This window comes from Armigeres subalbatus, chromosome 2 (assembly GCF_024139115.2).
Source record: "Armigeres subalbatus isolate Guangzhou_Male chromosome 2, GZ_Asu_2, whole genome shotgun sequence".
Taxonomy (NCBI): Eukaryota; Metazoa; Arthropoda; class Insecta; order Diptera; family Culicidae; genus Armigeres; species Armigeres subalbatus.
Genome location: NC_085140.1, coordinates 201,480,112 through 201,624,290, shown reverse-complemented (window position 1 = coordinate 201,624,290; position 144,179 = coordinate 201,480,112). Strand labels below are relative to the sequence as shown.

Below are 144,179 nucleotides of genomic sequence, written 5' to 3'. Positions count from 1 at the left end.
ACTAAATAATTTAAAGCTAAAGAAGTATTCGATTATAAATTTCTTTGTTTCCATGTGTTTTACTTAAATGCACTTGGGTCATCTCTTGCACGTTTTTGCCTTTCTCGTATACAAAGTATACGTAAAGGCTATATGTTCGCTCCAAAAACGAACTTTTTATAGGAGTCCTGGAGACCCATAGTGTTATATACCGATCGACTCAGCTCGACGAATTGAAGTGATGTCTGTGTGTATGTGTGTGTGTATGTGTGTGTATGTGTGTGTGTATGTGTGCGCAAAATAATCTCACTCATTTTTCAGGCACTTATCATTAACCGATTTGCTCGCAACAAGTTGCATTCGACGCGGAATCTTGTCCCATTGTTTCGTATTGAAAATTGGCCGAATCGGACTATGGGCTTCGGAGTTATGGCCAAAATATATTTTTTACAACAAAAATTCTCACTCACTTTTTAGACACTTACTCTTAGCTGATTTACTCGCAACAAGTTTCATTCAACGCAGAATCTTGTCCCATTGTTTCGTATTGAAAATTGGACACATCGAACTATGGGTTTCACATGATAAACACGTACAAAATTCTCACTCATTTTTCAGGCACTTATCCTTAACCGATTTGCTCGCAACAAGTTTCGTTCGACGCGAAATCCTGTCTCATTGTTTCGTATTGAAAATTGGTCGAATCGAACTATGGGATTCGAAGTAATGGCCAAAATACATTTGTTGACAAGAAAAATTCTCACTCATTTTTTAGGCACTTACTTTTAGCCGATTTGCCTGCAACAAGTTGCATTCGACGCATAATCTTGTTCAATTGTTTCGTATTGAAAATTAAACAGATCGGTATTAAACAGATATGGCCAAAGTTTATTTTTTTGCCTTTTTGCCTTTCTCGTATACAAAGTATACGTAAAGGCTATATGTTCGCTCCAAAAACGAACTTTTGATAGGAGTCCCGGAGACCCATAGTGTTATATACCGATCGACTCAGCTCGACGAATTGAGGTGATGTCTGTGTGTATGTGTGTGTGTATGTGTGTTAGGGTGGCTCAAAAAACACTTTTTCAAATTTTTTGATGGGCCGCCCTTTTATTCGGTTCTATTTGATGCCCTGATGCTCTGGACAAAATTTCAGCCAAATCGGTCAACGTTTGGGCGGTGCTAAACTCGTTGGAAGTTTATATGCAAAAATGTATGCAGAAACATCCAAAAACAGTGATTTGCAGTTGGACGGCACAATTTACGATCAAGAACCATGATACTCATTCAGCACTTGAAGAATTAAATACAGAATGTTATGCTGAACACCGCGTGAAGATTAGAGTTTCCCCGGCTAAGTTATTAGCATTTCGCTGAAGTGGGTTTGCGGAACGCATTCGAACGGAACGGAACGCATTCGACGCGGAATCTTGTCCCATTGTTTCGTATTGAAAATTGGCGGAATCGGACTATGGGATTCGGAGTTATGGCCAAAATACATTTTTCAAAATCTCACTCATTTTAGTCACATATGTACCCTCAGCCTATTTGCTCGCAAGAAGTTGTATTCGATGCAGAATCCGGTCCCATTGTTTCCTGTTGAAAATTGGCCGGATCGAACTATAGGCTCAGAAGTTATGGTCAAAATACTTTTTTTTCACCAAAAGTACGTAGAAATTACTCACTCGAAAGAAACGAGAAAGGCACCATCACCGCTAGGTGGATTATTCTGGGTTTTTTATTTAACTCAACTATTTTTACGCAGATTTTCCCCATAGATTTTTCACGCGGTTTATCGGAATCGTCAAGAAATACGTGAAAACTGCAAAAAACCGTTTTAGTTGAAGTCGTTTTTACGCGGATTTCGCGAAAATGAGAGATTGCATTGTCTGGAAACTATAAAAGTAGGTATACTAATGACATTCTTTCCTTCAAGAAACAATAATGAATCATTTATTCTCTTCCCGTAGAGGAATAGTAACAAATATAATTAAAAACTTTCAGCAAGAAATGACTTTCGAACAACATTCGAAAGCTATAAAGGTGACGAGTGTTTTTCATTCGACTTGAGTCGTTTTTCAGTGTGCTATCGAGTTTCCATAATGCCAAAACATCTCGTTATTCTTGAACCTCCTCGAGCATACTCGAACGATGAGTCGTTTTCGAGATCGAATCAAAAGCCGTAATGCCAAACATGTTCGACTCGATAGAATTACGTTCGAATCGAGATGCGCAATGCCACCCCAGGCTTTTTTTCTTGATCTAATCTCAGTCTTCAGAGCGGCTCTAGCAGCGACGAACGCCAACCGTCGTTCAATACGCTCCTCTCCTGTGCGTGCTCGCTGCATCCTCCTCCGTGCCCATAGGCGCGGCGCAGGTTCGCAATTGCTTGAGTCCACCAGTAAGCCGGTGGCCTCCCATTCCTAGGGTGGACTTTCCTAGGCATGGTGGCATCGCATGCACGCGAGAGTACTGTTACCAGCTGCTCGCCGCTCAGACTGAGAGTATTGTGCTCGCGGCGGAGCGCTTCCTTAAACACCTCGTCGTCGAAGTATGATGCCTTCCACATACGAGGGCTAGGCCTCGCCCCTTCTTCGAACTACTCGTTTGGCCAGGGCTCCAGAGCTTAACGTCGATAATCGACTCGGCCCCGTTTCAGCTGTAGGTACTTTTGGTACCGACATTGACCAAGTTCACATCCAACATGGCCAGTGATTCCAGCAGGATCTGCCCCGTTAATTCGTGGAACGGCTTCCCCATTCCACGGCCCAAGCGTTGAAGTCCCCCGCTATCACCACCGGCCTATGCCCCATCAAGTTAGCCATCAAGCAATCCAGCATACGACCGAACTGCTCGATCAACCATCGAGGAGGCGCATAGCAACTGCATAAGAAGACTTTGGCAATGACGAAGCCCTCGTGTGTCGAAGACACCAATTCTTGGACTGCGTATTTCCCCGTTGTCCATATCGCTGCCATTTTAGACCCATCGGTGACCCAATTACCGTTCCTGGTGGGTACCCGGTAAGGATTCGCTATGATGGCGATATCCATCCCCCATTCAGCAACTGTCTGACACAGCAGTTGCTGGGCTGCATCACAGTGGTTCAGGTTTAGCTGCGTTTTCTGCACTGTGATTTTGCAAGCGTGAACGCCGGGCACTTCGAACCCCCCATGAGGTGCTTGCTGTTCACAGCTTTGCTGGAACAAATCAAACAATTGGGAGGGCTCGTGCAGCATTGTGCCTTATGTCCCTCCAATCCGCAACGTCAGCAGAGCTTGCTTCTGTCAGGGCCTTTGCAGTCACATTGCTTGTGCCCCGGTTCCAGGCAGGAATTTTGCTTCACCTAGAGTTGCTCGTATATGCCAACAGGGCACACCAACCATCCCACCTTGACACTCTCTAACTTGACTACCTTGGAGGCGTCCGCTCCAGATAGCCGAACCAATGCTACCTGCGTCCCTGTCGGACCTTTCCGTAGCCGAACGGCTGCGGTGGGCGTCTCTACTTCACACTGTCGCCGCAGTGCCGTGACGAGCTCTTTGAATTCGGTGATCTCGTCCAGGTCTTTAACCCTTAGATTCACCTTCGTCGTGAGTGCCCTCACCTTGACCGTCTCGCCCAGGATTTCCTCCGCCAACTTCTTGTAGGCGGCGCCCTTTTGCGAGATGCCCCGCTTCAGCTCGAGGATCATTCCTTCTTTTCGGCCCTTGACGTCTTCGGTTTCCTCTTGTTCTTTACCAGGGTCCTTTCAAGGTTCTTCCTCTCCCGGTTTTGGAGGTACCTGGCCGGGGTTCAGCTTCTTACCCTAGCAGGACAATCCACGCTGATTTGGTTTCAGTAACTCATATATGACTAAAGTTGATCATATATGAATTTTAGAAACTGATATTTAAACCGTCTAAGACGAATTAAGTACTGTCCATTTAATTCCACCAGTTAATTTTCGTTATCCTTGCAGATACGTATTTCGACCACAACTGTGTGGTCGTCTTCAGTGTCTTGTACTTGACTCGACTTGAAGAAAACAATCGCAACTTACACTATTTATACTACGCTAGGTACCTAATCTAATCTTATTTGCCTACTTTATTTACCTATACAGTAAATTACTTTATTGTTTAGGTAGAAACTTGAAGAGCCAAGAGCTGCCATTTCCTGATCCTTATTCAACAGCGCTGTTTGTACCTGTCGGTGTATTTCCAAACTCTCAGCTACATCGAGTTTCCATGGGGAAGAGACATTTCTTAAGATTTTAATATTTGATGCCGTAATTGGGTGATTTTCCTTATACACATGCTCTGCTACCTTAGATCTAAATTCTTAATGTAATCCCTTATCGTTTTCTCTTTTCGCCTTACTCACTTCCGCCATATGTTCCTTGAACCTTATATCTACCTAGCGTAGTACCTAGCGTAGTATAAATAGTGTAAGTTGCGATTGTTTTCTTCAAGTCGAGTCAAGTACAAGACACTGAAGACGACCACACAGTTGTGGTCGAAATACGTATCTGCAAAGATAACGAAAATTAACTGGTGGAATTAAATGGACAGTACTTAATTCGTCTTAGACGGTTTAATACATTCCACTAAACGAGCTTAATATATTTTTCTGAACTGATATTTAACATGTGTGTTGCTTGGGTAGCCTCGCTACACTTGTTCGGGGTAGTAATCCTCCGCGTTTTGGAGCGGCCCCCAGGGACCTCATCCCCTGGAGACTGTCTCCCCCGTTTTTGTGTCTGCTCCGTTGGAGCAGTCACCCCCGACGTGCCCGCAAATACTTGAGCCTCAGTCTGAGTAGACTTTGGCACCACCATCTTCGCTGGCACGCCCTCGATCGATTCGACCATGCATGAGCCCGCGAATCCTTGGGCCTCAGTCTGGGTAGACCTCAACTCCACGGATTTCACGTGTTCGCACTTGGCCATCCCGATCGCCCTCTCCAGCTTGGTATCCAACATCGACTTTCGAAATTTCAGCAAGCTCCCCTTGAGGTCCTTACTGATATTATGCTTCGATGATGGCATCCAGCTGTTCCGTCGCCACCTCGAAGGCCGAAAGTCCATCGCGTTTGCGGTGCTCATGCTTCTTCTTTTTATTGGCATTACATCCCCACACTGGGACAGAGCCGCCTCGCAGCTTAGTGTTCATTAACCCTTATAAGGTATACGTCTGACGATAGGGGTAAAAATTAACTGAAAAATTGAATATCTCTGGCGTTTCTAAGCCGATTTGTATATTTTTTTCTCAGAAGAACCGGATAGGTTTCTAGATTATGACAAGTGACTTAAAATTAGGATTGGCCACTTGGTCCCGGAGTTATTCCGGATTGTAGTGGGGTAGTTTTTTTTCCTGGTGGGTATTGCCGACTGAAACTTTAGTCTATGCTGTTAAAATGACCTAATACTGTGATTGGTTAACTCTGGAATGTATATTGGACATGTTCTGCCCGTGATGGAACTTTTTCTAACCATTCTAGGGATTATTCGCCCTTCCGGAACCGGCTATAAGGGATCTATATCCCGTGATGGCCAATTTGGAAAGTAAATTCCAAATATGACTTGCGACACATCATATGTCATAATTTTGCGATCAGGAGCTCGGAAGTGACCTCCAGGAATTGATATGGCAAAACCTGGCCACATTGGCATGGTCCTAGGGCACCCGGAATCCGGTCCCGGTGGACCACTTTTGCGAAAATTCCAAATATGACTTGCGACACATCATATGTCATAATTTTGCGATCAGGAGCTCGAAAATGGCCTCCAGGAATTGATATGGCCAAACCTGGCCACATTGACATGGTCCTAGGGCACCCGGAATCCGGTCCCGGTGGATCCCCAACTATGACTTGCGACACATCATATGTCATAATTTTGCGATCAGGAGCTCGAAAATGACCTCCAGGAATTGATATGGCCAAACCTGGCCACATTGACATGGTCCTAGGGCACCCGGAATCCGATCCCGGTGGACCACTTTTGCGAAAATTCCAAATATGACGTGCGACACATCATATGTCATAATTTTGCGATCAGGAGCTCGAAAATGGCCTCCAGGAATAAATATGGCCTAACTTGGCCACACTGACATGGTCCTAGGGCACCCGGAATCCGGTCCCGGTGGACCACTTTTGCGAAAATTCCAAATATGACTTGCGACACATCATATGTCATAATTTTGCGATCAGGAGCTCGAAAATGACCTCCAGGAATTGATATGGCCAAACCTGGCCACATTGACATGGTCCTAGGGCACCCGGAATCCGGTCCCGGTGGACCACTTTTGCGAAAATTCCAAATATGACTTGCGACACATCATATGTCATAATTTTGCGATCAGGAGCTCGAAAGTGACCTCCAGGAATAGATATGGCCAAACCTGGCCACATTGACATGGTCCTAGGGCACCCGGAATCTAGTACCGGTGGACCACTTTTGCGAAAATTCCAAATATGGCTTGCGACACATCATATGTCACAATTTTGCGATCAGGAGCTCAAAAATGACCTCCAGGAATTGATATGGCCAAACCTGGCCACATTGACATGGTCATAGCGCACCCGGAATCCGGTCCCGGTGGACCACTTTTGCGAAAATTCCAAATATGACTTGCGACACATCCGATGTCATAATTTTGCGATCAGGAGCTCGAAAGTGAACTCTGGGAAATGATATGGCCTAACATGGTCACATTGGCATGATCCTAGGGCATCCGGAATCCGGTCCCGGTGGACAATTTTGCGAATTTTCCAAATATGGCATGCGACACATCATATATCAAAATTTTGCTATCAGGAGCTCGAAAGTGACCTCCAGGAATTGATATGATCTAAGAGGAAAACCAATTCATCATTTTCGGTCCGGTCTAGGGAAATTTTGGGTTGAAACCCATTGCAATGTGGTTTGGAGAGTCATATCAATGATCGAAAGTCATATTTGTATTTTTTGCAAATGTCATTCTAATTTCAAGATGTTCTGTTATAATTCGCAAGTCATATTTGGAATTTTCGCAAAAGTGGTAAACCGGGACCGGAGTCTGAATGCTCTAGGACCATGTTAATGTGGCCAGGTTAGACCACATCACTTTCTGGAAATCACTTTCAAGATCCTGATCACAAAATTATAACATAGGATCTGTCGCAAGTCATATTTGGAACCTCCGCAAAATTGGTCCACCGGGACTGGATTCCGGATGCCTTTGGACCATGTCATTGTGGCCAGGTTTGGCCATATCAATTCTTGGAGGTCACTCTGGAGCTTCTGATCGCAAAATTATGACATATGATGTGTCGCAAGCCATATTTGGAATTTTCGCAAAAGTGGTCCACCGGGATCAGATTCCGGATGCCCTAGGACCATGACAATGTGGCCAGGTTTGACCATATCAATTCCCGGAGGTCACTATTGAGCTCCTGATCGCAAAATTATTTCATATGATATGTCGCAAGCCATATTTGAAATTTTCGTAAAAGTGGTCCACCGCGACCGGATTCCGGGTGCCTTAGGACCATGTCAATGTGGCCAGGGTAGACCATAGCAATTCCCGGAGGTCATTTTTGAGCTCCTGATCGCAAAATTATTTCATATGATGTGTCGCAAGCCATATTTGGAATTTTCGCAAAATTGGTCCACCGGGACTGGATTCCGGATGTCCTAGGACCATGACAATGTGGCCGGGTTAGACCATATCAATTCTTGGAGGTCACTTTCGAGTTCTTGATCGCAAAATTATTTCATATGATGTGTCGCAAGCCATATTTGGAATTTTTGCAAAAGTGGTCCACCGGGACCAGATTCCGGATGCCCTAAGGCTATGACAATGTAGCCAGCTTAGATATCAATTCCCGGAGGTCACTGTTGAGCTCCTGATCGCAAAATTATTTCATATGATGTATCGCAAGCCATATTTGGGATTTTCGTAAAAGTGGTCCACCGGGACCGGATTCCGAGTGCCCTAGGACCATGTCAATGTGGCCAGGTTTGGCCATATCAATTCCTGGAGGTCATTTTCGAGCTCCTGATCGCAAAATTATGACATATGATGTGTCGCAAGCCTTATTTGGAATTTTCGCAAAAGTGGTCCATCGGGACCGGATTCCGGGTGCCCTAGGACCATGTCAATGTGGCCAGGTTTGGCCATATCAATTCCATATCAATTCACTCTCGAGCTCCTGATCGCAAAATTATGACATGTGATGTGTCGCAAGCCATATTTGGAATTTTCGCAAAAGTGGTCTACCGGGACCAGATTCCGAATGCCCTAGGATCATGACAATGTGGTCAGGTCAGGCCATATCAATTACAGGAGGTCATTTTCGAACTCCTGATCGCAAAATTATGACATATGATGTGTCGCAAGCCATATTTAGAATTTTTGCAAAAATGGTCCACCGGGACCGGATTCCGGGTGCCCTAGGACCATGTCAATGTGGCCAGGTTTGGCCATATCAATTCCTGGAGGTCATTTTCAAGCTCCTGATCGCAAAATTATGACATATGATGTGTCGCAAGTCATATTTGGAATTTTTGCAAAAATGGTCCACCGGGACCGGATTCCGGGTGCCCTAGGACCATGTCAATGTGGCCAGGTTTGACCATATCAATTCCTGGAGGTCATTTTCGAGTTCCTGATCGCAAAATTATGACATATGATGTGTCGCAAGCCATATTTGGAAATTTTGCAAAAATGGTCCACCGGGACCGGATTCCGGGTGCCCTAGGACCATGTCAATGTGGTCAGGTCAGGCCATATCAATTACAGGAGGTCATTTTCGAGCTCTTGATCGCAAAATTATGACATATGATGTGTTACAAGCCTTATTTGGAATTTTCGCAAAAGTGGTCCACCGGGACCGGATTCCGTGTGCCCTAGGACCATGTCAATGTGGCCAGGTTTTGCCATATCAATTCCTGGAGGTCATTTTCGAGCTCCTAATCGCAAAATTATGACATATGATGTGTCGCAAGCCTTATTTGGAATTTTCGCAAAAGTGGTCCATCGGGACCATGTCAATGTGGCCAGGTTTGGCCATATCAATTCCATATCAATTCACTCTCGAGCTCCTGATCGCAAAATTATGACATGTGATGTGTCGCAAGCCATATTTGGAATTTTCGCAAAAGTGGTCTACCGGGACCAGATTCCGAATGCCCTAGGACCATGACAATGTGGCCAGGTTAGACCATATCAATTCTTGGAGGTCACTTTCGAGTTCTTGATCGCAAAATTATTTCATATGATGTGTCGCAAGCCATATTTGGAATTTTCGCAAAAGTGGTCCACCGGGACCGGATTCCGGGTGCCCTAGGACCATGTCAATGTGGCCAGGTTTGGCCATATCAATTCCTGGAGGTCATTTTCAAGCTCCTGATCGCAAAATTATGACATGTGATGTGTCGCAAGTCATATTTGGAATTTTTGCAAAACTGGTCCACCGGGACCGGATTCCGGGTGCCCTAGGACCATGTCAATGTGGCCAGGTTTGGCCATATCAATTCCTGGAGGTCATTTTCGAGTTCCTGATCGCAAAATTATGACATATGATGTGTCGCAAGCCATATTTGGAATTTTTGCAAAAATGGTCCACCGGGACCGGATTCCGGGTGCCCTAGGACCATGTCAATGTGGTCAGGTCAGGCCATATCAATTACAGGAGGTCATTTTCGAGCTCCTGATCGCAAAATTATGACATATGATGTGTCGCAAGTCATATTTGGAATTATTGCAAAAATGGTCCACCGGGACCGGATTCCGGGTGCCCTAGGACCATGTCAATGTGGCCAGGTTTGGCCATATCAATTCCTGGAGGTCATTTTCGAGTTCCTGATCGCTAAATTATGACATATGATGTGTCGCAAGCCATATTTGGAATTTTTGCAAAAATGGTCCACCGGGACCGGATTCCGGATGCCTTAGGACCATGACAATGTGGCCGGGTTAGACCATATCAATTCCCGGAGGTCACTGTTGAGCTCCTGATCGCAAAATTATTTCATATGATGTGTCGCAAGCCATGTTTGGAATTTTTGCAAAAGTGGTCTACCGGAACCAGATTCCGGGTGCCCTAGGACCATGTCAATGTGGTCAGGTCAGGCCATATCAATTCCTGGAGGTCACTCTCGAGCTCCTGATCGCAAAATTATGGCATATGATGTGTCGCAAGTCATATTTGGAATTTACTTTCCAAATTGGCCATCACGGGATATAGATCCCTTATATCCGGTTCCGGAAGGGCGAATAATCCTTAGAATGGTTAGAAAAAGTTCCATCACGGGCAGAACATGTCCAATATACATTCCCGAGTTAACCAATCACAGTATTAGGTCATTTTAACAGCATAGACTAAAGTTTCAGTCGGCAATACCCACCAGGAAAAAAAACTACCCCACTACAATCCGGAATAACTCCGGGACCAAGTGGCCAATCCTAATTTTAAGTCACTTTTCATAATCTAAAAACCTATCCGGTTCTTCAAAGAAAAAATTATACAAATCGGCTCAGAAACGCCAGAGATATTCAATTTTTCAGTTAATTTTTACCCCTACCGTCAGACGTATACCTTATAAGGGTTAAGCACTTCCACAGTTATTAACTGCGAGGTTTCTAAGCCAAGTTACCATTTTTGCATTCGTATATCATGAGGCTAACACGATGATACTTTTATGCCCAGAGAAGTCGAGACAATTTCCAATCCGAAAATTGCCTAGACCGGCACCGGGAATCGAACCTAGCCACCCTCAGCATGGTCTTGTTTTGTAGCCGCGCGTCTTACCGCGGAGGGCGGTGCTCATGCATTACTTTTAAAATTCCGGCCCGGTTCGCCGACTGGCTGGCTAATCCACTGCTACTCGATCCCTCGGCGGTCGTGCCACAAACTTCCTAACTCGAATCCTCCTGACTCCTCCTAGCGTCGAGGGTGGTCCACCAGTTCCGGTGAAGGAAACTTCCGCAGTGATGGTGCCCCGACTACCGGCGGCTATCGCAGGGGACGCTTTTGCGCATTCACGCTAACTTTCACCAACTCAGTGACTGAGTAAAATAGTATTGCCGTCTCTCTTCTTCCCACGGAAATTTTACTCAATTTCCGTCAAAAGCAGGACAACTCAAAACTATGAGGGAAGAAGAGAGACGGCAATACAATTTTACTCAGTCACTGAGTAGGTGAAAGTTAGCGTGTTGCGCCTACTTCGTCTTCGGATTGCAGAGGTGGTCCGGCCATTCCGGTGGTGGATAACGTCCGCACTGGCGGTGCCCTACATACCCGAAGCGCTTTCTTCAGCAGGTTGGCTGTTCGAATGCCAAAGTCGATCTGACGATTCCGGTTGGCAGAAGACTTCCGGTTCGCCGGCGCTTCGACGACCCGAGGCCAAACACTGCTTACTGGACTCAAACTGGATTTTTCCCCGAGACTATGCTTATTCGCTAGTCACTTCTCCATCTACAGTTTTCTACCTAGTTACAATACATATTTGATTTGATTTGATTTATTTGATGGTAGGCAGCATGCCCATTATCTTATCCTAAAAATACAAACATTCATTGGTCATTCAACTAAAAACTACGACTAAGTACATGTTTGATTTGTTCTGTAGTCATTATTAGAATTAAAAGATCACAGTTTGCATTATACTGAGAAATCATACGATACATCGGTTTATTTCTATCATAGTTCTGAAATCTATTGGGAATTTGAAATTGTCGGGAGTATCTTAAACCTACTCTTCCCTCGTAAAAAGTAACTTGTCCTAACAAGTAAGGAGACATATATTTTCCGTCAATAATATCCTTTAAAAAAAGCGCGTCAGCTACCATTCTCCGGGTTTCTAATGTATCGAGCCCAACCAGCATACATAGCGAGTTATAGTTGGGTAAAGCATCTCTCCAGCCCAGATTTCGAAGCGCGAAGCGCACAAATTTTTTTTGTATGCTTTCGATTTTTGATTTGTGTGTTTCGTAATACGGTTGCCAAACTATGCCTGCATACTCTATACTTGAACGGACCAGTCCGACGTAGAGGGCGATTATAGTATAGGGATCATCAAAATCATGTCCAAGACGTTTGATCATTCCAAACATTGCGTTTGCCTTCGAAATCACTTTTCTGTGTGATTAATAAAAGTTAATCCACGGTCCGATTCAATCCTAAGTCATTTATACATGTTGTCCGATTTATCAGCATTGTATTCACCCGGTAATCAAAATTAATTGTGTTAATCTTTCTGGAGAACGATACTACACAACATTTTGATACATTAACTTTTAGGCCAAACTTCGCACAGAAATTTGAGAAGCGATCAAGATTTCGTTGAAGATTCCAGCAGTCCTCGAAACGACGTATTGGGAAGAAAATTTTAACATCGTCAGCGTAGATAAGAATATATGCGCCTTCCAGGAAAATCGGCAATTCATTCATAATGACGATGAAGAGTAAAGGGCCCAAATGGCTGCCTTGCGGTACACCAGAATTTACTCGGAACGGCTTAGATCTCGATTTATTAACCTTAACGTACTGAATCCGGTTTTCCAAATATGTTCGCAGCCAACAAAGTACTGATCCTTCAATGCCATGCTTTCCCAAGACAGACAATATGGCGTTAGTGTTAATTACATCGAATGCTTTTGACATATCCGTATAAATTGCATCCACTTGCAGACCGTCCATCATCCATTGCGTTGTCCTCGACACAAATTCTGCCAAATTGGTCGTTGTAGATCGTTTTTTCATGAAACCATGCTGCTGAACTGAAATCCTGGGTTCAATCCACGCATAGAGTCGATCGTATACAAGGTTTTCGAACATTTTTGGTATTGCCGATAAAATAGCTCGATAATTCTCCACTGCTTGCTTGGAACCCTTTTTATGGACTGGTACAATATGCGATATTTTCCACAGTATTGGGAAGTTGCCGCAACGTAAAGACAGGTTGAACAGACTACTTAAAGGTACTGCAAATGCATCAACATACTTCTTGACCGAAAAATTCGAAATACCGACAGTACCGGTGCTTTTGGAGATGTCCAACTGTTCTATTTTTTGACGCACTTCGGCAAGAGTTAAAGAAAACTCCGGGAACCTTTCATTACATGTGTTGATTTCGTGTGCCTCAATCTGATTACATTCTGAATAAACAGCATTGAAAAAATCAGCGAACAGCTCAGTTGCTTGTTCAGAGCAGTCAGCTTTTTTTGAATGGTACATCACATTTACTGGTATTCCTGTGTCACGTCTCTTCTTCCGTACATAGTTCCAAAATATTCATAGTACATAGTTCCTTGAATATTCAGTTGTAGTTCGTGCATATACGCTCTATACTGCGATCGCTGCTTATTTTTAAACTCACTTCTAGCTTGCCTATACATGCATTCGTCATGCTGAGATTTACTGTTTCGAAATTTGTTGTAGAGCTTCTTCTTAGTCTTCGTTAGCTGTATTGTATCGAAATCAAACCATTCTGGGTACCTAGCAATTCCTGGCTTATTACTAATAATGCGACAGTGCTTCGAAATAATTTCATATACGATAGCGTAAAATGCCAGTACGTTAAAATCAATAGCGTTACTCACATGATGAAAATCACTACCTAATAAATCAAACATCTCGAAGCAGCACAGGAAGCTTACCATGGAATCGATCATAGGTTTCATTATTTGTGAGTCGAAGCAATCATTCTCAATGAAAATGTCACTCCATTCTACGGCTAATAGCTCTTGCATGACAGCAGTGTGATCACACCGCTGCAAGTCCAGTCGCGTGCGTGTTGGCTGATCGATTGTTGAGTCCTCGTCGTAAATGAGCTTGTTGTAGTTAACGGTGAGCATCATCGCATTGTGGTGCGTTTCATTTTGAACTAAAGGTTCACACAGCTCAGTTTGAACGCACTCCTCGTGTTAGTGAAAATAAGATCGAGAAAGCGATTGTTTTGATTCGGTATACGCTAAGAGAAGAATGAATTCTGTCATCAAAAGAAAAGTAGAATCATAAAAAAATTTCACAGCGAGGTATGGAATGTAGGTTTTAAAATAATTTTCAAAATTTCAAAATAAAATTTATTTATAAATAATTTATAGCATGAGGTTAGAATTTTAATATCTACATTATACATATTTTAATTTGATTGTTAATGACAATGAAGTTTTTCTTGAAATGATTCCGGAGATGGTACTACTTTTAATCTTAATTGAATTTCTAATCCCGCCTAATAAATCATTTTCAAAAAAATCTCTGTTTGTAATTTTTAAAATTATTTTCAATTCCATCGGCTATACCTTGCCGTGTTAAATTTCAGTGATTCTACTTTTCCTCTGATGACAGCATTCATCCACTTCTCCTCGCGTATTCCACACACTTGCAGCAAACCACTGGAAGACATTTCGTCAACAGTGATGGATTCCTCCGGTGTGCGAACTTGTAGAGGTAAGAGATGAAGATCATTTTCATTTTCACGGTACCAAGTAGTGTTTTTCAAATTGAAATCGCCAACAACGATGAATTTGCTTTCAGGACTCGCTACTTCAACCATGCTGCGAACGCTCTCGGTATACGATCTATACCGTGCCAGGCTTGCGTCGGGAGGTAAGTAAATACAGCACAAAAATAAATCAATATCTCCAATTGATATTTTCACTGTGGCTTCTTCATTGCAGATTGATTCTTTGACGATGGAGCTAGCGGGCGAGGCTTTCACGGCAATAAGAACACCGCCGCCAGAGGATTTATTGGCATTGGACAATGTACGATCGCAACGGTATGTAACGTATGATTCATGAAATATCAGACCGCATCGTGCTTTCGTGCTGTGCGGTTCTTTCTCTCTTTGCGGAAGGAAGTTTTAATACTACTTTAAGCCATTTTAATTTCAACAGTGCTTCTCAGCGCTATTTGTACCCACTGATCCCGTTACGATCTTTGCAAGGACCCGTGCCTTCGTTTTACGTTGGACCCGTTTGCGGAAGTAAAATTCCGACAAGCGGTGGTAATCCTGCAGGGACACCGTTCTGGGAAAAAACCTCTTAGAAGGTCACGTCTCCACGCTCAGCAATGAGTATTAATAAAAACAAGAGGAAGGGGGAGTCTTTGAATTCTCCACTTCCTTCTAAGAAACAAGGTTTCAAGACCGTCCTGCCAAAGCGCGGAAAAAATAGAAGGAAGCTGGAGAATTCAGATATTCCTTCAAACTCTAAGGTCGGAAATAATTTTTCTCCTATCGAACTAAGCAATCAGTTCGATTTGATTAATGATGATATTGAGCAAATCGAATCTAGCCCAGGTGATTCGATTCATGCGAAAAAGCAAAGGATTCCGCCGATTGTGGTATCTGTTGCCGAGTTTTCTGGCTTTAGGAATGAGATTTTGAGTAACCTTCAGGGGATCAAGGTTTCATTTCAGATTGCTAGGAAGGGTGACTGCCGCGTTTTGCCGGGATCCTTTGACGATCGCAAACGTCTTCTTCAGTATTTAACTGAGAAGCGCCATAATTTCTTCACATACGACGACAAAACTGAGCGATTGTTCAAAGTCGTCTTGAAAGGTCTCCCCAGTGATGACAAATCACTGGATGAGATTAAAATTGAAATTTCTCAATTACTTGGATTTTCACCAGTCCAAGTAATTAAGATGAAAAAGAAATCCCATTCTGGTACTTCCCAGATGGGCATTTCTCAAGAATTTTATTTAGTTCATTTTAACAAAGTGAACTAAATAATATGAAAAGTTTGGAAAAGGCCTGTATTATGTCTCATGTCCGTGTTACATGGGAACATTTCCGCAGGCCTGGGGATATTTCAAAACCCCACCCAGTGCCGTAAGTGCCAAAAGTGGGGTCATGGAACCAAACATTGTCACATGGATGCTAAATGCATGATTTGTGGTGGAACCTCTCACGCCAAGGACGCATGTCCTGTGAGAGAAGATTCCAATAAATTTAAATGTGCTAATTGTGGGGCAATCATAAATCCAATTTCTGGGAATGCCCTTCACGCAAAAAGTTTTGAATTCCGTGCAAAATTGATGACGGGAAATTCCAATCGGATCCCAGATTCGACGGGTAGGAATTTTCAAACGCTCAAATCTCGAAACCGGTTACCGGTCGAGCAATTCATACCCACCACAATTCACAAACAAATTTTGCCGCTCGTCAACGGGTAGCAAGCACTTCAGTAAATTCCAATTTTTCCAATGTACCTACGTATGCAAACATCGCTGCTGGTAGACAAAATTTCTCTTCTCAAAATGAGGTTTATACCCATGTCCCAACGGAAAATAACGGTCATGTTGCCGATTCAGGTAGCATGACTGCTTCCGATTTTGATTTTTAACTGAACAATTGCATCACATGATTGATGCAATGTTCAAAGCAAATACCATTCCTGAAGCTGTTCAGGTTGGTATAAAGTACACACAAAAATTGTTATCGGACTCCGTTTCAATGGATCCAAATAATTGTGTAAAAGTTCTAAATTGGAATGCCCGCTCTCTAAAGGGTAAGGAAGATGAATTATTCAACTTCCTTTCAGTTCATAATGTGCATATTGCCATTATAACTGAAACGTATTTAAAACCAGGACTCTCCATTAAAAGAAATCCAAACTATTTTATCTACAGAAATGATCGTCTTGACAGCGCCTGTGGTGGGGTCGCCATTGTCATTAATAGACGTATCAAACATAAATTATTTTCTTCGTTTGAAACCAAAGTTTTTGAAACCTTGGGAGTTTCTGTTGAAACAAATTTTGGACAATTTTCCTTCATTGCTGCCTACTTGCCTTTTCAATGCAATGGGCAGCAAAAGAATTTGTTGAAAGCTGATCTTCAAATTCTGACTCGCAACAAATCAAAATTCTTCGTAATTGGTGACTTCAATGCCAAACACCGTTCATGGAATAATGCTCAAAGCAATTCCAATGGTAAAATTTTATTTGAAGATTGTTCTGCGGGATATTATACTATTCAATATCCCAATGGACCAACTTGTTTTTCTTCCAGTCGAAATCCTTCTACAATTGATTTAGTTTTAACGGATTCAAGTCAGCTGTGTGGCCAATTGGTAACTCATGCTGACTTTGACTCTGATCATCTTCCTGTGACATTTGAAATCTCACAAGAAGCCATTTATAATCCAATCAGCTCTACTTTTAATTATCATAGAGCTGATTGGGATTTATATAAAACGTATATCGATAGGAATTTTGATGTTGATATTCCTCTCGATACCAAAAGTGATATTGATAATGCTCTCGTATCTTTGACAAATTTAATTGTCGAAGCCAGAGGCATTACAATTCCTAAATGTGAAATTAAATTCAACTCCATTATTATTGACGACGATCTTCAGCTACTGATCCGTCTTAAAATGTGAGAAGAAGGCAATACCAAAGAACTCGCGATCCCGCGTTGAAAGTTATTTGGCGAGAATTGCAAAATGAAATTAAAAACGTTTCGCTATTCTGAGAAATACCAACTTTGAGAATAATGTCTCGAGGTTGGATCCCAGTTCGAAACCTCTTGGAAATTAACAAAAATTCTTAAAAAACCTCAAAAGCCAATTCCAGCGCTTAAAGAGGGAAATAAAATTTTATTAACAAATGGCGAAAAGGCTCAAAAACTTGCTCAGCAGTTCGAGAGTGCCCATAATTTTAGTCTAGGTCTCACTAGTCCAATTGAGGATCAGGTTACACGGAGCTTCGAAGACATTCTCAATCAAGAGAATGTTTTTGACCCTTCGTTGGGAACCAATTTGGATGAAGTGAGATCTATTACTAGAAAATTTAAAAATATGAAAGCCCCGGGTGATGATGGTATTTTCTACATACTCATCAAAAAACTTCCTGAGAGCTCTTTATCCTTTTTGGTTAATTTATTTAACAAATGTTTTCAATTGGCATACTTTCCAGATAAATGGAAAAACGCCAAAGTTGTTCCAATTTTGAAGCCGGACAAAAATCCAGCTGAGGCTTCTAGTTATCGCCCAATCAGTTTGCTTTCTTCAATAAGCAAACTGTTTGAAAAGATTATTTTAAATAGAATGATGGTTCATATTAATGACAATTCTATTTTTGCTGATGAGCAATTTGGTTTTCGCCATGGGCATTCAACCACCCATCAGTTATTAAGAGTTACGAACTTAATTCGGCTCAACAAATCTGAAGGATATTCGACTGGAGTTGCTCTTCTTGATATAGAAAGCATTTGACAGTGTTTGTCATGAAGGTTTGTTTGTAAAATTGATGAATTTTAATTTTCCTCTGTACATCATTAAACTGATCCAAAATTATTTATCAGATCGCTCACTGCAGGTAAACTATCAGAATACTAAATCTGATAGATTACCTGTAAGGGCTAGTGTCCCCAAGGCAGCATACTGGGGCCCATATTGTATAACATTTTACTTCTGACTTACCTGATTTACCACCAGGGTGTCAAAAATCTTTGTTTGCGGATGACACGGGCCTTTCAGCCAAAGGGCGAAGCCTTCGTGTCATTTGTAGTAGATTGCAAAAAGTTTGGATATTTTCTCCACTTACTTGCAAAAATGGAAAATTTCCCGAATGCTTCCAAAACTCAGCTTCTAATTTTCCCACATAAGCCGGGAGCTTCTTATTTGAAACCTTCTAGTAGGCATCTTGTCACTATGAATGGGGTTCCAATTAATTGGTCTAGCGAAGCTAAATATTTTGGACTTCTGCTGGATCAAAAATTAACTTTTAAAAATCACATTGAAGGCCTTCAAGCCAAATGTAACAAATATATTAACTGTCTATAGCCACTTATAAACAGAAAATCAAAAATTTGTCTCAAGAACAAACTTTTGATTCACAATTTTTTGTTTAGACCGGCCATGTTGTATGCTGTGCCAATATGGACTTGTTGCTGCAATACCAGAAAGAAGGCACTTCAAAGGAATCAAAATAAAATTTTGAAAATGATTCTGAAGTTGCCTCCGTGGTATAGTGCAAATGAACTTCATAGAATTTCTAATATTGAGACACTGCAACTAATGTCCAACAAAATTATTTCCAATTATAGACAAAAATCGTTGCAATCTTCTATTGCAACGATTAACTCCTTGTACCCTTAGTATAAAATAGGTTAAGTTTAGTTTAAGTTGAAAACATTGTAATTCCTACATGGTTCAATTCAACCAGAGGAAAAATTCTAACTGCCAGAGGCAATTGAAATGTATTAATAATAACTAAAAAGTAACATAGCAAATAAGGATGATAGTGTTAAGAAAACACGGAACACCTAGTCTAAGAGATGAATGCATGTATTAGATAATTAGCAAATAAAATTAGTTAAAAAAAAAAAAAAAAAAAAAAAAAAAAAAAAAAAAAAAAAAATTCATGAAATATCATTTGATTCGTAATTAAGAGATCCAAATTGGTTTCACAGAAAACATAAATATCATAGTCATGTTCGAGGGACGACAAGAACACTGACTACAATCGATTAGCACCATGGATGCTGTTCATGTTTTGGTAATAGATACGCAACTCTTCTTAGGAGCGAGTCTGATTTGCTTTATTCGTTCCAGGAAAAGAAACGGACGTAGAGGAGGTGGGAGAATTTGAGAACGTTGGCGGAGAAACGATGACTTGTGCGTGCAAATTGATACTAGGGCTCGAAACGAAAGACCTCAGGGCGTGTGGAACGAGCAAATTCGAACTCTCGGAAATATATACCCTTTTGCCACGACGTGGCCAGCAGTGCCTTTTCTCTTAAATCCATTTGTACACCGACCTTGAAGGAAACGAAGGACAATTCCTCAAGTTTTCGACCCTTAGGAATGAGCTTAACCGCTTGTACCTCCGACTCAGGTTTCAAATTTCGCTTTACCAATTGTGAAATGTCATCTGTAGTAGCACTGGGGTCAAATTGTGAGAGATACAACCAATATTTTTGGTCGCGTCGGGCCAAGGGTACGACGAAGCTTTGATCATCCTCTTTGCTCCCTATCTGCTCTTTTCGTATAGTTTGCGGTTTTTTCGGAATTGCTACCATCAATTCTATTCCTTTTAGCAAGCTGTGAAGAGAAACTGAATTCTCCTACACGTTTTGGAGTACGGGGTGTCAGGCTAAGTATAGAATTGATTTTCGCTGTGTTTTGTTTGATGTCGGTTCGCAGTTCTTCTAACACTTTGTTCTGCTGCACCTCGAGGTGTAGCATAGCCTCATTGGTCGATGCAATTGCCTGACGAAAGTTTGCATTTTGCATCATTTTCGTACAGGACAAACACATCCAGAAAAGTTGTGAGTTTGTCTGGATGAGAGTACGGGTCTCTGCACACAGATGTACGCAACCGATATGAAATGTTGACTTACAAAAACCACCACATCCAATTTCATCTTCCACTACGAGATTGTTGCTGCAGGCAAAACAAATGGAAGCCATTGTTGGTATCAGTCAGTGTTCACTATTTTTTAAGTGGCAAATCGCACCAATCACTTCGATAACTTGAATGAACTCCAGAATATACAAATTCACGTAAGTGTTCTGCGTCGATACGGGCAATCGAAGAATATGAATTATGCTATAATACTGTGTAATTTACCGAAACAAAAACTGGGACACACCGATGTAAACAAAGCGCGTTCAAAACCAGACGAAGAGATGTGATGTAACATATATCCCAATAATCACATCTTGTTTTCTTTCTGGAGTTTCCTGAAGAATTTTGAATTATCGTACTGTAAGAAATAAAATAAATTAGTTCAAAAATACATCGAAAATCATTACCATTGTTTTGATGTTTTTTTTTTGTTCTTTCTCAACTAGGAGGCCCAAGAAATTGTTTTCATACGGTCCAACATCCATGATAATGTTGATGGCTTTGAATGATGGATCATGTACCAGAGGATCCAAATTTAATCATAGGATATTTTTAGATAATTATAAGATATCTTCATTGGCGCCCGTTATAAAATTAAGACGTTGTATCTCTCCTCGACAAAGCGGGGTTTATGAACCTTCTAACAGTATTTTTATGTGAGATGGACTTTTTCTCCTAACCATCCATCAGATTGATTGGATTTTCTTTGCTTTCGCCTTTCCTTGATGCTGAACCAGAAGACGCGATAAGGTATTTTACTGCCTGGGTGAGTTTATGTGGTACAATACTGCTGTCGAATTATGGTTTAGTACTTTCGAAAGCTGACTGATTCAGAAAATAAACTTTTAAGGCTGCACTATCAAATGATTACAAACTTAATAATTTTTAATTGAGTTTCACCACTTATCTTTCTCAAAACAATGTGGCAGTAGTAAAAGCAATATCTACTTCCTCGTGTAACAAAATGTAACAAAGAAAATCCTGAAAAGTGTAACCCCGATTCCGGCTAATCGCATTGCCATCATAAGAAATCATTACCCTTGGAAAAATGTTCCGCAGTGGCAGCACAACAAAAGGACACCGAAAGTGTCTCGAACGTGCTTCTGGAATGCAGCGAAAAAGCTGACTGGAAGATCCCTCCCGGTGGTGTTGTCCTCGACTTCTGGCAAATATAGAGACACCCGTGACGACTCCGAACCAAGACACAACCCGGTTTAATTGAACGTCGTCTGAATGGAAACTTTCTTAATTACAATCTACTATTAACACTCTGGGCGCGTGCACATACACACGTACAGACACATTCGCAACACCAACCCGGACCGGCAATGTTCTGGCAGTGAAGAAACTGTACTTTCCAGTTTCTTTGTTGCACTTTTTGTCGCTATCGTGTCCCACAGAGTGAGCTTTACTTCCCTCCCGAAGGGATAAACACCGCAGACAAGTTCTTATATTACAGAGCCGTCTTTGGCGTCATCGTTTCTCCATGTCGTCGTTGTCGTCATCGACGGCTTTTGCGCCTAAGGTGAGCTTATCTCATTCCCTGCCGGATGGTGGGTTAGATTGGCGAAAGTTCACGCTTTTTGTGCAAGCAGCGTTACCTGGTTCGGCTGGTAGAGCCACGTAGTGCATGTGTAAGGAATCGGACAAGTTGGCAAGCAACGAAATTAGAAACTGTGACGATTAAGTTTTAAGCCATTCGAAGCAGAAGTTACATTTTGGCAATTATGATCAAGAGTGATACATTTTTGAATTACTTTATCCGAAGGTAGCATGAACTAAGTATCAAGCTTTGTGATATAGAGGAATTAGCGGCTTTTTTAGTACTTAGTCGGATTTGGTCAGGTTTGTGTTCAGCCGATTAGAATTAAATATTGATTGATTCTAAAATCTAGCTTGCAGGCATAGAAATCTTTACGGGTTTGCAACACAAATTCAAGTGAAATTTTTTGCACAATTCAGTAACCACTTTCGCAAGTGCTCGGGAACCCCCAGGGCAGTAGTCAATTAGGGATTGGTTTTGCAAGTTCAATAAACAAATGTTTATCCTTTGTTCTGTAAAACGCCTTTCTTTACCACAAGCGAATTATTATTACTTCTTTTGACCGCTCGCGGTTGCTTGGAGGTGGGATTTTCCCTGCACTGAAACAAAGAATGAAGGACATAGAATGTGGAAGACCCACAAAAAAGGTTATTGACAAAGTAATCCTCTTAATTCAAAATTGAGAACTTACGAAACTAGTGTAAGTTCAAAATAAAAAGTATATGGTATCTAAAAAAAGCCCATATGCAGATGAGACACGTGATTGCTTCGTCGCTCATCAATATTTTCCATCGGAATGGATACACCCAACCCCTTAGATGGATCATGGCATGGTGTTCCACCATCCATCGATTTTTGGCAACATAAATTTTGCCCAGCCCAAGCCACCAGGCTACAATGGATTGGAAGAAGCATTCGTTCAACCACCCAGCGAACGAGCTTCCACTGCTCTCATTCACGGCCATGAAACGAAACCTGATCGGGTTTGCTTCCATCGAAGGTAGGAGAGGAGGCAATCAAATAAACAACGCAGCAATGCATTGGAACCACCCTTGGGGCACATGGAGAGCGAGTTGGGGGGCGAGGAATTTAAGACCAGAAACCCCTCGGAACAATGGCACCGGAGGAGACGAAATTAAAAGTCACCGAAATTGGCAATAAATGTTGTCTATCGGGTTTCCAACCGAACGGTGCTTGCCATCTTTTCGGCGGTGCCATGGTGATAGGAATCTGAAGGGGGATCATGAGAACACGACAATTGTTGGTGAAAGAAGGCATTTTTGGAGAATTTTTCGGTTATCGTACCACGAATCAATGCGGAATGTTTACCGATTGACCCTTTGCGGGCCGTAGGAATAAGAGGTTTTTGATGTTTTGCCTTAGAAATTATTAATTACTAATGAAGCTTATTGCTATAAAGTAATTCCTACTTACGTCTTACTTTTAAGGAGCGGGAACAATTGTCCGAAAAGGCATGTCTGGCCGAAAATGTAATTTGGCCAAATAAGGTCGGTTAGTCAAATTAGTTGTTTGGCCGAAATAGCCATTAAGGGGGAAAACCACATTAGGCCAAACGGGTCACACTTCCGTTAATGTCGTTTTCCGATATATCACATTTTTTTTTTCGAAAAAAAAACAATTGTGAAGGCACCGGTTCTGATGATGCATTTCAACTTGTTATCTGGGGGTTGTGCTATTAAGATTGATTTCTTTCGGCGATAGCAGTCTTAATAAGTAGCAAATACTTTGTTGCTCCTACATCCGACGTTTCGGTTAATTTATTTAACCTTCTTCAAAGGGTTAGGAGTTTGTATTTTTGTTGGTGTGTAGTGCCCTACATTTTGTTGTCGTGGTTTTGTAATGGCGTCCACTTTTGTTCATGCGTAGCGATTTTTGCGTACGACACTGAGTCGCAACACCTAGACTTTCGATTTTTAAAGTCGAGGTGTTACGATTAGGCGTTGAAAATTGAACACTGCGAGGTATTGAATTGCTGCGGCTGGGGCCACAGTGTAGTCGCTGACTCCTGACTGGACTGGCAAGGTTGGCGATGATGGCAATTCTGGGAGGCGGGTCTGCCGTTGGCTACGCCAGTCTCTATGGCGAGGGTCCAATGACGACTGAATGATGGACCGGCGGGGTAACGGTGTCGATGGCTTCGCTGGCAGGCAGCCGACGAAATATACCAGAACCACAATGACAGAGTATGCAGCCGAGATGTTGGCCGGAAACTGCGATCTGTTGTTGCCACTCGAAAGTTGGTTGGCTGGTTTCCGAAACTTGAACTAAGGTGCCCTTAATGACTAACGCGCTAATGATTATCGGCGTCTTCTTTTTCTGTTTTAGAGGTGTTTTTCTTTTCAACACCACCCACTTAACTGGATCGGCAATTGCATTAATGCAGGCCATATTTTCAAACTATTTATACTCCGTATAGTTTACAATCATAGCGGTTCTTTTTTATCGACCTTTCGTATTTTTAAATGTATTGTATCAGAAACTTATTATTGTTGTTATTTTTCTTTTTACGTCCGTAGACTTTTACTCTTTTTTTCTGGAGGGGATGGGAATCGCTCATGGGTTATGACCATCAGATTCAGAGTTAGTCGTGTAGACATGTACTCTATGGATCCCCCTTGATTATCGACGTCACACGCATGTTTTCGATATCGCTCTATTTGACTTCGATCTTTCACATCAAAAAACGTCAGTGTACGTTCATGTTCATGGAAGATAGAATTAGGCCACTAGTTGGGTCATAGATCCTATTTTTAATTTATCCGAAACAACGGTCCAAAATTATTCTTCTAATCTCGTCAGAGTGATCTTGCTTTGTAGCCGCGCATCTTACCGCTAGGCTTAAAAGGGCCCCGGAATGACAGAATATCTCTCCGAAAAATACTCAAACACTAGCAAAATAAATGAAAAGGCGTCTTCAACGCGTAATTGCAGCAAAAAAGGAGAATAATAAGGGTTAGTATAAAGTTGGTCTACGAAATGGTGAGGCGACATCTGGGAAGGAGCGTCAACGTACAAGATCTAATACTCACGCTTTCGCGGCTCTTTCGATGACAACTGACCACCAGCTAAGGGTGGCATACTTAGCTGGTAGTGTAACAAGATTTGTTTATGTACAGGTTATCCGACTTGTCAATATCCCAACTCAGCCATCTTGGATTTTTGTATGGAATTTATGCTCATTTGTTTACGTTTTGCACTGAAAATGTATGTTCCCCCCGCGCTGGTTATTTCCATCTACTGACGAAGTCGGATAACCTGTACATAAAAAAATCTTGGTGTAACCTGGGCACTGTTGTCCTTGTGATATCAGTTAGAGTGAGAGGGTGCGACCTGGGGACTTGCCTAAGATGTGGTGGGGTTTGACTGTGGGCTATGTTGAAATTCTATAAAAATCTACAAGTACCCGCAAGCAGGCCCTATCAAAGCGACCGTGTGCCGTTCAAAGTGCACTAGCCTGGTGTTGGGTGGTACTTTAAGGTCCTCCTTACGGAATCAAGTTTCAAAGTGCTCGCGTTTTCGGGGCACACCACTCGATCTGGAAGCAACGCACAACTGTCATTATTATTATTTCAGGCATGCTGCGACGCAGCAAAGCTAAATCAACAAAATGACAGTTGTGCGCCGCCTCCGTATCGATTGGTGTGCCCCAGCTACGCGAGCACTTTGAAACTTGGATTCCGTGAGGAGTGTCCTTAAACAAATTTGACCTGACCGATCTAGCATCTGTTCACCAAGGAGGTGCGGCTTCAACAGCGTCTGTTCTGGCATCCAGCGGCTGAGTACGAGATTCTTTTCCCCGGAAGCTATATCTACGATGGAGTCCTCATTCCATCGGATAGGGGCCTTAGGCCAACAACCTACTGCTCCCGAAACTTAATAAACCGTTCGAGAAACCAACGAAGAAAGATCGAGAACTGATATAACGGCCACGACATTTGGCATGAAACGAAGGACACGAAAGTTCAACTCAATGGACGCAGTGGTTCTACGCCCCAACAGAAAAGGACACGAATTGGAACATGGAAAATTTTAACGTTAGCTCAGCTGGTAAGCTGACACGAAATCCTGGGATTGAGTGAAGTCCATTGGCCATACTTGTGGGAACACAAAATACAGGGTCCGGCAATTAAATTGCAACATAAGTGAGTAAAAGTAATATGATACAAAATACGCATTGAGAATTAGTTCTTAAAAACGTCGTTGATCCGTATGCACGTCGTTTTTTTTTCGATATCAGGCGTTGGGTCTTACGACAGAATTAGACGCCGGCTCAAAAAGTGAAGAAAACCCAACTAAGCGGTTTTCAGGGGTTATTTCGAGCTAAGAGCGCCCAGCGAGTGCCCGGGACCTGAACCCTATGAATTTCACTGACAGGAGTATGTTGGAGGCCGCGGCTGCTCTAAAACATTATGATTTTTGTGCATTATGATTTGAAGCGACATGTGGTGGCCTCTGTTAAAATAACTCAAGAGCACCTGCGGGCCTCGTACAAGCGTTTCTCAATCGTCTACGACGAGTGATTCAGTTCGAGGACAAAAAAGATGAACTTGACCAATGAACTTTCAAAAAGTGATATCCCTAGTAACATTTTGGGTCTATGCTGTTTTTAAAACACTCTTGATGAGTAAATTATGGTCTTCAAAATTGAAATATTTTTGTTTTGATCAACTTGCCTGTTTATTCTTATGAAGCACTTCAATAGCCAGACTCTGTGCCATCGGGACAGGTATTGTTATATTCCTGTATTCGATGGAACAACGCTCCCCAGCACGGATGAGTTGGCTTCCTGCTTAGCGCCCATGCACAGGCGGCGCTCATCAAGTGGGAACCAATTAATAAGAGAATAATCATTGTCTTGATGTCCGGAATAAACGCAGCGCTGACATCGCTTCTGACCATCACCTTCTAATTGGCGAGATCCGATTACACATTGCTCGGATTCAGCGGCGGGAGGAGAGACTCGGACGGCGATACAACACACGCCGACTAGAGGATCCAGCTGTGAAGAGATCGTTTATTGGAGAACTTGGTACTCGGGCAGCGGATGTTCCGGAAGGTGACAGCGTAGAAGAGCAATGGACGGCCGTCAAGAATGCTTTCATCGAAACAAGCGAGAACAACCTGGGTCAGAGTGCGACGCATTAGCCGCGTCAACTCCGAAGCTCCATCATTGCAGAAGATTGAAGCAACCATCCGAAGCATGAAATCCAAAAAAGCCGCAACTTTTCCGGCTGACTGGAGGCAGGGCGTCTTAGTGAAGGTCCCAAAAGGCGGATTTGGCTGTGTGCGACAATTGGCGATGCATCATGTTACTGTGCATTGTTCTCAAAGTTCTGTGCAAAGTTATCCTAAATCAGATACAGGAGAAAATAGATTCGACTTTCCGACGGCAGCAGGTAGGATTCCGCCCAGGAAGATCATTTGTGGACCATATAACCACGCTCCGAATCATGCTGGAGCAAGTCAATAAATTCTTGGTCCTGGTATTCTTCTTCTTCTTCTTCTATGGCACTACATTCCAACTGGAGCTTGGCCTGCTTTTCAACTTACAATGGATACACTATGCCCAGGGTGTCGAGAAAGTTTCCAACCCACCTGGTATTCATTGACTACGAAAAACATTCGATCGTCTGAGCCACGAAAATCTGTTGCCCCCCCTAGGCGCAAGGGAGTTTCGGATAAAATCGTCGGCCTCATCGAAGTGCAATACGAAGCTTTTATGAGTCCTGCAAAACGGAGCTTTGTCTACCCATCCGGGTAGTTGTTGGTGTGAGGCAAGAATGTATTCTATCTCCCCTCTGTTCCTTATCGTAATCAACGAGATCATGGTGGATGCGATTGACCGTGTACCAAACCATGGGCTGCTCTGTCAGCCTTTTAATATGGAGCATCTTAACGACTTCGATTTGACAGAGTAAGCTGAACGACCTAGCCGAACGCTCCTCAACGGCGGATCTCACCATCAACGTCAACAAGACCAAATCGGTGGATGTAAACACAAACAACCCCTCCAACTTTACGGTAGCCAGGCAAGCAGTGGAGAAGGTCGAAAACTTTCAATATTTTAGCAGCCAGTTAGCGTCGGACGGTGGAACCAAGATCGACATAGGAGCACGAATCAAGAAGGTTAGGGCTGCTTTTGCGAGTTTACGGATCCAATCAGATTAGTCAATGCATCAAATTTCGAATATTCAACTCAAAGGTAAAATCTGTGTTGTTATGCGCCAGTGAGACTTGGTGTGTATCAGCAGAGATTACACAGAAACTGTAAGTATTTATCAACCGATGGCTACGTATGATAATTCGGGCCTGGTGGCCTCACAATTGGATCTTGAATGCTTCACTGACGATGCCATCAAACACCGATATCGACAGCAAGTCGAGAGCGTAAATGGAGGTGGGTCGGCCACACATTACGAAAGAGCGGAGACGAAATCTGCAAGCAAGAGCTGGACTGGAATCCTCCAGGACATCGCAGCAGAGGCAGATCCAGGAGCTCGTGAGGGCGTAGCCTCAACAAGGAAATAAAGTCGACAGGAATCTGACCTGGGCGCAGGTCAAGGCTAACGAGCAGCCACCCAGGATGGAGAACTTTTACGTTGGCCCTATGTATCCCTAAATATACCCAAGGATACATGAGTGAGTGAGTTTAATGTTTTGGGCATTTCAATCTATGTTGGGTACACAAGTGTCAAAACGTATGGATTTTATTCTTCCTCCATATCCCAGCCAGCAAAGATGTTTCGGACAGCGGTAATCTTACTCTGTAGTTCATAATTTCTTCTGAAAAGGATAACCGACTGATGGTGAAGCGACCCTTGAAACATCCAGACTTCGTTGAAGCTCTGATCACTTTACAGCTGTATGTATATTAACACTGGACTGCCGTAATATGACAAAGTGGCGTAAACGCTATTTTCCAAAAATGGTGTTAATGAGTTGTACTCATCAAGCTCTTTAACAGAAAAATCTAAAACATACATGTTGTAATTTGGCGCTTACGTCACTTTCTCAGATTACGACAGTGGAGGTGTCATCTGCGACCAGAGACTGGAATGCCGCAAGTCCTTGATGGATCATGCGGGTCAATGATTTCCTTATGATCACCACTGCTGCTGTCGGTTAATGCTGGCACGGTTAATGTAGGTACTTTCACGTATTGGTTCGCAACACAGCAAGATGCGCTGTCACAATTCTTTGTTACACGGCCAAACAACTGTTGCATTGACTCACTTTCCGAAGGTCTGTCATAGTAGCTGAACCTTTTTCCATGTCAAACAAGTAAAATTTGTCCCGGACTGTCCTGTTCATTGGCTTACTGCCAGGATCGTCATGATAACCCATGCTTTTTTGCTCGAAGAAAGAGTCTAACCACTGTGAGGCAAATGATTTTCGTACCCGTATGTACTGCAAAGCGTGACGAGCTACCAATGGCGGATCGAATATCTCTCCAGTCATCTTCAAGAGATGCTGCGCCTAGCTGCTCTTCCGTTGGGAGTGCCACTTCCAGCTGCTGCGCATATTCTTGGGCTAATCTACCGTCTTGTAGCCGCCCAATGTTAAGCCGCGGCGTCCGACTTCGACGCGTGTTGTACACCGTCGAAAGTTTTGAGCGCAGGCATACTACAATGAGGTAGTGGTCGGATTCAATATTCGCACTGCGGTAAGTGCGGACGTTTGTGATGTCGGAGAAGAATTTACCGTCGATTAGAACGTGGTCGATTTGGTTTTCCGTTTCTTGGTTAGGTGATCTCCATATGGCCTTGTGGATATTTTTGCGGGAAAAGAAGGTGTTTCGAACTACCATTCCGCGGGAGGCTGCGTAGCTTATACATCGTTGGCCGTTATCATTCGATGCGGTGTGCAGACAATCTGGTCCGATGACCGATCTATACATTTCCTCCCTTCCTACCTGAGCGTTCATGTCGCCGATGACGATTTTGACATCCCGCAGTGAGCATCCATCGTATTGTAGTCGGCGCTGGCCGATGCTCTTTAAAATCGTGCGGCTTAAGCGCCACTCCATTCGGAGACCACACGACGCGTCTAGATTTGCCCGGTTGAGACTGCCTCAGGGCGAGTCCATTTGAAAACTCCGAAGAGGAGATCGAGCCAGTCCGCCTACTAACTACGTAGAAACTCGAAACTACCCTATCACACCTCAGCATAAATCTCAAAACTTAAAAACTATTTCTCCAAAGTGCGGTATGAGATCACGCATACACTCAAACGTTGCAACCCGCAATGCTACGTTACACGTTATCTTCTTACCACTGGTAACTTCAATCAAAGTCCATCAGAGGCGCAACCAGCGCGGAAGAGCATGCGCAAGCAGTCAAATTCCGAACCAAAGCAACGGGAAAACACTTTCTCTCTTTAACTCTATACGCAGAACATCTAACAATAACCCATTGGTTTCACAACGAAGACGACATTTTATTTATAGGTAGGTAAAGCGAGGTACATAATTTATTGAAAATAGCATGCTTAATGTAGTATTTTGTTTATTTACGTTTGTTTCACTATGTACTAAACTATGTTTGTTCTGTGTGTGTGTTTGTCTGTGTGTGCGTTTTTTTTCTATCTACTCTATTCTAGCGTGCTCATGCATTGTGTATCGACCATTTACGAATTCCTTACGACGCGACAAAACAGCGAGAGGCTTCACACCCGGGTGACTATCAAAAGAAGTTGAATGGGTAGATCATTAATCACGTCACGAGTGCTCCTGTCGTCAATTCCACATCCAACTTCACAATTTCATGGACGCGTTCAAATTCCTGACTCAGTTAGTCATCGACCTACGGTCGGCACAAAAAAATCCTCCACGGCGTCCTCACCGGACGCCCCACTCGACAAAAAAAGAGATCGCTTGACTCACCGACTGTTGTTCGCCTACCGGTACTGTTGCGCTCCTGGTAGATGGCGGAAAGCGATCGATGTTCGCAGTGATGAATGGCCGTTGGTGACGTGGCCAACAGGGGGGGGGGGCTGTCGTCGGCCGCTCCCAACGATGGCGGTGTGACGCAGTTGCCTGAGACAAACGTAGCGGTTGGCTACATGAAGAACAATTAATTACACACAATGCACGGGAAACAACGAGCACGCGGAGCACATTACCTGGACAATTTCTTCGAGAAACGCACAAAACTGACCCTAACGCACACACTACGTTTGTTAAGCAAACTTGGCACTACTTAACAAAAATAATTGGAATTAAATTAAGGATGGTGACCTCGGCCGACCAGGAATTCGGCATTTCCCGCGAACTTCATTGAAATAGTTCGGAAGTCTGGAGGCTTACGCTGAGGCGTTTGCTAATGTTTCGGGCTCAGCCGCGACCTTTTCTCTCTCAACATCTTCGGCGGATTTCAAATAAACTTGACCTTCGGAGCTGTTGGCTGAGTACTTTAATCACGCAGGCGCTTAATGACGCCGCCCTTTGATCGTATCGTGCTAGGCTAGATTTTGGCGCGATTCTATTCAAAAGTCTTAAATTGATTAGTAATTAATTCATCTAAGCCATGGAGCGAAGGCTACAGTATGTCTGCTCCAGCTGTGCGTAGAATGCTTCATTCTCGTCGTTGGGTCTCCCTTCGTATGGGCAGTGCACGTTAATGATGCTATAGTTGAAGAAACGACATTTTATCTTCAACTTGCACATCCCTGCGTTGATTGGCAGCCACCCAATCACGCGTTGGCGCATCTTGCCCAGCACTGGTGCAATAGCTTTGGTAGAGCATAGCCGCTCGATGCCCGCTTTTCCACACTTTCTGTCATGTCTAGCAGATTTTCTGCAGAGCTACGACGTCGAAGTTGCGGGGATGTAATTCATTGTAGAGTATCCTGTCGCAACCTGCGAATCCTAGCGACTAGCAGTTCCATATTCCAAGCTTCCCCTCGTGATCCTTTATTCGTCGCCTAGGTCTTTGCCGATTATATCGAGTCGCATTATCTCTTATATTGTTCGCAATTATTGGTTTTCCAGGCGGGTTATTGCGCCTACGAGGGCCTCGTCGGAGGGCCGTCGTTTCAGGTTTGTTGTGTGTCCCACCTGACACCAGGACTTGGGCTTGTGGATACATGCAGTTTTATTTATAGGAATTTAACAGGGTCACTGTGGGGTTTGACGTCCACATCTTAGTAAGTAGTAGTAGTAAAATTCTTCTTTATTGTTTCATTTTCTGTTCTACAATTATTTTTTTACATGTACAGTGCTCGGCCGGCTTGGCCTCCAACTTCAATTTTAAATTTTTATGTTTACATTGTTATTTAAGTGTTAATATGATATATCATGACGGCCTTTAGGAGGCGCTGAGGTGTTTTTAAATTTGATAACCTAACTACTATGTACACTAATATTTACAATAAGAAATTTGATAACCTAGATTGGAACTAGCGCCCTAATTGGAGCCTGATCCGAATGTAAGCAACGGACCCTAAACTTTTCTTTACAATCACCAAAGCGTTCATGTAAGGTTTTATTCCGGCCAGACGGTGGACCTCGGATGTTCTTGTCCTGGGAGGGTGTTGAGGATCATCCTCAGGAATTTGTTTTGGACCCGTTGAAGTTTGAGGTGGTGGGTTTTAGCGCAGCTCTCCCAGACCGGCATGCCATATTCGATCACAGGAGGATGATTTGCTTGTAGACAGCAAGCTTATTTTTCAGGGACAATGACGACCGGCGGTTGATCAAAGGGTACAGTAGTTTCAACAAGACGTTACACTTTGTCACCGTTTTGTCAACCTGTTGCCTGAAAATAAGCTTGCTGTCGAGGGTCAAGCCAAGGTAGCCGGCCTCGTTGGCCCATTCCACGGTCGTGCCATTGAGGATGATTTTACAGTCCCCAGGCGGAACAAGTTTAGGGGATTTGGAGTGGGGGAAAATGATGACCTACGTCTTCGCCCCGTTGAAACAGATCTTCCAGCTGGTGAGGTACTCGAAGATCTGTCAGTTCTGACATTCAGGTTTCGTTGGAGTTTTGTTACTAGCGCTCTGATCACTCTACCGTTGTAGACGATGGATGTGTCATCTGCGAACAGAGACAGAATGCCGCCTTCTGGAGGTTCTGGCATGTCGGAGGTGAACAGATTGAAAAGCAGAGGCCCGAGGATACTGCCCTGGGGGACGCCTGCGACGATGTTGTGCGCATTGGAACTCGCTCCGCTGATTGAGACCCAGAATGTCCTTGCCGACAGGTAATTGTTGATGATTTTCACCAGGTAGCTGGTAAGATTGTAGCGTTGTAGTTTGTACACTAGGCCATCATGCCATACATTGTCAAATGCCTTCTCGACATCGAGTAAGGCCATGGCGGATGTTTTCGAGACAAACTTGTTCTGTCTGAGGACGTTGGTAACTCGGGTCAGTTGGTGTACAGTTGACCGACCGCGTCGGAAACCAAACTGTTTCTCGAGCAAGATGTTGAGATTTTCGGCAGACTCAAGTAACCGATGATGAATAGCTTTTTCGAATAGCTTGGATAACCCTGAGAGAAGGCTGATGGGTCGATAACTTTCGGGGAGGAAGGATCCTTCCCAGGCTTCCGGATGGGGATGACTTTCGCTGACTTCCAGGACGATGGGAAGTAGCTAAGCCGGAGACACTGATTAAAGATCAGCGAGAGGTGCTCAAAGAACGGAGCACTCATGTGTTTGAGCTCGAGATTCAGGATGCTGTCGAAGCCTGGGGCCTTCATGTTCTTCGACGATTTGATATAGGCCGTCAATTCGTCAGCTGAGATCTCCAACTCCTCCGAGAAGTCGTTGGGAATCAAATGGATGTTGTTAGCATGCTCGTTGACGGCTGCTTCGTGTGGACTGACGATGTTCTGCCCAAGATTGTGTGAGCTGACGAAGTGACGACCTATTTCAGCGACCTTCTCTGCAGGAGTTATCAAGCGATCCTTAGAGCCATTATTGTCTAGTGGGATCAAAGGTGGAATGGGCCGAGGCTTGGTTTTTAGAATTTTGGTCATTTTCCAGAACGGCTTAGCATAATCTGGGAGAGTGCGGATCTTATTCGAGAAGTCGTTATTTTGAGGTCCACCATTCTGGCCTTGATAATTTTTGTGATTCGATTGCAGCGTGCCTTAAGCTCAGGCAGTCCAGTACGCTGAAATTGCCTGCGAGTGACATTCCGCAATCGAATCAAATCTTTGGTGAGTGTATCGATGTTTAAGGAGTTGCTTACCTGCCGAGCCGTCGGTACGTGTTGCTCTCGGGCCGCCGTGATCGCCTCCTCGATAGCGCACAGCTGGCGGTCGATACTTTCCGGCGTCTCCGGACGCACCTCGTAGTCGACGGTGTTATCGACGCACTGCTGGAAACGCTGCCAGTTCACTCGGTGGTAGTTCCGCCGTAACTGCTGGTGCCGATTGACCGAGGAGCCCAGTTCCGCCACCACCGGATAGTGATCCGAACTGAGCTCCTGGTATACAACAACTGTTCTATTTTTGACGCACTTCGGCAAGAGTTAAAGAAAACTCCGGGAACCTTTCATTACATGTGTTGATTTCGTGTGCCTCAATCTGATTACATTCTGAATAAACAGCATTGAAAAAATCAGCGAACAGCTCAGTTGCTTGTTCAGAGCAGTCAGCTTTTTTTGAATGGTACATCACATTTACTGGTATTCCTGTGTCACGTCTCTTCTTCCGTACATAGTTCCAAAATATTCATAGTACATAGTTCCCTGAATATTCAGTTGTAGTTCGTGCATATACGCTTTATACTGCGATCGCTGCTTATTTTTAAACTCACTTCTAGCTTGCCTATACATGCATTCGTCATGATGAGATTTACTTTTTCGAAATTTGTTGTAGAGCTTCTTCTTAGTCTTCATTAGCTGTATTGTATCGAAATCAAACCATTCTGGGTACCTAGCAATTCCTGGCTTATTACTAATAATGCGACAGTGCTTCGAAATAATTTCATATACGATAGCGTAAAATGCCAGTACGTTAAAATCAATAGCGTTACTCACATGATGAAAATCACTACCTAATAAATCAAACATCTCGAAGCAGCACAGGAAGCTTACCATGGAATCGATCATAGGTTTCATTATTTGTGAGTCGAAGCAATCATTCTCAATGAAAATGTCACTCCATTCTACGGCTAATAGCTCTTGCATGACAGCAGTGTGATCACACCGCTGCAAGTCCAGTCGCGTGCGTGTTGGCTGATCGATTGTTGAGTCCTCGTCGTAAATGAGCTTGTTGTAGTTAACGGTGAGCATCATCGCATTGTGGTGCGTTTCATTTTGAACTAAAGGTTCACACAGCTCAGTTTGAACGCACTCCTCGTGTTAGTGAAAATAAGATCGAGAAAGCGATTGTTTTGATTCGGTATACGCTAAGAGAAGAATGAATTCTGTCATCAAAAGAAAAAGTAGAATCATAAAAAAAATTTCACAGCGAGGTATGGAATGTAGGTTTTAAAATAATTTTCAAAATTTCAAAATAAAATTTATTTATAAATAATTTATAGCATGAGGTTAGAATTTTTAATATCTACATTATACATATTTTAATTTGATTGTTAATGACAATGAAGTTTTTTCTTGAAATGATTCCGGAGATGGTACTACTTTTAATCTTAATTGAATTTCTAATCCCGCCTAATAAATCATTTTCAAAAAAATCTCTGTTTGTAATTTTTAAAATTATTTTCAATTCCATCGGCTATACCTTGCCGTGTTAAATTTCAGTGATTCTACTTTTCCTCTGATGACAGCATTCATCCACTTCTCCTCGCGTATTCCACACACTTGCAGCAAACCACTGGAAGACATTTCGTCAACAGTGATGGATTCCTCCGGTGTGCGAACTTGTAGAGGTAAGAGATGAAGATCATTTTCATTTTCACGGTACCAAGTAGTGTTTTTCAAATTGAAATCGCCAACAACGATGAATTTGCTTTCAGGACTCGCTACTTCAACCATGCTGCGAACGCTCTCGGTATACGATCTATACCGTGCCAGGCTTGCGTCGGGAGGTAAGTAAATACAGCACAAAAATAAATCAATATCTCCAATTGATATTTTCACTGTGGCTTCTTCATTGCAGATTGATTCTTTGACGATGGAGCTAGCGAGCGAGGCTTTCACGGCAATAAGAACACCGCCGCCAGAGGATTTATCGGCATTGGACAATGTACGATCGCAACGGTATGTAACGTATGATTCATGAAATATCAGACCGCATCGTGCTTTCGTGCTGTGCGGTTCTTTCTCTCTTTGCGGAAGGAAGTTTTTAATACTACCCGAAGCTATTTTAATTTCAACAGTGCTTCTCAGCGCTATTTGTACCCACTGATCCCGTTACGATCTTTGCAAGGACCCGTGCCTTCGTTTTACGTTGGACCCGTTTGCGGAAGTAAAATTCCGACAAGCGGTGGTAATCCTGCAGGGACACCGTTCTGGGAAAAAACCTCTTAGAAGGTCACGTCTCCACGCTCAGCAATGAGTATTAATAAAAACAAGAGGAAGGGGAGTCTTTGAATTCTCCACTTCCTTCTAAGAAACAAGGTTTCAAGACCGTCCTGCCAAAGCGCGGAAAAAATAGAAGGAAGCTGGAGAATTCAGATATTCCTTCAAACTCTAAGGTCGGAAATAATTTTTCTCCTATCGAACTAAGCAATCAGTTCGATTTGATTAATGATGATATTGAGCAAATCGAATCTAGCCCAGGTGATTCGATTCATGCGAAAAAGCAAAGGATTCCGCCGATTGTGGTATCTGTTGCCGAGTTTTCTGGCTTTAGGAATGAGATTTTGAGTAACCTTCAGGGGATCAAGGTTTCATTTCAGATTGCTAGGAAGGGTGACTGCCGCGTTTTGCCGGGATCCTTTGACGATCGCAAACGTCTTCTTCAGTATTTAACTGAGAAGCGCCATAATTTCTTCACATACGACGACAAAACTGAGCGATTGTTCAAAGTCGTCTTGAAAGGTCTCCCCAGTGATGACAAATCACTGGATGAGATTAAAATTGAAATTTCTCAATTACTTGGATTTTCACCAGTCCAAGTAATTAAGATGAAAAGAAATCCCATTCTGGTACTTCCCAGATGGGCATTTCTCAGAATTTTATTTAGTTCATTTTAACAAAAGTGAACTAAATAATATGAAAAGTTTGGAAAAGGCCTGTATTATGTCTCATGTCCGTGTTACATGGGAACATTTCCGCAGACCTGGGGGATATTTCCAAAACCCCACCCAGTGCCGTAAGTGCCAAAAGTGGGGTCATGGAACCAAACATTGTCACATGGATGCTAAATGCATGATTTGTGGTGGAACCTCTCACGCCAAGGACGCATGTCCTGTGAGAGAAGATTCCAATAAATTTAAATGTGCTAATTGTGGGGGCAATCATAAATCCAATTTCTGGGAATGCCCTTCACGCAAAAAAGTTTTGAATTCCCGTGCAAAATTGATGACGGGAAATTCCAATCGGATCCCAGATTCGACGGGTAGGAATTTTTCAAACGCTCAAATCTCGAAACCGGTTACCGGTCGAGCAATTCATACCCACCACAATTCACAAACAAATTTTGCCGCTCGTCAACGGGTAGCAAGCACTTCAGTAAATTCAATTTTTCCAATGTACCTACGTATGCAAACATCGCTGCTGGTAGACAAAATTTCTCTTCTCAAAATGAGGTTTATACCCATGTCCCAACGGAAAATAACGGTCATGTTGCCGATTCAGGTAGCATGACTGCTTCCGATTTTGATTTTTTAACTGAACAATTGCATCACATGATTGATGCAATGTTCAAAGCAAATACCATTCCTGAAGCTGTTCAGGTTGGTATAAAGTACACACAAAAAATTGTTATCGGACTCCGTTTCAATGGATCCAAATAATTGTGTAAAAGTTCTAAATTGGAATGCCCGCTCTCTAAAGGGTAAGGAAGATGAATTATTCAACTTCCTTTCAGTTCATAATGTGCATATTGCCATTATAACTGAAACGTATTTAAAACCAGGACTCTCCATTAAAAGAAATCCAAACTATTTTATCTACAGAAATGATCGTCTTGACAGCGCCTGTGGTGGGGTCGCCATTGTCATTAATAGACGTATCAAACATAAATTATTTTCTTCGTTTGAAACCAAAGTTTTTGAAACCTTGGGAGTTTCTGTTGAAACAAATTTTGGACAATTTTCCTTCATTGCTGCCTACTTGCCTTTTCAATGCAATGGGCAGCAAAAGAATTTGTTGAAAGCTGATCTTCAAATTCTGACTCGCAACAAATCAAAATTCTTCGTAATTGGTGACTTCAATGCCAAACACCGTTCATGGAATAATGCTCAAAGCAATTCCAATGGTAAAATTTTATTTGAAGATTGTTCTGCGGGATATTATACTATTCAATATCCCAATGGACCAACTTGTTTTTCTTCCAGTCGAAATCCTTCTACAATTGATTTAGTTTTAACGGATTCAAGTCAGCTGTGTGGCCAATTGGTAACTCATGCTGACTTTGACTCTGATCATCTTCCTGTGACATTTGAAATCTCACAAGAAGCCATTTATAATCCAATCAGCTCTACTTTTAATTATCATAGAGCTGATTGGGATTTATATAAAACGTATATCGATAGGAATTTTGATGTTGATATTCCTCTCGATACCAAAAGTGATATTGATAATGCTCTCGTATCTTTGACAAATTTAATTGTCGAAGCCAGAGGCATTGCAATTCCTAAATGTGAAATTAAATTCAACTCCATTATTATTGACGACGATCTTCAGCTACTGATCCGTCTTAAAAATGTGAGAAGAAGGCAATACCAAAGAACTCGCGATCCCGCGTTGAAAGTTATTTGGCGAGAATTGCAAAATGAAATTAAAAAACGTTTCGCTATTCTGAGAAATACCAACTTTGAGAATAATGTCTCGAAGTTGGATCCCAGTTCGAAACCCTTTTGAAATTAACAAAATTCTTAAAAACCTCAAAAGCCAATTCCAGCGCTTAAAGAGGGAAATAAAATTTTATTAACAAATGGCGAAAAGGCTCAAAAACTTGCTCAGCAGTTCGAGAGTGCCCATAATTTTAGTCTAGGTCTCACTAGTCCAATTGAGGATCAGGTTACACGGAGCTTCGAAGACATTCTCAATCAAGAGAATGTTTTTGACCCTTCGTTGGGAACCAATTTGGATGAAGTGAGATCTATTACTAGAAAATTTAAAAATATGAAAGCCCGGGTGATGATGGTATTTTCTACTCATCAAAAACTTCCTGGGAGCTCTTTATCCTTTTGGTTAATTTATTTAACAAATGTTTTCAATTGGCATACTTTCCAGATAAATGGAAAAACGCCAAAGTTGTTCCAATTTTGAAGCCGGACAAAAATCCAGCTGAGGCTTCTAGTTATCGCTTAATCAGTTTGCTTTCTTCAATAAGCAAACTGTTTGAAAAGATTATTTTAAATAGAATGATGGTTCATATTAATGACAATTCTATTTTTGCTGATGAGCAATTTGGTTTTCGCCATGGGCATTCAACCACCCATCAGTTATTAAGAGTTACGAACTTAATTCGGCTCAACAAATCTGAAGGATATTCGACTGGAGTTGCTCTTCTTGATATAGAGAAAGCATTTGACAGTGTTTGGCATGAAGGTTTGATTGTAAAATTGATGAATTTTAATTTTCCTCTGTACATCATTAAACTGATCCAAAATTATTTATCAGATCGCTCACTGCAGGTAAACTATCAGAATACTAAATCTGATAGATTACCTGTAAGGGCTGATTACCCAAGGCAGCATACTGGGGCCCATATTGTATAACATTTTTACTTCTGACTTACCTGATTTACCACCAGGGTGTCAAAAATCTTTGTTTGCAGATGACACGGGCCTTTCAGCCAAAGGGCAAAGCCTTCGTGTCATTTGTAGTAGATTGCAAAAAAGTTTGGATATTTTCTCCACTTACTTGCAAAATGGAAAATTTCCCGAATGCTTCCAAAACTCAGCTTCTAATTGTACCACATAAGCCGAGAGCTTCTTATTTGAAACCTTCTAGTAGGCACATTGTCACTATGAATGGGATTCCAATTAATTGGTCTAGTGAAGCTAAATATTTAGGACTTCTGCTAGATCAAAAATTAACTTTTAAAAATCACATTGAAGGCCTTCAAGCCAAATGTAACAAATATATTAAGTGTCTATATCCACTTATAAACAGAAAATCAAAACTTTGTCTTAAGAACAAACTTTTGATTTATAAATCAACCATGTTGTATGCTGTGCCAATATGGACTAGTTGCTGCAATACCAGAAAGAAGGCACTCCAGAGGATTCAAAATAAAATTTTGAAAATGATTCTGAAGTTGCCTCCGTGGTATAGTACCAATGAACTTCATAGAATTTCTAATATTGAGACATTGCAACAAATGTCCAACAAAATAATTTCCAATTTTAGACAAAAATCGTTGCAATCTTCTATTGCAACGATTAACTCCCTGTACCCTTAGTATAAAATAGGTTAAGTTTAGTTTAAGTTGAAAACATTGTAATTCCTACATGGTTCAATTCAACCAGAGGAAAAATTCTAACTGCCAGAGGCAATTGAAATGTATTAATAATAACTAAAAAGTAACATAGCAAATAAGGATGATAGTGTTAAGAAAACACGGAACACCTAGTCTAAGAGATGAATGCATGTATTAGATAATTAGCAAATAAAATTAGTTAAAAAAAAAAAAAAAAAAAAAAAAAAAAAAAAAAAAATTCATGAAATATCATTTGATTCGTAATTAAGAGATCCAAATTGGTTTCACAGAAAACATAAATATCATAGTCATGTTCGAGGGACGACAAGAACACTGACTACAATCGATTAGCACCGCGGATGCTGTTCATGTTTTGGTAATAGATACGCAACTCTTCTTAGGAGCGAGTCTGATTTGCTTTATTCGTTCCAGGAAAAGAAACGGACGTAGAGGAGGTGGGATAATTTGAGAACGTTGGCGGAGAAACGATGACTTGTGCGTGCAAATTGATACTAGGGCTCGAAACGAAAGACCTCAGGGCGTGTGGAACGAGCAAATTCGAACTCTCGGAAATATATACCCTTTTGCCACGACGTGGCCAGCAGTGCCTTTTCTCTTAAATCCATTTGTACACCGACCTTGAAGGAAACGAAGGACAATTCCTCAAGTTTTCGACCCTTAGGAATGAGCTTAACCGCTTGTACCTCCGACTCAGGTTTCAAATTTCGCTTTACCAATTGTGAAATGTCATCTGTAGTAGCACTGGGGTCAAATTGTGAGAGATACAACCAATATTTTTGGTCGCGTCGAGCCAAGGGTACGACGAAGCTTTGATCATCCTCTTTGCTCCCTATCTGCTCTTTTCGTATAGTTTGCGGTTTTTCGGAATTGCTACCATCAATTCTATTCCTTTTAGCAAGCTGTGAAGAGAAACTGAATTCTCCTACACGTTTTGGAGTACGGGGTGTCAGGCTAAGTATAGAATTGATTTTCGCTGTGTTTTGTTTGATGTCGGTTCGCAGTTCTTCTAACACTTTGTTCTGCTGCACCTCGAGGTGTAGCATAGCCTCATTGGTCGATGCAATTGCCTGACGAAAGTTTGCATTTTGCATCATTTTCGTACAGGACAAACACATCCAGAAAAGTTGTGAGTTTGTCTGGATGAGAGTACGGGTCTCTGCACACAGATGTACGCAACCGATATGAAATGTTGACTTACAAAAACCACCACATTCAATTTCATCTTCCACTACGAGATTGTTGCTGCAGGCAAAACAAATGGAAGCCATTGTTGGTATCAGTCAGTGTTCACTATTTTTTAAGTGGCAAATCGCACCAATCACTTCGATAACTTGAATGAACTCCAGAATATACAAATTTACGTAAGTGTTCTGCGTCGATACGGGCAATCGAAGAATATGAATTATGCTATAATACTGTGTAATTTACCGAAAAAAACTGGGACACACCGATGTAAGCAAAGCGCGTTCAAAACCAGACGAAGAGATGTGATGTAACATATATCCCAATAATCTCATCATGTTTTCTTTCTGGAGTATCCTGAAGAATTTTGACCAATTATCGTACTGTAAGAAATAAAATAAATTGATTTAAAAATATACCGAAAATCATTACTATTGTTTTGATGTTTTTTTTTTCATTCTTTCTCAACTAGGAGGCCCAAGAAATTGTTTTCATACGGTCCAACATCCATGATAATGTTGATGGCTTTGAATGATGGATCATGTACCAGAGGATCCAAATTTAATCATAGGATATTTTTAGATAATTATAAGATATCTTCATTGGCGCCCGTTATAAAATTAAGACGTTGTATCTTTCCTCGACAAAGCGGGGTTTATGAACCTTCTAACAGTATTTTTATGTGAGATGGACTTTTTCTCCTAACCATCCATCAGATTGATTGGATTTTCTTTGCTTTCGCCTTTCCTTGATGCTGAACCAGAAGACGCGATAAGGTATTTTACTGCCTGGGTGAGTTTATGTGGTACAATACTGCTGTCGAATTATGGTTTAGTACTTTCGAAAGCTGACTGATTCAGAAAATAAACTTTTAAGGCTGCACTATCAAATGATTACAAACTTAATAATTTTTAATTGAGTTTCACCACTTATCTTTCTCAAAAACAATGTGGCAGTAGTAATAGCAATATCTACTTCCCTCGTGTAACAAAATGTAACAAAGAAAATCCTGAAAAGTGTAACCCCGATTCCGGCTAATCGCATTGCCATCATAAGAAATCATTACCCTTGGAAAAATGTTCCGCAGTGGCAGCACAACAAAAGGACACCGAAAGTGTCTCGAACGTGCTTCTGGAATGCAGCGAAAAAGCTGACTGGAAGATCCCTTCCCGTTGGTGTTGTCCTCGACTTCTGGCAAATATAGAGACACCCGTGACGACTCCGAACCAAGACACAACCCGGTTTAATTGAACGTCGTCTGAATGGAAACTTTCTTAATTACAATCTACTATTAACACTCTGGGCGCGGGCACATACACACGTACAGACACACTCGCAACACCAACCCGGACCGGCAATGTTCTGGCAGTGAAGAAACTGTACTTTCCAGTTTCTTTGTTGCACTTTTTGTCGCTATCGTGTCCCACAGAGTGAGCTTTACTTCCCTCCCGAAGGGATAAACACCGCAGACAAGTTCTTATATTACAGAGCCGTCTTTGGCGTCATCGTTTCTCCATGTCGTCGTCGTCGTCATCGACGGCTTTTGCGCCTAAGGTGAGCTTATCTCATTCCCTGCCGGATGGTGGGTTAGATTGGCGAAAGTTCACGCTTTTTGTGCAAGAAGCGCTACCTGGTTCGGTTGGCAGAGCCACGTAGTGCATGTGTAAGGAATCGGACAAGTTGGCAAGCAACGAAATTAGAAACTGTGACGATTAAGTTTTAAGCCATTCGAAGCAGAAGTTACATTTTGGCAATTATGATCAAGAGTGATACATTTTTGAATTACTTTATCCGAAGGTAGCATGAACTAAGTATCAAGCTTTGTGATATAGAGGAATTAGCGGCTTTTTCAGTACTTAGTCGGATTTGGTCAGGTTCGTGTTCAGCCGATTAGAATTAAATATAGATTGGTTCTAAAATCTAGCTTGCAGGCATAGACATCTTTGCGGGTTAGCAACACAAATTTAAGTGAAATTTTTTGCACAATTCAGTGACCACTTTCACAAGTGCCCCGTGAACCCCCAGGGCAGTAGTCAATTAGGGATTGGTTTTGCAAGTTCAATAAACAAATGTTTATCCTTTGTTCTGTAAAACGCCTTTCTTTACCACAAACGAATTATTATTACTTCTTTTGACCGCTCGCGGTTGCTTGGAGGTGGGATTTTCCCTGCACTGAAACAAAGAATGAAGGACATAGAATGTGGAAGACCCACAAAAAAGGTCATTGACAAAGTGATTCCTTAATTCAAATTCGAGAGCTTACGAAACTAGTGTGAGTTCAAAATAAAAAGTATATGGTATCTAAAAAAGCCCATATGCAGATGAGACACGTGATTGCTTCGTCGCTCATCAATATTTTCCATCGCAATGGATACACCCAACCCCTTGTGTTCCACCAACCATCGATTTTTGGCAACATAAATTTTGCCCAGCCCAAGCCACCAGGCTACAATGGATTGGAAGAAGCATTCGTTCAACCACCCAGCGAACGAGCTTCCACTGCTCTCATTCACGGCCATGAAACGAAACCTGATCGGGTTGGCTTCCATCGAAGGTAGGAGAGGAGGCAATCAAATAAACAACGCAGCAATGCATTGGAACCACCCTTGGGGCACATGGAGAGCGAGTTGGGGGGCGAGGAATTTAAGACCAGAAACCCCTCGGAACAATGGCACCGGAGGAGACGAAATTAAAAGTCACCGAAATTGGCAATAAATGTTGTCTATCGGGTTTCCAACCGAACGGTGCTTGCCATCTTTTCGGCGGTGCCATGGTGATAGGAATCTGAAGGGGGATCATGAGAACACGACAATTGTTGGTGAAAGAAGGCATTTTTGGAGAATTTTTTCGGTTATCGTACCACGAATCAATGCGGAATGTTTACCGATTGACCCTTTGCGGGCCGTAGGAACAAGAGGTTTTTGGTGATTTGCCTTAAAAATTATTAATTACTAATGAAGCTTATTGCTATAAAGTAATTCCTACTTACGTCTTACTTTTAAGGAGCGGGAACAATTGTCCGAAAAGGCATGTCTGGCCGAAAATGTAATTTGGCCAAATAAGGTCGGTTAGTCAAATTAGTTGTTTGGCCGAAATAGCCATTAAGGGGGAAAACCACATTAGGCCTAACGGGTCACATTTTCGTTAATGTCGTTTGACCGATATATCACATTTTTTTTTTCGAAAAAAAAAAACAATTGTGAAGGCACCGGTTCTGATGATGCATTTCAACTTGTTATCTGGGGGTTGTGCTATTAAGATTGATTTATTTTGGCGATAGCAGTCTTAATAAGTAGCAAATACTTAGTTGCTCCTACATCCGACGTTTCGGTTAATTTATTTAACCTTCTTCAAAGGATTAGGTGTTTGTATTTTTGTTGGTGTGTGTAGTGCCCTACATTTTGTTGTCGTGGTTTTGTAATGGCGTCCACTTTTGTTCACGCGTAGCGATTTTTGCGTACGACACTGAGTCGCAACACCTCGACTTTCTATTTTTAAAGTCGAGGTGTCACAATTAGGCGTTGAAAATTGAACACTGCGAGGTATTGAATTGCTGCGGCTGGGGCCACAGTGTACTCGCTGACTGGACTGGCAAGGTTGGCGATGATAGCAATTCTGGGAGGCGGGACTGCTGTTGGCTACGCAAGTCTCTATGGTGAGGGTCCAATGACGACTGAATGATGGGCCGGCGGAGTAACAGCGTCGATGGCTTCGCTGGCAGGCAGCCGACGGAATAGACCAGAACCACAATAACAGAGTATACAGCCGAAATGTTGGCCGGAAACTGCGATCTGTTGTTACCACTCGAAAGTTAGTTGGCTGGTTTCCGAAACTTGGACTAAAGTGTCCTTAATGACTAACACGCTAATGATTATCAGCGTCTTCTTTTCCTGTTTTAGAGGTGCTTTTCTTTTCGGCACCACCCACCTAACTGGATCAGCATTGCATTAATGCAGGCCATATTTCCAAACTATTTATACTCCGTATAGTTTACAATCATAGCGGTTCTTTTTTATCGACCTTTCGTATTTTTAAATGTATTGTATCAGAGACTTATTATTGTTGTTATTTTTCTTTTTACGTCCGTAGACTTTTACTCTTTTTTTCTGGAGGGGATGGGAATCGCTCATGGGTTATGAGCATTAGATTCAGAGTTAGTCGTGCAGACTTGTACTCTATGGATCCCCCTTGATTACCGACGTCACACGCATGTTTTCGATATCGCTCTATTTTACTTCGATCTTTCACATCAAAAAATGTCCGTTTCCGTCCATATTCATGGAAGATAGAATTAGGCCACTAAGTTGGGTTATAGATCCTATTTTTATTTTATCCAAAACAACGGTCCATATCATTCTTCTAATCTCGTCAGAGTGATCTTGCTTTGTAGCCGGAAAACTGTAAAAAGGGCCCCGGAATGACAGAATATCTCCCCGGAAAATACTCAAACACTGGCAAAATAAATGAAAAGGCGTCTTCAAAGCGTAATTGCAGCAACAAAGGAGAATAAAAAGGGTTAGTATAAAGTTGGTCTACGAAATGGTGAGGCAACATCTGGGAAGGAGCGTCAACCATAGTTCAGGTCATAACGCACAAGCTTTAATACTCACGCTTTCTTTCGATGACAACTGACCACCAGCTAAGGGTGGCGTACTTAGCTGGTAGTGTAACCCAAGATTTTTTTATGTACAGGTTATCCGACTTGTCAATATCCCCAACTCAGCCATCTTGGATTTTTGTATGAAATTTATGCTCTTTTGTTTACGTTTTGCACTGAAAATGTATGTTCCCCCCCCCCCCCGCGCTGGTTATTTCCATCTACTGACGAAGTCGGATAACCTGTACATAAAAAAATCTTGGTGTAACCTGGGCACTGTTGACCTTGTGACATCAGTTAGAATGAGAGGGTGTGACCTAGGGACTTGCCGAAGATGTGATGGGGTTTGACTGTTGAAATTCTATAAAAAGCTACAAGTATCCGTAAGCAGGCCCTATCAAAGCGACCGTGTGCCTTTCAAAGTGCACTAGCCTAGTGTTGGGTGGTACTTTAAGGTCACTCCTTACGGAATCCAAGTTTCAAAGTGCTCGCGTTTTCGGGGGCACACCACTCGATACGGAAGCAACGCACAACTGTCATTATTATTATTTCAGGCATGCTGCGACGCAGCAAAGCTAAATCAACAAAAATGACAGTTGTGCGCCGCCTCCGTATCGATTGGTGTGCCCCCGAAAACGCGAGCACTTTGAAACTTGGATTCCGTGAGGAGTGTCCTTAAACAAATTTGACCTGACCGATCGAACATCTGTTCACTAAGGAGGTGCGGCTCCAACAGCGTCTGTTCTGGCATCCAGCGGCTGAGTACGAGATGCTTTTCCCGGGAAGCTATATCTACGATGACGGCCTCATTCCGGTGGATAGGGACCTTAGGCCAACAACCTACTGCTCCCGAAGCTTAACAAACCGTTCGAGAAACCAACGAAAAAAGATCGAGAATTGATATAACGGCGACGACATTTGGCATGAAACAAAGGACACGAAAGTTCAACTCAATGGACGCAGTGGTTCTACGCCCCAACAAAAAAGGACACGAATTGCAACATGTAAAGTTTTAACGTTAGCCCAGCAAGGTAAGCTGGTACGGCGCATGAAGTACGGAATCCTGGGATTGAGTGAAGTCCGTTGGCCAAACTTGTGGAAACACAAAATACAGGGTCCGGCAATTGAACTGCTACATAAATGAGTAAAAGTAATATGATACAAAATACGCATTGAGAATTAGTTCTTAAAAACGTCGTTGAACCATATGCACGTCGTTTTTTCTATACCAGGCGTTGGGTCTTACGACAGAATTAGATGCCGGCTCAAAAAGTGAAGAAAGCCCAACTAAGCGGATTTCAGGGTTTATTTCTAGTTAAGCGCGGCCAGCGAGTTCGCGGGACCTGAGCCCTATGAATTTCACTGTCAGGAGTATGTTGGAGGCCGCGGCTGCTCAAAAACATTATGATTTTTGTGCAAGTTCTGGTAGCCTCTGTTAAAATAACACAAGAGCATCTGCGGGCCTGGTACGATGCGTTCCTCAATCGTCTACGACGAGTGATTCAGTTCAAGGACAAAAAAGATGAACTTTACCAATGAACTTTCAAAAAGTGATATCCCTAGTAACATTTTGGGTCTATGCTGTTTTTATAACACCCTTGATGAGTAAATTATGGTCTTCAAAATTGAAATATTTTTGTTTTGATCAACTTGCCTGTTTATTCTTATGAAGCACTTCAATAGCCAGACTCTGTGCCATCGGGACAGGTATTGTTATATTCCTGTATTCGATGGAACAACGCTCCCCAGCACGGATGAGTTGGCTTCCTGCTTAGCGCCCATGCACAGGCGGCGCTCATCAAGTGGGAACCAATTAATAAGAGAATAATCATTGTCTTGATGTCCGGAATAAACGCAGCGCTGACATCGCTTCTGACCATCACCTACTAATTGGCGAAATCCGATTACACATTGCTCGGATTCAGCGGCGGGAGACTCGGGCGGCGATACAACACACGCCGATCAGAGGATCCAGCTATGAAGAGATCGTTCATTGGAACTCGGGCAGCGGATGTTCCGGAAGGTGGCAGCGTAGAAGAGCAGTGGACGGCCTTCAAGAATGCTTTCATCGAAACAAGCGAGAACAACCTGGGTCAGGGTGCGACGCATTACCCGCGTCAACTCCGAAGCTCCATCATTGCAGAAGATTGAAGCAACCATTCGAAGCATGAAATCCAAAAGCCGCAACATTTCCAGCTGAATGGATGCTGGGCTTCATAGTGAAGGTCCCAAAATGGAGGCTTTGGCTGTGTGCGACAATTGGCGATGCATAATATTACTGTGCATTATTCTCAAAGTTCTGTGCAAAGTTATCCTAAATCAGATACAGGAGAAAATAGATTCGACTTTCCGACGGCAGCAGATAGGATTCCGCCCAGGAAGATCATTTGTGGACCATATTACCGCGCTCCGAATCATGCTGGAAAAAGTCAATAAATTCTTGGTCCTGGTATTCTTCTTCTTCTTCTTCATTGGCTCTACATTCCAACTGGAGCTTGGCTTGCTTTTCAACTTACAATGAATACACTATGCCCAGGGTGTCGAGAAAGTGTCCAACCCACCTGGTATTCATTTACTACGAAAAAGCATTCGATCGTCTGAACCACGAAAATCTGTGGGGCGCGCTCAGACGCAAGGGAGTTCCGGATAAAATCGTTGGCCTCATCTAAGTGCAATACGGATCTTTTACGAGTCCTGCATAACTGAAATTTGTCTGACCCCATCCAGGTAGTTACTAGTGTGAGGCAAGAATGTATTCAATCTCCCCTGCTGTTCCTTATCGTTATCGACGAGATCATGGTGAATGCGATTGACCGTGTACCAAACCATGGGCTCTATCAGCCTTTTAATATGGAGCATCTTAACGACTTCGATTTGACAGAGTAAGCTGAACGACCTAGCCGAACGCTCCTCAACGACGGGTCTCACCATCAACGTCAACAAGACCAAATCGTTGGATGTAAACACAAACTACCCCTCCAACTTTACGGTAGCCAGGCAAGCAGTGGAGAAGGTCGAAAACTTTCAATATTTTGACAGCGAGTTAGCGTCGGACGGCGGAACCAAGATCGACATAGGAGCGCGAAACAAAAAGGCTAAGGGTGGTTTTACGAGTTTACGAAATTTATATCAGATTCGTCAATGCACCAAATTTCGAAATTCAACTCTAATGTAAAATCTATGTTGTTATACGCCAGTGAGACATAATGTGTATCAGCAGAGATTACGCAGAAACTGCAAGTATTTATCAACCGATGTCTACGTTTTACAATTTGGGCCTGGTGGCCTCACAATTGGATCTTGAATGCTGACTCCATCGACGATGCCATCAAAAACCGATATCTACAGAACATCGAGAGCGTAAATGGAGGTGGGTCGGCCACACATTACGAAAGAGCGGAGACGAAATCTGCAAGCAAACGCTGGACTGGAATCCTGCAGGACATCGCAGCAGAGGCAGATCCAGGAGCTCGTGAGGGCGTAGCCTCAACAAGGAAATAAAGGAAGTCGATAGGAGTCTGACCTGTGCTCAGGTCAAGGCTAACGAGCAGCCGCCCACGATGAAGATCGTTTACGTTGACACTATGTACCCCTAAATACACCCCAGGATACATGAGTGAGTGAGTATAAAATTTTGGACATTTCAAGCTATGTTGGGTACACAAGTGTCAAAACGTATGGATTTTATTCTTCCTCCCTATCCCAGCCAGCAAAGATGTTTCGGACAGCGACTACAGCGGTAATCTTACTCTGTAGTTCATAATTTCTTCTGAACAAGATAACCGACGTTGTTGCAAATCTTCCAGCTGATGGTGAAGCGACTCTTGAAACATCCAGACTTCGTTGAAGCTCTGATCACTTTATAGATGTATGAATATTAACGCTGGACTGCCGTAATATGAAAAAGTGACGTATACCCCATTTTCCAAAAATGGTGTTAACGAGTTGTACTCATCAAGCTCTTTATCAGAAAAATCTAAAACATACATGTTGTAATTTGGCCCTTACGTCACTTTCTCAGATTACGACAGTGGAGGTGTCATCTGCGACCAGAGACTGGAATGCCGCAAGTCCTTGATGGATCATGCGGGTCAATGATTTCCTTATGATCACCACTGCTGCTGTCGGTTAATGCTGGCACGGTTAATGTAGGTACTTTCACGTATTGGTTCGCAACACAGCAAGATGCGCTGTCACAATTCTTTGTTACACGGCCAAACAACTGTTGCATTGACTCACTTTCCGAAGGTCTGTCATAGTAGCTGAACCTTTTTCCATGTCAAACAAGTAAAATTTGTCCCGGACTGTCCTGTTCATTGGTTTACTGCTAGGATCGTCATGATAACCCAAGCTTTTTTGCTCGAAGAAAGAGTCTAACCACTGTGAGGCAAATGATTTTCGTACCCGTATGTACTGCAAAGCGTGACGAGCTACCAATGGCGGATCGAATATCTCTCCAGCCATCTTCAAGAGATACTGCGCCTAGCTGCTCTTCCGTTGGGAGTGCCACTTCCAGCAGCTGCGCATATTCTTGGGCTAGTCTACCGTCTTGTAGCCGCCCAATGTTAAGCCGCGGCGTCCGACTTCGACGCGTGTTGTACACCGTCGAAAGTTTTGAGCGCAGGCATACTACAATGAGGTAGTGGTCGGATTCAATATTCGCACTGCGGTAAGTGCGGACGTTTGTGATGTCGGAGAAGAATTTACCGTCGATTAGAACGTGGTCGATTTGGTTTTCCGTTTCTTGGTTAGGTGATCTCCATATGGCCTTGTGGATATTTTTGCGGGAAAAGAAGGTGTTTCGAACTACCATTCCGCGGGAGGCTGCGTAGCTTATACATCGTTGGCCGTTATCATTCGATGCGGTGTGCAGACAATCTGGTCCGATGAACGATCTATACATTTCCTCCCTTCCTACCTGAGCGTTCATGTCGCCGATGACGAGTTTGACATCCCGCAGTGAGCATCCATCGTATTATAGTCGGCGCTGGCCGATGCTCTTTAAAATCGTGCGGCTTAAGCGCCACTCCATTCGGAGACCACACGACGCGTCTAAATTTGCCCGGTTGAGACTGCCTCAGGGCGAGTCCATTTGAAAACTCCGAAGAGGAGATCGAGCCAGTCCGCCTACTAACTACGTAGAAACTCGGGAAACTACCCTATCACACCTCAGCATAAATCTCAAAACTTCCAAACTATTTCTCCAAAGTACGGTATGAGATCACGCATACCTTCCAACGTTGCAACCTGCAATGTTACGTTTCACGTTCTCTTTCCATCACTGGTAACTTCAACTAAAGTCCACCAGAGGCGCAACCAACGCGGAAGAGCATGCGCAAACAGTCAAATTCCGCCACGCGGAAGTCAAAAACAACTTAAACGAACCGAAGCAACGGGAAAACACTTTCTCTCTTTAACACTATACGCAGAACATCTAACAATAACCCATTGGTTTCACAACGAAGACGACATTTTATTCATAGGTAGGTAAAGCGGGGTACATAATTTATTAAAACAGCATGCTTAATGTGGTATTTCGTTCATTTACGTTTGTTTCACTATGTACTAACTACGTTTGTCCTATCTGTGTGTGCGTTTTTCTGTCTATTCTATTCTAGCGTGCTCATGCATTGTGTATCGTCCATTCACGAATCCCCTACGATGCGACAAAACAGCGAAAGGCTGCACACCCGGATGACTTAAAAAGAAGTTGGATGGGTCGATCATTAATCACGTCATGAGTGCCACTGTCGTCCATTCCACATCCAACTTCATAATTTCATGGACGCGTCCAAATTCCTGACTCAGTCAGTCATCGACCTATGGTCGGCACAAAGAAATTATCCGAGGCGTCCTCACCGGATGCCCCACTCGACAAAAAAAGAGATCGCTTGACTCACCGACTGTTGTTCGCCTACCGGTACTGCTGCGCTCCTGGTAGATGGCGGAAAGCGATCGATGTTCGCAGTGATGAATGGCCGTTGGTGACGTGGCCAACAGGGGGGGGGGGCTGTCGTCGGCCGCTCCCAACGATGGCGGTGTGACGCAGTTGCCTGAGACAAACGTAGCGGTTGGCTGCGTAAAGGACAATTAACTACAATGCACGGGAAACAACGAGCACGCGGAGCACATTACCTGGACAATTTCTTCAAGAAACGCACAAAACTAACCCTAACGTACACACAACGTTTGCAAAGCAAACCTGGCACTACTTTACAAAAATAATTGGAATTAAATTAAGGATGGTGACCTCGGCCGACCAGGAATTCGGCATTTCCGCGAACTTCATTGAAATAGTTCCGGAAGTCTGGAGGCTTACGCTGAGGCGTTTGCTAATGTTTCGGGCTCAGCCGCGACCTTTTCTCTCTCAACATCTTCGGCGGATTTCAAATAAACTTGACCTTCGGAGCTGTTGGCTGAGTACTTTAATCACGCAGGCGCTTAATGACGCCGCCCTTTGATCGTATCGTGCTAGGCTAGATTTTGGCGCGATTCTATTTAAAAGTCTTAAATTGATTAGTAATTAATTATTCATAATCTAAGCCATGGAGCGAAGGCTACAGTATGTCTGCTCCAGCTGTGCGTAGAATGCTTCATTCTCGTCGTCGGGTCTCCCTTCGTATGGGCAGTGCACATTGATGATGCTATAGTTGAAGAAACGACATTTTATCTTCAACTTGCACATCCCTGCGTTGATTGGCAGCCACCCAATCACGCGTTGGCGCATCTTGCCCAGCACTATGAAGCCGGTTCCCAGCTCGTTGGTGGTGCCACAGCTTTGGTAGAGCATAGCCGCTCGATGCCCGCTTTTCCACACTTTCTGTCATGTCTAGCAGATTTTCTGCAGAGCTACGACGTCGAAGTTGCGGGGATGTAATTCATTGTAGAGTATCCTGTAGCAACCTGCGAATCCTAGCGACTAGCAGTTCCATATTCCAAGCTTCCCCTCGTGATCGTTTATTCGTCGCCTAGGTCTTTGCCGATTATATCGAGTCGCATTATCTCTTATATTGTTCGCAATTATTGGTTTTCCAGGCGGGTTATTGCGCCTACGAGGGCCTCGTCGGAGGGCCGTCGTGTCAGGTTTGTTGTGTGTCCCACCTGACACCAGGACTGGGGCTTGTGGATACATGCAGTTTTATTTATAGGAATTTAACAGGGTCACTGTGGGGTTTGACGTCCACATCTTAGTAAGTAGTAGTAGTAAAATTCTTCTTTATTGTTTCATTTTCTGTTCTACAATTATTTTTTACATGTACAGTGCTCGGCCGGCTTGGCCCTCCAACTTCAATTTTAAATTTTTATGTTTACATTGTTATTTAAGTGTTAATATGATATATCATGACGGCCTTTAGGAGGCGCTGAGGTGTTTTTTTAAATTTGATAACCTAACTACTATGTACACTAATATTTACAATAAGAAATTTGATAACCTAGATTGGAACTAGCGCCCTAATTGGAGCCTGATCCGAATGTAAGCAACGGACCCTAAACTTTTCTTTACAATCACCAAAGCGTTCATGTAAGGTTTTTATTCCGGCCAGACGGTGGACCTCGGATGTTCTTGTCCTGGGAGGGGTGTTGAGGATCATCCTCAGGAATTTGTTTTGGACCCGTTGAAGTTTGAGGTGGTGGGTTTTAGCGCAGCTCTCCCAGACCGGCATGCCATATTCGATCACAGGGAGGATGATTTGCTTGTAGACAGCAAGCTTATTTTTCAGGGACAATGACGACCGGCGGTTGATCAAAGGGTACAGTAGTTTCAACAAGACGTTACACTTTGTCACCGTTTTGTCAACCTGTTGCCTGAAAATAAGCTTGCTGTCGAGGGTCAAGCCAAGGTAGCCGGCCTCGTTGGCCCATTCCACGGTCGTGCCATTGAGGATGATTTTACAGTCCCCAGGCGGAACAAGTTTAGGGGATTTGGAGTGGGGGAAAATGATGACCTACGTCTTCGCCCCGTTGAAACAGATCTTCCAGCTGGTGAGGTACTCTGTCAGGGCATCCAGGCCTCGTTGGAGTTTTGCTACTAGCGCTCTGATCACTCTACCGTTGTAGACGATGGATGTGTCATCTGCGAACAGAGACAGAATGCCGCCTTCTGGAGGTTCTGGCATGTCGGAGGTGAACAGATTGAAAAGCAGGGGCCCGAGGATACTGCCCTGGGGAACGCCTGCGACGATGTTGTGCGCATTGGAACTCGCTCCGCTGATTGAGACCCGGAATGTCCTTGCCGACAGGTAATTGTTGATGATTTTCACCAGGTAGCTGGTAAGATTGTAGCGTTGTAGTTTGTACACCAGGCCATCATGCCATACATTGTCAAATGCCTTCTCGACATCGAGTAAGGCCATGGCGGATGTTTTCGAGACAAACTTGTTCCGTCTGAGGACGTTGGTAACTCGAGTCAGTTGGTGTACAGTTGACCGACCGCGTCGGAAACCAAACTGTTCCTCGAGCAAGATGTTGAGATTTTCGGCAGACTCAAGTAACCGATGATGAATAGCTTTTTCGAATAGCTTGGATAACCCTGAGAGAAGGCTGATGGGTCGATAACTTTTCGGGGAGGAAGGATCCTTCCCAGGCTTCCGGATGGGGATGACTTTCGCTGACTTCCAGGACGATGGGAAGTAGCTAAGCCGGAGACACTGATTAAAGATCAGCGAGAGGTGCTCAAAGAACGGAGCACTCATGTGTTTGAGCTCGAGATTCAGGATGCTGTCGAAGCCTGGGGCCTTCATGTTCTTCGACGATTTGATATAGGCCGTCAATTCGTCAGCTGAGATCTCCAACTCCTCCGAGAAGTCGTTGGGAATCAAATGGATGTTGTTAGCATGCTCGTTGACGGCTGCTTCGTGTGGACTGACGATGTTCTGCCCAAGATTGTGTGAGCTGACGAAGTGACGACCTATTTCAGCGACCTTCTCTGCAGGAGTTATCAAGCGATCCTTAGAGCCATTATTGTCTAGTGGGATCAAAGGTGGAATGGGCCGAGGCTTGGTTTTTAGAATTTTGGTCATTTTCCAGAACGGCTTAGCATAATCTGGGAGAGTGCGGATCTTATTCGAGAAGTCGTTATTTTTGAGGTCCACCATTCTGGCCTTGATAATTTTTGTGATTCGATTGCAGCGTGCCTTAAGCTCAGGCAGTCCAGTACGCTGAAATTGCCTGCGAGTGACATTCCGCAATCGAATCAAATCTTTGGTGAGTGTATCGATGTTTAAGGAGTTGCTTACCTGCCGAGCCGTCGGTACGTGTTGCTCTCGGGCCGCCGTGATCGCCTCCTCGATAGCGCACAGCTGGCGGTCGATACTTTCCGGCGTCTCCGGACGCACCTCGTAGTCGACGGTGTTATCGACGCACTGCTGGAAACGCTGCCAGTTCACTCGGTGGTAGTTCCGCCGTAACTGCTGGTGCCGATTGACCGAGGAGCCCAGTTCCGCCACCACCGGATAGTGATCCGAACTGAGCTCCTGGTATACAACCGGCTGCGAGACGTGGTCACTCAGGTTTGTTACGTAGAGGTCGAGCGTTGCGTGGGCACCGGACCGACTCAGCCGAGTGGGGGAATCCGGGCTCAGGATCGTGTAGTGGCCTTCCTCCATGTCGTTGCTCCAGATGGTGCCGTTTCGATTGCCGCGACTGTTGCCCCAGGCTTGATGTTTGGCATTCAAGTCGCCGGCAATGATATACTGGCCTTGCCTCCGCATCTTAGGCAAGCCCCACAACTCGCAGATGGCCTGGGGAGGGATCGTCAAGCCCTTGGACATAGTCCCTGCTGCCCAGGATCACGTGTAGATATTAAGCCCTATTCCAGAGTTTTCTTGGATGACCGTGAACCTATGCAATGGACGCATTCTATTCTATGTACCAAAAAGGGCATGTACCACTTTTGAAACAATCTAAAAGATCTCTGGTTACGCGTGTAGATTCTAAGGCCTTTTCCAGGGTTTTCTTAGATGACCATGAATATATCCAATGTATCATAAAACACAGGTCGGTTCTCGAAAAACTTTAAATACTTGAAAATGATGATGAGCCTTTTACTGTGTGTCATCAAGGATCTGCACCACTTATGACTTCTTGATTTGTTGGCGTAACAAGAACATCTTAAGGCCTCAGCAGCACTCAAAGAATTGGACGACTATGATAACGAAAACAATTTGGACGACCCTAATACTCAAATTGGTAAAAGGCATATCTTAAGAATAAAAGTAAGTTAAATAGGGTAGAATACGGCATTGGCAGGGTGCGACAGTTGTTGGCACCCTCAACAATTTTTGCTTTTTCCAGCAAACATAAACTATTTATGAACATAATTTTGATTCAATCACACAATTTCAAGTCTAAGCTTTCATTTGAATAAGTTGTTTGTGTAAAAGTAGCAAGATTTGATGTGTTAATCACCAAAACAAATTTGCACCTACGAAATCCTTGCCAATATTGCATTGCCAAAGAAAGCAGCCCTCGAAAAGCAAACTGTTACTTACTTTTTTGGATCGCCTGTTTTTCCTCTTTATTGCGTATGACACGCAAATCAAGTACGTAAACTACTTTTTACACTTTATAACCACTTGATTATCACCACAAAGAGCAAATTTAAGCAATATTTGCTCTATGTTTCACTAAATAAAATCGGGACTGTTCGTTTTCTTTGACAGCAGCACACTTCGGAATAGAGCGAGAGAATGTGTTTGTGAGCATATCAAACAATTCTATGTGATATGATTTTAGCAAAAATACGAACAAAATATCTGGCGATGGCATTTATTAAAAAAAAAGTGTTAAAATATAAATGCTTCTATTCATATTTTTACGCAGGCCATGAATTATATCAAAAGTGATAGTAACACCGTAGTATTTTAACCCTTATGTGGCTGACAGGACCGTTTTCTTTTTGCAACTTCAATACTTTCCAAGCTCATTAAAAAAATCATAACCATTCCCGTTCCTACATAGCGCATTTCAACCATAAATAATTGCCTACTTTTAGGGTATTATCTATTATTCAACTGTGAAACGTAGTGTAAGAATGGGGTGGCTCCAGCGGCTGGATAGGACAATGCTGTCCATTATTCAACATCTGAAGACTCACGATGTGGAATATATTGTTAATATACTATACTACCGTCGTGCGGGGCTTCTTTTGAAAAATCAGGGGCTACTTTGGACATTTTAAAACAAGAATTATAACGAAAATTACTATAAAATTGTCATTATCACCAATCGGGTGTCTTGTTGATAGTTGGATGGCAACTTTCTGTTTCAAATTTGATATTTTTTCCGTTTATTTTTTTCAAAAAATCAAAAATCCAAAGTAGCCCCCGGAATCAAAAGAAGCCCCGCACGACGGTACCAGAACCGACGAGCTTCGTTTCACCTAAAATTGATTAATTATATATTTTTTACATTATTTAAAAGACGGAGAAGTATTCGAAATTTGCAAATTTGGATTCCATTTTTTAGATTAATTTGGGAGTCCCCCTTCCAGAAGAGGAGGGTTCTAATACCATCATAAGAATCTTCATCGTTCCCAAAAACCTCTGCATACAAATGTTCATGCCGTTTCCTAGTTTATAAGGGCAGACAGACAAAAATTCATTCTTATTTGTATAGATTTGGGTTTACGTAGTTTACGTCGAGCGGTCGTGTCTTGTGCACAACCACCATGATTTTTTTTGATGAAACAAACATATCATGTAAGGACCGCAAAGAGCAAGTTGTATGTTTGAAACTGCCCGAGCAGCACAAATGGGACAAAAATGGTTGCAGCAACTTGATTGTGACTAAATCTGGTCACATATAAGTTGCAGTAATCTATGTGGAACAGGTGTGCTGCTAGGGTGGTTGATAGACTTTTGCTTACGACTCTAAGGCATTACAAAAGACAAGAGATGTAAATCTTAGCAGCGGACAAAAAGCACATAAGTTCCCTTCTCCAAAATGGCCAACATTATTCAAATAGGTTGAAAATGGTAAAAGTTATAAAAAAGGTCAATATCTGGGTACACAGGTACCCTATCTGCCATTCACGTCTGTTTTTTATGGCCGCATAAGGGTTAAATTTGTTTTACAATGTGTTTAAATGCTTTTGCCTATCTGTCTACATGACATAAAATTGATGCCAAGGCTAAAAATTCATGTTTTGTTTTAAGCCAGTTTTGATAAACAATAAAGTTTGTTCCAAAATTGAGTGAAGCGAGATGAGCGTGCAGCCGATTAATATGAATGAATTTTACTACTGGAGGATATAAACAACCAGCATTTGGCACCAATACATTACCAGTTTTCTACCTCCATGTCTAGTTGCTGAAGAGAGCAAACTCATTGCTGATAAAAGAAATTGCTATGCCAATAGAAGAAACATTGACCTGTTACATTATGTTAAATTTACTGAGTTTGTGGTGAAAGCTGTTATATTTAGTGAACACCAATCATCAAAGAAAGAGCATGCAAATGTATACCAGTTAGACTGTACCTATGTTTTAGTGTAATTATTCATTATTTTTATCATTCAATTTGGCGAATGTCTTAGACTGCCAAGAATAGGTATTTTCCCCTATGAAACTTACCTAAAAGATTGCAAACTTTTTTACGCTTCAAATTCCAAATAGCGCTCCCTTTTTTACGCCCTAAATTCGACAAAACGCTCCCTTTGCTACGGTTTTGCAGTAGTTAGTATACGCGAAAGGCAAAATGTGTAGCCCACAGTTTTCTGTTTTTATGTTATACATGATGAAGGAAAAATAGTTTGGCTTAGATGTGGAAGCCAGATACAGCCAGAATCATACCTTTGTCTTTTATGACCGAATGTGAAGCACAAATATTAAATATTGAAAGAAATCAACTTCAGAGCCTCCGTCATAGAAAGGGTTCTCCACCCACTTGAGCCAAATACCTGTTCCGTGTCTCAGTCACTGTGCACCGCGCGCCGTTTTTCCAAGATTCACCCCTGGCAGCAACGCGTTGCTCAATTAGCATTCGATACTTTTCATGATTCGCCTTCAACCAGCCCGGGGCATTACCTACACTGTTGTTGTTCGCCAGGTTGAATCAGAGCCGTTGCTGTCTCGTATCCTTTTTTTTGCTCTTTTGCTAGATGCCACCCAAGCGTAACAGCAATTGGTATGCGGTGTATTGTGTAAGCAATTAAATTCCTTTTACGATTGCTGAAAGCTACTTTTTACGTGTTCGGGAGGTAAGCTGCGGATTTTGAATTTCAGATTTTTGTCGTAAAATAAAGTATTTTATCTTCGACAGGAGCAGTAACGGCAACTTTTTGCGTGCATTGACTCACCCGCGAACGGCACGGGGCGCGATGTTGCCGTGTGTGAGGATTTGCTCGAGAGCTATTAAAAGCAGAAATGCTTTATCGACTGTTGTTTGAGGAGATTTTCTCGGAGGAACAAAACAAAACATTTTGCGTCAATTATGTGTTCTACACTTTCTTTACGGGTTGTGAATGAAAAATAGGAGGATCAATTTTCCATAGGCAGTAAAGATGGATTAGAAGAGTTATCTTGAAATGAATTTTCGAATAAAGATGGATGGAACTAAATCCTGCTTTAAGAATCCAATTGTCTTTGAAACCAGCTGAACCATCGACCAAGAAAGCGATGTAAGATGTTATGCTAAAAATTAAATGAAAACTTACGATCAATAATGAATGACAGATTTCAATACAGTTTTGCATAAGAATCTTACAGAAAGTGTATACAATTTAAGTATACACAATTTCGGAAGATTTTAATACAACCATTGTATAGAAATCTAACTTTATTTTTTATTATTCTAAAACAGTGTTTGTATAAAAAGCTTACATTTCTTGTATTAAAACCTTGCGGAATTTTCTTGTCCAAGGTTTTATACAACAGTTGTAAAATTTGTTTTTTAGGTTTACGAATTCCTTATTAAATCTTTCTTGAAATAAAAAAAGTATTTTATTTTAACAATAATATGATTATGTCGCGTGAAACACCAACAAATGCAGACATCGACAACTAAATGGAAAGCATGTGTGGCAATAACACTTCTTTGCAGAAACTCAAACTCATAGAACTTGGTTACCTTACCATGGACAACTAACCGGAGAGCTTTTGCTGACTCGTATAAACCGTATCGCTTCTGCTCCTGCTCCACTCTTCAATACCATTGCAATAAACTATTTTCAATCATCATTAAGATCAGAAATTACATCCAAATTTTCATCCAAATATGAAATCGATCAGTCCGCAAACGTCATGCAGGATATTTTATGGCCCAAAAAAAAAACTGTTGCATTTTATGGTACGAAATATCGACAATGGAGCGACCCTTCTACTTGCTCTGGCTTTACCGTCTTATCCTCCCATCCCCATGTAGCAGTCAACCGACCCGAGCAACAGTAAAGATCCGCGTCCCATTGGGTCGTAGTGGCATTTTTTTATTTGAACTGCTTTTATGTCTTCGCAGTTCGTTCTCGATGGCACTGGTGGCCTCCATCGCGAGCGACGTCGAATCCTCAACTTAAGCGTCACTAACACTCCGGATCGGCATCGCACTCCAGAATAGATGTAAGACTATCCTTATTAAGCATCGCAACACTACTCTTCCACTACTGGTGCGGCTTCGGAGGGGTGATGACAGCCCCAGAATGGAGTGACACAGCATTGACACACTCGAAATTGCCTTGGCGAAGAGCTAAACTCAACTGCGTTCCAACAGGCCCGCGGAAGGAAGTGGAGAGTTTTATTAAATTATAGCTTCCCGCTTTATGAAGTATGAAGACGACGACAACGACGCCTGGCTAAGTTCGGAGCGAGCGAACTCAATAATCAAATCGTAAAAATCCAGCGACCGACGAATCCCGCTCCAGCTGAAAGTCACAGTAAAAGTGCGCTTCATTTGGCAGGATGAAGTGGCCTTCCTTTTCTCATCCACCGCGCACAAAGTTCCGAAAGTGTGTACAGAGAAGTAATGGCGCTCAGTCGGAATGGCACTTGAGATGATTGTGAAGCAAAGTGTCCTGCGAGTGATAGGATAATAAAGCGAAGAACCCCTCGTGGACGGCTTTCGGTTGGTTAGCTGCGGCACTTGAAGTAGTAAAGCTAGAGGTGCAAATTTCTTTGATGAGGACAGCGCTCCGGCGGGCTGACGAGGACTTCTTTGTCTTTGGAAAGCGCTCCGGAATCAACAGGAAGTTTTGAAGTTTGTCTCCTCGCGAGATTTCACGAGCGGAATCTTGAAACGACAGTTGAATAGTTGAATGGTGTGTAGACGATTAAGGGATTAATTTTCATTTGGATTGTTTAAGTTTGCAGAATTTTTTGAAACAAAGGAAATATTTTCGTTTTTGCTTACGTATGCTGCTGTTTAAACGAAAGTATCCCGCTTCCAAAATATTGTTATGAATGAGAAAGTGCTTCATTAACTAGCGTAATTCATCGCAAAACAGAAATTCAATATCACCTTTAAAATTATACGCAAAGCTTCTTTCCAAGAAGCGTGAAAGACGTTAACAGCCCTACATTTGTTAAGCCTCCTAGAAGATCAAAACGTTGCTCCTTACTAAGAAGTAAAGACAATTTCTATCTACTTAAAATATCTTTTTTCCGTCCAGTTTCTAAGAAATCCTCCACCCGCGTGAAACGCACCGGGAAAAGAAAAATGTTCCCCCACAAGAAGACTTCCGAAAACTGGCCAACCGCCAGAACAAAACTCGGCAGCCCAAAGTCAATTTCGGCATAAACTACGTTCATTCATCTTCTGGAAATTTATTGGACTTAATGTTCCTCGTGAGACCATTTAGCTTTGTGCGACTTTCGGTCGGCCGGCTTCCTTTGCTCGTTCGACCTTTATTTGTTAGAGCTAGACTAAACTAAACTACCGTCGGCAATGCAAACAATCGCACGCCCAAATGCCAGGTGTACGAGTATGTAGGTAAGTTGGACAGTTTGAGTTAGTTTTGGATTTCGCCTGGGGTGCCATCACACCCACGAATGTATTGCCACCTTGACACAACAGAGCACACACATGCCCGGGGCCAGAATGCGAAAGTTCAGCGCCAGCAGGAAGTTCGGTGCCGGCTGCACGGAAACGCTATAAACACCATGCAAAATTGCTTTCGGTACAGAGGTGATACAGACGTTGGTCAAGGGAATTTTCGTGATTAGTTGGCAACCTGTTGCTGACTAACCCTTTGGCTCGCTGCCACGATAACTGCCGGGAATTAACGTCTTGAGATGAATTTTCTTCACAGGAACGGTTGAAATTGGGGGGAGTAAAAGTTCTGAGATCTGAGGTGTTAATGACCATGTGATGGATGTTAAATGCTTAGTCGGTTGCCCGTAAATGTTCAAAAGTCCGTCAAGAAGTTTATCCAATGTTATTCGTGTTCTGTAGGAGGACACCGTTAGATTGGATAGGCGCATAACAAAACATGATCTATTCTGTCATTCTATTTTTAGATATCTAAATCATCACTCACCATCCAAAAATTTAATTTTTCAATGCTGCATTCACGTCCAAACCTTATGATTAATCACCATGAAGCTAAAGTGGAGAGAAGTTTTTATTTTTTGTCAGAGCGGAGGGAGGGACTGTCCAACTCAAACTCAATAAAAAAAATCCACGATAAAACATCTGCGTCGCAGGAGGGAACATTTGTTTAGGAAATTAATAGGATCAACTTATGGCACCATTGTTCAGTGGGACGAAACATAAGCCGCCTCCAAAACAAAGTTTTAAAATGTCTTAAAAGCGGAATTTCTGCGACTCCAATTTGATATCAACGGTTAGCAGCCGAAAAAACTGTCTACTTGCGTGTCGCGCAATTTCTATTGTGGCGCCTTGCGATGGGATTTCTGAAAGGGTTGCGAGATGCGAGAGCTTAGAAAGAATTTCATAGAGATTTGTCTTTGAGTGCGAGGAGCTGGGGAATAAATCTCCTGCAATACTGTTCGGGCAAGGAAAAGAAGCGAAAAAAGTGTCCCTAATGTTTGTTCAATCGTCCCTATAAAATCTTAGTGACTGAATAATGAACGTTCTTGAAGTGTTCGCCAAAGGCCTTGGGATACAAATTGACATGGGTTAAATCGTTTGAATACTGTTTATAAACAGTCCTGGAGCAGAAATAAACAAAAATTTCAATTAACAGAAATTCTAATTTTTTTCTCGTCTAACATGAATTTTTCAAAAATTCAAATTTAGTGCGGTTACGAATAATATCCTGTCCATGCGTCTTTTTTTGGAAATTTATTTTTATCGATAATTGAATTTTTTTTATCAACATTGCGAATTGGGAAGTTAGAAATTAAAATCGAGATGCGAGATGTAAGAGTGACAATGTATCATTTCTTACAATTGAAAAGCGAGTAACTATTCGTTAATGCTTCTTTCTTCCAGATGTGCATTGATTGGAGTTTTATCGGCGCCAGTGTGAGACGTCGTTTTAGGCCAGTGCAGTGGCGGCGGTGTTACGCCATTGTTAATCAGTGAGGCAGTACGGCAGCGTGGATCAGCGTGAACTTATTTAATGCATTATCATTTTTACGGAATTCCTCCGGAAGTTCCTCCAGGAATTCTCGCTTAACTTTTAAAAAGGACCTAAGTGACATTTTTTCCATGAATAAATTTGAGTACTCCAATCAAAAGATATCATATTGTTCTTTTGATTGCTATATTCAAATTAATTAATGAAAAAAAGTTACTTAGGCCCTTTTGAAAAGTTAAGTGCGAATTCTTCCGGTAGTTCCTCTAGGAAGTATTTCGGAGGTTCCTTGAAGAATTCTTTCCGAAGGTCCTCCAGGAGTTCCTCCGAAATTTCCTCCATTAATTCCTCCCAAAAGTTCCTCCAGGAATTCCTCTGAAAGTTCCTCCAGGAATTCCTCCGGAAGTTCCTCCGAATTCCTCCGGAAGTTCCTCCGGGAATTCCTCCGAAGTTCCTCCGGGAATTCCTCCGGAAGTTCCTCCGGGAATTCCTCCGGAAGTTCCTCCGGAATTCCTCCGGAAGTTCCTCCGGGAATTCCTCCGGAAGTTCCTCCGAATTCCTCCGGAAGTTCCTCCGGGAATTCCTCCGGAAGTTCCTCCGAATTCCTCCGGAAGTTCCTCCGGGAATTCCTCCGGAAGTTCCTCCGAATTCCTCCGGAAGTTCCTCCGGGAATTCCTTCGGAAGTTCCTCCGGGAATTCCTCGGAAGTTCCTCAGGAATTCCTCCGGAAGTTCCTCCGGGAATTCCTCCGAAGTTCCTCCGAATTCCTCCGGAAGTTCCTCCGGGAATTCCTCCGGAAGTTCCTCCGGAATTCCTCCGGAAGTTCCTCCGAATTCCTCCGGAAGTTCCTCCGGAATTCCTCCGGAAGTTCCTCCGAATTCCTCCGGAAGTTCCTCCAGGAATTCCTCCGAAGTTCCTCCGGGAATTCCTCCGGAAGTTCCTCCGGGAATTCCTCCGGAAGTTCCTCCGGAATTCCTCCGGAAGTTCCTCCAGGAATTCCTCCGGAAGTTCCTCCGGGAATTCCTCCGGAAGTTCCTCCGGGAATTCCTCCGGAAGTTCCTCCGGGAATTCCTCCGGAAGTTCCTCCGACGATTCCTCCGGAAGTTCCTCCGGGAATTCCTCCGAAGTTCCTCCGGAATTCCTCCGGAAGTTCCTCCAATTCCTCCGGAAGTTCCTCCGAATTCCTCCGTAAGTTCCTCCGGGAATTCCTCCGGAAGTTCCTCCGGGAATTCCTCCGGAAGTTCCTCCGGGAATTCCTCCGGAAGTTCCTCCGGGAATTCCTCCGGAAGTTCCTCCGGGAACGCCGCCGGCAGTTCCTCCGGCTCCTCCCCCGGACGTTCCTCCCGCTATTCCTCCGGAAGTTCCTCCGGGAATTCCTCCGGAAGTTCCTCCGGGAATTCCTCCGGAAGTTCCTCCGGGAATTCCTCCGGACGGTCCTCCGCTAATACCTCGGAAGCTTCCTCCGGGATTTCCTCCGGCAGTTCCTCCGGGAATTCCTCCGGAAGTTCCTCCGGAATTCCTCGGAAGTTCCTCCGAATTCCTCCGTAAGTTCCACCGGGAATTCCTCCCGAAGTTCCTCAGAATTCCTCCGGAAGTTCCTCCGGGAACCCCTCCGGAAGTTCCTCCGGGAATTCCTCCGGAAGTTCCTCCGGGAATTCCTCCGGAAGTTCCTCCGGGAATTCCTCCGGAAGTTCCTCCGAATTCCTCCGGAAGTTCCTCCGGGAGTTCCTCCGGAAGTTCCTCCGGGAATTCCTCCGGAAGTTCCTCCGAATTCCTCCGGAAGTTCCTCCGGGAATTCCTCCGAAGTTCCTCCGGGAATTCCTCCGGAAGTTCTTCCGGGAAACCGCCCCCAAGTTGATCTGCGAATTCCCCCGGCAGGTCGCTCGGGAATTCCTCCGGAAGTTCCTCCGGGAATTCCTCCTGAAGTTCCTCCGGGAATTCCTCCGGAAGTTCCTCCGGGAATTCCTCCGGAAGTTCCTCCGGGAATTCCCCCGGACGATCCTCCGGCAATTCCTCCGAAAGTTCCTCCTAAAATTCCTCCGGAAGTTCCTCCGGGAATTCCCCCGAAGTTCCTCCGGGAATTCCTCCGGAAGTTCCTCCGGGAATTCCTCCGAAGTTCCTCCGAATTCCTCCGGAAGTTCCTCCGAATTCCTCCGAAGTTCCTCCGAATTCCTCCGGAAGTTCCTCCGGGAATTCCTCCGAAGTTCCTCCGGGAATTCCTCCGGAAGTTCCTCCGGGAATTCCTCCGGAAGTTCCTCCGAATTCCTCCGAAGTTCCTCCGGGAATTCCTCCGGAAGTTCCTCCGGGAATTCCTCCGGAAGTTCCTCCGAATTCCTCCGGAAGTTCCTCCGAATTCCTCCGGAAGTTCCTCCGGGAATTCCTCCGGAAGTTCCTCCGGAATTCCTCCGGAAGTTCCTCCGAATTCCTCCGAAGTTCCTCCGGGAATTCCTCCGGAAGTTCCTCCGGGAATTCCTCCGAAGTTCCTCCGGGAATTCCTCCGGAAGTTCCTCCGGAATTCCTCCGGAAGTTCCTCCGAATTCCTCCGGAAGTTCCTCCGGGAATTCCTCCGGAAGTTCCTCCGGGAATTCCTCCGGAAGTTCCTCCGGGAATTCCTCCGGAAGTTCCTCCGGGAATTCCTCCGGAAGTTCCTCCGAATTCCTCCGGAAGTTCCTCCGGGAATTCCTCCGAAGTTCCTCCGGGAATTCCTCCGGAAGTTCCTCCGGGAATTCCTCCGGAAGTTCCTCCAATTCCTCCGAAGTTCCTCCGGGAATTCCTCCGGAAGTTCCTCCGAATTCCTCCGAAGTTCCTCCGGGAATTCCTCCGGAAGTTCCTCCGGGAATTCCTCCGGAAGTTCCTCCGGGAATTCCTCCGAAGTTCCTCCAGGAATTCCTCCGAAGTTCCTCCGGGAATTCCTCCGAAGTTCCTCCGGGAATTCCTCCGGAAGTTCCTCCGGGAATTCCTCCGGAAGTTCCTCCGGGAATTCCTCCGGAAGTTCCTCCGAATTCCTCCGGAAGTTCCTCCGAATTCCTCCGAAGTTCCTCCGGGAATTCCTCCGGAAGTTCCTCCGGGAATTCCTCCGGAAGTTCCTCCGAATTCCTCCGGAAGTTCCTCCGGGAATTCCTCCGGAAGTTCCTCCGGAATTCCTCCGAAGTTCCTCCGGGAATTCCTCCGGAAGTTCCTCCGGGAATTCCTCCGGAAGTTCCCCCGGGAATTCCTCCGAAGTTCCTCCGGGAATTCCTCCGGAAGTTCCTCCGAGAATTCCTCCGGAAGTTCCTCCGGGAATTCCTCCGGAAGTTCCTCCGGGAATTCCTCCGGAAGTTCCTCCGAATTCCTCCGGAAGTTCCTCCGAATTCCTCCGGAAGTTCCTCCGGAATTCCTCCGGAAGTTCCTCCGGGAATTCCTCCGGAAGTTCCTCCGGGAATTCCTCCGGAAGTTCCTCCGGGAATTCCTCCGGAAGTTCCTCCGGGAATTCCTCCGGAAGTTCCTCCGGGAATTCCTCCGGAAGTTCCTCCGGGAATTCCTCCGGAAGTTCCTCCGGGACTTCCTCTGGAAGTTGCGCCGGTAAGGATTACAACAATGTGTGTGGTACTAACTTACTTGCACAGAGATCTTTCTTGCACAATTTCGTTGGCCTCGTATTTTATCATTGCGTGCTAGATAAAGGTTTGCAGCTCGTCAACACAGTTGTTCATTTCGATCTCTGAGCAACTTGTAATATGACGATGCACACGATTTTTCCACTTTTCACAAAAGGCATACATGCCTCATGGGATAAAGTAGGAGCTAAAGCTCGTTGGATTAATAACCTAATCATTAGATTACTTTTCAAAAATTGTCCACCAATTTTCTACAGATTATTAACCCCTTACTCTCATTCTTAATTACAATTCAAAAAGCTGTCGTCCTTGTGATTATTCTACCTAATTAATTAAACATTTCTTTGTATAAGGGATAGTTTTGGATCCACCGGTCTATCCGCAACGAACAAAAAAACTCTAACTTCACTTTCACACAAAAAGAAAGCTTCTCATAACTTAAATTCTCAAAAATCTCACTACCCGAAGTAAGGTTTTTGTGTGGCCCCTTAACGAAGTGTCACTGGAGAACCAAAGTGCACCTAACCAAGCAACGTCGCACTCACACCTACCCTCCGAGTCAACTAACGGGCTGCTACCTCCTTCAGGTAAGCGCCAACCGGTGTGTGTGGTGGAAAGAAAAAAAAAGCAACTGCACTGAGTAAGTTTATGTTTCTTGGAAGTGACACCACTGCTGCTGTTTGCGTTCGCTTGGCAAAAGAGAGTCCGCCCACCCCACAGTTGCACACAAAAGATCGGGCAAACTTTCTTCGCCTTCGCATTTCAGCGCCTCCATTCATTCACCGGAAATACGGGGGGTGTGGTGACCAAGTCGAGAGGTGTTAATTTTTCTCGCAATTTTCCCCTTTGAATTTTGTGTTTTTCCTGTCTGGTCGTGATGGGCGCGCGCGAGCGTTCTCCAGAGGCGGGCGGGTTGGCAGAAGTCCGGGCAGAAGCGTGTTTGATTGGGAAGAAAAATTATAATTGACGGTTTTGTTTGGCGGTGGCAAATTAGAGAGCCGGATAAAAGGAGGTCTAATTGAACCTTTCATTTGCATTTGATTCTGGGAAGTTTTTCGAAGCGTTCCAATTTTGCTGCTTTAATTTGTGACGAGTGGTGTGACCAATTGGCTATTGCGAAGTTGTGCAATTAAAAGTTTGGGGGGTTTCAAGACATTTGTTTAGTTGATTGAATAATTTCAGCTGTAACAAGTTTCGAAGTAGATAATGGGTTCTGCGTGGAATGTGATGCTTGAAAATCAATTTTCTTATTTTTAGATCCTTCGGAATTTTAAAGAGTCCTATAAAATGAAGCACTGTGTGCTTGTTATTTTGCTGAATTTTGCGTAGCGTGTTATCCCTTCAATTAACATCGACACCAGGAAGACAATTTCTACATCTGGACCCTACATGATGTATCCATCAACGGCTTTATTTATCATCCGATGAAAGGCGGAAAAGACATTTTTGATCTTCAAAAGTACCAACAACACCAACTGGGATCCAATACAGGTTTAACAATATGTTGGAAAATATGTTTTCCTCAAAATTCAAAAAAAAACTATGTAGGGAAAAAACTTGTCTTATTCTTCTTCTTATTGGCATTACATCCCCCACTGGAACATTGCCACCTCGCTGCTTAGTGTTCATTCAGCACTTCCACAGTTATTAACCGCGATGTTTTGCATTCGTATATCATGAGGCTATGACATTTTTATTCTCAGGAGAGTCGAGACAATTTCCTAGCCAAAAATTGCCTGGACCGGCACCGGGAATCGAACCTAGCAAGACTTAGCACGGTCTTACTTTATAGCCGCGCATCTCACCGCTGGGCTAAGGGGGGCTCTCCGTCGTAATCTTATAAATCCTTATTACTTTATTCAACGAAACCATAATTTCCACCAGAATACAGAAGATCAAAGTGAATGAAACCAAGTTAAAAAGTATGTGGTAGATGTTGCCCCCTGAAAAGCATGATTTCCTGGAGGAACTTCCGAAGGAATTTCTTGAGGAACTTCCGAAGGAATTCCTGGAGGAACTTCCGAAGGAATTCCTGGAGGAACTTCCGCTGGTTCAATAAAATAACGAATGTCATCATTTAAGCACAGAAGAGCGAAAAAGTTAAAATTTGAATCACTCTGATGTACAGCCATCAAACAAATCTGCTAAAATAAATGTTAGTACTTGGCATGGTGAAATTATTTGCATTATTAAGGGTCTCCAGTTAGCCTGGCGAGCAAAGGCATAGGATTACCAATCCGAAAAATACTACTTTTCACTTGGACAAAATATATAAGATGTCGAAAGTCAGAGAAAAAGCTGCAGCGTCGTTATAAGTAGCTCCGGTTCAGTTCATGTTCTCTTCAGTTTTAACATTTGTGAGCTCATCACCTGATATTAAATGTATAAAATCTACTCTTACCCATATAACAAAATATAGAAGCATCTAACGATGATAAATCCACTCTTTAACGATGAGGGAATCGCCTTACAAGTTCAATCTATACGCTTGAAGCAGAATGAGTCCACCGAGAGCACAATGCTATGAAAGTTCTCAGCTGGTTAAGTTTTTCTTCTCTGCCTTTTTCCTCAGCAGAAAACCAACCAAAAATGAACAGCATTAAAATGTATGGAAAAATAACCACAACACATCATTGCCGATCCCCAACTGTGCCCGATCCTGGCTTTGGACCACACAGTTGAGCTCCTTGTTTTTTTTCGGATCCGAACGTTAAGGGAATTTTTATTATTTTATTAGTGCCACTGAGGTGAAATATTGGAGCCCAAATAAGACAATAATAACTGCGAAAACAAAAGACGTCGGAAGTTTACTTCCAGTACGTTTCAACCCAACCGAATGGGAACCGCTTGCAGCACGCTTTTGTTATCGCAAAAGTTTTTCGCCTTAGATTTGCCTCGAACGGAGCAACTCCTTATAGGTATCCATGTGGGGTTTCGAACTTTCTTCCCTTGTATTTTTGTGGGCACTGCTTTTTCGCGCGTTATTTCTTTCCAATAGGGCGACGCTCTCCCCCGTTCGTTCGGCTATTGGTGAGACTGTTGTGTGGAAGTTTGGCTGACACATGAGATATTGCTGGAAAATTGAAATCTCTGGGGACCTTGATGGAAAGTTCTGTCGAGTTTTTTGCATACTGTAAATGGATAAAGTTCACTGTTCTGCAGCTGATGAAGATCGTAAAACTTTTCCACCGCTCATCTCCTAGGTGATGAAGTGGAAAAAAGTTGAGGACATGGTGAAATGGACTCGTTGCTTACACGAAAATTTACAGTCGTTTGTTTTATTAGGTGGCTCTGATTGTTGACATATAAATCATTGTGAAAAATATTGGATTCATGCATAGGGTGGATCAAATTTTAGAATAAGGCATTTTTCTTCAATAATAGTTATTTAGAGAACATATTTGTTGAAGATACACTTCGTTATTGCATATCTAACATCCCAAATTAATTCAGCTAGAAGTGATACTTTCTTTCCTATTTTTTACGAAAACAACATCCTTTCTGGCTCTAGCTACAATTTTCTTTATAACATGTAAACGTAATGGCCCCCATATCGAATGCAACACGTTGCGAGTCACCATCGATCCGAACCCGTAGTGGATAGTAGTTGCTTCGGTTGAACTCTCTTGCGCCTCTTACCAACATGTACTTCGTATTCGACGTGTTGATGACTAGTCTGACCCTTTTAGATTCCTTCTTCAGTCGGATATAGACGCTCTTCATCTTATCAAGAGTAGTTTGTAGGCGGTAGTTGATACAATCCAGCTTATCGCCCTTTTGTAGAAGGAACACACGAACACTCCTGAGGCAGATCCTTTTCTCAAATATTGGTAATTATTCTGTGCTGTGGTAGCTTTCCTGGTAGTTGATCAAAATCAAGACCTTTGATGTCAGCCAATCTCTTCCTGGATTTCCTGGAGATCTGGAGCTGTTCTAATGTTCGTTAGGTTCGTCACCAGACCGCTATCGTTGTCTGCCACATCGCCTTTAATGGGTCGTTCAAAAATGATGTCACAGGTTTTAGGGGGGAGGGGGTCTAAGATTTTGTGACAGTACATGTACTAGGTATACAAAAAAGCGTGACAGATGGGGGGGAGGGGGTCTAGAAATCCCAAAAAATAGTGGACGTCATATTTGAATCGCCCCTAAGGTGCTCTTCGTAGTTCTGTTACCAACTCAGGATCACATAACATTCGTCACATAACATGCGACAGCGTCAACGGACGACGGACGGAAGGTGGACCCACCAGCTAAACATAACAACAAAACATAAACAAAGAGCTTGGCGAAGTAAATATTCATCTGTCACTATTCCACATCTGCATCTTTTTGAACACGCTACATCACCATTGTGCACGGAGTACAAGAGCGTCGAGAAGACGCTGGGACACGTGGTCTCCGTATGTCCAAGGTTGGAGGCACTATGAAGGGAATACCAGATTTAAGCTTGAAGGAATTTGTCGAGAGAAAAGCACGTTGAATGCAGTAGATAGGGTAGTCTGACGCATACTATCCGAATTGCAAACGATATGACGTAACAATAAAAGAAAATTGGTATCAAGAGCAGTTCTTTCGTAGGGGTAAGCTAGATCCCCCACCGGAGCTACATTGAGTAAATTGCGATAAAATACCACCAGTTATGGGTCGCCAGGGTACCAATGAACCGGACGTCCTGCTTCACCGGAATCGCCGGACCGACAAAGCGTGATAACATCTCGATTTATTTATTAAAACTAGTTGAAAAACAAGATTGTTTGAAAAAATATACATTCCTGTTCTGACATCCAACTACGGTTAGATTTAAACGAAGCTTGAACATTTCTCGACGGAAATTTAATAAATAATAGTCTACACATACTATTGGTCCCTATACTTGTATGCAATGGTATATATGGTCCTAAATCCATATATGGTCCTAAATCCAGCCAATGAGAGTTCGAACGATAGTTTTTTTGTAAACCTTTCCAAAATAGAAAATAGAGATTCAAATCAATTGGATATTATTCAAGTTTGCCGCAAACCAGTTGATCAAATTTTTGTAAAGTTTATAATATTTAGTGTTTTAAAAACCAGTTTTTTTATTTGATGGGCTTAGTCGTGTATGATGCTTTACTGAGCCGCAATTCATTAGTATGAAAATATTATGATGATTAAGCTCTCTCAATGATTGAGATTGCATTTAATTTTTTTTATCAAACAAACGTAAATAAAGAGATCCAAAAACTGCATACCTGATTTAAAAAACCGTGTGCATAATTAATGAAAATACAATGAAATAGGCTCAAACCAGAAACGATATCGCGATTAAGAATCCTCAGTCTACACGATGCAATTATCTACTACAATAAATATGAAAATTAGACGCTATTGACTAAATCACACCATCACCAGGGAGAGCTTAGCACGGGGGTGAAAAATTAATTTTCAGTGCAAAACGTTAACAAACTCGATGGCTGCCCCATACAAAAATCCAAGATGACTGAGTCATGAAATTGACACATTGCAACACCTATTTGTCTTTATCTTAACCATAACTGGAAATCAGTTCAATTTTTTGCATATTTAGTAGTGTTAAGGTGGTTATACAACAAAGCCACAAATCGGCCATCTTGGAAACCACGTGCTTTTTCCTGTCAATTTTCAAGAGCACGAATTAGGAGAACCATACGGCACATAGTGGTGATACAACCGTAGAATCATTTACTTACTTATGCTTTACAATCGACTTCAGTTTCAGGTGGTTATACAACAAAGCCACAAATCGGCCATCTTGGAAACCACGTGTTTTTTCTAATGATTTTTCAAGAGCACGAATTGAGAGAACCACAACGCCCATGGGGATGAAACATTCGTTTGATCGTTTGCTTACTTATGCTAAACAATCGACTTTAAATTCAACATTGTACGAACATTATTACGCTAGATTTGAACTTTTGACAATAGGAGTAGAAAACCGTGTGGTGAATTTGAAATTCACCACATGGCTTGATTGTATAATCATCTTCAGCACTGTATGAAAAGTATAATGTCGTATTTTATCAGTTGAAGATGGGAGTGGAAAAGCATGTGGTGAATTTGAAATTCACCACTGGACTGATTGTATAATCACCTTAACAACAATACAAATGAGCAGAATAGGCACACAAAAACCCTGACAGTCCATTTGGGCAGTGCTGTTGATCACCCTAGAATATTATCCCTAACCAGTTGGGCAAAACTCTTCGTAAAAACTACGAAAAGCTTTTAAGTGAAAACCCGTTGGATTTCCCGTTGAAATCCAAGGAACTTCTCATTGAAATATAAACGGAGAAGGGTCTTTTAACAGAAAGCCATTTGTTCGAAGGTCACAATGCCAAAAAATATTAGGCCGAATATGTCGTTTAACCGAACAAACCATTTGGCCGGAGCGCCCATCTAACATAAATTAATTTGGCCAAAAATTTCATTTGGTTGAACAGTGCTTTTGGCTGAGAAAGCCCTTTGGCTCAAATGGTCGACTGGCAGAATGGGAAATTAGGCTGAAATTGACATTTGGCCGAAAGCGCCGTTTGTCTGAGTTGGCCATTTTGCCGAAAAAGTCGTTTGTGAGCAGACACTTACGGTGTCAATATTGATCGGATCATTTAAACGTCTAGTGTCCTAACGAGTCACTTTACGCACAATCTGATCTCTTGAAATCTTGATTTTCTACTATTTCCGCTACACTGCCGCTAACCGCAAGTCAGACTTATCTGTATACGGGCGCCATATCCAGATAAGTCTGACTTGCGATTAGCGGCAGTACATAGGTCAGATCATTTATCTTGTTTGCAATATCATCTAACCGTTTCTCACAGTGCCTATCGTCAAATTCAGCCATACTCAAGCAAGCATCACACACAAATACCGCATTTTTTTACGTCGTATCTTTTATTCACTAATTTTGCAGAAAGGATTTTTTCGGTCCATTTCTACCAACAAGGGAGAGGAGGTACTTGTCCAGTAGTCAAAGAAATGTAACTTTCTCGACGGTTTGTTTCGGAATCTTTTAAAGATTTGCTTCGAAATCTTTCGATGATTTGCTTCAGCATGCCTGAAGGATTCCCTTTGGAATCACTGGAGGATTCTTTACGGAATCCCTCGACGATTTGCTTCGGGATCCCACGACAGATAGCTTCGGAATCTTTCGGCGATTTGCTTCTACATCCCTGGAACATTCCCGTTGGAACTCCTGAAACATTCTCGTCGGAATCGCTGGAACATTCATGCTCAAATTCCTGGAATATTCCTGTCGACACCCCGGAAGGATTTGGTATCCCTGGAACATTACCTTCTGACTTCCTGGTGGATTGCCTTCAAAATCCCTGGAGAATATTTATTCCCCGTTAAATCCCCGTTTGAATATTTAGAACATTCCCGTCGAAATCACTAAAGGATTCTTATCGGAAACATTGTGGGATTCCTGTCGGAATACCTTGAGGAATGTTGCATTTTTTTTCATTTCATTGTTCAAACACACTTCGATACTGTGGGCTACAACAGAAAGCACGTGCTTGAGAAAAGATAATATGGATGAGTGTAATTGATCCGCGATTGCCTGAGGCGATTCGGCATTTTCGACCAGATGACCTGGTAGGGCCAAATTACCAGTTCGGTCGAATGTTCCTTTCGGCTGTATGTTGCTTTCGGCCAAATAACATTTTTGGTCAAAACAATTTCGACCTAATAACCGTTTTGGACAAACGTTAAATTCGGCCTAATGAAATGTATTTCGGCATAACGTGTTATTCGGTCGAGTGGGTTTCGAACAAACGATTTTTCGCCGAATGGATTTCGGCCAAACGATGCGATTTGGATTGGATTTGGATTGGATTTGGATTGGATTTGGATTGGATTTGGATTGGATTTGGATTGGATTTGGATTGGATTTGTATTGGATTTGGATTGGATTTGGATTGGATTTGGATTGGATTTAGATTGGATTTGGATTGGATTTGGATTGGATTTGGATTAGGATTGGATTAGGATTGGATTGGATTGGATTTGGATTTGGATTGGTTTGGTTGGTTTGGATTGGTTTGGTTGGATTTGGATTGGTTTGGATTGGATTTGGATTGGTTTGGATTGGTTTGGATTGGTTTGGATTGGTTTGGATTGGTTTGGATTGGTTTGGATTGGTTTGGATTGGATTTGGATTGGTTTGGTTGGTTTGGATTGGTTTGGATTGGTTGGTTTGGTTGGTTTGGTTGGTTTGGATTGGTTTGGTTGGTTTGGATTGGTTTGGATTGGTTTGGTTGGTTTAGATTGGTTTGGAATGGTTTGGATTGGTTTGGATTGGTTTGGTTGGTTTGGTTGGTTTGGTTGGTTTGGATTGGTTTGGATTGGTTTGGATTGGTTTGGTTGGTTTGGATTGGTTTGGATTGGTTTGGATTGGTTTGGTTGGATTTGGATTGGTTTGGATTGGTTTGGTTGGTTTGGATTGGTTTGGATTGGTTTGGATTGGTTTGGTTGGTTTGGATTGGTTTGGATTGGTTTGGATTGGTTTGGATTGGTTTGGTTGGTTTGGATTGGTTTGGATTGGTTTGGATTGGTTTGGATTGGTTTGGTTGGTTTGGATTGGTTTGGATTGGTTTGGATTGGTTTGGATTGGTTTGGATTGGTTTGGATTGGTTTGGATTGGTTTGGATTGGTTTGGATTGGTTTGGATTGGTTGGATTGGTTTGGAATGGTTTGGATTGGTTTGGATTGGTTTGGATTGGTTTGGATTGGTTTGGATTGGTTTGGTTGGTTTGGTTGGTTTGGATTGGTTTGGTTGGTTTGGATTGGTTTGGATTGGTTTGGTTGGTTTGGTTGGTTTGGTTGGTTTGGATTGGTTTGGATGGGTTTGGATGGGGTTTGGATTGGTTTGGATTGGATGTGGTTGGTTTGGTTGGTTTGGATTGGTTTGGATTGGGTTTGGTTGGTTTGGATTAGGTTGGATTAGGTTGGTTTGGTTGGTTTGGATTAGGATTGGTTTGGATTGGTTGGATTGGTTTGGATTGGTTTGGTTGGTTTGGATTGGTTTGGATTGGTTTGGATTGGTTTGGATTGGTTTGGATTGGTTTGGTTGGTTTGGATTGGTTTGGTTGGTTTGGTTGGTTTGGTTGGTTTGGATTGGTTTGGATTGGTTTGGTTGGTTTGGATTGGTTTGGATTGGTTTGGATTGGTTTGGATTGGTTTGGATTGGTTTGGTTGGTTTGGATTGGTTTGGATTGGTTTGGATTGGTTTGGATTGGTTTGGATTGGTTTGGATTGGTTGGATTGGTTTGGATTGGTTTGGATTGGTTTGGATTGGTTTGGTTGGTTTGGATTGGTTTGGATGGTTTGGATTGGTTTGGATTGGTTTGGTTGGTTTGGATTGGTTTGGTTGGTTTGGATTGGTTTGGATTGGTTTGGTTGGTTTGGTTGGTTTGGTTGGTTTGGATTGGTTTGGTTGGTTTGGATTGGTTTGGTTGGTTTGGATTGGTTTGGTTGGTTTGGTTGGTTTGGATTGGTTTGGATTGGTTTGGATTGGTTTGGTTGGATTTGGATTGGTTTGGTTGGTTTGGATTGGTTTGGATTGGTTTGGATTGGTTTGGATTGGTTTGGATTGGTTTGGATTGGTTTGGGATTGGTTTGGATTGGTTTGGTTGGTTTGGATTGGTTTGGATTGGTTTGGTTGGTTTGGGTTGGTTTGGATTGGTTTGGATTGGTTTGGATTGGTTTGGATTGGTTTGGAATGGTTTGGATTGGTTTGGATTGGTTTGGATTGGTTTGGATTGGTTTGGATTGGTTTGGATTGGTTTGGTTGGTTTGGTTGGTTTGGTTGGTTTGGGATTGGTTTGGATTGGTTTGGTTGGTTTGGATTGGTTTGGATTGGTTTGGTTGGTTTGGATTGGTTTGGATTGGTTTGGATTGGTTTGGATTGGTTTGGTTGGTTTGGATTGGTTTGGTTGGTTTGGATTGGTTTGGATTGGTTTGGATTGGTTTGGATTGGTTTGGATTGGTTTGGATTGGTTTGGATTGGTTTGGATGGGGTTTGGATGGGTTTGGTTTGGTTGGTTGGATATGTGGTTGGTTTGGTTGGTTTGGATTGGTTTGGTTGGTTTGGATTGGTTTGGATTGGTTTGGATTGGTTTGGATTGGTTTGGATTGGTTTGGTTGGTTTGGTTTGGTTTGGTTTGGTTGGTTTGGATTGGTTTGGTTGGTTTGGATTGGTTTGGTTGGTTTGGTTGGTTTGGTTGGTTTGGATTGGTTTGGATTGGTTTGGATTGGTTTGGATTGGTTTGGATTGGTTTGGTTGGTTTGGATTGGTTTGGATTGGTTTGGATTGGTTTGGTTGGTTTGGATTGGTTTGGATTGGTTTGGATTGGTTTTGGTTGGTTTGGATTGGTTTGGTTGGTTGATTGGTTTTGATTGGTTTGGTTGGTTTGGATTGGTTTGGTTGGTTTGGATTGGTTTGGATTGGTTTGGTTGGTTTGGTTGGTTTGGATTGGTTTGGATTGGTTTGGTTGGTTTGGATTGGTTTGGATTGGTTTGGTTGGTTTGGTTGGTTTGGATTGGTTTGGATTGGTTTGGATTGGTTTGGTTGGTTTGGATTGGTTTGGATTGGTTTGGATTGGTTTGGATTGGTTTGGTTGGTTTGGATTGGTTTGGTTGGTTTGGATTGGTTTCGGTTGGTTTGGATTGGTTTGGATTGGTTTGGTTGGTTTGGATTGGTTTGGTTGGTTTGGATTGGTTTGGGATGGTTTGGATTGGTTTGGATTGGTTTGGTTGGTTTGGATTGGTTTGGTTGGTTTGGATTGGTTTGGTTGGTTTGGATTGGTTTGGATTGGTTTGGTTGGTTTGGATTGGTTTGGATTGGTTTGGATTGGTTTGGATTGGTTTGGATTGGTTTGGTTGGTTTGGTTGGTTTGGATTGGTTTGGTTGGTTTGGATTGGTTTGGATTGGTTTGGTTGGTTTGGATTGGTTTGGATTGGTTTGGTTGGTTTGGATTGGTTTGGTTGGTTTGGATTGGTTTGGGTTGGTTTGGATTGGTTTGGATGGGTTTGGATGGGGTTTGGTTGGTTTGGTTGGATGTGGTTGGTTTGGTTGGTTTGGATTGGTTTGGTTGGTTTGGATTGGTTTGGTTGGTTTGGATTGGTTTGGTTGGTTTGGATTGGTTTGGATTGGTTTGGATTGGTTTGGATTGGTTTGGATTGGTTTGGTTGGTTTGGTTGGTTTGGATTGGTTTGGTTTGGTTTGGATTGGATTTGGATTGGTTTGGATTGGTTTGGATTGGTTTGGTTGGTTTGGATTGGTTTGGTTGGTTTGGTTGGTTTGGTTGGTTTGGATTGGTTTGGATTGGTTTGGTTGGTTTGGTTGGTTTGGATTGGTTTGGTTGGTTTTGGTTGGTTTGGATTGGTTTGGTTGGATCTGGTTGGTTTGGATTGGTTTGGATTGGTTGGTTTGGATTGGTTTGGATTGGATTCGGATTGGATTTTGGATTGGTTTGGATTGGTTTGGTTGGTTTGGTTGGTTTGGATTGGTTTGGTTTGGTTGGTTTGGATTGGTTTGGATTGGTTTGGTTGGTTTGGATTGGTTTGGATTGGTTTGGATTGGTTTGGTTGGTTTGGTTGGTTTGGATTGGTTTGGATTGGTTTGGATTGGTTTGGTTGGTTTGGTTGGTTTGGATTGGTTTGGATTGGACTTGGATTGGTTTGGTTGGTTTGGATTGGTTTGGGATTGGTTTGGATTGGTTTGGATTGGTTTGGGATTGGTTTGCGTTGGATTTGGGTTTGGTTTTCGTTGGATTGGATTGGTTTGGTTGGTTTGGTTGGTTTGGATTGGATTGGTTTGGATTGGTTTGGTTGGTTTGGACTGGTTTGGATTGGTTTTGGATTGGTTTGGACTGGTTTGGATTGGTTTGGATTGGTTTGGATTGGTTTGGATTGGTTTGGATTGGTTGGACTGGTTTGGTTGGTTTGGTTGGTTTGGTTGGTTTGGTTGGTTTGGTTGGTTTGGATTGGTTTGGTTGGTTTGGATTGGTTTGGATTGGTTTGGTTGGTTTGGATTGGTTTGGTTGGTTTGGTTGGTTTGGATTGGTTTGGATTGGTTTGGATTGGTTTGGTTGGTTTGGATTGGTTTGGTTGGTTTGGATTGGTTTGGATTGGTTTGGTTTGGTTTGGTTGGTTTGGATTGGTTTGGATTGGTTTGGATTGGTTTGGATTGGTTTGGATTGGTTTGGATTGGTTTGGTTGGTTTGGATTGGTTTGGATTGGTTTGGATTGGTTTGGTTGGTTTGGATTGGTTTGGTTGGTTTGGATTGGTTTGGATTGGTTTGGATTGGTTTGGATTGGTTTGGATTGGTTTGGATTGGTTTGGTTGGTTTGGTTGGTTTGGATTGGTTTGGATTGGTTTGGATTGGTTTGGATTGGTTTGGTTGGTTTGGATTGGTTTGGATTGGTTTGGTTGGTTTGGTTGGTTTGGATTGGTTTGGTTGGTTTGGATTGGTTTGGGTTGGTTTGGTTGGTTTGGATTGGTTTGGATTGGTTTGGATTGGTTTGGTTGGTTTGGTTGGTTTGGATTGGTTTGGTTGGTTTGGATTGGTTTGGATTGGTTTGGATTGGTTTGGATTGGTTTGGTTGGTTTGGATTGGTTTGGTTGGTTTGGATTGGTTTGGATTGGTTTGGGATTGGTTTGGATTGGTTTGGATTGGTTTGGATTGGTTTGGTTGGTTTGGATTGGTTTGGATTGGTTTGGATTGGTTTGGATTGGTTTGGATTGGTTTGGTTGGTTTGGTTGGTTTGGGATTGGTTTGGATTGGTTTGGTTGGTTTGGGATTGGTTTGGATTGGTTTGGATTGGTTTGGTTGGTTTGGTTGGATTGGTTTGGTTGGTTTGGTTGGTTGGGTTGGTTTGGTTGGTTTGGATTGGTTTGGATTGGTTTGGATTGGTTTGGATTGGTTTGGATTGGTTTGGTTGGTTTGGTTGGTTTGGATTGGTTTGGATTGGTTTGGATTGGTTTGGATTGGTTTGGATTGGTTTGGATTGGTTTGGTTGGTTTGGATTGGTTTGGTTGGTTTGGTTGGTTTGGATTGGTTTGGATTGGTTTGGATTGGTTTGGATTGGTTTGGATTGGTTTGGTTGGTTTGGTTTGGATTGGTTTGGTTGGTTTGGATTGGTTTGGTTGGTTTGGTTGGTTTGGTTGGTTTGGATTGGTTTGGTTGGTTTGGATTGGTTTGGTTGGTTTGGATTGGTTTGGTTGGTTTGGTTGGTTTGGTTGGTTTGGATTGGTTTGGGATTGGTTTGGGTTGGATTTGGATTGGTTGGATTGGTTGGTTTGGATTGGTTTGGTTGGTTTGGATTGGTTTGGATTGGTTTGGATTGGTTTGGATTGGTTTGGATTGGTTTGGATTGGATTTGGTTGGTTTGGATTGGTTTGGATTGGTTTGGTTGGTTTGGATTGGATTTGGATTGGTTTGGATTGGTTTGGATTGGTTTGGATTGGTTTGGTTGGTTTGGTTGGTTTGGTTGGTTTGGTTGGTTTGGTTGGTTTGGTTGGTTTGGTTGGTTTGGTTGGTTTGGATTGGTTTGGATTGGTTTGGTTGGTTTGGATTGGTTTGGATTGGTTTGGTTGGTTTGGATTGGTTTGGATTGGTTTGGTTGGTTTGGATTGGTTTGGTTGGTTTGGATTGGTTTGGTTGGTTTGGATTGGTTTGGTTGGTTTGGATTGGTTTGGTTGGTTTGGATTGGTTTGGATTGGTTTGGTTGGTTTGGATTGGTTTGGATTGGTTTGGATTGGTTTGGTTGGTTTGGATTGGTTTGGATTGGTTTGGTTGGTTTGGATTGGATTTGGATTGGTTTGGATTGGTTTGGTTGGATTGGTTTGGTTGGTTTGGATTGGTTTGGATTGGATTTGGATTGGTTTGGTTGGTTTGGATTGGTTTGGTTGGTTTGGATTGGTTTGGATTGGTTTGGATTGGTTTGGATTGGTTTGGATTGGTTTGGTTGGTTTGGTTGGTTTGGATTGGTTTGGATTGGTTTGGTTGGTTTGGATTGGTTTGGATTGGTTTGGATTGGTTTGGTTGGTTTGGATTGGTTTGGTTGGTTTGGATTGGTTTGGATTGGTTTGGTTGGTTTGGATTGGTTTGGGTTGGTTTGGATTGGTTTGGATTGGTTTGGATTGGTTTGGATTGGTTTGGATTGGTTTGGATTGGTTTGGATTGGTTTGGTTGGTTTGGATTGGTTTGGTTGGTTTGGTTGGTTTGGTTGGTTTGGTTGGTTTGGATTGGTTTGGATTGGTTTGGATTGGTTTGGATTGGTTTGGTTGGTTTGGTTGGTTTGGATTGGTTTGGTTGGTTTGGATTGGTTTGGTTGGTTTGGTTGGTTTGGGATTGGTTTGGTTGGTTTGGATTGGTTTGGATTGGTTTGGATTGGATTTGGTTGGTTTGGATTGGTTTGGATTGGTTTGGTTGGTTTGGATTGGTTTGGATTGGTTTGGATTGGTTTGGATTGGTTTGGTTGGTTTGGATTGGTTTGGATTGGTTTGGTTGGTTTGGATTGGTTTTTGTTGGTTTGGTTGGTTTGGATTGGTTTGGATTGGTTTGGATTGGTTTGGATTGGTTTGGTTGGTTTGGATTGGTTTGGTTGGTTTGGATTGGTTTGGATTGGTTTGGTTGGTTTGGATTGGTTTGGATTAGTTTGGATTGGTTTGGTTGGTTTGGTTGGTTTGGTTGGTTTGGATTGGTTTGGATTGGTTTGGGTTGGTTTGGTTTGGTTTGGATTGGTTTGGATTGGTTTGGGATTGGTTTGGGTTGGTTTGGATTGGTTTGGATTGGTTTGGATTGGTTTGGATTTGGTTGGTTTGGATTGGTTTGGATTGGTTTGGATTGGTTTGGTTTGGATTGGATTGGTTGGTTTGGATTGGATTTGGATTGGTTTGGGATTGGTTTGGATTGGATTGGTTTGGATTGCGTTTGGATTGGATTGGTTTGGATTGGGATTTGGATTGGTTTGGATTGGTTTGGATTGGTTTGGATTGGTTTGGATTGGTTTGGATTGGTTTGGTTGGTTTGGTTGGTTTGGATTGGTTTGGATTGGTTTGGATTGGTTTGGATTGGTTTGGATTGGTTTGGATTGGTTTGGATTGGTTTGGTTGGTTGGATTGGTTTGGATTGGTTTGGTTGGTTTGGTTGGTTTGGTTGGTTTGGATTGGTTTGGTTGGTTTGGATTGGTTTGGTTGGTTTGGTTGGTTTGGATTGGTTTGGTTGGTTTGGATTGGTTTGGTTGGTTTGGATTGGTTTGGTTGGTTTGGATTGGTTTGGATTGGATTTGGTTGGTTTGGATTGGTTTGGATTGGTTTGGTTGGTTTGGATTGGTTTGGGATTGGTTTGGATTGGTTTGGATTGGTTTGGTTGGTTTGGATTGGTTTGGATTGGTTTGGATTGGTTTGGATTGGTTTGGATTGGTTTGGATTGGTTTGGATTGGTTTGGTTGGTTTGGATTGGTTTGGGATTGGTTTGGTTGGTTTGGATTGGTTTGGATTGGTTTGGATTGGTTTGGATTGGTTTGGATTTGGTTGGTTGGTTTGGATTGGTTTGGATTGGTTTGGATTGGTTTGGATTGGTTTGGATTGGTTTGGATTGGTTTGGATTGGTTTGGTTGGTTTGGATTGGTTTGGATTGGTTTGGATTGGTTTGGTTGGTTTGGTTGGTTTGGATTGGTTTGGATTGGTTTGGTTGGTTTGGATTGGTTTGGATTGGTTTGGATTGGTTTGGTTGGTTTGGTTGGTTTGGTTGGTTTGGTTGGTTTGGTTGGTTTGGTTGGTTTGGATTGGTTTGGTTGGTTTGGATTGGTTTGGTTGGTTTGGTTGGTTTGGATTGGTTTGGTTGGTTTGGATTGGTTTGGTTGGTTTGGTTGGTTTGGGTTGGTTTGGATTGGTTTGGGATTGGTTTGGATTGGTTTGGTTGGTTTGGTTGGTTTGGATTGGTTTGGTTGGTTTGGATTGGTTTGGATTGGTTTGGATTGGATTTGGTTGGATTGGTTTGGATTGGTTTGGTTTGGTTTGGGTTTGGTTTGGGATTGGTTTTGGATTTGGATTGGATTTGGATTGGATTTGGATTGGATTTGGATTGGATTTGGATTGGATTTGGATTGGATTTGGATTGGATTTGGATTGGATTTGGATTGGATTTGGATTAGATTTGGATTGAATTCGAATTGGATTTGATTTGGATTGAATCTGGATTAGCATGGATTTTCTTGTCATTATTGGGTTGTTCTTAAATCTTCTTAGTAATGAGGTTCAACACCGCTTAGTTTTGGATTGCATTTGGGTAAGATTTGGAATGTTTTTTGGAAGAAATTGTCATTGTATTTGACAAACAAAAGAAGGCCGCTTCGTAAATTTGTTGTTCTCTTATCAACCACCGAAAGTATGAATCACGTTTTATCATTCGCGACCCACAGATTGGGAACCCACATTCTAAATCATTGTTCTGGTATTAAAACCATGATGTTGAGTCAAGTTTATTTTGGTGTGCATTTTTCAATGTTCACCTTCGTCCCATTTAAATAACCCAGGAGAAAAACAAGCATTGCATCCTATGCTAGAAGATTTTTTTTGCGTTTTAATGAGAGAAGAAGGGAAATGTGGGGTTTGAGTAAAATGCCTTCAGCGTGTGTCAATAGATTCACACATCAGCGTGTCAATCGGCGAGCAGCAAGCCATGACTTTGCCTCTTCTAGTTAGACCTCCGCGGCGTGTACACGCATCCACGGAGAGTCGCTGTCATAACTTCGTTCCGGCATTTTAGGGCTACACAATTCCGAATATTTGCCTATAGAAATTTGTAACATATTATCTTGAAAACTTTTTTTATCGTGAAAAATCTTTTAAAAATTCCAAACAAACTTCAGGGTAGTTCCCGTGGAAAATCCGAAAACAATTTTAGAAAAACTTAGATAATTTTCTGGCGATATTCAAAAGATTCTCCCGTTAATGTCTTGAAAACGTCCAAAAAATAAAGAAAAAAATCTTTAAGAAATGAGCGTAATGGAAAAATCGCCACACCAATTCACGCCGCAGGCTAAAATTTTGTCTAACGCCGTCGCCGCCGATTTTCGGACCGGCGCACACCTCTAACCATAAAACTCCTCAAGTCTTTTAGCAAGATGTGCCCGCTGCCGGAAGCTTTTGTAGGCAAATACAATAGCGGTTTTCTAGAAAGACGATCAACAGCAGACTAGATGTTTACTTTACGACAAATTTTTGAGCAAAAAATCCAAAGGGTGATGTAGACAATTTAAAAAAAGCATGTGACTGGCTCGACTAACTCAAGCTGGCTGCATTTGTTTGAATCCGAATTTAAAATTCCTATCCACAGCTATGAATTAGGGCACCCGATCACGGCTGTCTTTATTCAGATGCCCTATATATTTGCTTTAAAATAAGCCGTATTGCGGTCACTCAACAAATCACACTATTTTGACATTCATCTTTTAAATCTAAAGCATCTATATAAAGTTTCGCTCTTCTCGAGGCTAAACGAGACGCTTTAGAAACATTTCCTTGCCTTGCGAGGAGCTTTCAAATGGTCCAGAATATGCACTTCGTAAAGATTTTCCAGTTTGGTCTGCTAAGAGATTCAAAGCTATGAGCCTGTTGTAGGGGAGAAAACTTAAACATTGCATAGGAAGGGCCTCATGATGTAATGTGAAGTGCCTGGACTCTGACAAAATAATGCTACTAGAAATGTATACCGTCAGAAGGGGTTACTATGCAGAATTTATTATTGACTTGCATTAGAAGATGCAATAAGCATATTTATTTCAAGTCAGTTATGTTACTAACTGAATAATTTGTGCACAGATTTACAGATCATTCGATTCTCTTTAAGCAAATCGAATGTTTCAAAATGCTCACACTGTTTAAAATTATTCCAATTGACGGTGGCTGCTATTGAAGTGCTCTACGTTCATTCTCAGATTCTAGGCATGAAGTTATTTTCCAATGAAGTTGTATGACTACAAAGAGTATACATATTCAATGCCTAAATTATCAAATGAAAACCACCCTCGGTAATAGACACTTGCAAACCCGTACTCCCGAGTATGACCACAATATTATAGTTAAAGATGGTCACTGTACCGGTTGGAAGTATTCTGCTCGCCAGCGCATATGACCGAGGAGTTCCAGAACGCTTTATGCCTAGATGTGCGATAACTGTAAACATGTCCTGCTCGGAACAGTTTAACAAGTGTCTTTTGCATTCACCCAGGTCGGTCCAACAACGACAACGTCAAACGATGTGGGTGGCAGCGGTTGCGTTCCTGACGGCAACAACCGACCCAGCAGTGTAACGTGAGCCATTACGGGGGTCAAAAACACATTGTGGTACCAATAAGGGACCATCATCATCATCGTTGCCGGCGTCGTCGTCGTCGTCGATGTTGTTGCTCAAGAGCATCACTCGAGCTCCCGTCTTTTCTCATATGACATCCCGTAAATTGCTTTTGTGTTTCGGCAGGCTCAACGAATTCTCCCATGCATTCGTCCTCCCGTTTTACCGCATCAAGCCCCATTGAGGTTTTTTGTATTGTTTTACCATCGAGGAACTCAAAGACTTTGAGAAAAGCCTATTACTTACCAAAATTGCTTTCGTTTTGGCCTCCAAGGGCGACAAAAATGATTACTTGGGTGCTAAAATCGTTCCAAGGTGGCACAACTCTTTCGGAGGGGAACGAAACAGTTCGTCTTTTCCTCGCATCCCTAAGAACAAGTACCGAAGCATTCGAAATTAATTAAAAATAAATGAAATTTTAATTGAAAAATATATTCTTTGTCGTTTTCCCCATCAGGACGGATCCCCGACTAGCAAAGGCAAGGTGTCCGCGCGCTGGTGTTATTCGAGAAAAATTGGAATTTAAATGCTTACACATTCATACTTTCTTCGGTGGAGCTTTTTTTTGGGAGGGGAGCCAACTTTTTTTCAGCTACTGCCTTATCGGTGGCAGTTCGTAAGGTCGTCCCATTAAATTGTAGGTCTCAGCTGGTGCACGGTGTTACATGTGTCAAAAGGGGACCACAATCAACGATGCCAAAGGTAGCCAACCGAGGAGCATTAAGAATTCGATGGGGATTCGGTGAAAAATAGGAAAATAATATTAATTACCCAATAAATTGGCTTCCCTCCTGCCTACGGGTTCTCGAATGGCGCATTTCACGGCGGAAGAGGGTGAAAGAGCGAAATAGATTTCCTTCCATTTTTTGTGGATGCTGAACGCGACTTTCAAGTGTTGCTACAGGTGAAGTGATTTGAAATTTTGTCCGCAGTTGGCGGATCATTGGTGGTAATTAATTATGCCGTTGAATTTCAGATTAGTTATCGGGAGGAAAATGTGCTGAGTAACTTCTTTTATAGGATTTGGGCTTTAATAACAGCACAGTTGAGGTTGATTAGTAAGTAGGAAAGCAGTTGGAACCCCCTTCAAGCTTCCATAAACGTAGATTGGAGTATGTAAAGACTTTTCCCAACAGTTTCTGGCTAACATTGGCAATAAAACTCAATGAATGAAAACAGTGCTCAATAAATGGTGAGTTAACAAAATTAAATTACATGCGTGCAGCCGAGGCCATATGACATGTCAGGACGTCTTATTCTACTGGTTGGTCTCCAGGCTTATGATTACAGACAGTGTGACTTCAAAGCATTCCTGTAACAGAACAGCTCGTGGCAACTGATTTCCATGCCAGATGACCCAACGGACCTGGAAGCATAACCTCTCGGTCATCATGGCACCATTTTATTTGGGTCGTTTGGCCGAATAGGTCATTTGGCTGATAATGTCCTATGGCTGAAATAGTCGCTTGGTAGAAAAGATCATTTGGCCAAAAATGTCATTTGGATCAAACGGCTGAAGTAGTTGTTTCCTATTTTTCACTTGTCATTTTTAATCTACAACTGACCATTAATCACTTAACGCTCTAAACATTTAACACAATCGGCCGAGTGACATTTATGGCCATATGACTTGTTTATCAAACAACATGTACGATCGTATGATCCGTTCAGCCAAATGATATTTTCGGCCATAAGACTCGTTCGGTAGAAATGGCGAAATGGCCTATTCCATTCTGGCAACTGTTCCGACTTAATTATCCGTTCGGGCAAAGGACATCTCTGGTCTAATTGGCATTTCTGCCAAACGACCATTTCAGCCAAATGACCTATTTGATGACACTATTATCACTATTGACCTCTTCATATGACACAATTCTTGAGAATTTCGAGATACTTTCTGTGTTTAGTAATTAAATGATGTGCATTATAACATATCCACTGAATATTACTTGATTATACCTTCCTTTTATATCTTTGGGTTGTTGATTTTTTTCGGTGAAAAACGACACACACAATTCCCGTTTTTTAATAACGTTTCGGCTTACTCCTTACTCGGCTACTAAACTACAAAATACCTTCCTTTGTTATCAAATACAACAATATAGTTTATCATGATTCTTTTCCAACCCCATCTCCTTCCCCCTGTATGAACACGTGGTTTCTAGACAGCGACCTTCATCTATGGTTTTTTACCATTGTTTTTCTATCTCATAAGAAATGGGTGCCGACTGTCAATTGAGTATGAATTTTCTCAAAAGCTACTAATTTTAAACATCATGAATGTCTCTGTATGTGTTCATAGGCGAAGGGTCATTTGAATGAAACTCATCCAACCGAACGGGTCATACGGCCGAATAGGTCAACTAGCCGAATAGGTCATTTGGCCGAATAGGTTGTTTGACCGAATGGGTTATATGGCCGAACGTCATTAACCAAATAAATAGACCTGTGTGCCGATTGATAATTTTCAGCCAGCTGGGACGGCGTCACGCAGTTTGGACATTTCTCCGGAAGAACCTCTGGGAAGTTTTTCCAAAAAATCCTCCGGAAGTTCCTCCAGGAATTCCTCCGGAAGTTCCTCCAGGAATTCCTCCGGAAGTTCCTCCAGGAATTCCTCCGGAAGTTCCTCCAGGAATTCCTCCGGAAGTTCCTCCAGGAATTCCTCCGGAAGTTCCTCCAGGAATTCCTCCGGAAGTTCCTCCAGGAATTCCTCCGGAAGTTCCTCCAGGAATTCCTCCGGAAGTTCCTCCAGGAATTCCTCCGGAAGTTCCTCCAGGAATTCCTCCGGAAGTTCCTCCAGGAATTCCTCCGGAAGTTCCTCCAGGAATTCCTCCGGAAGTTCCTCCAGGAATTCCTCCAGAAGTTCCTCCAGGAATTCCTCCGGAAGTTCCTCCAGGAATTCCTCCGGAAGTTCCTCCAGGAATTCCTCCGGAAGCTCCTTCAAGAATTCCTCCGGAAGTTCCTCCAGGAATTCCTCCGGAAGTTCCTCCAGGAATTCCTCCGGAAGTTCCTCCAGGAATTCCTCCGGAAGTTCCTCCAGGAATTCCTCCGGAAGTTCCTCCAGGAATTCCTCCGGAAGTTCCTCCAGGAATTCCTCCAGGAAGTTCCTCCAGGAATTCCTCCGGAAGTTCCTCCAGGAATTCCTCCGGAAGTTCCTCCAGGAATTCCTCCGGAAGTTCCTCCAGGAATTTCTCCGGAAGTTCCTCCAGGAATTCCTCCGGAAGTTCCTCCAGGAATTCCTCCGGAAGTTCCTCCAGGAATTCCTCCGGAAGTTCCTCCAGGAATTCCTCCGGAAGTTCCTCCAGGAATTCCTCCGGAAGTTCCTCCAGGAATTCCTCCGGAAGTTCCTCCAGGAATTCCTCCGGAAGTTCCTCCAGGAATTCCTCCGGAAGTTCCTCCAGGAATTCCTCCGGAAGTTCCTCCAGGAATTCCTCCGGAAGTTCCTCCAGGAATTCCTCCGGAAGTTCCTCCAGGAATTCCTCCGAAGTTCCTCCAGGAATTCCTCCGGAAGTTCCTCCAGGAATTCCTCCGGAAGTTCCTCCAGGAATTCCTCCGAAGTTCCTCCAGGAATTCCTCCGGAAGTTCCTCCAGGAATTCCTCCGGAAGTTCCTCCAGGAATTCCTCCGGAAGTTCCTCCAGGAATTCCTCCGGAAGTTCCTCCAGGAATTCCTCCGGAAGTTCCTCCAGGAATTCCTCCGGAAGTTCCTCCAGGAATTCCTCCGGAAGTTCCTCCAGGAATTCCTCCGGAAGTTCCTCCAGGAATTCCTCCGGAAGTTCCTCCAGGAATTCCTCCGGAAGTTCCTCCAGGAATTTCTCCGATTGCTCCTCCAGGAATTCCTCCGGAAGTTCCTCCAGGAATTCCTCCGGAAGTTCCTCCAGGAATTCCTCCAGAAGTTCCTCCAGGAATTCCTCCGGAAGTTCCTCCAGGAATTCCTCCGGAAGTTCCTCCAGGAATTCCTCCGAAAGTTCCTCCAGGAATTCCCCCAGAAGTTCCTCAGGAATTCCTCCGGAAGTTCCACCAGGAATCCCTCCGGAAGTTCCTCCAGGAATTCCTCCGGAAGTTCCTCCAGGAATTCCTCCGGAAGTTCCTCCAGGAATTCCTCCGGAAGTTCCTCCAGGAATTCCTCCGGAAGAACCTCCAGGAATTCCTCCGGAAGTTCCTCCAGGAATTCCCCGCGAAGTTCCTCCAGGAATTCCTCCGGAAGTTCCTCCAGGAATTCCGCCGGAAGTTCCTCCATGACTTCCCTCCGAAGCTCCTCCAGGAATTCCTCCGGAAGTTCCTCCAGGAATTCCTCCGGAAGTTCCTCCAGGAATTCCTCCGGAAGTTCCTCCAGGAATTCCTCCGGAAGTTCCTCCAGGAATTCCTCCGGAAGTTCCTCCAGGAATTCCTCCGGAAGTTCCTCCAGGAATTCCTCCGGAAGTTCCTCCAGGAATTCCTCCGAAGTTCCTCCAGGAATTCCTCCGGAAGTTCCTCCAGGAATTCCTCCGGAAGTTCCTCCAGGAATTCCTCCGGAAGTTCCTCCAGGAATTCCTCCGAAGTTCCTCCAGGAATTCCTCCGGAAGTTCCTCCAGGAATTCCTCCGGAAGTTCCTCCAGGAATTCCTCCGGAAGTTCCTCCAGGAATTCCTCCGAAGTTCCTCCAGGAATTCCTCCGGAAGTTCCTCCAGGAATTCCTCCGGAAGTTCCTCCAGGAATTCCTCCGGAAGTTCCTCCAGGAATTCCTCCGGAAGTTCCTCCAGGAATTCCTCCGGAAGTTCCTCCAGGAATTCCTCCGGAAGTTCCTCCAGGAATTCCTCCGGAAGTTCCTCCAGGAATTCCTCGCGAAGTTCCTCCAGGAATTCCTCCGGAAGTTCCTCCAGGAATTCCTCCGGAAGTTCCTCCAGGAATTCCTCCGGAAGTTCCTCCAGGAATTCCTCCGGAAGTTCCTCCAGGAATTCCTCCGGAAGTTCCTCCAGGAATTCCTCCGGAAGTTCCTCCATGAACTCCTCCGGAAGTTCCTCCAGGAATTCCTCCGGAAGTTCCTCCAGGAATTCCTCCGGAAGTTCCTCCAGGAATTCCTCCGGAAGTTCCTCCAGGAATTCCTCCGGAAGTTCCTCCAGGAATTCCTCCGGAAGTTCCTCCAGGAATTCCTCCGGAAGTTCCTCCAGGAATTCCTCCGGAAGTTCCTCCAGGGATTCCTCCGGAAGTTCCTCCAGGAATTCCTCCGGAAGTTCCTCCAGGAATTCCTCCGGATGTTCCTCCAGGAATTCCGCCGGGGGTTCCTCCAGGAATTCCTCCGAAGTTCCTCCAGGAATTCTTCCGGAAGTTCCTCCAGGAATTCGTCTGGAAGTTCCTCCAGGAATTCCTCCGGAAGTTCCTCCAGGAATTCCTCTGGAAGTTCCTCCAGGAATTCCTCCGGAAGTTCCTCCAGGAATTCCTCCGGAAGATTCTCCAGGAGTTCCTCCGGAAGATCCTCCAGGAATTCCTCCGAAAGTTCCTCCAGGATTCCCCCCAAATTCCTCAAGGAATTTCTCCCGAAGTTCCTCCAGGAATTCCTCCGGAAGTTCCTCCAAGAATTCCTCCGGAAGTTCCTCCAGGAATTCCTCCGGAAGTTCCTCCAGGAATTCCTCCAGAAGTTCCTCCAGGAATTCCTCCGGAAGTTCCTCCAGGAATTCCTCCGGAAGTTCCTCCAGGAATTCCTCCGGAGGTTCCTCCAGGAAGTCCCTCCAGGAATTCCTCCGGAAGTTCCTCCAGGAATTCCTCCGGAAGTTCCTCCAGGAATTCCTCCGGAAGTTCCTCCAGGAATTCCTCCGGAAGTTCCTCCAGGAATTCCTCCGGAAGTTCCTCCAGGAATTCCTCCGGAAGTTCCTCCAGGAATTCCTCCGGAAGTTCCTCCAGGAATTCCTCCGGAAGTTCCTCCAGGAATTCCTCCTGAAGTTCCTCCAGGAATTCCTCCGGAAGTTTCTCCAGGAATTCCTTCGGAAGTTTCTCTAGAAACTCAGAACCTCCTCCGGAAGTTTCTCCAGAAACCCCTCCGGAAGTTTCTCCAGAAACTCCTCCGGAAGTTTCTCCAGAAACTCCTTCGGAAGCATCTCCAGAAACTCCTCCGGAAGTTTCTCCAGAAACTCCTCCGCAAGTTTCTCCAGAAACTCCTCTGGAAGTTTCTCCAGAAACTCCTCCAGAAGTTTCTCCAGAAACTCCTCCAGAAGTTTCTCCAGAAACTCCTGTGGCATTGCCGTGTTGCACTCCAAACGGAGGGATATTCGGAGAAGGCACAACTACTCAGTTTGATGGTTAATATACAATTGATTGTTTATTCCTTCAATAAAGTTTACATCACTTAAAGCAGACTCAGACAATGCTATTTTCCCACGTATTCGATATGCTCGTGGATGCATGGCTTGCGTTATTTGAGAGTATGATTTTGATAAGAAAATTATTTTGAGCTTTTTAGTCGAATGTCTTCACTTGTCATAAGACGAGTTTATACAATCCCATTGAATCCCACCACTTAATTGTATCTTGACAGATACGTATTTCGACCTCAACAGTAAGGCCGTCTTCAGTGTCTCGTACTTGACTCGACTTCGATGGAATCAATGGGATTGTATAAACTCGTCTTATGACAAGTGAGTATGATTTTGTTCACACAGTCATGCCGTGTGTAAAGAGTTAAGGGCTTATACTACATATGATTTCGATACACCTCGTGTCAAGTAGGGAAAGGTACAAAATTACCGTCACACTCCTCCGGAAATTTCTCCAGAAACTCCTCCGGAAGTTTCTCCAGAAACTCCTCCGGAAGTTCAAACGGAAGTTCCTCCAGGAATTCCTCTGGAAGTTTCTCCAGCAACTCAGAAACTCCTCCGGAAGTTTCTCCAGAAACTCCTCCGGAAGTTTCTTCAGAAATCCCTCCGGAAGTTTCTCCAAAAACTCTTCCGGAAGTTTCTCCAGAAACTCCTCCGGAAGTTTCTCCAGAAACTCCTCCGGAAGTTTCTCCAAATACTCCTCCGGAAGTTTCTCCAGAACTTTCTTCGGAAGTTTCTCCAGAAACTCCTCCGGAAGTTTCTCCAGAACTTTCTTCGGAAGTTTCTCCAGAAACTTCTTCGGTAGTTTCTCCAGAAACTTCTTCGGAAGTTTCTCCAGAAACTTCTTCGGAAGTTTCTTCAGAAACTCCTACGGAAGTTTCTTCAGGATTTCCCACAGAAGTTCCTACAAAAACTCCTCCGGAAGTTTCTTCAGGAACTCCTCCGGAAGTTCCTCCAGGAACTCCTCCGGAAGTTCCTCCAGGAACTCCTCCGGAAGTTCCTCCAGGAACTCCTCCGGAAGTTCCTCCAGGAACTCCTCCGGAAGTTCCTCCAGGAACTCCTCCGGAAGTTCCTCCAGGAACTCCTCCGGAAGTTCCTCCAGGAACTCCTCCGGAAGTTCCTCCAGGAACTCCTCCGGAAGTTCCTCCAGGAACTCCTCCGGAAGTTCCTCCAGGAACTCCTCCGGAAGTTCCTCCAGGAACTCCTCTGGAAGTTCCTCCAGGAACTCCTCCGGAAGTTCCTCCAGGAACTCCTCCGGAAGTTCCTCCAGGAACTCCTCCGGAAGTTCCTCCAGGAACTCCTCCGGAAGTTCCTCCAGGAACTCCTCCGGAAGTTCCTCCAGGAACTCCTCCGGAAGTTCCTCCAGGAACTCCTCCGGAAGTTCCTCCAGGAACTCCTCCGGAAGTTCCTCCAGGAACTCCTCCGGAAGTTCCTCCAGGAACTCCTCCGGAAGTTCCACCAGGAACTCCTCCGGAAGTTCCTCCAGGAACTCCTCCGGAAGTTTCTCCAGAAACTCCTCCGGAAGTTTCTCCAGAAACTCCTCCGGAAGTTTCTCCAGAAACTCCTCCGGAAGTTTCTCCAGAAACTCCTCCGGAAGTTTCTCCAGAAACTCCTCCGGAAGTTTCTCCAGAAACTCCTCCGGAAGTTTCTTCAGAAACTCCTCCGGAAGTTAATCCAGAACAAAGTTTCTCCGAAAGTTTCTCCAGAAAATCCTCCTAAAGTTTCTCCAGAAACTCCTCCGGAAGTTTACCAGAAACTCCTTCGGAAGTTTCATCAGTAACTCCTCCGGAAGTTTCTACAGACACTCCTCCGGAAGTTTCTCCAGAAACTTCTTCGGAAGTTTCTCAGAAACTTCTTCGGAAGTTTCTCCAGAAACTTCTTCGGAAGTTTCTCCAGAAACTCCTACGGAAGTTTCTTCAGGATTTCCTACGGAAGTTCCTACAAAAACTCCTCCGGAAGTTTCTTCAGGAACTTCTCCGGAATTTCCTCCAGGAACTCCTCCGGAAGTTTCTCCAGGAACTCCTCCGGAAGTTTCTCCAAGAACTCCTTCGGAAGTTCCCCTAGAAACTCCTTCGGAAGCACCTCCAGCAACTCCTCCGGAAGTTCTTCCAGGAACTCCTCCGGAAGTACCGCCAGGAACTCCTCTGGAAGTTCCTCCAGGAACTCTTCCGCAAGTTTCTCCAGGAACTCCTCCGGAAGTTCCTCCTTAACAATTTCAGAACAAAACTTTTAAGAAATTCTAATAGGAGTTTCTTGAAGTTTTCTAGGAGCATTTCCTTAAATTCCTGAAAAACAATTAGTTTCTTCATTTCCCGAATTAAACGCAAACTAAAAGTAACAGTTCAATCATTTTTAGCAGAGCAGGTTTACTTTTAACAGGTATCGAATCGTTCTTGATAGATGACTTATATTAATTTGTTGAATAGCACCAGGCATTCGTATTGCCAGATAATTTTCTGATTTTCGAACTGTCACTTCTAAGTTCAATTTGCGAAGTGAGAAAGACAAAATCAAACCCAACTTAAAAGTAAAAAAAAAATAAAACCCAATTCAATCGGTCATGAAAATCGCAGATACTTTCCGATAGGACCAATAAGACATCTGTCAAAAATAGTTTGATATCTGTCAAAAGTAATCTTGTTGTATGAACAGCGTTATTTGTAAATTTTTCAATGTCACTTTTGATCTGTGTTCAATTCGGGAAATAAGTCGCAGCCTTAAGGAATATATTTTTATGTCTGCCGAGGATACCTGTACAATGAACGTTCGATAATTATGCTCTTTCTAGTTAGGATGCTTTTTAGTACGGGCAAAACCTAATTTAAAAGCAGCTAAACTTCAAAATGAGATGTAAAAACCGCGTTGACGTTTTGTTTCCGAGTTTGACGTGCATTGAGCACGGAACGTAAAACATTCCTTTGTCAAATGTTAAATGTGAACAAGATTGTCGCTTGTCAAAACGAACGCCACAATTAGCGAACGGCATTCGCTAGTTGGGTTGAGGTCGTACACCAATTAGCGATCGATGAATGTATACCAAAATCAGCTCAATGCTGACCCATCACCCATCCTATATTGTTAGAACCCATCCTATATTGATTGAAGTAGATTTGAATTTTTGAATTTGAATTCTTTGAAGTAGATAAATGTAAGATGAACTTGACTAAAAATATGTACTTCCGATAGGATGAGCTTACCAGTAAAAATGCTCTTTTAGCAAAATGTACGGAATCAATTAAACTATGTATTGGTTTAATAGTCTTCCAATAGCCATCGGCGTGGTAAAAAATATTCAGCAGCGTAGAAACTTTTATTGCGCGTTGATGATGCCGGCGCCGGCGTAAGAAAATTAATTGGCCAAATAGGTCATTTGACATCTCACTTCTCAATCATTATTTCTCACTTCTCACTGCGAAAAGCGAGAAATTAGACGTTTGAAATGTTGAGTGAGAAGAGAGGCATATATCTTCTCACTTCGCACTTCATACATTTCACAGTGAGAAGCGAAACGTCGCATCTCTCACTCCTCTTTTCTCACTTTCCACTTCTCAATGTAAAAAGTGAGAAAAGAGAATTGAGACGTCGCACATCTCACTTCACACTATTCATTTTTTACATCAGGAAGTAAAAAGTTGGGACAGAAGAGTGGAAAGTGAGACGTCTCACTTCTCACTCCCTTTATCTCGCTTTTCACTTCTCCTTGTGAAAAGTGAGTAGTGCAAAGGGCGATGCCTCTCTTCGCACTCAACATTTCTAACTTCCCATTTCTTAATTTTCTCAGTGAGAAGTGAGAAATGATGATTAAGAAGTGAGACGTTAAATGATCTGTTTGACTTAAAGACTTGTTCGGCCAAATGACCTATTCGGCGAAATGACCTATTCGGCTGTATGACCCTCAGCCAAATGTCTTTCGGCCTAATTGTCTATTCGGCCAATTATGGTATATTCGGTCAAACAGCTTGCGGCCTAGTGACCTTGGGCTAAATGGCATTCGGTCGAAAGGTTTTCCATCCAATGGTTTTCGGCCAAACGGGGGACATACACAACAAACATACACATACAAGTGTTCAAAGTAACACAATTTTAACCAAATCAAAGACTATTCATCGAAAAATGATCAATTATTTTACATCTATAGTATAATCTTTTGAAAATTTAATCATTGAAAAGTTCATTATTTTTCAATTTGTAATGATCCATTTTTCCTGTATAACAAATATATGACATGTAATAATAGTTCACTCTTTCTCTTTCGTTTCAGGTATGTCCCATTGAACGATTTGCACGATATGAACAAAATAAATAACTTCACAGTCCGAATGATAAGTATACAGCTGCATGCAAAACTGATTTTTTCCTGGCTCAACCAAGTGGAACAATAACACGTTTCAATAATTTGAAAAAGAGCGTTTGCACATTGTTGACTTACAGAGCAAACAATCAGCCGGAGTGTATTTACATTAACGAATTATTTAATTTAATGCAAAGATAAATACATTCATGTAAAAAATTCACTCATCTCGACAACCAGTCACATCTCATCTCTGGGTCCATGCGGAAGCATTCGCCAAAAAGATTAAAAAAAATGAAAGTAAACCATTCGCAGCATAAACTATGTGGAAATAACGTATTTTGGTAGAGAACGGATACCCCATGCTTTTCGTTTCCATCTCGTCCAGTAGACCACCGTAATTTCATACTGCGGTGTTGGTTGGACTTCCAAAACTGGAATTATCTACCAAAAAAAAAGTTTTAAACGACGATCCTTCCCGACAAGCAAACGCTCCCCACACGAATCGCAGACGACGACAGTGTGAAGAAGCTTCTTTAGTAGGGGAAAATGGAATAAGACGGGTGTGTAAAGAGTATAATATGAACAAAATTTGTATTTCATCAATACGTAGTAATTTCCTCACATTTTAATATCGAATGCTGCTTTCAGACGGCTGACTGCGAATTCCATCCTATGATTTTTTAGGATTGTCTTCTTTGTCATGTTGGACACGACACGTTAGTATCTAAAGAACAAATGTCAAAATGACAACTTTGCTTGAAAACCTCGCAGTCTACAACTTTGAAAGCGAACACAAAACTACGAGGTGGCAATGGAAAAAATGAAACAATACCGAAATAAGACACCCGGTTTTCCCCTACGGCTTCAAGCTGGCTGAAATGGAGCACTAAATAAACAACGGACAAAAAACTCAAAAGCGTTACCTGCTGCGCGTACAACAAGTGGAAAACATTTTCCGACCATTAATGAAATTGTAAAACCAGCATTACCATCCATGTTTTCGACAGAACTACAACAATCTCGAGCAAAACGCGGCGTTGGCGAGGAGCAGCAGCTGAAGAGAGCGAGTATGACATGGGTAGTGAGATTTCCTGCAGCATATCACGTTCCGAATAAATCAAGCAACTTTGCACTTCCCCAATAGCAAATGAGATACGACATGCGAAATTGGGTGGGGAATAACAACGGTTCGCCCGCTAACGGCTAATTAATTTGTTCAACCATGTTATTTAAGCACTTTTCATGAGGGTTTTTTTTTTCGTTTGTATCACAGGAGTGGGAATTCGTAACTTGATGGCTCATCACAAAAATTTACAAAATTCAAATTTACGTTTTCATCCAAACTAAAATTATGAAACTTTCCTGATTTTGGCGCAACACGTGTGATAGACGTGAAAAGTTATCTCACAGCAATTGCATTTGCTCACAGCCAGTTGTTGCGTTTACGCCGTATTGGGTACCACGGTTTCCATGTTCTCATCAGTTTCTACTCACTCGAGCGTAAATATTGAATTTCCATATCATTAATTCATGCATAAATATTTAAACTTTTTTCGGCTCGACCCATCTCAGCGCATTTCGTTAATCACCATTCCGCTGAGACAGTGCGATGTTGTCCACCTACGAAATACGTTTTATTGTTCCCCGAACGCACATTTGTCCCCTTTCACCATTATCATGCGCTCAAATAGTTTGCCATCCCGATAAGTTTCCAGTAACTTTTGAAGAGAGATTTTCACTTTTATGGGTTCCTAATCTATAAACGCCCCACCTTGTGGGGATTGTCCGCCGGAAAATTTGAGAACGAAAGTCGTCACGCTTCGGAAGCGAACTTCGTGGGGAAAACCGAATCGTTGCCCTCTGATGTCTTTCAAACTATTAAACCGCTATTAGCGTCGCTTAGGCGTGGGATCCTTAAGAGTTTGTTGTCGGTCGCAAGGGTGAGATAATAACAATCTTTCGTCCGGTATGGTAGGAAGTTGTTACAGCAAGTGAGAAGACACGTGTGAGAAAAAGCAGAAAGCTCAAATTAAAAACTTTTTGGTCTGTGCATTATATTGGTTGAATTTTTCATGAAGCCCGAAATCGTCAATCTGGGTTGTGAAATATTTATTAGCCATTTTGAAAAGTAATCATATCTGTGCAAAAGGATATAACTTTTAAGATCGTGAGTTGGGAATTTATTCTGTTGATTGTGATTTCTGATATCAGTCTAAAATGAGGACTACAAAACCTATGTTACATCGAATTAGATGTTGATTACAGGTAATGCAATACATACTTTATATGTGCTTCATCGTGTATTGACTGAGACAAATTAGAAATGAAATATCGATCCAATAATAAAACTAATAAAAAGTATTTAAATATTTTAATAAAAGAATCTTGTTTTTATGTGTTATCACCAGAAGCCAAAACAAATCATCTTCTAACGCAACAGGTACTGTCCATGACAGAAATAATTTTGCAGGGCTTCGGTAAGAAACGGAAATTGACAAAGGTCCTATCATCATGGTAAATGAGAAAACCAGCTCACTCCATGCAACAAATGCTCCGCTCCTGCACGTGTGTGCGGTGACATTTTTCCTTGCTTCGTCTTTTCAAAATTCTTCAAATCCCTCCGATCCAAGAATGTCTAGAAAACACATAAAACCATTACGGCACCTGATTTTCTGCCACTGGCAACTTTCGATTTTCTGTTCCCGTAAAAACATCGGCAACGGAGGGAGCCTTATTTCTGTTTCATAGAGCATTTTCCGGGAAAGCTGATTGAATCTGACAGGAATCCCTACGTAGGTTCGAGTGACAGTATTTTTCCTTTTCTTGGCAGAAATCAAAGTTTCCTCCGAAGCATTCCCGTCATCCGGGGACGGATAAATTAAATTTAAATTAGCTCATCCATCTCACATGTGCCTGGTGCTGCGCAATTTTTTCAGGAAGGTTACTTTCAGGTAAGGAAGCAACGTGTGGGAAATTAGATTGTCATCAATTGATGTGTTGCTTTTTTTTCTCAATGCGGCTAAACAATTTATGATTTTCTATCGTCTAAATCGCCAATCTTCTGGGAACAGTCAGTGATCATTGTAGCAGCGATTGAAGTATTGTAGCACATACGCTAAAATCGATGACAATTTACGTTCGGAAGTAGTTCTCAAGCCGAAATCAAGCCGAATTATTCTTAAGGAGTTTTAGGCGTACCTTAGAACTATCGCAAAATCATCTGATTTTTTTGACGTTGAACAACTTCTTACCCGAAGGTACTGGGTGTCAAATTAGAATCTAAAATTGGGGACCGTCACGAAATCATGTTAGATTTTGAACGTTACGCGCCTTTATCTTTCAATGGATTTTGGAAACTCTCCAGCAATTTGTTAATTTTGTTGAAACCTTTAATTATTTACTATTGGAAACTATTGGAAATTACAATTCTTGTAAATTTTCTCGCATAGTTCTGAATCTGGTCGCTAAGGGGCTGAAATGTATTTTTCGGCTGGTCAGCGAGGGCGTGAAAGTGCTGCCTGCATACAAGGACCATCATCAGTCGTGGAGTTCCTCGAGGTCCACAAGTATGAGTACTACACTCATGACCACCCGGCACGAAGCCGCTCAAGGCTTTACTGCGAGGGTTACACGACATGAAGGAAGAAGATCTCATTGCGGAACTCGAGAACTGCGGACTGAAGCCAGTGGCCGTGCACAAGATCACTCGTCACGACAAGGCGAGAAGATATAGCAACCAGTTTTATCTGGTTCTTCTGAAGCACGGTTCGACCACCTGGAAGAACCTGAAGCTGGTCGAAGTTATAATGGCTGATCCCAAATGCGCCGACAAACATCGGGCTACAACCAAGGACTGTCCAAAGCGGGCAACCTCACAAACGGCTGGCGGCCGCTGCAGCTTCGATTCAAACTCCAATACTACACGCTCCATCCACCACTTCCTCCCCCAGGACAATTAGCCCCTTCCGGTCGAGGGCGACCCACCGCTCTACACATCGGAGCAGCTAGTTCCGATTTCCAACTGGCAACTGGCAACGCGACTACACGAGTGCAAAACACGCCTCGACCAGATCTTCAGCCTGGGCATGTTTGTCATTAAAAATGGCTGCTAGGGTGGGTCAGGTTAATTGGAATGGTTGCTCACTTAAGAGCAAAATCATAGAGCTGGCTGGCTTCCTCGACGAGAGAGAGATCTACGTGAACTTCATCACGGAAATGCACCAGAAGCCCGAGGTGAGTGTACTGTACACATTCACGACTTCCGTGTGGTGAAACATGATCCGTCCTATCCCTGGAGAGGAGGTTTATGGCTATCGCACTGAAGAACAACGTCAACTATCGTCTGCTGCTAAGTCTGCAGCTCAAAATCATCGAGGCCGTTGGGGTAGAAGTCAGCACTTCCGTCGGAGTAATCACCCTCATCGTGGCCTACAGCCCAACTCAAGCCAAGGTGATCGATGGTACATCGGCCGCCTTTTGGAGGGACACTGTCAAGCTTACGCGGCGGGAAGGTCATTACATCATTGCCGGTGACCAGAACGCGAAGCCTGGGGCAACAGTCGCGGCAATCGGAACGGTGCCATTTGGAGCAACGAAATGCAGGAAAGTTACTTAACGACGTTAGACCTCTACAACTTGTTTGAAGAAATCTTAGCGTGCAAATTTATGACAAATGTTCAGCTACTGATTTTTAAGAATTTAACGGTAAATCGCACATGGGCAATTATATTACTCAAATTTCCAGGGATAAAAGAGGAATAATTATATAATAAATTTACGATCATTAATCATAAAGAAAATAAAGAATTTTGTAGAACAACGACTTTGAAATAGTATTTTTATGCACATAATAGCTTTAAAATCAGTTTAACATGATCAAAACGTAAACAGAACGAATCGCAATGTTCACAAGACTGTAGAGCATACCAGAAGCTTCCGCTTAGAGGTTGTTACGATGTTAGATTTTTTTTAAATAGAGAATAGCCCAAAAACACTAAATCGACTTGAGCCACCTCGAAATTTTAACCAAATTAGCTAAAAATTTAACAGGAGGCTTAGTTTAGCATAAGAATTGTGATCTGGGCTTACCGGTGGAATTTTTGATACTTTTTGAAAACATGAAGAGGTCTACTCTACATAACCAACCGGGACGATCACATCTCACAACCGATCGTATACCAGGATCACTACCTTGTAGTGGCCGAAATTGGTTCGTCGATCAACCGTCACCAATTCTCCAGAAGGAACTACCATCACTACTAGTTCACTCCGGCAGCGGTTCCAGCAGTGCGTTAACACCACCATCGACTACGAGGTGAAAGAAAGAAAGTATCGACCGCCAGCTGTGCGCCATCGAATAGGCAATCTCGGTGACCAAAGAGCTGTTCCAATGGCTCAAGAGCTGTTCCAATATTCCAACGGCTCGTCGGGTAAGCAAAACCCTAACCATTGACACCTTCACCAAAGATCTCATTCGTCTTCGCAACGTGGTTCGCAGACAGTACAAGCGTAGTGGGCTGCCTGCACTCTAAACCCGTTGCAATCGCTTGACAGAATTATCAGAATTATCGAATCTGTTTGAAAAGGCGGTTCGAGTTACCAACGTACTATGGTCCAGGATACAGATTTACGCGGAAAGATGAATTTTACGCCAAAACTATATTTTTTAAGAAAAAATTGTTGTTCTACAAAATTGTTCGAAATAAGGCCATCATTATGGTGCTAACAAAAAATAGGGTGACCCATCATATAAAAAAAATTAGATTTTTGACTTTCTCGTATACTAAGTATACGGTAAAGGCTATATGATCGCTCCAAAAACAAACTTTTTATAGAAGGCCCGGAGACCCATAGTGTTATATACCAATCGACTCAGTTCGACGAATTGAGGTGATGTCTGTGTGTGTGTGTGTGTGTGTGTGTGTGTGTGTGTGTGTGTGTGTGTGTGTGTGTGTGTGTGTGTGTGTGTGTGTGTGTGTGTGTGTGTGTGTGTGTGTGTGTGTGTGTGTGTGTGTGTGTGTGTGTGTGTGTGTGTGCGCACAAAACGACGCAAAAAATGTCACTCATTTTTTGGGCACTTATCCTCAACCGATTTGCTCGCAACAAATTGCATTCGACGCAGAATCCTTTCCCATTGTTTCCTATTGAAAATTGGCCAGGTCGAACTATGGGATCGGAAGTTATGGCCAAAATACAAATTTATACGTAAAAATCGCGTAAAAAATGTCACTTGTTTTTCGGGCACTTATCCTCAACCGATTTACTTGCAAAAAATTGCATTCGACCCAGAATCCTTTCCCATTGTTTCCTATTGAAAATTGGCCAGGTCGGACTATGGGATCGGAAGTTATGGCCAAAATACAAATTTATGCGTAAAAATCGCGTAAAAAATGTCACTCATATTTCGGGCACTTATCCTCAACCGATTTGCTTGCAACAAATTGCATTCGACACAAAATACTTTCTCATTGTTTCCTATTTAAAATTGGCCAGGTCGGACTATGGGATCGGAAGTTATGGCCAAAATACAAATTTATACGTAAAAATCGCGTAAAAAATGTCACTCGTTTTTCGGGCACTTATCTTCAACCGATTTGCTTGCAACAAATTGCATTTGACGCAAAATACTTTCCCAAGATTTCCTATTTAAAATTGGCCAGGTCGGACTATGGGATCGGAAGTTATGGCCAAAATACAAATTTATACGTAAAAATCGCGTAAAACATTTCACTCGTTTTTCGGGCACTTATCCTCAACCGATTTGCTTGCAACAAATTGCATTCGACGCAAAATACTTTCCCATTGTTTCCTGTTTAAAATTGGCCAGGTCGGACTATGGGATCGGAAGTTATGGCCAAAATACAAATTTATACGTAAAATCGCGTAAAACATTTCACTCGTTTTTCGGGCACTTATCCTCAACCGATTTGCTTGCAACAAATTGCATTCGACGCAAAATACTTTCTCATTGTTTTCTATTCAAAATTGGCCAGGTCGGACTATGGGATCGGAAGTTATGGCCAAAATACAAATTTATACGTAAAAATCGCGTAAAACATTTCACTCGTTTTTCGGGCACTTATCCTCAACCGATTTGCTTGCAACAAATTGCATTCGACGCAAAATACTTTCCCATTGTTTCCTGTTTAAAATTGGCCAGGTCTGACTATGGGATCGGAAGTTATGGCCAAAATACAAATTTATACGTAAAAATCGCGTAAAACATTTCACTCGTTTTTCGGGCACTTATCCTCAACCGATTTGCTTGCAACAAATTGCATTCGACGCAAAATACTTTCCCATTGTTTCCTATTCAAAATTGGCCAGGTCGGATCAGGGGAATGGCAGTTAGGGCCAAAATACAAATTTATACGTAAAAACCGCATAAAACCTTTCACTCGTTTATCGTGCACTTATCCTCAACCGATTTGCTTGCAACAAATTGCATTCGACGCAAAATACTTTCCCATTGTTTCCTATTCAAAATTGGCCAGGTCGGACTATGGGATCGGAAGTTATGCACAAATTACACATTTATACGTAAAAATCGCGTCAAACATTTCACTCGTTTTTCGGGCACTTATCCTCCACCGATTTGCTTGCAACAAATTGCATTAGAAGCAAAATACTTTCTCATTGTTTTCTATTCAAAATTGGCCAGGTCGGACTATGGGATCGGAAGTTATGGCCAAAATACAAATTTATACGTAAAATCGCGTAAAACATTTCACTCGTTTTCGGGCACTTATCCTCAACCGATTTGCTTGCAACAAATTGCATTCGACGCAAAATACTTTCCCATTGTTTCCTATTTAAAATTGGCCAGGTCGGACTATGGGATCGGAAGTTATGGCCAAAATACAAATTTATACGTAAAAATCAAGTAAAAATGTCACTCGTTTTTCGGCACTTTCCTCAATCGATTTGCTCGCAACATATTGCATTCGACGCAGAATCCTCCCCCATTGGTTCCTATTGAAAATTGACCAGGACGGGCTATGGGATCGGAAGTTATGGCCAAACTACCTTTTTGCCTTTCTCGTAAACTAAGTATACGGTAAAGGCTATATGATCGCTCCAAATACAAATTTTTTAGAGAGGGCCCGGAGACCCATAGTGTTATATACCGATCGACTCAGCTCGACGAATTGAGGTGATGTCTGTGTGTATGTGTGTGTGTGTGTGTGTGTGTGTGTGTGTGTGTGTGTGTGTGTGTGTGTGTGTGTGTGTGTGTGTGTGTGTGTGTGTGTGTGTGTGTGTGTGTGTGTGTGTGTGTGTGTGTGTGTGTGTGTGTGTGTGCACCAGCCCCAAAAAATGTCACTCATTTTTCAGGTACTTATCCTTAACCGATTTACTTGCATTCGACGCAGGATACTCTACCATTGTTTCCTATTGAAAATTGGTCAGATCGAACTATGGGCTGGGAAGTTATGGCCAAAATACCACATTTTTATAGAAAAATGAGTAAAAATGTCACTCATTTTTCAAGAACTTATCCTTAACCGATTTACTCGCAACATGTTTCACTCGACGCAGAATACTCTCCCATTGTTTCCTATTGAAAATTGGCCAGATCGGACTATGGGCTCAAAAGTAATGGCCAAAATACTATTTTTATAATGCACGAGAAAGGCACCATCACCGCTAGGTGGATTAATCAGGGTTTTAATAGAAAAATCACAAAAAAAAATGTCACCTATTTTTCGGACACCTAACCTTAATCAATTTACACGCAACAAGTTGCATTCGACGCAGATTCCTGTCCCATTTTTCCTATTGAAAATTGGCCAGTTATGGCTAAAATGCAAACTTTTACAAAAAAATCGCGTAAAGAATGTCACTCATTTTTAGGCATTTATCTTCAGATTTGTTTGCTCGCAACAAGTTGCATTCGACGCATAATCCTGTCCCAATGTGTCCTATTGAACATTGGCCAGATCGAAATATGGGATCGGAAGTTATGGCCGAAACACCATTTATGCCTTTTGTCTACAAAGTATACGAAAAGGCTATATGTTCGCTCCAAAACCAAACTTTTACAAAAGGCCTGGAGACCCATAGTGTTATATACCAATCGACTCAGCTCGATGAACTGTGTGTGTATGTATGTGTTTGCGCGCGCACCAAAAGTGCGAAAAGTTTAGCTCACTTTTTTGGTACTTATCCTCATCCGATTTACTTGCAACAAATTCCATTCGACGCGGGATCCTGTCGTATTGTTTTCTATTGAAAATATGGAAGATTGGACTATAGGCCCAAAAATTATGGCCAAAATGCTTTATGTTATGAAAAAGTGCGTAAAAAAGCCTAGCTCATTTTTAATGCAATTACCCTCAATCAATTTACTCACAACAAATTGCATTGGACGCGGTATCCTATTCTATTATTTTCTATAGATAGTAGAATCTATAGATGAGCGAAATAATGGCTGAGTCGATTTTTTTGACCGTGCACGCGCGCATATGACGTCACAGCCCTTAATATTTTTATTGAAATCGTGACGTCATGCTCGTTTGGAGACACGTTTGACAGTTCGTTTGGAGACAGAGGATTTATCTTCGCTCATCTATATATTCCACTATTTATATTATTTTCTATTGAAAATTGGCCAGCTTGGACTATTACCTTAGAAATTATGGCCAAAATACTTTTTGCCTTTCTTGTGCTACAAAGTTGTACCGAAAGGCTATAATTTCCCTCCGAAACTATCGGATGCTTCCACACTGATACACTTCCCTCCCATCTTCATACGGGAGTTTGGCAGAAGGACGGTCATGAGATTTATATCATAACAAATATTGCCCTCCGCTAGCTTGATGGGAATGACATTTTCGTTTTCTTTTTGTGTAGTCAGAGCTTCAGTTTAACAAACATCCAAATGTGATATCCTTTAAATATTGTGGATTTACTTGACGAATGGATTCGAAGTTCGGTTCGGGTCGGTTTACTTGCCTATTTCAAACGTTTCCTTTTGCAGCAAGGTTTACCAAACTCAATAAATGTTTGGTAGATAACCTGGTTTTTTGCTCCTTGTCTATGAAAACAGATGTCAAAACATCGGAAAAAGAAAGAGAAGTCCGAGGGAAACAGCAAAAAGCACGTGGCAGACTTGTCAGTTTTGACAGATTTTACTATGAAAATCGGTTTGAAGGTGAAAACGGCGATTCCAACGACCGTTCAAGGAGCGACTATTTGGAACGGTCGGGTCCAGTAGGGAAATCCACGTACAATATATAACTGGGTAAAATAAAACAGGGGTATGTACCAAGATTTTTTTATGTACAGGTTATCCAACTTGTCAATATCCCCAACTCAGCCATCTTGGATTTTTGTATGGAATTTATGCTCGTTTGTTTACGTTTTGCACTGAAAATGTATGTTTTGGGGGGGCGCGCTGGTGATTCCCATCACTGACGAAGTCGGATAACCTGTACATAAAAAAATCTTGGTATGCACATCAAAAAGATTGGAAAAGGAAAACAAATTGTAGAAATTCTTATTAGCATATTGTAGATCAAGTTGAAAACCAAAATGAGATCTCGCGTTTTCAACTAGATCTACAATATATTTGCTTGAAATAATCCGATTTTCATAGAACGTACAAAGAAGTTTTTCTTTTTTACTCCGTCATTTTACTCGCTCATATACTTTCAAGCAAACACATTTTACGAAGGTCGAGGAAGGCACCATCACCGCTAGGTGGATTAATCTGGGTTTTTTTATTTCTCGGAATATTGACATGTTATGTTCAACAAAGTTGTAGCGCAGCTTATTCCAATCAACTTTTCTGAAATTTTTTTTCTGTAGCTCTTAAGTTGGCTAATTTAGAGCAATTTTACCTAATTGGATTAGGGTGTACCTAAAAAACAGTATTTTTAATCTACTTTTTTTGTTTTAGATTTCGTCGTCTTCAGATGACTCTTTTTCCGATTAAAAGTTATAATCGTTTTTCTGTCAAAATTACATTTTTTCCATAAGTATATATCTCCGGTTGGGGCAGACCAAAAAAATATATTCACACGGCATTTGGAAGAGAAATTCATATTCTTTATTATGTCAAAAAATTGGGGATATGTTATTTTTTTATCTTAAGTTTTACCAATTTTACTAAAATCATGTTTTTTCAAATAAATTGATATAACTGATCAAATAACTTGGTATAACTTAAAATAAAAAAATTAAATATCCCCCATTTTTTTTTGCATAATAAGGAATATGAATATCTCTTTCAAATGCTGTGAAAACATATTTTTTTGGTCTGCCCTAACCGAAGATATCAACTTATGAAAAAAATGTAATTTTGACAGAAAAGCGATTATAACTTTTGATTGGAATAAGATATTGAGCATATTTACTAGAGTGAGGCGCAGTTGTATGGAAAAACGCAAACTTCGTCCGATCAAGTGAGATCAAGGTTTTTCTGAATCGTTTTGGGACCCCAACCAACTGTGCAAAATATGGGCTCGATTGGTTGCGACCTCGCATGCCGCATCACGTTTTAAATTTACATGGAGATTAGTATGGGAAAACGTACTTTTTTACATTTTTGCTATTAGCGGCTTCAATTTATCATCAATCACGTGACTCAATACGTTAGCATATAGTCTGGAAGATGCCGAAAGACTTTGCCGAAGAAGGTACATCCCTGGAAGGTCTACAAAAAATGTTATTACGTTTCGAAAATTGATTGTTCAAACCATATGCAAGAAATCAATGTTTCTGCCAGCACTACCGGACAACCTATGGTTATCGAAGGGTAAAACCCATCTTGCTTCTTGTCGGATTTTTTTCTTTGTGAAATAATTCCGGATAGCTCCCATGAGCTCTAAAGCCCTATAAGATCAATTATTTTGAAATAACACTCAGTTAAATTATTGGACTACGTAGTTCGGCAGTGCTGGCAGAATAAACGATTTTTTGCATATGGTTTGAACACTCAATCTTCAAAGCGTTATAACTTTTTTCGTGGACGTTCCAGCAACGTGCCTTCTTCAGCATCCTTTGGGTTATGCTTTAACGCAATGTGCCACTTGGTTTACGAAAAAATATACGTTTTCCCATACATACTAATTTCCATTCAAACTTCAAACGCGATGCGGAAAGCGAGGAAGCAACCAATCGGTCCCAAATTCTGCACAGTTGTTCAGGACCCAGAATGGCTTCGAAAAACCATTGATTTGAAAAAATGACCATGACGCCCCACTCTAATATTTACCCATCAAAAGTTGCAATTTTTTAAGCTCTAAAAGTCATCTGAAGACGAGTTTTTCGAGAAATCTAAAATAAAAAATGTAGATCAAAAATAGTGTTTTTTGAGGTACACCCCAATCTAATTAAGTAAAATCGCTCTTAATCAGCTAACTTCTTCTTCTTCTCATTGGCATTACATCCTCACACTGCACAATGGGGAAAATGTTGCATGTTTCGGGCAAAATTCAATAACTCAAAAGGCCGCTGAACGAAAATTCTGACCAACAACTTTTCTTAAACAAAATTTTCCCAGGAATCGAATAAGGGTAGTTTCGGATTCGGCACGGCATTCCTAATAGGACTTTTTGGACGTTTTCCCCCAACTTCCCCCAGAACTTTGATAGTATGAACGGAATGCAGCCGTTATAAGCAGTTTACGCCATATTTCTGATTGAATCTGAATGATTAGAATATTGTTGGGTAAGCGCAGTGTTATTCTATCTGGAGATTATGCCAGTTAAAGGGGAATATGGGGTAAAATAGTCTCATATATTACATACATACAAATGAATTTCTGTCTGTCTGTCTGATCATTATAGACTCGGGAACTACTGAACCATTCGGCGTGAAAACTAGTATGCAGAGGTTTTTGGAGTCGAGAAGGTTCTTATGATACTTGGAGACCCCTCCCTCACATGGGGGGGGGGGGAGGAGAGGGCTTCCATATAAATAAAAAAAAAATACAGCATAACTCGAGAACTAATCAAGCAAATGCAACCAAAGTTGGCATGTTAAGGTTTTTGAAGTCAAGAAATGTTTCTGTTGTGATTCGTGACTCCTCCCCCTTCTGGAAGGGGGGGCTCTCATACAAATGAAACATAAATGTCTGCATAATTCGGAAACTGATCAAGCAAATGGAACCGAATTTGGCATGTGGTGGATATAATAGGCAAAAAATGTTTCTGTGGTAGTTCGTAAGCCCTCCCCTCTCTGCAAGGAGGGGGGGGGGGCTCCCATACTAATGGAATCGGAATTTCCACATAACTAAAAAATCAATCATGCAAATGGAATCAAATTTGGTATGTTAAGGTTTTTGAAGTCAGGAAATGTTTCGGTGGTGGTTCGTGACCCCTCCCCCTTAAGGGGGGGGGGGCTCTCATACAAATGATAAATAATAAATATAATTCGGAAATATTAATAAAATAATAAATTTCTGCATAATTCGGAAACTAATCAAGCAAAAGAAATCAAATTTGGCATGTGAGGATTTTTGAAGGCAAGAAACTAATCAAGCAAATGAAATCAAATTTGGCATGTGAGGGTTTTTGAAGGCAAGAAATGTTTCTGTGGTGGTTCGTGACCCCTCCCACCTCTAGAAGGGGAGAAGGGCTCTTATACAAATGAAACAGGAATTTCCGCATAACTCGAGAACTAATCAAGCAAATGGAATAAATTTTGGGATGTAAACGTCTGTAAAAAATGAACTGGCTGTGTAAAATCACAGAAGAGGTCACCACTTTCTTCAGCAAAACTGTTGGCTTTGCAGAAAAAATATCAGGGGTAATGTTTGACTATACTCTGAAGACCCTGATATCCGAAACCTTGGGAAGATTTCGCTTCTGAGAGCATGCAAATGAATCTGTGGGTGAATCCTAAATCACATTGTTTGATAGTTCGTTATGCATGAGATTAATTTTCTTGAATACGAGATGCTCAAGATACTCCAAAACGTTCTGGAGTTCAGCCCACGGTATCTATCAGATCAAGCAAGGTTTTAGTCAATGTCCTCATCGTCGGTATTCATCTGATCTGGTTTTATAAGCATATACGCATAATGCAAATCCAATTTTCTTGAGTACGGGATGCTCAAGGTACTCCAAAACGATCTGGAGTTCAGTCCACGGTATCTATTAGATCATTCAAGGCTTTTGCAATGTTTTCATCGTCGGTATTCACCCATTCTGGTTCAATAAGCATATACGCGTCATGCATACTCTTTTTTATACAATACGAGATGCTCATGGTACTACAAAACGTTCTGGAGTTCAGCTAACGGTATCTTCCAGATCAATCAAGACTTTCGCAATATCCTCATTATCGGTATTTACCCAATCCGGTGTAATAAGCATACCCTAGTAACATTTTGGTTTTATACTGGTTTTATAACACTCTTGTAGGATAAATTATGGTCTTCAAGAGCGTTACAAAACTTATAATGTTACTTGGGATATGATCCAAATTTCCATGAACATGAAATCCAATGGCCAAGGTGCTCCAAAATAATCTTGAGTCAAGATGCACAATGACAAAAAGTCAATTCCATGAGTCAATATCGACTCATGGAGGTTTGAGTGTAGTTCAATCGTTACGGGTTTTCAGAACGTTTTGTTGAACCTAAAAGGTCTGTAATAGCTTGTATGAACAATGATTGAAGTCGTATCAACTCAATAAACCTACTGGGATATCATATCATACACTAGCAAATTCGTCCTGAAAGGGTTAAAAAAGTCAACTCAGTAGCTGCTTAAAAAAAGCCTTTACATGTGAAACACCAATTTTCTTGAACTATGATAATGTAATTGCACGTTTGATATGTGTAGGCATCGAATTGAATTAAATACAAATTTTTTTGTGAAGCTCCATGCTAAAAGTAAGGTGTTCTTATATCTTCTGCGTCCCTAGTGTTATATCTATGAAAGTCACTTCCTCTTTCGATTTGATCACACAAATATCGAGGCAGTAATCTGTTAATTACTTTGAAAATGAACACCATTGTTCAACACACAATTGCTTGACTGAGAGCCACCGCAAAGCATCCAAAAAAAGTAAAGGAAGTGAATCTGCTACATCTTATAATGAAACTCATAATCTTACTCGGCATACGCTGCAATCTCGATATTTGTATCTGATTTGCTAAAAACAAAATGGAAGAACAAAAGACCAAGTTAGGAGAGATGAGTGATTGCAACAACTGTATTGCACTTGCAATATTTGATTCGTTTTTCAGCCGACAGAAAAGTCCAAACTTCTGGGCTATGTTCTTGATGACATTGTCAATATGTTGGTCAAATTTCAATTTATCATCATTAATCATGCCAAGATATTTAATTTCTCGTACGCAGTGTCTTGTCATCACTTTTCACCGAGACATCATCAATTGAATGATTTCGAGAAATAATCATATACTTATATTAGTAAATTCAATTTTAACTAGTTGTACTTCCACCATCTACTTGAAGAATGCAAGTCTGCATTCAAGTAATCAATCGCATCTTCTAAGTCTTTAGCTGCAATGAATAACATTTGTATTAGCGCCTCCCCGTCCAGAAGGGGTAGGGGTCAAGAACCACCACAGAAATATTTCCAAACTTCAAACACCTTAATATACCAAATTTGGTTCTATTTGCTTAATTAGTTTATGGGTAATGTGGAAATTTCGATTCCATTAGTATGCCCCTTTCTTCCTTGCAGAGAGGGGAGTGCTCATGAACTACCACGGAAACATTTTTTGCCTATTATATCCATCACATGCCAAATTTCGTTCCATTTGCTTGATCAGTTTCCGAATTATGCAGAAATTTATGTTTCATTTGTATGAGAGCCCCCCCTTCCAAGAGGGGGAGGGGTCACGAACCACCACAGAAACATTTCCTGACTTCAAAAAACTTCACATACCAAATTTGGTTCCATTTGCATGATTAGTTTCTGAGTTATGTGGAAATTCCGATTCCAATAGTATGGGAGCCCCCCCCCCCTCCTTTCAGAGAGGGGAGGGCTCACGAACTACCACAGAAACATTTTATGCCTATTATATCCACCACATGCCAAATTCGGTTCCATTTGCTTGATCAGTTTCCGAATTATGCAGACATTTATGTTTCATTTGTATGAGAGCCCCCCCTTCCAAGAGGGGGAGGGGTCACGAATCACCACAGAAACATTTCTTGACTTCAAAAACCTTAACATGCCAACTTTGGTTGCATTTGCTTGATTAGTTCTCGAGTTATGCTGTATTTTTTTTATTTATGTGGAAGCCCCCCCCCCCCATGAGAGGGAGGGGTCTCCAAGTATCATAAGAACCTTCTCGACTCCAAAACCTCTGCATACTAGTTTTCACGCCGAATGGTTCAGTAGTTCCCGAGTCTATAATGATCAGACAGACAGACAGAAATTCATTTGTATGTATGTAATATATGAGACTATTTTACCCCATATTCCCCTTTAACTGGCATAATCTCCAGATAGAACAACACTGCGCTTACCCAACAATATTCTAATCATTCAGATTCAATCAGAAATATGGCGTAAACTGCTTATAACGGCTGCATTCCGTTCATACTATCAAAGTTCTGGGGGAAGTTGGGGGAAAACGTCCAAAAAGTCCTATTAGGAATGCCGTGCCGGATCCGAAACTACCCCCATTCGATTCGTGGGAAAATTTTGTTTAAGAAAAGTTCTTGGTCAGAATTTTCGTTCAGCGGCCTTTTGAGTTATTGAATTTTGCCCGAAACATGCAACATTTTCCCCATTGTGCACTGGGACAGAGCCGCCTCGCAGCTTAGTGTTCATTAAGCACTTCCACAGTTATTAACTGCGAGGTTTCTAAGCCAAGTTACCATTTTTGCATTCGTATATCATGAGGCTAGCACGATGATACTTTTATGCCCAAGGAAGTCGTGACAATTTCCAATCCGAAAATTGTCTAGACCGGCACCGGGAATCGAACCCAGCCACCCTCAGCATGGTCTTGCTTTGTAGCCGCGCGTCTTACCGCACAGCTAAGGAGGGCCCCTATCAGCTAACTTAAGAGCTACAGAAAAAGTTTTTTTAGCTAAAATGATTGTAATAAGGGAACATCCATAAATTACGTAACGCTTAGAGGGGGAGAGGGGTTGCCTGAAGTGTGACAACCCATACAAAAATTTCAGATGTTTCATACAAAAAGTGTGACATATGGGGGGAGAGGGGGTTTGAAAATGATCGATTTTTGCGTTACGTAATTAATGGATCTTCCCTAAGCTGCGCTACAACTTTGTAGAACATAACATGTCAGTATTCCGAGAAATTGTCCTCGACAGCAAGCTTATTTTTAGGCATCAGGTTGACAAAATAGTGACAAAGTGTAACATTTTGTTGAAGTTACTGTACCCTTTGATCAATCGTCGTTTCCTCACGAGTGGTACTTCATCCAGAACAATGTCTAATAAAATTGCATAAAAGTTAATGTCAGCTTGATTTTTTTTAATATGTTGACAAATGGGCATTACATTTTTGTTTAACGTTGCCAAAATTAGCATTTTTACAATTGAGGATATTTTTGAAATCATAGCCGTACCCTAGTAACATTTTGGTTTTATGCTGGTTTTATAATACTCTTGAAGAGTAAATTATGGTCTTCAAGAGCGTTATAAAACATAAAATGTTACTTGGGTAAGGATCATTGAGATGAAGTCCAGGTGCAGTAACCCTATATACGCAAATAGCCAGCATGAGTTAACCGCCAGAAATTTGTATAGTGAAAGACATCTAACGTGGGTTTTCTCAAAATTAGTAACTTTTGATGAAAAACAATTTGGTACCGGTTATATAGGGGAACAGACGGCTTTGGCAGGTTTTGTTCTATTATTGGCAGGGGGTTTTTGTCGACCGAATTTTATGAAATTTGGCCACAATATTCTTTGATATGCAAAGAATGTTTAGGCCAAATTGGAGCAAAATCAGTCATAAAAACTCACCTGACAATAATAGAACAAAACCTGCCAAAGCCGTCATTCCCCCTATGTGTCCACAACAACGCCTACCAAATATTTTTTCGATGAGGTGCTTAATTTTGAGAAGTCGAACCTTGGATGCCTTTTGCTGATTTCAGAAAGTTAACTCCTAGTGTGCTGCTATAAAAACGCTCAAAGTGGGCGATTCAATGCTGTGTGAAAAGCTTTACTTTTCCATAAAGGCGATAGAGACTCATTTACACAGAAATCATCTAGGGTGCTTGTGAACATGCTTACAGCGGTACACTAGGACTATTTTTTTGAAACCAATATGGCGAAAGGCATCTATGATTGATTTTCTCGAATTTAAACTCTTTAATCGAAAAAGTATTTGGTGAGCGTAATAGCGGACACATTCCCGTATAACTGAAACCAAATATTTTTCTCGAAACAGTTCCTATTTTCAAGAAAATCCGCGTTAGATGTCTGTCGTCGTTCAAATTTCTGCTGGATAACTTCCTGCTGCTGTTAGTGCATATTAGGGTGGGGCGTCATGCTATTTTTTTAAATCAATGGTTTTTGGAAACCATTCTGGGTCACAAACTACTGTTCAGAATTTGGGCACGATTGGTTGCTTCCTGGCTTTTCGCAACGCATCTGAAGTTTACATGGAAATTTGTATGGTAAAACGTAATTTTTTGCATTTTTACTTCTAGAGGTTTCAGTTCATCTTAATCCAAGTTTCACATAACTGTGTGGCAGTGAAATGGCACTGAGTTTTAAGTATGGAAAGGAAATATCCAATGGATTTGAAAGTATCGAAGTAGGCTTCATATGAACGACAACGGAGAGCCACCAAAATATTAATCAAAGCAATCGTGGTAATTTGCCGTCAGTCAAAATACACGTGGTGAACCATCGCAGACAGGAGTGATAGTTTTCCGGCAGACTCCCGCTTGCCTATTCCCACAATAAGCTCCACATTTGGCGATCCTGCCGGATTTTCACCATTTCTGAATTAGATCTCATTGTAGAGTCTGGAGCAAGCGGGAGTGTGTATGGACAAAATATATTTAATTTTATTTACGTGGGTGAAAGAAAAAAAAATTACATTTGTTTTTATGCTGTGTTTTAGAGCTTCTTTATACAATGGTAAGTGCATATTAAAATACATATTTTGCGAGAGGTGCAAACTTATTTTTTAAGTTGAACCAGAGAAAAGGCATAGTTCGGCATTTGGCTGACTACACACCAAAAAATTATTAATGGTACAGTTGACGTAATGGAAAAAACTGACACAATACCACAAGACGTAATATGAATTGAGATGTACTTTTCAGTCAATTTGGATGCACGCAAAAGTTTCAGTACAATCGCCACAGTTTTAATGAAAACAAACTGAAATTTACATCCATCGAACCCAAAGCACAGCAACCGGTGCGATGAACGTATGAAACGACAACACACGCACCCAAGCAGCCGACGGGTTGATGCAATGAACAGAACATGCGCAGAAGAAGGTAGAACTTGTTTCACTTTGAACTCTGTTAATTCATGAAGCGGTGGTGGCTGTGTGGTAGCGTGAGCGGCGCTCACGCAATGAACCAATGTTCGATTCCCGTCTGGTACTTTATCATTTTTGTTAAAATAATACAGCCGTGTAAATTTAAAAGTGAACTTAGTTTCACATTTATCATGACACAATTTCGCATCAATAATGATGCTCGTGGGTGTCGGTCTCGAAGCATCTAAAGTTACATGGCTTTTTCGAAGTGTGTACTTATCAAACGGAACTTTTGTGCATAGTCGTAACTATAGTTTAAACATATTCCCGATCTAGGGGGAACATGACACCAGCTTTCGAGAGATAATTTTCTTATCCGATGTAGGGCACTGATTTAATTCCTTTATTGCCCATTTGTCTTGTTATTAACATTACTCAACTACAAAAAAAAATCAACTAGTTTTCAATAATTGTAATAATTGTGTAATAATTGTAGATAAATGAGTGAGGTAGATTGAGGCATCGTAATCGCGTATAAACTGCATGTGGTTTATTGTAACATTTTTTCGACTTATGCACAAGGTTTTTGGAATCAAATTTGCAGATTTTAGAACGCAGGATGTGGAGTAAATTCCATGAAGCTTCATAAATAATAATTAATACAAGTATTCATGAATTCCCGAATGATCATAACAGTGAAACTGCGTTTAACATTTCAAACGCGAATTCAAAAAATAATAATAAAATCTGATGTTGAAGTTCGAGAAGGTTAGATTTTTCAGTATTTGCGAAGTCTTATGGAATCAGATTAGGATACTTTTCTATAATTTCGAAATTAGGTTATATGAAGAGATATAGGAGATTGTGAGTTTTTTTATATTTTGGAAGAATTTTCTCTACAAAATACGAAGAGATTGTTAGGACGTTTTCTGAAATAGGAAATCATAAATATTTTACGTAATCAAAAAAAAAAAAATTTTTAAGTTTTAAGGACACTTTAAACTTTCTAAGGAACTTTGACCGTAGTTGGTTAGATACATACATTTTTTTTTCTTCATTTTATCATACAATGAACAACTTAGTGAAATTACCTAACCAGAATGTCCACAACAATTGAACACTACATTCTGCAACGATAAGCCGATACACTGCCGGACAGATCACCTTAAAAGTCATACGTTTCTGGTGGTGCTCGCATAAAGTGCTCAGTGCGACCAAGTGTTGCTTGATTTTGTAATGAGCGCGAGTGGTGCTCGCATAAAGTGCTCAGTGCGACCAAGAGCTGAATGATTTCGTAATGAGCGCGAGTGGAGCTCGCAGAAAGTGCGCAGTGAAACTTAGAGTTGCTTGATTTTGTAATGAGCGCGAGTGGTGCTCGCATAAAGTGCTCAGTGCGACCAAGTGTTGCTTGATTTTTTTTATGAGCGCGAGTGGTGCTCGCATAAAGTGCTCAGTGCAACTTAGCGTTGCTTGATTTTGTAATGAGCGCGAGTGGTGCTCGCATAAAGTGCTCAGTGCGACCAAGTGTTGTTTTGTTTTTAAGTATGTTGTGTTTATAGTACCTTTCTGTTTTATGCCGAAAAAAAATAATCACGATGCCTGCCTTTGAAATATTTTGATGCTCGCCGTCTGCCAACCAAATAGAACGTTAGCTGGCGTTAGTGTTTTAGAATGTTACTTTGCATAACAAAACAAAACCTGAGAAGAGGGGGAATGTGTGGCAGTGAAATGGCACTGAGTTTTAAGTATGGAAAGGAAATATCCAATGGATTTGAAAGTATCGAAGTAGGCTTCATATGAACGACAACGGAGAGCCACCAAAATATTAATCAAAGCAATCGTGGTAATTTGCCGTCAGTCAAAATACACGTGGTGAACCATCGCAGACAGGAGTGATAGTTTTCCGGCAGACTCCCGCTTGCCTATTCCCACAATAAGCTCCACAATAACGTTAAACTGAAACCCAAAAGATGCAATAAAACATTGCTGCCGAACGTTCGTTACTGGGACGTCCACCCTCCCTCTTCATAAGGGAGCTTGGCAGAAGGAAGGTCGTGAGATTTATAAAAACTTCTATAAAGACGTCTAAAGACTTTCTTAAAAACATTCTTCATGCCTGCCGTATCCTTACGGAACTATCAAATCTATACTTTGCCTCTAATTCTATCATGAACATGTACTTCTAAGTTTGGAAGATGATATTAGCATTTCCATATTATTGTGAATCGTTTAACTTCACATAGAAGACATACACTCATATCATTAATAGTGGTTAATTCGGGTTTCCAAAAGCTCCATCTTTTAATCGCACCTCCGTCGAAAACTAATCGTCAACAACAGAAAGATACAAAAAAGACTGCAAGGGGATCATTTGATCGACATCACAAATCATTTGCTCTCCATTGTACCTCACTAAGTGCATTGCGCAGTCCTTACACGATTGCAGGAGACCAGGCATACGACTTCAATGGCCGCAATTACTATGTTGTCACCGAAGATTTACGCTTGATAAACTGGAAGGAACCACCCCCCTTTCTCGTAACGTTGAAGATAGGCGTGGCCAACAATGGAAGTTTTCATTCTTTTCCAACTATGACTTCTGATGTGATATCTGTTCCCTCCCCAATAGCTCTCCATGAGCATTCAGATTAAGAATGCTATAGTTAATGACCTGATAGCCTTCAATCTGCAAATCTGCAATCTGCGAAATATGTTTTCACAATTACTGTCTTCATATCAGCAATTTAATGTGATTTTCCAAAAAGCAAATCGTAATTGTCGTAATTTCCCTTATATTGTAATATATTTAACATACGTCAAAAATAATGGTATTCGGATATGCAAATGGATATTTAGTTAATTTGGTGGAATTATAGAATATTTTTTTCTTACTGTGCAATTTGAATTGAATTGTTTTACATCAGAATGCTCAACAAAGTACAATGTGACTCTGGAATGTCTCCGTCAAATATCTTCTTTTGATAATAATGAGCTATTCTGTCCATCATCGCATAATTGTAAAATTTGCTTTTTTTCGAGTTTAACTTATGAATCGTCTCCAAATTGTTGGCTCTTTCAATTGGCCAGAAGGAATGTTCTGAAAAACTGAAAAAAAAATACTACCAAGTTGTTTTGTAACATCGAGCAAAGTTACCGCATAACAATAACACTGGAGAATCGCCTTGTCTCTCGAACAAAAAAATAATTTGTACTTATAGAACAAGTAATGTTAAATTATGTTACTAGCAAAGAAAATCAACTGAGAAATGTTTTAATATACTTTTAAGAATTTTTAAGAAAATCATTTAGATTTCCATACACATGCATATCACAAACTATCCTTCCATTTCTCCCATGCCAACTTTTGTCGATTGTTACAACTATGTGATCATAGGCAATTATTTTTCATCTATTAAACTCATCATACAGCTGTTCACATCATTGACAGAGAATTGTTTCTCATTATCATTTTCTGCTGGTGAGATTTTCTACGACATCAAATGAAAATTATTCCATTTCGTTTTTTTCGTTTGCAAGGGACTAATGAATTTAGGAACTGCTCATTTAAAAAAAATCACATCACTGTTTCAAAGTAAAATGCAGGAACAAACACAAATTGCAATCAAAACGATGCTTTTTTTATTTGGAGCAAGACACATAAAAAACCAACATTAATTTCGGTAGAATATCATTCATCATACTTTATACGACTGTTTGCCAAATTCACTCGTTTTCGGAAGTACTTACCATCAAACTGGAAAACATATTTTGTGGCTGATTCCAGGCCCAGCTTTAAAGCCAGCTGCACCTATTTATGTCAAGACCGTACGCCAACATTATCTGGCAAACGAAATTCAACGAACAGGAGTCATAATTTATAGATTGAGTTTAATCTTTATAATGTACGAATTCCGTTCGGCTCGGTACGGTTTTATGTGGCCGCGAACGGTAGCAAATGTTAGGAAATTCGGTGAAGGGCTCAGTCAGCATTATTTCTTGACATGTCAAGGGCTGCTGCTGCCGCCTCCCTGCGAGATACGAAGGAGGGCTTCCAGTTCCCGGTGATGTTTGAAATATTGCGGTTTAAATGTGACCCACCTGTCTAGTGGAGAAAAGAATTATTAGGCACTGTGGGATGCTGTCAGTCTTGATCTGAATCATGGATGGGTGTATTTACGTGTGTGCAAAAACGTTGAAGTTTAAACAAGTAGTAAGGTAGCGATATTTTAGAAAATTTCAAACTGTTGACGTAATTTGCTCAATGCACAATATTTAAAAATATTTGAATTCAGTTGAATATTCAACTTTATGAACCAAATGTTAAGTATCCTTTTCTCAAACTTTTTTAAAACCAGAAAAAGTAACTTTTTGATTGCTTTCATGATTTTATTTGCTTTTGGTGTCTCCGTCAATCTCACATCACAGTATTTCTAGTTGAAACCAGTTTCTAACACGGTGAAAACATTCCCACATACAGGTGCTCTACTGCATGAATCCAACGGAATTCGATGCACTCCAACAAATTCCTTCCTATTTTAGTGCAAGTGCTTCTCAGAAAGCTGTCTTCCACTCGACTGTTGATAGACTTTCATTGCTCGGCAAGTCGAAATCCACACAATATTTCCTCTATTCGGTAAACGTCGATGCACGGATTCGATTACACTCACTGCTAGTCGGATTATCTTTCTCCGGTTATGTCCGTCCGTCCAAGTCCTTCACTGCTCCAGTCAATAACTTACCCTTTCAATTATGGTGCAATAAATACCGGGTAAAATCGTTGACAATCGCTCGAGGATATCCCCCACTTGATGTTTTTTTTTCGCTCTCACCAAGCCATATTTTCTCCATTCTCGAGTTAACAAGTCGGTACGGTTGATTCGAACATTTTCAACATAACATTGGATAAGAATACCAGTTGCTGTTAGCAGCTAGAAAAAATGAAAAGGATCCAATGTGAAGAGCGGCGCCCCATCCCACTCTAAAGCTGGCTTTACGAGCTTTTGGTCAGAAGATCCGTTGAATCAAAAATCGTTATCAACACAAAAGATCTTCGCCATTTGGGAGGAGACATCCGCCTGTTTTCGATATTGAAAGCAACATGAGCCGATTATTATTTTCGATGGCATTTTTTTCTTCGGAACCGGAGCTCATTCCAAAGGCGGACCGAATTCCAACAGAAACGAAGGAAAGAAAAACCTCTTAGCGCTTTGTTGAATTAAAATAAAAATTTGATTTCCCATTCCCGTGCGAGGCCGGCTCCAGCTGGCCCTCATTTTTCTTTCGATTTCCCATTCCACGTGATCGGATTTGGTCTTTCCTCATTTCCAGTCCTTCAACTCACTTAGATTGGACGCATTTGTTCCTTGTGGACACGACAATGGCGGTAATGCGGATAAAAATATTACACAGCACTGACAACGACGGTGAAAAAAAAAGACCAAAGGAGACAGAAGTAAATTTTCCTTCAATTACTTACTTCACCGATTTCTCGGGGGGGCGTCATCGGGCTGGCGGCGATGCTTCCATACCGATTGGAGCAAAAAAGCGTGGGCTACGAAAAGGCAAGCAGCAGCAATCGGTTTTGCATTGAATTTGTTCGATTTTTTGCTGGGAAAAGATGACACCCTTTTCAATCCACCGCATCAGTTTATTTCTTCATCTTTTGAAGGGTATTAAATGACAAATTGATTTGGCGGATTATGCTTTAAAATATTATTGCAGGGTAGTTTTTTATTCTTGAGACGAAATGATTTTCTAGAGTTTTAACTAAACGACTTCTTTTTTTTAATAGAAGATGTCAGTATAGAATAGTACACTTCTTACACAGGTAAGCCTGAGAAAATCTCCAATCCGATTTTTTTTATCTAATCAGCTTCTTTGGGAGCGTAAATATACGGGCTCATCGCCATGTCCTCCCTCTCGTGGTGTAGGGGCACTTGCTACCCGAGCGGCCACGATCCAACTCACCACTGGTCACCAGTCACCAGGCTCACTTTTATCTGCTTAACCTTTTGTCTGTGCTCTGGGGTCAATATGACCCCAGGCCACTTTGAGTGGCTGCCATTTTTTTAGTTTTCAACCGATTCTCCTAATTTTTGGTAGTTTGGTCTGTCTCCTAGGTGCAAATTCGCTTGAAAAATCTTGAAAATATGCGCTACAGTGAACTTTTTTCAAAAAACTTACGTTGTCTGTGCTCTGGGGTCAAATTGACCTCAAATTGAAATTGCTATAACTTTTTTAATGTTTGGCCAATTTTGGATTTTTGGGGCTGTTTCGGAAGATAATTTAATCATCTTTCAGATCGTTATCAAAGATTGACTATTGGTGGGCGGGTACATCGCAGGGAGGGGTTTTTGTGAAAAAGGGTACAAAAACAGTGATTTTTCATACTTATTTTGCTTATATTTGAAAATTCTACCCATTTTGAACTGCACCTTTTCAAAAAGGTTATGCAGGAAGGCGTGTGCTTTAACATGAGCCATTAATTAGTTTAGAGCTTGGTCGCTAGGTGGTGGTATATTTGAATTCATTATTTTAAACTACTCAAGTAATTCCGATATATGGAATTTTCCTCATTGTAAATATTCTTATCGCACAAATTTGAAATTTGTAATGATGACGTTTTTAACAAAGTTCGTCTGGTGGGAATAAACTGTCATGTGACGGAATAAATAATTAGGAAATTTACAAATAGGCGGCGCTAGTGTACTTGCAATATTCTTGCATGTTTGAAATATTGCTTTAGCTTGAGATCCCTCATACCTACAGTCAAGTTGTATTCGTCAACATTGTTCAGAATATCCAGGACTACAAAGCGGTGCTCAACATAATGAGCACTTTTTCCAAGATGCGGCGCTAGTGAGCTGTTATATTTGAGTATATTGTTCCATGTGAGATCTGATGTATTTTGGTTTGTATCATTTTTGGCAAACATGAATGTTGTGGTAGAGTTCATAAAAAGTTTTCTTCGTATTCAACCTGCTCCAGCAATGCTGCAAATAATAGAATGCGTTCACAGAATATGTTTTAGGTCATCCAAGAAAACCCTGGAATTAGGGCCTTTGGGTCTACACGCGTAACCAAAGATCAGCCAATTTGCCGCCTATTTGTAAAATTCCCAATTATTACTTCCGTCACAAGACAGTCCATTCCCACTAGACGACCTTTGATCAAGACGCCATTTCAACAAATTTCAAATTTGTGCGATAAGAATATTTACACTGAGGAGAATTCTATTATCGGACTATCTTGAGTAGTCTAAAATAATGAATTCAAATATAACATCACCTGGCGGCCAAGTTCTAACTTATCAACGCCTCATTCCAAAGCACACGCCTTCCTGCACCCAACCAGCGGATGGCAGATTTTAATACAGTTCTGCATAAGAACCTTACAGAAACTGTATAATAATTAGGCATATACAATTTTTGTAAGATTTTAATACAATCGTTGTATTGAAATTATACAGATTTGTATTATTTTAATACAATTTCTGTATAAAACCCTTACAGATTTGTATATGCCACGTTGTTATACAATAATTGTAAGATCTGTTTTATGGGTGTGCATAACCTTTTTTTAAAAAGGTGCAGTTCAAAATGGGTAGGATTTTCGGAAAGAAGTAAAATAATCATGAAAAATCACTGATTTTGTACCTTGTCTTTCGTTCGATCTGCCGTTTATTTAAAAATGTGGCGGCGTGCTCGTTGAACCTCGCTTCTTTCCCAGTTCTGAGTCGTTTTCGTTTCTTAATCCGCACAGATGTGCAATAGACTATGCTGGAGGTTTTCCTCTCTCCCTCGTACGCACACACACGACCCAGCCGATGCGAATACTCACAGTAATCCATCATAAAAAGCCATAAAAACTAAACTATCGCACGGCGGATAGGCGGCCCCCACCGAGGAGGATTGATAAAACGCTTTGTTCTCGCTCATTATATGTTGGGTACCATATTTTTTTGGAGAAGGGTCATTTGGCCAAAAGCCATTTGGCCGAACAAACCATTAGGCCAAAACCCATCAGGCCGAAAGTCATTTGGCCGAAAGGGTCGTTTGAGCGAATGGGTCGTTTGGCCGAAAGGGTCATTTGGCAGAAAGGGTCTTTTGACCGAAAGTATCGTTTGGCCGAATGGGTCGGCCGAAAGGGTCATTTGGCCGAAAGGGTCATTTGGCCGAAAGGGTAATTTGGCCGAAAGGATCGTTTGGCCGAAAGGGTCATTTGGCCGAAAGGGCCATTTGGCCGAAAGGGCCATTTGGCCGAAAGGGTCATTTGGCAGAAAGGATCTTTTGGCCGAAAGTGTCGTTTGGCCGAATGGGTCATTTGGCCGAAAGGGTCATTTGGCCGAAAGGATCGTTTGGCCGAATGGGTTATTCGGCCGAAACTGTCGTTTATTTATTTATTTATTTATTTATTGTCGTCAATCATAATTGTTGACCTATTTACATTTGTATTCTTAACTATTCTAAATAACATTAAATAATGTTGATACTGTATAAACTTATTGTAAAGTGTCATTAGCTTATAATACGAGAGAAGATCATATTTTGCATAGTTTGTTCGATGATAATTTACGGAGAATATTTGACGATGTCGTAAAGATCGTAATGGAAAGTGCGTGTTGGCTCTTGTTTCGGACGGCAGAACGATCGCGCGATTTGCCGAAATTTTGTGTTTTGCATTGCGCGGCCGGTAATAAAGTTAATTAGTTCAGTGCGTGTTGGCTCTTGTTTCGGACGGCAGAACGATCGCGTGATTTGCCGAAATTTTGTGTTTTGTTTTGTTTTTCCCTTAGGACGGTTCGTAAGTAAATTGATGAATATATTTTATTACTTTTACAGCATATACTGTTATTGACAAACGCTCTATATTGTCGAATAGAGCTCCCTATTATTCACCTTTCCCAGTAACACAAATTTTCCTTCCCGAGACATCTATGAAGGTAGTATGGGTTCCCTGCATCTTCACTAGTAGATGTTGAACTAACATTCCTTCCCTTCCTTCCGTGATTGTAAGGACGTGGCCAGGTATACAACTGCTACTGTATAGGAAAAGGTACTAATCCCAAGTACCAATTTGCGACAATATACAGTAGATTGCTCAATTCAAGCTCTGTCTGGTAAGGGGGTGGGTGTCGCGGGAGAGGGTTCTCTTCGTCGACTTCCCCTCATTTGAATGAAAGTGACAGGCAGGGAGTTTCTTTGCAGTTTATCACCTAAGAATGCAAGTTCGCATTGTTTTCTTTCGTTCTGAAGTGATAAACCACAGAGAGATCTGCTGCTTGTCACTTTTGTTTAAGGGAGGGGGGGTCGACGGGGAGAGTCTTCTCTTGCGACATTCGCTCTTATTCCAGATGGAGCTTGAATTGAGCATTGTATAGCCACCCACGATTTGTACAATCACATATGCTATGCTATGCTATGCTATGTCGTAAAGATCGTAATGGAACATAAAAATTAAGTTTTGATAATAGCTCCGTTGAGTCAATTCTGTTTGAAACAATATTGTTTATAAAAGTTACCATTGCAAAATCTCGACGCACTTTCAGTGAATGAATATTGATGAGCTTACAACGAGCTACATATGGTGGCAATGGAAATTCGGTCCACCCTAACTTTCATAGTGCATATAATAAAAATTGTTTTTGAACTGACCCAATTCTGTTGGCATGAATAGCTGAAAATGGGGACCGAACTATGCTGCAATATTCTAAGATTGGCCTTACATAAGCTGTATATAGTGTTTTTATTGTGTATGGGTCCTGAAAATTGTAACAGAATCGTTTTATGAAACCTAACATGTTGTTGGATTTGCTTACAATTAAGTTATAATGATCGATGAAAGTGAGTTTTGAATCCAATATTACTCCCAAATCTCTTACTCTATTGCTTCTTACTACGTTCTGATCATCAAAACTAATATTTGCGCTGAGTATGTTTCGTTTTCTGCTGAAGGTTATTAAGTTGCATTTTTTTATATTCAACTGTAGAAGACTTTTTTTACACCATGTATGGAATACCAATATTTCATCATTGAATTTATCGATATCCACAGTTTTGATTTTTAGGAAAAGTTTCATGTCATCTGCATAAATTAAGACATTCAATTTATGGAGCACAAGAGGGAGGTCATTTACAAATAAAATAAAAAGTAATGGACCTAAATGAGATCCTTGAGGAACTCTAGAAGAGGCTTGTATTGGGGTTGATAATTTTCCTTTGTATCTTACAATTTGAACACGACTTGTTAGATACGATTCAAGCCAATGAAGAAGTTTTGGTTGAATTCCCATCTTCTGCAGTTTGAACAAAAGCATGGGTAAATCAACGCGATCAAAAGCTTTGCTAAAATCTGTGTACAAGGCTTCTACATGGTGACCACTATCCATTGCATCCAAAGAATAATTAACGAATTCTGTTAGATTTGTGGCTGTCGAACGAAACCGTGTTGCTTAGATGTGATTCGATTTTTAATTTGAACAAATATTTTTTCATTAACAATTGCTTCGAACAATTTCGGTATGCAAGATACAAGAGCAATACCACGATAGTTACGAACATTGGATTTTATACCAGATTTAAAAATTGGAACTAAAAATGATTTTTTCCATATTAACGGAAAACATCCTGATTCCAGTGACATGTTGAAAATCCAGAATAATGGAGCAGTAAGTTCAATTGCTAGAGTCTTAATAAACACTGGAGGTATTCCATCGGGTCCGGAGCTCTTAGACCCATCTAGATGTTTCAGGGCATCACAAATTTCGTGTACATTCAGATGGTTGACGCAAACGTCATTTGAAAACTCAGGATAAAATTCGAAAAAGTCGCGATCTCGATCATCTTCTGAGTGGGTAGTGTATACTTCTTTAAAGAAATCGGCAAACAAATTACATATTTCCTCTGGACCATTACCTGTTCTACCATCTAAAAAAGTTTCGATGGAAAATTGTCTGATTTTAATTTGGTGTTCACATAGCTGAAAACATGTTTTGGACTAGTCTTGATTTCACGTTCAGTTTTTAAATTATATTCATTGTATGCGATGTTTATCGCACAGTTCAGTTGATCACAAATATTAAGATACTCCTCTAAATAATGTTAAAGATTATGCTTCTTGTAGTTTTTATGTGCTTTCTGCTTGCGATTTTTAAGATTTCTAATATCTCTTGTAAACCAAATTGGATTTTTCGATACAGCATGACTTCTCCGTCTTTTAACCGGCACTTCTTCCATTATTATATTGTGCAATGTGTTATAAAACTTTTCTGTCGCTTTATCAACATTTTGTTCGTTCCTTATAGCAGTTTGCCAATCTATATTCTTCAGTTTATGCTTTATATTTCCGTAGTTGGCTGATTGATAATCGAAGATTTCTTCAAACTCACATTCGATTGGTATATCATTAACGTGTACAAACAAAGAGAATTCAATTGCTGTGTGGAATACTTCATTTCGCCAAAGAGGAGCTAGTGATTCATTTACACAAAAATCTTCATAACAGTTAGTCAGCAGTAGATCTAGATAACACTTTTGGATATTCTTCACATGATTGATTTGATTTAATCCTAAGTTAGCAATTTTATCGAATACAAAATGCAATAGCTCATTTTCCCTATGACTGGAAGTAAATGCTCTCATTGTCACAGTCCGGTATGAAATCTACGTTTCTTTGGTTAAAATCACCATATATATGCACTTTTACTTCAGGAGGCAAGCCAGATAAAACATTCTCGGCGATACCAAAAATTTATCATAAATATCTCTGCGAGCATTATTTGGAGGAATATAAACTGAAGCAAAAACATGAGTTTCACCTGAAATTTGTACCTTGGCCCACACTTGTTCAAAATCATTGAATTTATCCGTTTTAATTATTTCTGAATTGAAAATTGTGGATACTGCAACCAAAACACCTCCTCCTGATTTTTTTCCAGACCGTTCGTAGTCTCGGTCATCTCTGTAAACGTTGTAACTATTACCAAAACTTCTTCATTTTAACACTATCGTCCCAACTTGTTTCAGTCGCTAAAATCACTTTGAAAGATGTACTTAAAACATTATTTTGGATTTCAGTCATTTTAGCAGCGCTTCTCATCCTATTGAAATTTTGACAATATACCGATATCTCCTGAATATTGCTATTTGTAGCACTGTTTTCATTTATTACATTATAAGTGTGATTTTCGCCATCGTCATTAATAATAATACAATCACATATAAAATTAGTCCTATCTGCTTCCTCTATGGAGTGCGTCAGTTCCGGCAAAAACACTGGCAGGATCGGCGTCTTTCAGTTGCACTTGTTCGGTTTAAATATGTTGGCCGTTCATCAGTAGGGTAGGGGTTCAATACTTCACCTCTCTGAAAATTAATGTATGGCCCATGAGGTCCATACGATCCATTCGTTGATAGCGGTGGTCCCGGAAATTGAATTTTGGCTGCAGCTAATAACTCTCTGCAGAAAGGATTATTTGGCCGAAAGGGTCGTTTGGACGAAAGGGTCATTTGGCCGAATAGGTCATTTGGCCGAATTTGGATCAATTGGCCAAAAGGGACGTTTAGCCGAAAGGGTCATTTGGCCGAAAGGGTTGTTCATTTGGAATAGTTCATTTGAAAAGTGAGAAATTACGAATGAGAAGAGAGACACCTCACTTCTCACTCTTCATTTTTCTCTTCTCACTATAAAAAGTGAGAAGTGCGAAATGAGTAGTAAGACGTCTCACTACTCACTTTGCGCTCCTATTTTTTCACTGTGAAAGGTGAGAAGTGTGAAGTGGGTAGTGAGACTTCTCACTTTTTACAGTGAGAAGAGAAAAATGAAGAGTGAGAAGTGAGACGTCTCTCTTCTCATTCCTAATTTCTCACTTTTCAAATGAACTATTCGGCCAAATAAATCTTTCGGCCAAACGACCGTTTCGGCCAAATGTCCCGTTCGGTCAAACGAACCTTTCGGCCAAATAACCCTTTCGGCCAAATGACCCTTTCGGCCAAACGACCCTGTCGGCCAAATGACCCTTTCAACCAAACGACCCTTGCGGCCAAATGACCATTTCGACCAAATGACTTTCGGCCTGATGGTTTGTTCGGCCAAATGATATATTCGACCAAACAACTTTCGGCCAAATGACCCTTCCCCATTTTTCCGCTCAGCAAGTGGGAATGCATCATCAGAACCGGTGCGCCCCGCAATTGGGGCTTTTAAAAAAAAGTGTATCATGGATTAAAGTCCCACGAATCTCTTCATAATCGTAATACCTAACGAAAAATGACTCTCAAGGTGTGCTCCCTATCGATAGTGTATACAGACATGAAAATTGAAAGATTTTCTCATTCTTCTTTGGATTCAAACCCTGACCAACATCCATGATTCTCTAAACGCTTTAAACGCTTCTGTCTCTAAACGCTTCTGAGTGCACCGCTGGTGTAACGCCCCGGTGAACTTGGTGTTAGCCGGTAGTTTCTCCACTAGCTCCTAAAGGAGGATAGAGTTAGAAAGAAGGCTTGCCATTCGTACGGATTTTAGGTGGCCGCACAAGTGTCATTAGTTTATAGGTTCGTACTAGTTCCAACCATCGAGAGCATTTAGTTTGAGATCAATGTTTTAAATGATTCTTTCACAGGACGTTCAATCTTTACAATAGATACACAGTGTTCCTCCACTCCTAAACGAACTAGCAACACTTGTACATGGTGTCAGTCTATTAGAATTTTCTTGTGTGCATTTATTTTAACAAATATCAACCATAGACCGCCTCACCAGACCTGTTAAAACTTGCAAGGTGGCTACTGGCGTTTTGTTTATCGCGTTGTTGTTCGTTTGTTGCTGTTTCTCAACAATCATTTGTTTTCACAGAATAAATTTCCGATATCCATTTTCTCCTGCGAAAAAGCAACTCTTGTTCTCGGTGGTTCTAACACTGTATACAGAAGAAAAACTCAAAGGTGCAGCCCTATGGGGCTGTATGCTAAAGTGACGTAGGACTACGCAGCCTTACTTAATCGATTTTTTACGTAGTAGTAGCAGAACAAACACTCTAGATATTGCTTAGGGGTTGACAGTAGGTGTTATGGTATATCTCTATTGTTTGCATAGCGGAACTTTAAATCGATTTCTATATGTTTGTATTGGAATTACACATTTGGAAATACACAGTCTAAAAAAGACTGAAACATCAAGTGAAATTTTCTCAAAAGATTCCGACTTTGGGTTTGTTGACGTTTGTGATTGGAAATGCGCATTATTGAAAATAAATTATTTTAGCAAACACCAGAACTGCTGAAAAATAATCTAATTTTTACTGGATTCACTGAATTGAAAATGAATTCAGAAATTTGAAAAATTTTCTTTCCTTGCTAATTAGTATTTTACTTTTTGCACCTTTCTGGAGTTTGTCGTGGCAATTTTAATAAACTAGGCCAGATTCATTTTTTATAATGCGTCTTTTCAAACATTAGTAACAACCAAATGACTAAATCTTGTAAGAAAACTTCACTTCCTACTCATAAATGGCTGCAGAAGCTATCGCAGCAAATAACTTTTCTGTCGCAACCATCGCTGACAGCTGTCACCGCTCTCTACGCTATCATTGTTATTGAATATTATTGACAAGATACGATTCACGCTTTTTGTTGGTTGGGTAAAATTATAAATACGCCATTTTGTTGGTTTGTAAAATGTTGGTTGGTTGAGGTTGAATGATCTGCAGCAACCACGCCGAAGACCACCATCAAGCCCTCTGCGGAATTTCGATCAAAATGGTTCGCGCGCGCCGGAAAGCAGCTTTCTTGTATTCAATAAAGTAAGCCCATTAGCTTCGACCCCACTTCGATTCAAATGGTATGAGATCGAGGCGATCTAGGTACTGCCAGGAATAGCTTCGTAACGATCTTTTTGATTCAGGCTTCAACGTCAGCTAGGGACACCGATGTCGCGAAACGCCAAACGTCTTCTGAACTGCTTTATTGTAAAGCGGAGCGGTTTATGTTGCCTGTGGAAGAGTTCCTCGCTCCGTGCCAGAGGACCCAGGCTACACTGACACCGGGCATCGTGTGTAGGATCCGATTTCCTTGAACAAGGAGAAGAATCCTGTGGATTCCGGTTGTGGCGGAAGTGCATGCCGCGGCAAATAGCCGCCAGCACACTATGGTGAAACGGGAGGACACCTATTTCGATGCATATAGCCTAAGCGGGTATGAAGGGAAAAACTCCGGAAGCTATTCGAAGGTGCTGGTTGAAGACTGGGGAAAGTATTCAGACAGGCTCCCGACGTCCTACACAAGTTTGCTTCAAGCCATACAGCAGTCTGTTGATAACGATAGACAAGGTTAATACTCCGAGCACCTTGACGACTTTTTGGTTTGGAATCGGCTGCTTGATAATTTCGAAACTATTGCTGGAGAGATGTTTCCGTTCGTTGCACACATACCCGCGGACACTTTTCCCGGCCTACATGGTTAAGCTGACCGACAAACCGCTTCTTGGGATCAAATACGCTTTCACACCAGAGTGTGCCCGACGACCACAAGCGTTCTTGGGAAAGTCATTGAAGATTCCGTTCATGACAACCGTAAAAGGGGCTACCGCCAGAACGGACCCCTGCGGGACTCCAGTTTCCTCTGGAGGCGGAGTTGCTGATTTAAATCCGGAAGGACTTGCTAGAGAGAAAGTTGTGAACAAAAGTTAAAAGGTTAGCAGTGAAACCCCAGTCTACCAGCTGCTTCAGCACTGGTGGGGTTCATGTGCAGGTGAATGCTTCGAAATATTCAGAGAAACTAGTTCGACGTGTTTCCTTTGGTCGAAGGCGCTTTGGAGTATGACTAACCTGCAAAGATAGAACTGACCCCATATCCCGGGCGAACACGCTGGCGGAAACAAATCTTTCGTTAGCATCAAGCTTACGCTTAACTAAACTCTCGACAATCTTTGATACCCAGGAGGTCAACAAAATAGACTGATAATAATGCGGTGTCGCGGTGAGGAGTCACCTTTATTAGGGATTGGAATAACGTGGTTGAGCCGCCATTCGTTGGGAAAAGAAATGCCTGGTTTATTGGAGAACCTAGCGGGTCCAAGATTATTCGAAATATTGCTTTGAGCTTTTGAAAACCATCTGGGTCTCCACTTATTTATTTAATAATTTATATATTGAATAACAATGTAGTGTAATTCCTTTTAAAGTAGTACGTACGATGAATTCATGTGTTCTACCTATAATCCAAAATTTAAGATATTTACAAAAAAAGTTTAACTTTATTCTAAACCTGATAGCTGTTGTTGAAAACGACAATGCATCACCGACGATGCGAGTGATGCAAAAAATTCCCCGAGTTCATTAGCCACCTCCTCTGGCAGATCGGAGATAGTACGGTCTTGTGAATCTATGCAGATGGAGGAAGATCTATGCTTTGCACTTAGCGCTAAGCATATGCGGTATTTCGAAAAATTTCGTTTTAGGGCATTCGAAACGAAATTCCGCGGAATTTCGCGGAATTTGAGTATGGCGAAATCTGATATTCTGATTTCGTTTCGTATCGTAAAATTTGAAAAATTTCGACAGAAAAATCATACTTTTAACGAAATTAAACGAAATTTTGCGGAATTTCTAAATGAATTATTCAATAATTCAAGTTGTCAAATCATGAAAAATTTCGGCTGCGCCGCTGAATAAATCATTGAAACTCTACTCAAATTTTTATTCATATAAATTTCTCACTAAATCTCGCTACGTAATACAATTCTGTATCTTCAACTGAAACGCATTCAGGTTTTCACTTGAAAATTTCTTCAATGTTTTGTTGAAAGTGTTCAAGTATAAATCGTAATGCATATCATTGCATTGCGTAATGCATTCATTTATATAATATTGTTCAGTGACGTAAACATAATTTGTATATCTCATCGTGTTGGTAAGCTCTATTTTTATTCAAGTTGACTGAGTTGTGTAAATAAAAAGTAAAAATCTTGGAGGCTCAATTGACGTGAAGCGTTACGGAGCCGAGATCAAGTTTAATATAACATTTCTGTATTTTTATACATAGTGTTAGTTTTGGGGAAATGTATTGTATTATGAGGCGATTTTTCGATCTGTGCTCTAGTTGTGAAAACTTTTCGGTAAGCAAAATATTCGTCACTGATCTACTGAGTATTGTTTGTTTTCCGTTGTCTTTTGAACGTATTCAATTTGAACAACCATTGTTTGAAAACAGTGAAATGAAGATGGTGATGTTTCAGAAGTTTTCCTGATTAAGTAGATTTTAGATCTTTGCAGATTCAAGAATGCTCTAGATTTGTGGCATTCTCTGATATCTCATTTATTTTAGATTCTGGAATTGATTAAGATCCTTCCGATTGAGATCATTGCCATGACCTAAACTTTACCGTCAGATATTTTTGATTCCGTATATCATGCATGCAAAAAAAAGCGTTCATACTCGTGAACTAACGAGTTCACGATGTATTTTAAGGCACGCTTTCGGGACTGGAAGCTCTTGAATCCATGACTTAAATCACACTGTATTTATGCTGGTTCGGAATTCGGGAACCTTTTTTTTGCGTGTGGATATCTAGAATTTTCTCACATTTTCTAGATCCTGCAGATCCAGATTATTCAAATGCTTCAAAGTTGTATCGATTTTCTGTTACAATCGTGCCGGTGCGGCGCGTTTTCCGTAGGGCAGTTTGTTGTTAGTTTGGACGTGCTGCTGGTTTTAAAAGTTAATATTTAGCAATTTACGTTTAGCGTTTGAGTGTGTTAGCATAAAAGGTGTTTACATTATTCTCAAAGATTTATAACTGTTGATTTTAAGTATTATATTCATTTTTGTCATTTTTTATCTAACAGTCATATTTCTTAAGTGAAATCTTTTGTGTTTGAATCTTTCGCTTCTCTACAATAAATAATGGATACGAAGAAAGATAAACATTGAGTTTTGAAACACATTGTTTGTATGATTACGTACCAAATTAATTTGGTTACACTGGCCACCACCTTGCCAGAGCTACCGATTGAAGGATGTCTCGATTTAATTGTCACATCATGTCCTATCTTTCAGCAAACACGTACCGTTTTGACTCAAATTCCGAACACTCGCTTTTAAATGGCCATTTTTTCTTTATTTATGTAATTCTCTCAATAGGAGCTTGAATTCTTTTGTAATCTTGATCCTCAGTACAAAAAAACGATGAAAACTTTTGTTTTAGGGCGCTCAAACGCCAGTGTTCGGGATTTGAGTTGTTTAGATACTCAAAATTACCTTGATTCTATAACTTCAATAGATCCTCAAGACCCTCACCCTGTGTTATTCATTGCAGCTAGAGACTTAGAAGATGCGATTGAACGCTTGAATGAAGATTTGCATTCTTTAAGTAGATGGTTGAAGTACAAACAGTTGAAATTGAATATTAGTAAAACAAAGTACATGATTATTTCGCGAAATCGTTCAATTGATAATGTCTCGGTGAAAATTGATGAAGAGACACTTGATCGCGTACGGGAAATTAAATATCTTGGCGTGATTATTGATGATAAATTGAAATTTGACCAACATATTGACAATGTCATCAAGAAAATAGCCAAGATGTATGGGATCCTCTGTCGACTGAAAAACGAATTAAATATTGCTAGCAAAATACAGTTGTACAAATCAATCATCTCTCCTCACTTGGACTTTTGTCCTTCCATTTTGTTTTTAGCAAATCAGACACAAATATCGAGATTGCAGTGTTTGCAGAATAAGATTATGCGTTTGATTTCGAGATGTAACAGATTCACTTCTTCAACTTTTTTGTTGGATGCTTTGCAGTGGCTCTCGGTGAAGCAAAGAATTGTGTATTTGACAATGGTGTTCATTTTTAAAGTAATTAACGGATTGCTGCCTCGATATTTGTGTGATCGAATTGAAAGAGGAAGTGACATTCATAGATATAACACAAGAAACGCGGAAGATATAAGAACACCATACTTTTTGCATGGAGCTTCACAAAATTCTTTGTTTTTAAAGGTATCAATTATTTCAATTCGATGCCTACACATATCAAACGATGCAACGACATTATCACAGTTTAAGAGACTTTGTGTTTCACACGTAAAAGCTGCCTTTTAAGCAGCTACTTAGTTGACTTTTATAATTCAATAAATTTTGTATCTTGACGAAGTTTGACCGACGGATTGTTTGTTTGGACAATTGTATTTTATATTTATTGAGGCCATGATAAACTGTTTTGTTCGCCTCGATGATGATGATGGATTTTATATATATTGACGTAATTGTAATCTGACCTTTTTGTGTAGTCTACAAAAGTTTGAGTCTCGCGCGCGCAAAGCAGATATGGATGATTTTTTAACTTATGTACAGACTTGCAAATTTTCAACTGTTTGAATGATTCTTCGGATTAGTAATGGGCTATCTGGTAGAGTTTTGTTCCCGTGGTTGATACCGAAACTTTTGATATCGACGGAGCGGTAACACAAGTTTTAGTTTTGTTGACGACTTAGATTATTAATTTTATTGATGCTTACGAGTGATAAACGTGGTCTTGTATAAACATGAAACGCGATTCTTGGTGGAACTTTTGAAATCTGTGCGAGAGGTATCACAAGTTTTTGCATTTTAGTATAAACTCGAAGTATCACTACCGATGCTTATGAGAATCTGTAGATGAAAACAACAGTTTTTTTTAAATTTACATTTTTTGCTGGATAGTAATGAAAAGTTATGTAATTCATATCTGTGATGGTAATCAGATCGTTTTTGTTTTTTGCAAATCTGATTAAATTGTTATTATATCATTCAATTAATTATCTTAAAGATAAATCGTCTAGCTCAAACCTTTGTAGGGGTATGTGGCGGGACTATCATCATCAATACATAGGCTATATGGCAAATTGGTTTCCCTCTCAGCCCTATATACATGTGGTATTTATAAACTGGGATCCAATCGTCACACACTCACTCTCGTGTTCTGCGCAATTTTTGGGGGATATAGGGCCAACGTAAAAGATCTCCATCCTTGAATTGGGCCCTGATTCCTATTGGCTTCATTTATTTCTCTGTTAGGGTTTCTTCACCAGGGGATCTGCCCCTGCTGCGATGTCCTGCCAGATTTCAGCGCTTGCTTGCAAATTTCGCCTCCGCTCTTACGTAGTGTATGGAAGGCCTACGTCCATTCACATTGTGGAGTTGCTGTTGATATCGGATTTCGATGGCATCGTCGATGGGACTCAACATTCAGAATCCAGTTGTGAGACCACCAGGTCCGAGTTGTAAAACATTGACATCGGTTGAATCAGTTGAATCAGCAAATCTAAGAGATATCTGCTAATGCATACCAAGTATTACTGGCGTATAACATTACAGATTCCACGTTAGAGTTGAGTATTCGGGGTTTAGTGCATTGAATAGACTGCCACCCAACGTTGACTGGATTTGGTTTTCGACCTTCTCCACTGTTTTCCCGGCTACCGTGGAGTTGGAGTTGTTCACATCCAATGATTCGGTGTTGTTGATGGTAATGAGAGGAACGTTCAACCAGGTAATTCAGTTTACTCCAGTGCACTGTTGCGTTAGTACTGCAGTATCGTCATCTGGGACGAGGTAGTATGATTGCTCTATGGTGGGCTGCAAGAGCGGTCCATGATTTCGTTAAATTCTATGGGCAATATCAAGAGAGATATAGTACATCCAGCCTTTCCCCACTCTAGCGATTATATTGTGCTACTCTGGATTTTGTCTAGACCTCTCTTGCTTTTAGGGACACCCCTCAGTTTTTCGTGATTCATACGATCGAAGACGATTTCGTGGTCAATCAGTACCAATGGACCCTTGAAATTCATTCACCTGCTCCAGGATGGTGCAAAGCATGGCAGTATGGTTCTCACATGATCATCCAGGCGGAATCTTGTCTGCTGCCGTCGGAGAATTGTCAATCTTTCCCTATATCTGAATTAGGATAAGTCGTCAAAAGTGGTCTTAGTGATCGAATCAATGTTTCAGCTGATCAGTTGGATCGGTGAGTGACTGACATGTCTTGTCTTGTCTTGTGGCACCCACGGATTTGTCCTTGTTCCAATCAGGCGTCGTGAAATATCGTAGAGGAGGCGATTATCGCCGGTTGTTGCGGCTTTCCTATCATCGTTGACCGGGGAGTCAATCGCGTCCACTTCTCCCGTATGCAGCCAACAGTGTTTGACTTACTTATCTAGAGCCGCTTTTAGTTGTCAGGACTAGTATTTGGCTTCTCTGGAAATGGATCAGTTGAAAATAGAGACGGTGCCTTCTTGAGTTCGTAATAAACGCAGCGGTGACATCGCGTTTGAGAATATCATCTTATAATTGGCAAGATCTGACCACGCATTTTTCACGGGAGAATTCACTCGGGTGTCGATTCACCATAGACCGACTAGAAGATCCAGCTGTGAAGAGATCGTTCGTTGAAGAATAAAGAACTCAGTTAGTGGATGTTCTGGAAGGTGGCCGCGTAAAATAGAAGTGGGCGGCGAAGAATGCTTTTATCGAATCCGGTGGGATCAACTTGGATGAGTTGCGCACTCAGCAAATAGAATGGATGTAGCCCGACTGGAGATTGAGAAGCGTATAGAATCAAAGGCTGAGGAACGGGAAGAATCAGAGGAGTGAAGTACGAGTTCCGTCTAGGGTATGTATCTCTGTAAGTGGGAGTCGGACGTTGCTGCAGATAGGACAAGCTAGCGTGGGTGAACATCCTGGCCGATGAAGTAAAGATGGCTGCAACAACCGAAGATTATCGCCTCAATAAACTCAATGGCTTGGAAAGCTGAAATGTTGGTTCGATCACTTCGGACAGCTTCTTCAAGTCTCAGCCAGCGTTCTTCAAAAAGCAGCCATCCGAAGCAGGAAATCTAACGGCGCTAAATCTAAAAGCGATTGGAAGTTGGTGGAGGAGACTCTATGCTGTCTGTGATGTCTGTCTGAATCATAAAAATCTGTTTGGCGCCCATGGATGCAAGGGTTTTCAAATAAGGTCAGAGCTTTGTCTGACCTCATCTGGGTAGTCGCTAATGTGAGGCAAGGATGCATTTTATCTGCACTGTTACTTCTCAGCGTAATCGAAAAGATCTTGGTGGGTGCGATTAACCGTGTACCATACCTTGAGCTGCTTTGGCAGATTATTGTTGTGGAACATCTAGACGACTCTGATTTGGCTAATGAACACGAAACGCCATATTAGTACTGCGATGGTCGTTTGTGTGTGCTTAATGAGCTAACCGTATGCTTCTTCGCGGCGGGACCACCTTCAACGCCCGCAGGACCAGGTGGTTGAGTGTCAACGGGAAAAGCTCCTCAAACTTTGCAGTAGCCGAACAATCGGAGGACTTCAATATCTTGACAGTCTCTCATCAGATTGCGAAATTGCGATTAACATAGAACCAAGTGTCATGAAGTCTGTGGCTACCTTCGCGAGTGTTCGAAATATTTGGATACCCAACCGGATTGATCCACGCACCAACATTCGAATGTATTACTTTATCGTGAAACGTATTGTGTTTAGGCAAAAATAACGCCGATGATGTCTAAAATTTATAATGCGAACGGCCCTACAGCTGGATGTCGTATGCCGCGCAACATAAAAGCCATCAAATACCGATAACAATAGATGTTCGAAAACGTGGATGGAAATGGGTCGGCCATATATTGTAAGGGAGCTTATACGGAATCTGTAAGGATAGGATATAGAATATCTATGTCGATAGAGATAAATGCACGTATTTTCATTTAAAATACTATTGGGGACACATTTATGGTCTATAAATATTATATTTCGTATCAAGATAAAAACAGTATTGCATAAAGTTCAAAATATAAAAAAAGTACAAAAACCTAAAAAAAAAATTTTTTTTTCTTTCCTTCAATATTTTGGGAAATTTGAAGGGGGGGGGGGTGACATAAAATAAATTAAATATTTGTATCGGCCTTATGTACATATATAATATATACAAAAATTAGAAAATAAAAATTCCGCGGAAAAAAATACTAAATTTCGTTTCGTTCCGTAAAATTTTGAATCAAATGGACCTCGATTTCGTTTCGTTTCGAAGTCTCGGAAGTAAATCTGAATTTCGTTTCGTTTCGTTTCGAAACAACATTAGCTTTTCTAATTTCGTTTCGTTTCGTTTCGTCAGGAAAAATTGTGTTATCGCATACCCTTACTTAGCGCATTGACTTTCCCCCGTATTTCGACGGCGGATTGGGCTGGATTGATAGAGTCAAGGGATTCTTGTCACTGCTTATTTTGGTGTCTTGGAAGATCGTGTGATAAAGTATAAAAAAAATCTTGTTAAATCTCTTTTCTCGGTCTCGCTGACAGTTAGCTGACCGTGTATTTTGGTCGCTCATTCGTATCTTAAACTTCATCAGCTTCGGGGGCGCATCAATAGTTGGACTTACATCACATGTAAGGGGATTAGACGGAGAGGAGTGTAAGTGATATTTTGGACAAAGTTTAGTTAGGGATATCATACATACTTTGTTCTTATAGCTTTTTGGCAATATGTTGATATAAATTCTACTTCAATCATGATATATGTGAGATTTTACAGACAATTGTAAATTGAAGAATCATATGAATTTCGCAATTCGCTTAATATAGAATATATTAAGGTTTTTGTCACTAAAACTTTTTTACTTTTGACCCCCTCATTCATAAAATACAACATAGGGGTAATATGTATATAAAATGCGCCGGTCGAGTAAAATGCGCCTCCACCTTTTCTTGGTTTATATCCCAAATTTTGTCTCAAAATCGTAAGCAGCTGAGGCCAAAAACATTTGTAAGCTGTCAAACGAAAAAACTTAGTCAAAAACTCTGTATTAATAAATTATTAAAAAAAAGTATTATTTTGGCTCAACTCAACGCAATTTCGGCGTTTCTGGCCTTAAATGCTTTTTCTTCAGGTACAACAAATATTTTTTCTTATTACCATCAGTCTAAGACGTTGACTAACTGAAAGGATAGAGTTGACACTAATCTTGTGCAGAAGAGTTTAAAAGTTTTGGTGAGAAATATTGAAATATTTTGATTATCATTTTGGGGTGGCGCATATTGCCCAGCATCATTCATTTTGGATTGAAATTCTCAATTTTGGAATAAAATCGTTTTGTTTCAATATTGCTGGCTTTACATGGAAGGTTAAAGACGCTCTAAAAATAATTAATCACTTTACATGGAATTTTTTGGACCATACAATGACTGATATATTAGATTATTTATAAACACTTCGAAAATTCACGTTTCGGATGAAATGAACATTAAATTAAGTGATTAGCTTAGAGGGCGCATATTGACCGCATCTTCCCTAGTAAGTTTCAGGGTTGTGTGATATGACCGCAATGTAGATGTTGGACAACGTGGGGCCACCGTTGCGATTTATCTTTCTGTCGTGGCCATGCGATTATGTTTTGTACTTGTACTTTTGCAGTTTTCTTCTGTATAGAATGGTGGCCTTGCAAAGGACCCATTTATTTTCAATAATGCGCATTTCCAATACTTAACAGCAACAAAACGTTCCATTCCATTCCTCACCGGATTGGATTTCACAACAACTGAGCTACCCCCGCCAGTAAGCACGTGGAAATTGAAATCGCAAAACATTGAACTATGTGAAATTGTGTTCAGTTTGGAAAGTAGTCCTTCCAATTTTATTTCCTCGCTTCCTTGTTATGATAATATTATGAGCGATGATACGGAGAACCAATGCAGTTACCCTATGTTCTCGCATTAATCCAATATTTTCTTGTGCGCTCCTCTTGCTCCTTTGCTACGAGAGCCTTTTGTATCTAGCATCGATACCACCCACTGCCACCAAAGTACACTCTATATGCACTCGATTTATTTTTTCCATATATCGGTGTCCACATCCAGACTCACTGCGAAACTTGTAAAGATGACGAAATCCATCATACTGCAAAGGTCGTACGTTTCCCCCAGACCACGACGAGAGTGCAGCGGAGTCACACATAAATTTTATAGGAAAAACATGTAGCTTCGATAATGAAACCAATTATCGGAATATAATTTTCTTCATACTCTTCGTCGTCGTCGTCAGTGCCTGTCCGAATAAGGCCAAAGCTTCATGATATTTTTCCACCACTCACATATGAACACGTACCGATCCTTCTTCCCAAACGGTGCAGCACTTCGCTCAGACTTGCTCGAGGTTAGGTGCCCAGGCGCGGGCTGGTAGGACGAGAACCGATGAACTCCATCCGGCAAAGGTCTAGCAGTTATAGTTTGGCGATGACGCATTTAGCACTTCATATTGTGTGTGTCATAGCGAGACAGGCTGGGCAGAGGGCGGCACTGCTGGTTGGTTCGAAAGTGCCGATGAGTTGGATTTATTGGAGGTACAGAAACTGGCAATAAAATTGATCGCTGTACTTTGGAGCACGTAAATTGGAAGCATGACTCCTGGTGGGAGCGCCCAAGCTGGATCCCCCCAGTTGGAGCTCCGGGAAATATCCGAGAAATGCACTTTCAGCACGTGAGTGTTCGTAATCAGCGCCGGTGCATATGGCCGTATCGAAACGGGGGAGAGGTATGCAGGGGCGTTATAAATCCAAAATTGAGTGCCGGAAAAGTCGAACACGTTCTCATGCTTTGCGATTCTTTTTTTCGCTAGTGGTGCCGATTTTTATGCGATGAGGTTTGTGGAAATTTGCAGATTTATGATTATATCAGAGGTTTAGCGGCAAGAATGAACGGAAAATGTGGGGTTCGTTAAAAAAGGCGATAGGTAGACTGACTTGATCTATAAATCTCGATTAGTTATTACAATAAACTATATTACGATAATAAACTGGGCAATGTCATCCTTTGATATAACAGGAGAGTTTAGTTGAAACAGAGCTTGAATCTCCTATAAGAATCGTCGTGCGAGGAATACAAAATAACACAACCGCTAATCTGGAAATCTGGAAAAAATGTATAAAATTTCGTTATTTAAAAATCAACCCGACAAATTATGGAAAGCGTAATGAAATCTACTGCAAAGAAACTGTTTCATTTTTCATCTCAATTCACGTTGGTAGTAGGGCTTCAATTAGATAGTTTTTTGCTTCACACATGAAACTATTAAAACTATACTCACTATTGAAAATAGTACCAAATATAAACAGGCTTTCTGTTTTCTGTTATTGATTGGCTATCAGAAGAAAGACACCATACTCGTGTCGTAGAAATCTTGTTTCAATTGTCAAAGACTGCGTAGCCATTTAAAGTGTGCGTGTTCAACATTTTCGTGATATTTTTCAGCAGTAACCACGCATGGCTACAAAAAGTTAGGGCGAACTTTGATATTTCGAGATGATATAAATTTGTAATATAAAAGTATCATCGTATTAGCCTCATGATATACGAATGCAAAAATGGTAACCTGGCTTAGAAACCTCGCAGTTAATAACTGTGGAAGTGCTTAGTAAACACTAAGCTGCGAGGCGGCTCTGTCCCAGTGTTGGGATGTAATGCCAATAAGAAGAAGAAGAAGAAGATAAATTTGTATCAAGCTCCTAATTATAATAAAATATGTTCTCATCTAAAAAAAATTTACAATATGTTTCCCTCTCTTTTACTTACAGGTACGATTCATGATTAATAACTGGAATGAAACTTGAGTAACGCATTTCAATGATAAGTATAATAGTACAATGAAGAACAACTGAGCCTTGGTTGCAGTTATCCTGTGGATGTGAGCATATCGTCCCGAAACCAATAATTTTTATATCAGACTAGCAGACCCGACGTTTAAAATTGATTTATTCTCTGATTAGTTTTCGAGTTATGCAGAAATGTCTGTTTCATTTGTTTGGGAGTCCCCCTTTCTAAAAGGGGGGATGGGTGTAGAACCAAGGATGTTAACGATCATTCAGTAATTTGCGTTCGATCATTTAGTAGTTTGTCAATAACACATTCCAGGAGCTGAATTTCAAAATATTCTGGTGGACTTCTAGTGCGAAGGTTTTTCTACAACTTTGCCTAATGGCTCGTTATTAGAATTCAACTAAAAACGGAGTTAGAGCGCTAGTTGCAGTAACTCAAACTAAATGATTGGAATTTTATTATCATTAAGTCTAAGTTACTGAAACTATAGCTATAACTCCGTTACTAGTGGAATTCAAACAACGAACCATTAGGCAGAGTTGTAGAAAAACCTTCGCACTAGAAGTCCACCATACAACATATTTTGAAATTCAGCTTCTAGAATGTGTTATTGACAAACTACTAAATGATCGAACGCAAATTACTGAATGATCGTTAACATCCTTGTGTAGAACCATCGAAAGAATCTTCCCCGGCCCCAAAAACCTCTGCATACGCCGATCGGTTCAGTAGTTTCGGAGTCTATAAGGTTCAGGCAGAAAGAAATTCATTATTTTTATATAGATAGATTGTGATAAATACCTCTCAAAGTTCATTGCTTATGCTCCGAATCCCGAGACAGTCTTTTATTTAGAAGCAAATGAGCTCTGCAGTTGGTTAAGTTCGGCTAAAAACGCATATTGTTAGTTAAGAATTTGAAATATAAAACAGTAAATAATAATAATATATCTAACTGAAAAAAACAGTGAGACATTTAGAAAGAAATACGTTAAATTAAATTTATTGTTAATAAATCTGAAACGAAAGAAATAAATCAAACAACCTGCCAAGACAGGACTCTTCAAGTGATTCCTTCTCAGTTCCTTAAACAATACATCCACTGAAACCGATCCTATGCGAGCGACACTTTTGCCATCCTTCAAGTGCAACCCATTTCACGGTTTAAACGGGGCATTATAAAAATCTCCACCGAATCGTAAATCTATGCGGGTGGAATACTTTTTTTTTCCCTCCGCATCTGATCCGCTGAAACGTTAAGCTCACATTGCAGTTTGGTTGAAAAATATCACATCGCGCAGCAGAAAACACCAAACGTCAACTAAGACCCAAACCGCGCACACCGCACCAATTCATCAAGCGTAAAAGGATCCACGGCCCGGATCCCACCGACCGACCAACCAACATGATGATGCGGAGCGTTCTCGAGTGCGCGCCGCGCCGTGCCGAATCAGCAGAGAAGGGGTTGACGGAAAAATATGGTTTACGATTATGATTGTCATATCGTTCTCACTTCGACGCGAAACGATGTGTTTTATGCGAATGTGATCCTGCAAACGGCCGACGACCACCCCCATCCCCGCCGCGGCTTCTTTTTCCCATCAAGTCTTGCCTTCGCATATCGTAGGTTCCATACACTTTTCATAGGAGTGATGGGGAGTGTGGGTTGGCATGGAAACACACGGGCCACTTCGCCATCGGAGCTGCTGTATTGGGGAAGAATTTTGAAATCGATTGTTCGCTTCTATTTTTCGAGTATTTATTCCAATAACGAATCAGAGGTGTCAAAAGTGGGAGTACGAATGATTTATGCCGGTTTGAGTTTAAAATAATTTAAAGCCGTATCAACTGTACTGATTTCTTTATTTTGAAGTCCTTAGTTCAAGATCACTTGTTTTGAAAGGTCAGCGATGCAGACAATGTATTTTTAATTTCATAATCAGAA

At 41.7% G+C, this 144,179-nt stretch overlaps 1 long non-coding RNA gene across 2 annotated transcripts; it reads left to right on the top strand.

Annotated features, from left to right (window-relative positions):
* Positions 1 to 35,639: 35,639 nt before the first annotated feature.
* On the top strand, positions 35,640 to 142,481 carry LOC134215756 (uncharacterized). Of its 2 annotated transcripts, none has more exons than XR_009980295.1 (4): positions 35,640 to 35,712; positions 35,800 to 35,871; positions 35,943 to 36,043; positions 142,216 to 142,481. It is a non-coding gene; the product is annotated as an uncharacterized LOC134215756 (long non-coding RNA). The 2 variants fall into 2 exon arrangements; XR_009980296.1 differs by lacking the exon at positions 142,216 to 142,481 and adding an exon at positions 96,170 to 96,325.
* Positions 142,482 to 144,179: the final 1,698 nt, after the last annotated feature.